The 121,896-nt window shown below is 42.8% G+C and overlaps 3 protein-coding genes across 10 annotated transcripts; 1 reads left to right on the top strand and 2 right to left on the bottom strand.

Annotated features, from left to right (window-relative positions):
- The first annotated feature begins 1,338 nt into the window (after window positions 1-1,338).
- On the top strand, window positions 1,339-19,673 carry CD9 (CD9 molecule). The gene is made up of 8 exons (XM_080583596.1): window positions 1,339-1,522; window positions 11,477-11,579; window positions 14,481-14,578; window positions 15,782-15,856; window positions 17,290-17,382; window positions 17,963-18,052; window positions 18,557-18,640; window positions 19,329-19,673. Exons 1-8 carry the CDS (start codon window positions 1,457-1,459, stop codon window positions 19,392-19,394), a joined length of 675 nt encoding a protein of 224 aa, XP_080439722.1. The 5' UTR covers window positions 1,339-1,456; the 3' UTR covers window positions 19,395-19,673.
- Window positions 19,674-37,702: 18,029 nt separating this feature from the next.
- On the bottom strand, window positions 37,703-55,044 carry NOBOX (NOBOX oogenesis homeobox). Of its 7 annotated transcripts, XM_080583513.1 has the most exons (11): window positions 54,873-55,044; window positions 54,294-54,446; window positions 52,392-52,499; window positions 51,537-52,238; window positions 51,025-51,131; window positions 50,375-50,490; window positions 49,310-49,443; window positions 41,674-41,944; window positions 40,745-41,091; window positions 38,529-38,876; window positions 37,703-37,937 (listed from the first exon to the last, which is right to left on the bottom strand). In XM_080583513.1, exons 3-11 carry the CDS (start codon window positions 52,459-52,461, stop codon window positions 37,909-37,911), a joined length of 2,124 nt encoding a protein of 707 aa, XP_080439639.1. In that variant the 5' UTR covers window positions 52,462-52,499; window positions 54,294-54,446; window positions 54,873-55,044; the 3' UTR covers window positions 37,703-37,908. The 7 variants fall into 7 exon arrangements, with proteins under 7 accessions (XP_080439639.1, XP_080439638.1, XP_080439641.1 ...); XM_080583512.1 differs by lacking the exon at window positions 54,294-54,446; XM_080583515.1 differs by lacking the exon at window positions 54,294-54,446 and having other exon boundaries at window positions 51,537-52,184.
- A 4,396-nt stretch (window positions 55,045-59,440) lies between these two features.
- On the bottom strand, window positions 59,441-96,593 carry LOC308191242 (uncharacterized protein). 2 transcript variants are annotated; one of them, XM_080583489.1, is made up of 16 exons: window positions 95,791-96,589; window positions 76,283-76,511; window positions 72,956-75,643; window positions 71,097-71,178; window positions 70,665-70,729; window positions 70,090-70,352; window positions 69,045-69,205; window positions 67,294-67,446; window positions 65,810-65,939; window positions 64,852-64,926; window positions 63,530-63,619; window positions 63,100-63,254; window positions 62,256-62,417; window positions 61,779-61,849; window positions 61,344-61,448; window positions 59,441-61,053 (listed from the first exon to the last, which is right to left on the bottom strand). In XM_080583489.1, exons 1-16 carry the CDS (start codon window positions 95,851-95,853, stop codon window positions 60,899-60,901), a joined length of 4,647 nt encoding a protein of 1,548 aa, XP_080439615.1. In that variant the 5' UTR covers window positions 95,854-96,589; the 3' UTR covers window positions 59,441-60,898. The 2 variants fall into 2 exon arrangements, with proteins under 2 accessions (XP_080439615.1, XP_080439614.1); XM_080583488.1 differs by having other exon boundaries at window positions 72,956-76,511; window positions 95,791-96,593.
- Between the last annotated feature and the right edge of the window lie 25,303 nt (window positions 96,594-121,896).

Raw genomic sequence — 121,896 nt, 5'->3', positions numbered from 1 at the left:
ATTTTTTATCCTTAACTTTAGAAAGGTAAGGGAAGTCATATTACTGACATTGACATAGATTCTTACGGCAAAGTTAAAAAAAAAAAAGCCATCAAGAAAATCAGTCAGAGCTCAAGAAAGTGACAGTACTTTCACTCAGTCCTCTGCTCAGCTGACAGTTACCCCAAGAGTTTTAGCCACACACACACATTTATTACTTCCAGCCTTGCTGGATCTGTACTCCTGTGGCTAGCCTCCATCCCTCTGGTTCCCTTTGCCGACTAAAATAACAGACCAAAACACTTTGGGCAGAGTTTGCGTGGAGCTAAGCACCATTCGCCCTGCTCCCAGGAGTCCAGCCCGTGGGCTGCTACTGGTCCATTGCATCAGAGGCCCCAAATCAAGAGCAGCAGAACAGTCCCTTTCTGCTCCTACAAGCAGTGCAGCACTGACAGAAGCCTCTTGGTTTGGCTCTGCTTGTGCTCTCACGATCATCTTTGAATTTCTTCTAGCTCTGTACTTTTCTACCTTGCTTTCTAGTGGAAGCATATCAATATTTTGCAACCTGCTCTGGGAAGCAGCTGCCCAATTCAATGTCTCCTCTAGCACATCAGCTCTGGAATGTACTCTGTCTTACCATTTATTTTGGCAACAATAACTCCAACGTGTTTTTATTTGCATTTCAGTAACTCTTTTCTGTGCTTTCCGTTCTGCCTGGGTTTTCTTTTGACTCTCAGTAACTGCTGAATTTCTAATCACATCCTATTAAGGATAAATTAAGGTATGAAGCCTCAGTTTTCATTCCTAAAAGATTCAGAAGCTGTGTTGAACATCCTTTTAAAACCGACAGGAACTTCCTCACTGAGATGCAAGTTACAAGCTTTGTCTAACAACCGGGGTGAACTGAGGGTAGGCGCACAACCAGGCACCACGCTCAGCTGCCGGTTAGCAACACCCCACCTGGTTTTTCCAAACCGTGCTCTTCCAGCTCTGTACAGCCGCCACGAAAGCGATTCAACTTTGCCGTGAGCTCACACCGCCACCCACCTAAACCAGGCTGAGGCACCGAGGGCAAACTAAACCCACATTGGAGCCGGCAGAGCACCGTCCTGCACGCCCCCACCCCTTTTTTCGCTCGCAGCATGCCAGCAGGGACTACCCAGGGACTACGGGGGCAGCCGGGGGGGGGGGGGGCGCAGCTGGGCGACAGCCCCCCGGTGCCACCGCCAGCCCTCGGAGCAACCCCAACGGGCGCCCCGAGGCGGGGGACGGGGCAGGTGCGGAGGGAGGGCAGCGGGAGAAGTCATTGGGCAGGGGGAGGAGAAAGGGCCGGGCTGCCGGGGCCGGGCTGCCGGGGGAGGAGAGCCCCGGGGGGAGGCGAGGGGAGGCGGATTTAAGGAGTGGCGCTGTGGGAAGGTGGCTTTGCTGCTCCTCGATCGGCCTGTGAACGCACACTGCCCCCTCGCCCGCCCGCAGGATGCCCGTCAAAGGAGGCACTAAGTGCATCAAGTACTTGCTCTTCGGCTTCAACTTTATTTTCTGGGTAAGGGAGCCGCAGGGGGACGGGGCGGAGGGGCTGCCCGGGACCCTCTGCCCGCTCCCTCTAGAGCTGGGGGGCTGAGGGACCTGCTGCAGCCTTAACGCGCCGTGCAGTCGGCAAGAGAGCCTGGGTAGGGTTCGTAGTCAGCTCGTTGCTGTTTTTATATACGATTTGCACCATTTTTTCTTTTTTTTTGTTTATTTTTTGTTCATTTAGTTGTTCTAGAGCCACTGTGTATCCTGCCTGTTAATGTGTGTGTGTTGGGGGGGGTGCTAGATATAAAGGCAGGTTTTTTTTGTTTGTTCGTTGTTGTTTGTTTTTTTTCTTACCACGCTTGTGTGGAAATTCTCACTGCTAGTTGTGCTTCTGGAGACTGTTTTGGTGTGCAGGCTGTTACAGGGTGGGGAACTAATTTCTCGCAAACTAGCGCTTGGAGTCGTTGTTGTTTTGTGTATGAACTTGTCTTGGGGGAACCCTCAGCTAAATCTGGGTTATCTGCATCAAGTCTTACTGGCAACGCCTCTTTGAGAAAATCCTGAGACAGTTTAACCTGTAGGAGCACACCACCATGAGTGGAATTCGTGTCTTCAGTGCAGTTTCTGGCACAACTGTTTCTTGTCTGCCAGGTGCGATCAGGAAGCGTGGCATAACTCAGAAGTTATGACTGTTTCTCAAGAAGTTGAAGCATGGATGTCTGAATTCAGTGTTGTTTGTCTTTAATGTTCTTTCTTCTTGTAAGAGAGAAGTCAATGGAGACTAATGCTGCTGCTTCTCCAAGTGGCTGCTTGCATCAGTAGGCAGTGAAAGTAAACAGCTGCTGAAAGTAAACAGCTGGTGTCTGCTGTGGATACGGATGCTTGTAAACCAACTGTAGTAGGCCTTGGCTCTTAGAGCTCACTGTAGGTATTTGTACTCCACTACAACAGCCTGTGGGGGGGTGTTCAAATACAATATTAGTATGGATGTTATTGTCCAAGAGCTAATTGGCAGGGGTGACAATGATATAGTTAGAGCCAGTGTGTCTCCTGAACCAGCAGAAAATAAAAGGTTGCATGAAGCTGTGATCAAATTTATGTATTTATTTTTAAAATAAGTTGCCTCAAAAGCAGAAGTGAGCAATATAAATGGTCTGCAACAAATATGCAGATATTTACAGTTGTCGTATTAGACACCTTCGATTATCTGCCTTGGTAAGAGACTTGAGAGAGGGTGAGAAGAAGCAGGAAGAGCAAAAGAGCTGGGTATGGGAGGTTATTAAAACAAAAAAAAAAAAAGAAAATCAGCTGAAGCTATGTCCAAAGAAAGACAGTAAGTTTATAAATGCTGGCAGTTCAAATAGAAAAATGTAATAAGATTACTTAAGTTATTACTAAATCTTACTTTTACCAAAGCAAACTCAACTAATACTCTACTCCTAGACACTAGACTAGGAGGCTTACCAGAGTCCTTAAATACCATAGTTGGTCTGGGTATGAAAGTGTGCTAGGAGTGAAGTTCTGCAAGATTTTACTTTGCTTGGTGTGTTTGGGGAAGACCTCATGATTGTTCTGTGTAATAACCTGTCTGTGACTTCAAATCCCTCACAAGTTTGAACTGACCTCTTGATGAAAAGCTTGTAAAACAACAGCAAGAAAAATGCTGCTTAAAAACTTTCCAGGGTCACACTTCAGTTACTTCAGAACTGTCAATGCACTGTGCTTAGGTTAAAACATCTTGCTCGCCACCCACCTCAGGGCCAGGGAACTGGATGCAGCAAACTTGATGCTCTTGGTTTTTATTTTTTATTTTTTTTCTGGAGGATGTAGAGTGGCATATGTGATGCCTCTGGAATAGGCAGAGGAGAAGATTCTATTAAAACAAAGTTGTTGTACAGATAGAGATAATGTGACACTATGGAAGAAAGAGAATGGCTACTGTAAGGAGAAGGAAGAATCAAGGTAGCTTTGAAGCCTTCAAAAGCCAGAATCTATGTAGGAGGAGGAGTGAGTGCTCATTACTGTTAGTTTATTTCTTTGTCTCCTAGAAGAATAAGGGTTCTTGGGGGAGCTAGGCAGTCCTGGACTAAGATCCTGGCAGGTATAAAGCCCCTGCCTGAGCAGAGGCAGGGATGAGATGAGGGCAGATGCAAAGAGAAGGTCTCTTGCAGTGGAGAGGACCAGCAGAGTTTCCATGCAGAAAGTACATGGTAGTCAATACGTTCTTACCTAAACTGGAAAAGTATGTGAGGTAACACTTTGGTGCTAGGCTAGCATTCAGGACAATAAAGATGGGCGCATGCTGGTGTAGCAGTAGGACTTGAAGAGGCTATGTGACGAAGCAGTATGTGACATTACTTGATATCTGCCTGCAGTGAATGTGTACAGGAGCAGAAGGCAGCCCAGGATTATAAATTGGTGGGCTCAGAGGCAACCACTGTCACAGGGATGAAGTCCTTGGGGAAAAGGGTTTACAGTAGTTTTATGAAAAGCTACTGTGTGCTGCTCTGGTCTTCTGCCTACCTTGAAAGGAACATAGTGGAAGCTTGGTAATGCTCGGGAAAGGAAGAGGAGGGTTTCTGCTGTTAGAAAGCATAAAGTGAATTAAGGTTCTTCAACCTGAAGAGAGAGTGGGGGGAGGTGGGATAAATGACACATGCTAGAGACTTGTAGGTTCACAACTGGCTGAGCCCTGGGTAGGGCATAGCTGTATTGAAAGAGTGAGCAAGAGCTAAGGGGTTCAGAGTCTGAAAAGAGGAAGCTTCAGGGGAAGAGATGTGCCTGTCTGCACAGTAGGTGCTACTTTATATGAACCAGATATTGTGGGTTAGTGGTTCAAGCCTTCAGTTCATTTTTCATCTCCAAAGGTACTGTCTGCATTTTTGCATAGCCTGTAAATGTTTGACATGTAAACTGGGAGGTTAGTCCCAGGAAATACCACTGCCTGCTCTGCCCTCTTCCGATACCCTTCCCAAAGAGGCTATCCACAGGATGCTGAGCTAGGTTATAAGCATAATAAGACTGATAGCTTTTCTTTTTACTTTTCTTGCTTTTGTTATGGCCAGTGTGCTTGCATGCTGTTGTTCTGTCATAACGTTATCTGCGCTGGCTGTGTCATCTTTGGTCCTGTGTGTAATCAAAGCCACACTAATTTAGGTCTTCTGAAAGTTTGGTGTTTGAGTTTGGGTGGCGAAGGGAGGTGGGCGGTCTCATAAAGATTTTATAAAGACCTAATGTAAAGATTTTCTGCCATGCCAGCTTGAGTTGGGCAAGAAAACAATGGAAATATCACATGACGTGCCTTAAACTGAATGGTGCAGTTTTCTCACTGAAGCTGGTTTTGAATAACCTTGGTGTGAGCATGTGCTTGATTACCTTGAGTTGTGTAAAGAGTTAGCACTTCCAGCTGAGCTCACTGGGTTTACTCAGGCTTGGTGACAAAGTCTCTTCCTAACAAAACTGGAGGCTGTTCCAAGCAGCTTTGTGTTGTGTGAGCTCCTGACATGGCTGTGTATACCAACCATGTGCCTCTGTCTCCTTCTGCTAACTTGCTTCTGATGATTAAAATTCAGGACTTGCATCATTAAACTTAATGCCAGTTTTCCCTAGTGAATTTTCTGGAATACAAAGAAGTCTGCTGTTAATGTTTACAATTTAATGTATTATAACCAAGGAAGTGCTGTAGTGTATGGTCAGAGTTCATGCCAAGTCTTTGCAAGGAATTACCTTCTTGCTCCTTTATGTTATCAGGCAACTGTCCTGTCCAGGCTCTACAATCTGAGCCCTTCAGAGTGTGTTTTGTCTTTCATAAACAAGCATATCTGTCTACGGGAGTTCCTGCTAAAGCAAGATTAGTTAGATCAGGCCTGGAGGTCTCTTATTTTAACTTGAAGATGTGACTTTGTTCTGGTATATAACTTCAGCTATTTATATTGCACCTGGAACAGCCAGTTTGATGCTCTGATTTCCTCAGAGGATATTCTCTCTTCAAGTGGAGAAGGCAACTTGCTGGCTAGACAGAAATATACACATACACATGTTTGTGTGCATATATAGATGCATACAAAAGCAACAGAAGTTTGTTTTGCTTTCTGTAATCAACTGATTAGCTGCTGACTGCAGTGCATGAACTAAATGCTGCTTTGGTTCAGCTTAAGGGATTTTAACTCGGGCAAAATTCATGTGAAGTCAGGAATGGAGCTAGAGGATGTTGTGTTCAGAAGCCAGCTACATGTATTTGTAGTTCTAGCAGTCCCAGCTCCTATTTGCAATTTAAATTGTGAGTACAGTAGACTTCTTTCTGAATAGGAACTTGTATGAAATGGGCCTTGGTCTTGGCTTTGGCTCAGGAATTCTGTAATGCTGCTCTTACTGTACTGGAGCGCCATTTTATTGCAATAAATGTTGTGACATTAACTTAGCCCACAGCATTCTTGAGACCAGCTTAAGCAGAAAGAAAGTACTTCCTTTCCAACCTATCCCCTCCCCCGTCAAAGTTTTGAAATAGCTGCAACTTCTTTTATAACTGTTAATACTCATTGCATGTCTGTTGGGAAAGTTTGGGTGTTTTTCAGAAATTCAAAAGTGTTTTCTTGTGGATAACACTGATGTTGTAATTATGTTTAGAGTAACATTGTACCTAATTTGTTTTTACCATTTATGGGTCTTCATTTAGACAGCACCAGCAGGTAACAAGACAGAAACAAGTACTTCATTACTCCTTGTAATGCCATCTAATGCTCTCAATTTCTTTGCATATGTGTTCTGCAAAAGTTATGCTGCTGGTCCTGTTCATATGCTCTCTTCCATGGTGAGGAAAGAAGTTGTCTTTTATGCAGAGGAAGATCTGAATCAATTTTTAGCTGTAAGTCTTTCTCTGATGTAAAGAGAAGATGATGGCTTTTTCAGTGTACTCCTAGCATACTCTGGGTGAAACCTACATAAAGAACAGTCATGTAGAGGCCTGACATACCTTTTTACTTCAAGAAAACCTTTAGTCTTCTGTGATATGCAGTGCTGAGCTGACAACACTGAGAACAGCCTTGATTTTTGACTGTTATAATTCCACATGCAGATTTACCTTCTGCTAGAGGTAGTGCCATGAACTTGGTGTAAGTTGCCTATAGGCTTGGCCATTGTGCTAACATAGAAGAAACTAGAGTTTTCTGTACAAAATTTTTTTTTGGCTTCAATCCATACCTCAAGATTTCCTACAGAATTTCATTTCTTCCCTGTCCCTGCCTCTATGCTGTGGATGTAGAGGAAGAGGTGATAGTAACCTGAGGGGTAATTACTATGGGTCTCAAGTCTAGGCTTTAATAGCCAGCTGTCAGGACTTGCTAACTGCTTGGACCTTAAGCCCCTTGAGAGCCGGTTCTGTGTGTGGAAAGGTGATCTGTTGTGAGGTGTCTGCAGCACGTGGGTGACTGAGGGGATCACGCTTTTTCAAGGTGACAAGTTTAGAAGGGACTGAACAAAACTGCCCTTGCAAAAGAGTGGTTAAATCTAAACAAGCTTTCCAGGTTCCCAAAGTAGGGTCATTGTGTGCTGACACTGCTATATCATGGGATATGTTAATAAAAGTAGAAATTTCTAGCCTGAACAGCTCATGTGGTAACTTTTAATGTGTTTTTAGAGCAATATCATGAAACCTAATGACTCCCTGTGAAAGCTTTGTGCTAGGAGACTATCTGTGAAACCTCAGGTGGTTTTGCAAAAAAGTTCTGACAGAAATTGCTTGATAGTTCCCCCAGTGACCTGGCACTGCTAAGTGATGCTGAAGCTAACCAAAGTATGGTGGAAAGGAGGAGGCAGAAAATCCTGTATAGCTTCTGCCTCCAGAATAGATTGGCTGTTTCTCATCTCAATTATAGAATAACTGTCTTCTGCTGTGGTACAGATTCTTTGTCAGCTGTCTCTTGGAAGCCTACTGTTGAAGATAAATACCATGATGTACTCTAAATAAGCAAGCCCTTAGCAGTGGGAAGGGCTGACTTGGAAGGCACTTGTAAGACTGCATGAGTGGGAGAAATGCTGAACACAGAAGATCTGCTAGAAGAGGTGCAGGGCTATATTTGAAAAGATTGAAAAGGCCACTTCTTTCCTGTTGCAGCAGCCAAAGGGATACATTCAGGAGCAGAGCATTTGAAGCAATGGATATGTTTGCATGTGATGCCAAAAATGACAAGACGACTCCATAGGACTAGAAGAGGAATAACCAGGGATTTTTATCCTTGTTTAGCATATGTCCTTCGTGGCTGTAAAACAGACATGAGTCAAGGAGAAATGAGCTGGGAGCTCTAAGATGCTTAGTAGTGGTTATGGAAAAGCAAGGGGAGCATAGCTAGCTTGAGCAGGGATGTCTGTATTATACTTGTGCCAGGAAATGCTATTACGGGAGTATTGCTGCCACAAACTTTTTTCCAATACAGTAAGTGAATAGTATCCCTTCAACTACAAATTTTGGTCAGACTGGTAAAAGTTTTCTCCTGAGTTCCTTTGCCAATAGCTGTTACTACAAAAATCTTTCCAATATATTTCATAAGCACAGAAAAACAGTTGTTTTTAGTTTTGTAGGTGTTACGCATATACAGAGTGGCTAGCTTCAGGAAGAGACAGTTTTATTCTTTGTTAAATTTGTTTCAGTACAGGATATTTCTAGTTGGAAATATCCGGTATTACTCAACTCCTATGACAATGCAGAACGCTGGTCTGTTAAATTGGGAAAACACTTGGAATGAAAAAACCTCTGGAGCAGATCTGCTGCTGCCACCCGTGGCTCTGCTTCCAAGCAACCTGGGCAGGGAGCTTGAACCCCTTTATCAGGGAGGAAAAACACAGCTACTAAAGCTATCGCACCACTGCTATTGGAAGCTGCCGAAGTAGCATCAGGGGAACAGCAATGCTGCTCATGTGCCTGCTAGTGATCTGGAGCAACCTGAGCTGCTGCTTCTGCCAGCAAGGAGTGCAATGGGGCTGTTCTTGTCTCTTCCTCTGAGACCCAATTAGTTCCCAAATCTCTCCTTACTCAGATGTTTTGTTGAAAATGTGAAGTCTTAAATTATTTTCTAACCTTCAGCTTTAAAATTTCCATTTTTAGTTCAGTGGTCATTGCGGGTAGGAAGAACTCAAGCATTAAACACAAGTCTGCTTTCCTTAAGAAACAAGCAAAAAGTCACTTTCCTTTTTTTGCAAGAGGGAGCTGAGTTTTTAGGTCACTGTGAAGAGAAGGATTGCGTTGTTTTTTTTTAAGCATAGGTGTTTTAGTGCTATTGAGTAGTTTGCTAACATCAAGCATTATTACTATTCAGTCTTCCAATCGTAAGTCCCTTGCTTCTCTGTGATCATACTTTTTTTTTTCCACAGGATGGCCACATTCCAAAGGAGAAAACACCATAATGAACTTTATGGTGGTTGGGTGGGTGTGTGCATGTTAAGGTTGTACTTTGAAAGGAGCCATATCAAGTATGCCAGGTCTTCCTAATGTTAACCAACCAGTTTGTTTATCTGGAAGATCGTTAACACAACCTTCTGCTTTGCTTGGACTTGTAAGATTATCTACACAGCGTACTGTTTCTTAGTTTTATCACAGTCTGCATAGTCTGGCCTCTAAAGATCTGCTGGAGTACAAACTCTGGCTTTAGTTGTACAAAACTTTGCTGTGCTCTGTACCATTTGCAGCACAGCTCTCCAGCTCCCTGATTGAACACTGAGGCTTGTCAAACAGTAGAAATATCTAGCTGCACACAACCAAGCATGCTTAGGCTCTTGGCTCTGAAATTCAGGAGTTCTTAAAGCAAGAAGAAGCTGGAGGCTTCTTCTGATGCTCCAGATCCAGATGCCTATAAAAGCTGAAGGCTTTTAAAAGACCACAGAAAGTAGAGCTTTAGCAGAGTATTAAATACTGGGTGGTTTGAAGGTAAGTTAGAAGTGCATGAGAGGTTTTCCACAACCAAGCCCTCCTGGTGTTTGAAGTAAAGTAGTGAAGTGAGATGAGATTGTAAAGGCTTTTTTTTTCCAGGTGATGCTGTAGCAGCAAGCATTAGCTGGAGCAGCAACTCCTCTCGCTGCCAGTCCAATTCTTGTACCTTTCCCTTCCCCTGAGGCAGTGCTACAGCATGATAAATTGAGATAGTACAGTGTTACAACATACTGGGTACTACATCAAGGTTCTTCAGCATAACTTAAATTATTTTGTCAGCATATTTCTAACAAGGGAGGCTCTGGATTTGTGCAGGCTTTGTTCTTGCTGTGCACTTTGTGAGTAACCCTGTGCCTACGCATACATGACACTAATAGTGTCCTTTGCATAGGTCTGGAAACCTCTGTTTGGGTTTGGCTATTTATGCATTATGTATCACTTCATCTCTTTCCCAGCTTCAGCCCTGCAGCTCCTCTTTGGGGCCGGCTTGGCACGCAGGTGCCTGCTGTACAAGTAGTGCTGGTTTTTCCAGCAGGGTTGGCTCCCTCTGTGAGTTAACCCTCTCACTTTTCTTTGCTAATACCTGAGCCCTTGAAGACTTCAGTTAGGGTACTTCCTGCTGAGAAGCTACAAGGGGGGCATCTTCCCTTAAACCCATGCTTAACTTGATTCTTTGTCCTGTATTGATCTTCCAAGATTTTTGGAGAGCAAGTTTAGGAGGTTAGAAAAGATTGCTATAGGCAACAAAGGTGTGTCTGCCTTCAGTAAATATAAATATTCCTGCAGTATGCAGAAAGGGCTCTTGCTCTCCCTTTGGGGAGAGCACAGGGCCAGGGGTTAGATGTGGTGTCTAAGTGTTCACATAAGCCTTCTGTGGGAATTCTTTCCATATTCTTGCTGAAAACTGGCATTTTAAAGTAAACTCTTCCCGGTTTCTTGGAGATAAATAAAGAATGTTGTTGACTTCTAGAAGGGACTTCTTAAAGATAAGGCTTTTTATGCATGATTAGCCCAACAGAAGTTCTGGACTTGCTAAGCTTCAAGTTTACTGCTTTTTGTAAAATTATATTTGTTGCTACATGCGTGATATTTCTGTCTTGAACTTTTCTTCTGTTAGTTAAATGGTGTCCCAATGAAAGAAGAAGGAGGTGAAAAACAGTCTAATTTTCTAGTTTGTCATGTTCTGTTTCAGTGTTTTTTTTTCACACAAGAAAACCTCAGCTTGCTTTCTTAGAGCATATAAGATCAGGCTTCTTGGTCTTTTCAAAGCAAACTGCCAGCATTTGCCACACGAGTGCAATTCCTTATTTCTTGCAACACTTCTGTGATGCCTTCAGCCAGATGTTTCATCCAGAAGCTACTTTATAAATAAACTTGTCACAAATGCAAAAGGAACCTGGAGGCACACAAGCAAAGGCAATATATTGAAAGCTAAATATTATCTAAAACTTAATTTTATTGTTCTGGATCAGCATGCAGCAATGTTGCTATTTTAGCAGCCTTTATTTTCTGCTTCTTGTCGGTGTGGTTATTTAGCGCACTAGTTCGCCCCTGCTTTACAAGCGAGAATGTTCTTTCCAAGTTCAGTACTGCAGTATACTGAACTCTCATCAGGTTGTTTAATGTGCTAAAACTTTTATCTCTCCTTATAAATCACAAGGTGCTTTTCCTTGCATTATGCCTGTCCTTCATAGTGAGGATATAAGATCACTAAGCTACACAGTGTTGTTACAGTCACCCAGAACAAAACCATGGGTGGAGAGAGCAGTGGAAAATCTGACACTTGGCAGTTCTGTAAACCTAGAGGACTTTCAGTTAAAAACAAGCATGGCATTGTTCTCCTGTGCTATAGTTTAATAGGTAAGCAGATCTGTCAACAAGATGCCTCATGTCAGGAATTTACTTCATTCTTGTTTTGGTATACCTATCTTTATGCTGGTTTTCTGTCACCAGCTTGTTAAATAACAGAGCTGCATCCTGTGATTACTTCTGATGCTGCTGTTAGTGCAGGGGGGAATATAGTAATTGGTATTATTTAACAAGGTTTATTTGTTCTTACAGCTTGCAGGAACAGCAGTTCTTGCAATTGGACTATGGCTTCGGTTTGATTCACAGACCAAAAGCATCTTTGAACTGGAATCCAACAACACAACATTTTATACAGGTAAGGTATGAGATGAGAACTCAGTGGGATAGGTTACTCTTTTGTTCCTGGAGTCCCTAGCTACTTATAAGCCTTTCTTCAAGGCTACAGACAAAGTAGTCCTTAACAGCCTCAGTCAGGCTGAGAACAGCTCCCCTTGGCTGGTGCTCTGAGCTCTAGTGCTGAGAGCAGTAGTGTCTCTTGGGCTGGCTGCCTCTGTAAGTGTTATTAGTGAGCACCACGGACTCCTGGTAAACATGGGGAATGTATCTTCCTGATGCTTTGTGCAGATGTGAGTCAGCAAAATTTCACTCTAAAATAAAATTAGTGACATGAATAACTATTTTTTTCCTCTGAATTGACTAACTTAAGCTACCCAAAACCACAGCTGTATCCCTTCATTTCTCAAAAGGAACATACTATTGTCAAACTCTTACAGTATAATGTATACTAACATATTCAAAAGGATGTCCAATATCTTAGTCTATATGAGCAACTATTACAGTCAACCTAGATCACTGTAGTTTTACATAGGCCAGGTAGAAGTTACTCCTCAATATTTTCAGGTCTTAAAAGATCTTAGTCAAGGCTTTTCACAAGCTAGGATAGCTTGATTGCCAACTAGGTGATAGAGATGCATGGTTTTAGTTTGTTATTCTGATTTCTCAAAATCTGACTTGCTTAGGAACTCTTAACTGAAAGATTTTGATCTCTACTCCTGCTGTTGGGCTTGGACAGAGGAACATGTTCCTTTGGTTATCATCAGTGGAGGGCTCAAACTCTTTTGAAACAATAGCTGAGCTTGAAGACTTCCAACACTTGGGAACAGAGAAAAATAAAATATTTACCTTTCTCGCACATATCTGCCACCTTAGACTTGGGTGCTCATTATACATATATTTCATGTCACTGTAACATGTGGACTTGCTGTGTCCTGTGCTGTGTTAAGTAGCCATCCCCAGCATGGTTAGGTCGGTCTTCCTGTTGCCAGGTAAGCTTCCTTGTGGTGAGTTAACTTGAGCTGTTCCAGCATCCAAACAAATGTCTAAGGGGTCAGTAAAAACAGTATAAGTCATCCTGATAGGTGCAACTCATACTGTCCTTTTTGGATACCAGAGTAGCCTGTGCCTACTAAGCGTACTGTCTGGAATCAGAGTAAAGGCTTTTTTAGGGGCCATAGTTGGGAATATCAAGATACTTCTACGTCATCATGACGTCCCTGCATTCCTCAAGCATGCATATCGCTCATCTATAAGAAAGCTTGTATTTAGCTGTTGATATGCTGACATGGTAGTAAGCTGGGTTGTTCTTGCAGCTGCCAAGGAGATTTCCAGATGCTTTTAGTGGGACCTTGGGAAGGGAACAAATCTAAACTTAGCAGTTGAACTGAATATTTAATAAGTCTAATTTTGGGTAGTCTAAAACAACTCGTTCACCTCATAAAATGTATGAAAGTTTTATGATGTGATATTTAAGCCACTGGCTGCATGCAGCTAAATAGTGAAACGAAACTACTTAAGAACTCAGTTTAACTTATAGTTTAAAAAGTTTAATAGGAATTATTGGTTTGTTTTATGGGACTAATTATTAGCTGCTGTTTTCAATGGTATGTTAAAAGAATGTGTCAATTACCTCTGAAGTGATCTATACTACTGAAAATAAACTTTTAAATAAGAGGTTCTGATGGACTTTTTTCTTCCCATGATGGAAAACATTTCAACTGGGATAATGAAATGAAAGCCGGAATTTCCTGCTGATAAGAAATGTCAGGAATATTCAGCTATATATGCTTAATTAAGTAGATGTTTGTTTTGGCAGTTAATATTTGTTAGTGTGCATCTAGAAAATAGAACTTGCAAATGTTTAAGTATAACTTCAATGTTGATTGGGTCTCTAGAGACCAGAACTTTTTATCTGTATTGATAGAAATGTCAAGCTACCCAAAACCACAGCTGTATCCCTTCATCTCTCAAAAGGAACATACATACTATTGTCAAACTCTTACAGTACTATGTATATTAAGTTATATTCAAAAGGAATGCCTTGTGCTGGTACTTCTTTTTAATATCATGTTTCACCAGTGATACTTATCTGCCATCCTTTGTGACTTGTGATTTCCTAGCTACCTCTTGCTGCATTTAGTGGATGAGCATCTATAATTCATTCCTAAGCTGGTAGTTCCCAAGATTAGGGGGAGATGTTTTGGCATAAGGGAGTCCTTTAGCCCAGAAGCGTTTGCCCTCTGTGCTCCAACACATTTCTTACATGAATTCTAGGCAAAATGGTCTTCAAACTTAACCACTTGGTTTAAAGAAGTATATGCTTTCATAAAGGCAGAAGATGCTGAATTACTTGTAGTTAGAGGCTGTTGGATTAGGTAGTTGAAGCATAGGCTTTTACCACTGTGGCTGACAAAATAATTCAGTGTTTTCTGATGGAAAAGCAAGGTAGGGAAGCATTTAAAGTCTTATGGCAGATCATTGTGATGCCTTGTGATACCTGTCCTCCTGGAGCTGGTAGATATCAAGAATTCTCAGATACTGATAAAATCACTAGTTCCAACTAACTGCAGCACACTCCTCATCTGAAAATAAGTGTAATTCTGGTTCTGAGCCAGTTTTTAAATGTGTATTTATGGTTTGGCTCAGATAGCATTATCTTGCCCATTTTCTAAAACTTATGAAACTGTAACTGTGGTGCACATCAACTGTCATAAGCTGAAGCTTTTATTTATCAATAGTTTCCCCACAAGTTTTGAGATGCTTGCTTTGAAAGTTAAGCACAGCTGTCTTTTGCTTGGAACACCTCAGTAAAGAAACTTAGCTCTAGTTTTTGCCAAGGTTTATTTATGGAGCAACTAATCCTTGCTGCTGAGGACTCAACTAGCTTGTATACCAATTTCTTTGTTTTTTCTCCTCCTAGGAGTTTACATCCTAATTGGAGCTGGTGCACTGATGATGCTGGTTGGCTTCTTGGGATGCTGTGGTGCATTGCAGGAATCACAGTGTATGCTTGGCCTGGTAAGTGCAAGTGTTTAAACAATAGTGCTAAAATTTAAGTGTGAAAAGAAAAGAGCAGCCAACTGCACAGTTGGCTGTGCAGTTAAAGGGAGCAGATACTGATTGGTTGGGTTCCATAGTGGTTTAACTCATGGTCACCTACATAATGCTAAAATACGAAATAAAGACACTTAGTTCCCACTTCTGGTACTGAATCCAAATATGTATGTTATATTTGAAAGCAGAATGACTTTAGTGTCTAAATCTCACTAACTCTAAGTATGAAGACTGGGAAGATGTGTGAATGCCGAATAAAAATCTTGGTAAGACTAGTGCTATTTATTAAACAGTTTGTCCTGAATTCTGAATGCTGTCTTTAAATCTCTGAGAGAAGAACTGGGGTATTTGATCCTTGAAACAACAAGCCTCTACTGTTTGTAATCACTGCATGGGCTTTTCTAATTGACAAGTGCTCTTCAAGTCAGTTGTTAGAAAGCAACCCTATTGTTTTTGGTCTGGAGGTGCCAGTGGCTTATTGGGTTCAGGCACATCTGTACCTCTGGTGGAGCTACTCATCCAAATAACCAGAAGACTTTGTTAATAAAAGACTACTATAGCTGGTGAGAGAACAATTCCCTTTATGTGTCATGCAAGAAGCTTTATATTTCTTGCAAAATGATGCCTCTAGCCTCTTTGTTTTAGTTCTGAATCTCTCTTTAAAGTGCCTTTAAATAGTTGGGGTGTTTTGGACCTGGTAGTCAATTAAACAGAGATGTTGTTTTTATTTCTGTTTTTATAGGAGACAACAGAAGTGACCATTAGTTCTCAGGGAGTTGGTGGCATACTAGGTATTAAGTAATGAATACTAAAGCAATAAGGGTGATAAATTGGAGAAAAGAATTATTGTTAACTGTTGATGTGTCTGGGTGACCTGTGCAACTTCAAAGTCTGAGCTAACAGATGATTGGTTTTAATTAACACTGATCAAAAAGCAGGATTTCTGCTTGGGAAACATTGCCAGGCTTTCTGACGCTGCCAGGAGGAAGTGCTGACTGATTGCAATATTCCCTGCTTTTACCAGTGTTTCAAACGTTCAACTGAAAACTGGTTGAGTGACAGTTTCCACAAGGCTTAACACTAGGGACCAGACAAGCTTGCAAGTGTGTATGTCTGCTGTTTTGTGGTGCGATGGCCTTGACTAATGACATGGTCTTTCTTTTCTAGTTCTTTGTCTTCCTGTTTGTGATTTTCGCCCTTGAAATTGCTGCTGCCATCTGGGGATTTGCAAATAAAGAAAAGGTAGGTTGCTCTTAAACAACCAAAAAAAATCAACAAAACCTCTTGTCTGAGACCTCAAAGTGGGTGTTCATCATTTGAAAGACCACATCTAATAATTGGACTCTTTCAGTGACATGGTTTTTAAATACAAATGTTTTTTTTTCCCTGAAGCTGCAGGTCTTAAACTGCAGTGTAATTTTCTTGAAACTTATTCTGGCCTTTGACTTGTCTTTAAAGTTGATGGGCCTGTGTGCCTGTAGAAGTCTACTAAAAAGTGTACCAGTACTAGTCAAATCTCCCACAGATTACTTGGATAATGGAGAGGAGACTCATTCCAGCCAAATAATGAGAAACTAAGTAAATGCTAAGACTTAAAAAGGAGACTGGTGGAGAAGCCAGAACCCAAGGTGCTGTTGCTTTTTAAAGGTGTCTTCCAGGCAGTACCTGTCTGAGCTGTGAAGTGAAGTAGGCCACCAGTGAGGCTTTACTGTTTATAGAGAAAAGCTGGCTAATGCAGTTAAAAGCTGAATATTTCTGCATCTAAGCAGTGACTGATTTGTGTTATTGCCTCACAAGTCTGTGCTTCTCAGGTTTGAGTCCACAGTATCTCATTTTCCTTTGTGCATGTTGACATGCTCTGAATACTGCATTGCTGTGCTGGTTTGAGTCTACCTGACTGCATGGCAGTAAGCTGAGTGGGTGGTTCTTGGTACAGACCCTGTGGATGAGGCCATTTTTACCCTTCAGTAAGGCTGAGAGTACAACAGATTATTGCTGGTCTAGCAGTTCCTCAGGAGTAGGAGTGGTTTTATCCCTCATCACCAGAGTTGGGTAAGCAAAACTGCCCGATGTGGATGGAGGAGGTGCTGTTGGCCACTAGAGGGGAAAGCTAGATATAGAAGCACTGGCCTGCTATGCCCAGGAAGCTCTGGTAATGTAGATGTGGCTCTGGGCTTCTTTTTGTTGGTAACAGTCTTAAACATCAGGAACAACTGAAACTTTGTCTCCAGATATGCTCTGTGGAATAAACTGAATTTTGCTTTTGAAACAAACTAGAAGCCGAAGTGCTAAATATGGGATACTTGTTGATCAGGTTCAGGGTTGTTTTGTTGCTTGTATTATGCAACAGAGGAATATAGTGACTTCTGAGTTACAGAAATAAGTAGGAAATAAATACTTCTGTGTAACCAATGAGTGAAGACAGTTTTCTCACTCTTCTTAGGAGCTCATAGCTTGGAAGAGAAAGCAGAACTTAACTGTTCAGGTCTGGCGTTTAAGGTGACCTTAGGCTCACTTGTTCCAGGTGCAGAATGGACTGTTTCCACTCTTTCTATATGTCAAAAGGATGTGTATTGTAGGTTGTAGAAGTTCTAATGACTGCTTTATCTGAAACAACTGTCCTATAACTATTAATCAAGGTAAAACAGTAACAGTATACAACTCTTATCTTGTAGGTTATTGAAGAGTTAAAGGACTTCTACACAGAAACCTATGAAAAGAGATCTCAACCAGCTGCCAGGGAAACCTTGAAAGCATTTCATTTTGCTGTAAGTACGTAGTTAAACTAGGAATTAATGCAATTTAACAGTTTTCTATCACATCCAGTGTCGTGCACAAAAATAGTACCTTACTGGCTAGAAGAAACCAAAGAAGCATTAGTAGCAAATTGTGGACAAGATATTTTTGTATACTACTAGTGAATTCAGTATACCTTTTTGCCCCTTTGAACCTTTGAAATACATAGGACTAGTTCCGGTTTTCCTAAATGAACTTACAAGCAAGCTGGGAAACTCTAGATCTGTGGCCTTGATCTAAAGGCACCATAGTATGCATAGCTGCATATGCTTAAGAATTCCACCTTTGCATCTATAAGTACAAGCTGTCACCAACACTGGTATGTGGGCATGCATATATTTAATGAGATTTAGCTCTTACTTTCAGAATCTTGTCCTTTAATGCAATAAAGCCTTTTAAAAATAGGTTTATAGCAGTCAAATTGGCAGGACTTTAAGCAAACTTGCATAAGGTCTGTAATAAAATCTAATGTAATCTACTTCTTCCTTTTACCAAGTACAAAGCAAAAATAAGGATGATTTAACCTGGTTCTCATCCTGTTTTCTATTGCAGCTGAACTGTTGTGGTGTTACAGGAAGTCTTGAGCAGCAGTTCATGGATATCTGTCCAAAGAAGTCCTTGGCTGAGTCATTTACTGTAACGGTAATGCATGACTTAATTCTTTAGTAGCTCTGCCAGATGAGTAGAATGAGGTATGTGTCTCTGAATAAAACCTGTCAGTCCATAGTGAATTCTTATGTCACACTTGATAGGTACCTATCAAGATGGATCTACATGATCCATCCGGCTGTGGAAAATCAACATAATGTTATAGTAGACAGGATCAGCAGGAAATCAGAAGTGTGAATCTGCACATAGAATGAGCAGTCCTTGTCAATAAATTCAGGGGCATGATGGACAAAGCAAGGCCAAAAGAAAAGAAGAGGTTACTGCTTCTCTAGTAACTTTGTTTTGGAAGCATCTGTGGCTCTCCATAAAGATGTGGAAAATACAGGCCAGTTCAAAGCTACTTTTGGAAGATGCGTCTTCATCTCTAATGCAGGTAGACTTGGTCAGAGGTGTAGCATCAGTTTGCAGACTTGAGCTCAAACAAGCAAATAAATGCATCTTTCATACATACAAAACTAATGAATTGTTTCTTTTCAGTCGTGTCCTAAAGCCATCGATGATGTCTTTCAGTCAAAACTGAATGTGATTGGAGCAGTTGGCCTTGGTATTGCTGTAATAATGGTGAGTTCCGAAATTAAAGGGTAGCTGTGTGGCCAAGGGTACTTAATACACAAGTCTATTGAACAATGCCTGACAATGCAGTCTGAGCCTGTTCCACTAATGACAAGTACTGGAAAAATGAAGGTGTGTGTCTCACGGCTTTGAGGCAGCTCAGCAGGTGGGGCATGTTTGGGATTTCCCTACTTCTGCTTTGGATTCAGATCTGCCTCCTAGCTTTACCAGTGGCAAAGTTTTATTAAGTGAGGGTGGTGTATGGAAGGTGAAGAGATATTGGTCGTGTTACCAGACAAATCTTAATCCTGGTTATCTCTCGGGGATTCTTTATTTTGTTTCCTTTCTAATTGGAGACTCTGCTAGAGGTGTGAAATAACTGCTGTAAGAAAACTTGCACTTGTTTGACTTCTCTGGAGGAAATATGATATAGATGCAAGAAAGTATGCTGAAGACTTCTAAAGAGACTACAACAGTACTTAGCTTTATTCTATTTTGAAGCCCTTAGGGAGAAGGGGATTGGTGAGAATGGACTGAAACTTTGGGATGTAAGGGAAAGGAGGGGCAGGGACATGAACTGCAGAATAAAATTTTAACTTGCTCTTTAAGCAAGGAAGACAAGCTATGCGGCTATGCTTGTCTACATTTTGATTAAAATATTCCCCCATGATTCCTAATGAATTTGTTTTCTTTACAGATTTTCGGCATGATATTCAGTATGGTTCTTTGCTGTGCTATCCGCAGAAACAGAGAAATGGTCTAAGAGCTAGACATCCAAGACCCCTGCACTATAAAATCTTTGTCATTAACTTGAGCGTTCTCAAAGCATTTCTAAAAAGTTATATATTTGTTACCTTTTTAATGCTTTATTTGGTACTGATGTAGGTTTGCTTTTTATGCTATAGGTTAAAATGGTAAAGGTATATCTGACTCAAGACAAATATTGTACATAAAATATCTGACTTTCTTGAAACTTATGTAATTTGGATGTAATTTATGTTGGAGACAATTTGATACTTAATAAAGAGTAAAATGTATTGTATGTTTGTGGGGGACAGTTGTTGATGCCCCACTCCTGCAAGTGTACAAGGTCAGGTTGGATGGGACTGTGAGTAAGCTGAGTGGAAAGTGTCCCTGTTTATGGCGGGGGGTGCTGGGACCAAATGACTTCTGAAATCCCTTCCAACCCAAACGATTCTGTGATTCTGTGTCTATTAATCATTACTGTTTGATGTGTAGCATGAATTAGAGCTTGCATAATGTGTGTGTTCAATCACTGGGTTGTTTAGCATAACACAGGAAATAACTCTGATATCAATGCCTTCTTTGAAGAAGATTTCAAAGAATGCGAAGATGACTGTTCATAGTCTACTTTATCAGTGCGTACAATTCTTCTTTTCTATGATATATATATATATATATATATACACCTAGTGTTACTGATGTAACTTTCTTTTTTACTCTCGTCTTCACACAGGATGGTAAAGGATGACTGTCATACTGGTGATATGCAGGCAGTGGTACCCTGATGCAAACAGTCTGGGCTTTCCCCTGGAGCCAGGTGGGCTTTCTTATATCGGCCTGCGTGCTGACATGACTCTGGCATCTGATGTGGCCTCAGTCTCTTGACAAGGCAGATTCCTGTAATGTGTGCTCATAGGATTTTTCTTAGTAACTGGATTTGTGCTTTGTCTCTCCAAAGCCTGCAAAGTACAGTCTCAAGGGCTTACGGAAAGTGTACCAAATCTCAAACTTCCAAGTGGGGAGGGGGGGGAGCAAAAGTTGTATTAGAAGTCAGTGTACTGCTCTGCAGTCACTGCTCACAGCAGCAACTAGAACTGTGGCTATGCTGTTTCAGTCTAAAAGTAGATGTGGGAGGGAGCAGAGGTGTTATTTTGGAAACCCTAGCTAAAGAATTGCCCTTTTTTTTCCTGTAATTCCAATCCTAAATGGCCTTTAAAAGTATTTTCTTTAAAACATCTGATGGGGGCTGCCTACAAACCTCAGCACAACTTGCTGGTAAGGTCTATACCTGTATTCTATGTTCCTGTCATGTAAAACTTCAGCTACGTTCCTAGAAGTTTATGATCTTTGTCCTTTATGTACTATAAAATTCTTGGTATTTCCCACCTTTCTCTGGTAAGGAAGCTCTCATTTACCATGAGAGGTGTCAGGACTGTGGAGGGTTGCAGTCTGGCAGTAGGTATAGACTAATGCTTGGATGTCTTACCTTTGCGTTGTAGTTGTCTAAGGACTTAGGTGGCATGTCATACAGCTTTCTTCTGTAATATTTTGCACTATTCTATTTAATAGTACTTTCTGTAAAAAAAAAAATCACTTTAAAAAAAGGTCAAGCTGGAAAGCATGTTTTTCTTTATCTTAATAAAGACTGGAATGAACTCAGCTGCAGGCTTAGCACCTCAGCTCATGAGGTGGGTTTGTGTAACAGCATGAGTGCAGCTGGTTGGCATCAGCTATAGTGGAAGCTCTCAAACTGGCATAGAAGTCAATTGAATAGCCAGAAGACTAAGCTTACACCTCCCACTGTTGCCTCTTTCTACAGGAGCTAAATTTGGATTTCCTGTGTGCATTAATCTCTACTTCACCACATTGCCTTCTTAACTACAGTGTTTCTGGTAACATTTCACACCACTGTGATGCCAACCCCATCCATTTTTTTGAAGTACTACAGCAGAGTCTTTAGCCTTTCTTCTACATTCTGTATGTGTAGATGATGCTTTCAGAGTAATCAACAAATAGCTAAATCTTTTATCAGAGAAGAGAGCTATTGATGACTACTTGAATAATACTTTCCTTTTAGCAATAATATGAGCTACAGGTGCAAAACCTGGTTGCAGTCCTCAGACCTGCAGGCTGGTCTGGAATCAATATTTCTCAGAAACAAATGCTTCTGAGGAAGTTGACTTCAAGTAGCAACTGGGTCCATTTTCCTGAAGAACTTGGTTTTAAGTGATGACAATGCTTTAAAAAAAAAAACACCAAACACAGTTTGTAGCACTGACTCTCTGACCAGTGGGAGGGTTCACATCTTCAAATCAGGTCAGGATTATCTTGAACCTGGAGCAGAATACTGTGTGAAATAGTAATATGTAGAGTCTTAGGAGTACAAAAGGGATAACAGATTTTCTGTTAAGGGGCAATGGGGACTTACACTACTGAAGGGAAAACAATGCATTTGAGGCAGTGATAGAGTGAATTTTTTTCCATGCAGGTGCCATGTCAGAAGTGACTAATGTTGTGAAGGAAGTGTGAAGTGAGTCAGGACACTCGAGTCCACTGTTAGGGAAAGGTCTGTTCTGGGTGGCTGGCTCAGCAGAGAAGCAAGTACTGTTTCATAAGGCCTGCAGGAAAAAGATGCTGGAGGTGGAATGTGGTGTCTGTTGTGAAGTCTATAGCATAAGGGAAAATGTGCAAGAGTTAAAATACTTTGCCTCTTTTTCACTATCCAAGCTTCCCCACCAGCAACTAGAAGAAAGGAAAAAGCCATAAGTAGCTTTATTTACAGAAGTGAACTGATTTTTTAATTAAGTACATGTGGTGCTAATCCTTTGCACTGAATTTGCTTAACATGGAGTGATATTGTGGCCAAATGTGTCACTTTATATATTTACATATGGGAAATGTTTGTGGATAGCAAAGAGCTGTGAGATAACAGCAGCCCTGGTCTAGATACTTGCTTGGACTGGGATACTACAAGAGGTGTTAATTGATCATGGGAATAAGTCTTACGTCAGGCAGTAACATAAAGCACTGCCTGTAGTGCTGTCAAATGGATGATGTGCAGAGATTGCATGATGCCAAAATGCATGTGGCAAAGTGGCAGAACACAGCTTGCTGCTGGTTTCTGTTTTGTGTGTGTGGAGGCATTGGTGGGTTTTGCACTGTATTACTCTGAGGCTGCTGTCAGCTTTGCCTGTTTTCCATTGCTGTGAGGAAAACAAGGGAAAATAAAGCCAAACCGCTAAAGTATATGGCTATTAATTTCTTGTAAGCTAGCCAAGGACAGTGGGGAAGAATAAGTGTACAAAATCTAGAAATTTGTACCAGGAAACAGAATATCTGCTGCTGCAAGCTCAAGAAAACAGATGTTTGGCCAAGTGGCAAGGACTTCATGAAGTTTTTGGGAAGACTGGATCCAGGGTTCTGAGGTATTTGTGCCAGAAGAAAGATACTTTAAAATCAGACCTAGCCTGCCTCAGAAACAGTCTCAAGCTTGCTGTGTGGCCAGCAATGTTGGAAGAAGGTAGGGAGAACCTGGTTTTCCACAGGAACAGGATATATCACTGGGAAAAAAGCTTTTCTTTTTAAAGTGGAGCTGGAAAAGACTTCTGTATTACAGCACACTGTCGTTTTAAAGGAGTCCTAGCACACCAGAAATAGAATCAAGTATAATAAAAATTATAATGGGTCCCTGAAATGTAGAAATGGGATGTGGGAAGAAGCTGGCAGTAGTGGAAAGAAAGGTGCAAGCCTAACAGATTGGGAGGGAGAATGTATCTAATTGGACATTTTTTTAAAAACTTGAAACCATCGGCTCATGTTCTGACTATTTCAGCAATTAACAGACTTGTAAAGGGTGGAGAGAAGCTGTAGTTATCTATGGGTGACTCAGGAAAGGAATTGTTTCAGTAGCAAAAACATGGATTTATGTTGACAGGTTGTCTGGATCAGGACTATCCTGTGTCCCCTCCACCCATCAGGACAAAAGACTACGAAATGTCTGCAGACAGTTTTTAGGAACTGCTCATACATCTCCTCTGCTCCGGTGTTCTCTGGCTAAATCTGTGGTCCAAGCACATGTCACAGAGCTGGGCTAGGACCAACTGGGCAGGGAAAAAAGTGATGAGGACTAAGATGCTGGTCACAAAAGTGAGTCTGATTGCTATTTCTGGGGGATGTCTCATGGGCTCCTGGGAGGGCTTGGTGAGGGGGTTGCTGTCCTTCAGGGACAGCTGCTTGTCCAGCTGGAGAGAACATGCAGAAGCACAAACTTAGCACAGTCCAGGCTGGGTTTCACTGTGCTTCTATGTTTAGAGGGTGGTTTATGCCTACAGCCACTGTATAATTAAGATGATTATAAGATAGCCACCTCTTCAGTTTCTGCCTGTTGGCAGCTCTGAGGAAATGACCTAATTTGAACTGTCAGCATTGAGGACCTTGAACCCTATCAAAAGTCACTTTTAAATGAACCTAGAACATCTAGACAGCTGCCAGACTTTGCTGGCAATGATAAAAATAGATTAGTGAGATTTTCCACTGCTGGACACAGGCTTCCACATGCATGGCTCCTACAAAATGAATCCACAAAGCAGCTATTCATGACACTTGAATGCTTCTCTTCTCTAACTGCCTATTTAATGTTGAATAGATATTCAGGCTGAGAAGTGACCTTTTATGCCTTGTTCTCAACATTGACATTTAATCCCAACTTGCCACACACTGGATGGCTGTGCTTCTGCTGCTCTGTCCTACTGAAGAAATGGCTCCTGCTGTATCAACATTAGCATGGCAGGTCCTGCTGATAACAAGGAGTTATGTCTTGAGATGCTGCACTGGGGCTTGGAACAAGGAAGGAATAGGGGTGGAGGAGAGCCAGGGAAGTTGAGCCGCTTGACAGGTTTTTCAGCTTGAAAAGGGGTGAAGCCTGATGCAAACTGCACCTTCAGCTTATGCACATACCGCCTCTGCTTGTGGAAAGCTGAGGCAGCGCTCAGCAACCTTTTCCAAAGCCACAGTCTCACCTCAGTGCTGCAAATGTTTGAGAGCTGTAATTAAAAGAATCTAATTGCTATCCTTGACATTCCTCTGCTGCTGGGGTTCCTCAGTCTCTGTCATCGCTGCCTCACCCTGTGCTCCAGCATGGTTCTACTCACAGGGGAGATGCTGAGCAGAGTGAGGGGCCAGTAGGGAGGCTGGCACCTCAGAATGTCAGGTTACATCCCACCATCAGCCATGCCATAGGAGAAGAGGGGAGATAGAACTGGCTCTCAGCAAGTTGTGCATGCTCTGTGGAGGCTGTTCAGGGCACAGCGTGCAGTCAGATGTTAAAAGTGGCAGTGGATGCTCAATAGAAGTTACTGTTTTGCCCCTTCTTGTATGGGACTCATTAATCCTTTGTGATTCACTGTGACTATTCCCAGTGAGACTGAAGACAGAAATATCATTATTGTTTGGGCATGCCAGTGGAAGTCCATCTCTTTTGCATAGAGGCCAGTCCTGTAGCCTGCATAGCTGTGTTGTGCTACAGGACAGGTTGGTTGGTCCTCATCTTCTGTGGCACTAAGGCTGCCTGTGCTGGGTGTGTGGGGCAGACAGGAGGGGGGGGGGGCGAAGTCCAAATTAACCACTGCCACATGTCTGTCTTCAGTTATTGTTAGTATACTGACTGGACAAAAATTCTCACATCACAAGGGTGAGCAGAGACCTACCTTGTGTTTCACCACCCAGGGTGAAAAACCCAGCTGCCCTTCTGTATACGGTCCAACTCTGGCCTCAAACATCATAGTGTCTGCAATAAATGAGAAACTACTTCTTAAGCAGTGTCTCTTCTGGGCGCAGCTGCTCTGTCCCTAGTATCAGGAAACTACAGCCCCCAGGAACCTCTGCTCTTACAAGGCTTTTGCTTTGTTCTATGGGATTGGTATGAGTTGTAGATACTCAAACATTAGCATCACCCTAACCACTATCTAAAGAAAATTATTTTCATTGAATTTGTATTTTTCTATATTTTTCTTAATTTGCTTGGAGGCTGTGTAAGCATTCAGATTCTGTTTGTGGGACAGAAAGGGATTTTCTTCCCACTCCCATCTTTCTCACACAATCTGTGGCTCTGCCATTTTTCCTCCACACATGGGTGAAGGTTCGTGCATGGTGTATACATAAAAAAATCATGAAAAGAAAGGAAGGTGGCAAATGTAATGTAAATGTATTGAAGAGAGAGGACAGAGACAAAATGGCTTTCTATTTTTGGTAACTTCCTCACGGGTACTGGAACGCTGCTATTAGGTGAGTATATGTCTCCACACCCCACCCCAGTCTCCTCCAGGTTGGACAAACACCACACCCTCAGCATCTTCTCACAGTGCATATGCTCCAGCAAGCTGACCGTCTCAGTTGTCCTCCACTGAGCTCACTCCAGTTTGTCAATGGCTGATATTAAGGGGGCCCAAAACTGGGCACTGTATTTTGGATGTAGTCTACTAAGTGCTGACAAGTCAGATATTATGATTTTCTTTAATCCACTATTTATATAGCCTGCAGATGTAGTCTGGGATGCTGTTGGTGTTCTTTGCTGCCAAGACATGCTCCTCGCTTATGTCCAGCTTGCTGTCTACGCAGACCTTCCCCCACACCAAGGGCCTTCTCAGCAGAGCTGCCCACCTCCTGACCTGGCAGTCTTTAACCTGTAGTGGGGCTACTTCTTTGCAGGTGCAGGGTTTTGCAATTACCCTTGTTGAATTTCATAGGGTCCCTGTTGGCCCATTCCTCCAGCATGTCTATTTCTCTGGATGACAGCCCTGCCCTTAAGCATGTTGACTGATCCACCCAGTTTGCTGTAACCTGCAAGCACAGGGAGAGTGCAGTCCATTATCTCTATAAGATTATTGATAAAGATGTTAAACAGGACAGTTTACTGCAAGCACCTGCAGTGCCCCACTTGTTATTGACCTCACTGAAAATACATTTTTCTTTACGCACCTGGAAACTTGTACTGCTTGTGGGCTAACTAAGGATTTGTTCCTGACAGAAGCAAGTGCACTAAATATAGGGAAAATACCTCACCACCCTTCTGGCAAGATCTTTAACAATTGTCTTTTACATAGGGCAGTTGTCTGGGAAAAGTTATCACAGACACAGCTGTTGTTCAGCTGCTTTCTGAGAAGAGAAGCTGTAGACTCTGTCCTCTGGCTCTCCCTTGTGATGCTCTGGTCAGTTAGCACCCAAGGTTAGATCAACCATACTGATGAAAAACAATAAGCATTTTTGTGGTATTTTATGGGTTTTTGAAGGAGAGTGTGCTCCTGATCAAGAATGTTAGCATGGAAAAAGAAACAAAACTGAAGGTGGAAATGGAGCAGAAAGATAGAACCACCAGTAAAGGCACCACTTGCCAAACTGTTCCCATCAAGGTCCCTTTGTCTTTGGTGGGGCTGCTAATCCAATATGCCAAGGTCTACTAGAAAGAATAAATTTCTCTTCTTAGCAAGGACCAGCTTAGATCCACCCTTGGCTTAGCACTGCAGTTATTAAAAGCAAATTTTGCTGCTATCAGTTCCCCTTCCTGATCCTGTCAGCGTATCTTGAAAGCTGCTTCCTGTGTTTTCCCTGCTGTGCAAATGTGAGCTACCACAGCCCTTCCCAAACATAGATCCACTCAATTCCAACAACATTTTGTTAGGCTGTGAGCAAACCTTCCCTCCCTCTGGGCTTCTGCAAAGACCCTCTCTGCTCCTGGGGTAAATTTCTATTAAGAAGTTTGGAAGTTTTTCCTTCTAGAAGTATTCTGCTTTACAAGGTGTGTCACATCTGCCTGTAAAATAAGCCCTGTAGCTACTACTATCCATTCATATTCTTCCATGCTTTTTGTCATCAGACCCTGTTATCAGCTATGTATTATTGTCAGAGTTTAAGCGTCTGGGATGGAACTCTTGATGCTGCTTGCCTCAAGTTGATTTTTTTTTTTGTATGAACCAGTTTCAGCAAATTTCAAATATTTTAATCAAGGAGCTTAGCGGGGGGGGGGGGGGGGAGGGGGAAAAGTCTAGCAACCACTTAATTTGATGTACACCCTTTGTTTTGTAGGCACTGGGGTTGTGAAGGGCTTTTGCTTTTTGTTAGAGTTGTGGCTGTTGCTTTTTAGAAAGGAAATGAGCACGGTTTCTGGGAAATACCTTCATCTTTATATTCCTGCTGGACCTGGAGCTGACTCCACCAAATATCTCTGGCACCTAAGCACGTCCCTAGCCGTAAAAGTGCACAGCTCAAAGTCTTCGCCTACACTTAGCCCAACACACACCTAACATCTGTAGATAACCATCAGGCTTTTCCTGGGAACATCAGCAGTGCTTTAATGCCAAGCAAATATTCTCAGCCTGGTCGGAGCTGGGTCGGGCGGCTCTTGCCTCGGGCTCCCCCTGGAGGAGGTGGCCTCACCTGCCCCCCTGGGAAGGTTGCTGCTGTGTGCCTGCTTATGGACATCTGTGGTGTGCCCAGAGGACAGGACATAATGCCAAACTCCAGAGGCTAATGATGCATTTTCCAAGGACACGACAGGAGGGAGGTGCCCCAAGAGCCCCCTGTTAGCCAAGGGACTTAACATCTCCATCCCTCACACATACGCACCTCTCCAGATAGATGCCCCAGTTCTGGTCTGTGTGCTATTGGCCATGCGCTGCATGGAGGAGAGCAGGCTCTCCGCCCTCCTTTGAGGAACTCTGTGAGCTAAAATCTGAAAACATCAGGCCTAGCACACCCATTTCAGGCTGCCACAAAGCACCCAGGCTCCTGAAACATGTCCTGAGGTGTAAGTCTTTCAGGAATGCCTGCAAATATCCCTCTGCTCCCATTTGCTGCCTCCAGCGAGACAACGCGCTGGAAATTTGCTGGTTTCATTCAGAGTTATCTAGTCTTTTCCCTGCCCACCCCTAGGCTTGGCAATAAAACACAAGCAAAATACATTTAGCAAGACTTAAAGCAAGGCTTATCCTTAGGAGGAGTGTGGGAACACAAGGTTGCAAGGGAAAAACATAAAAGCAGTCCTGGTTTGTGGTTAACCTGCTTGTACCTCACCCAGCAGTACCCAGCCACCCCTGGCATTGAATGTTGCTGTTGCCCAGACATTTCCAAAAGCCAGGGTGCCTTGCTCTGGAGTAATTTGGAGTTAGGGCCATCAAGGGAGACAGGCATTTTGTATGCTTTCTGGTGGTTTCCCATCCCAAGTGCCCTGTTACTTATTTCAGGAGAGGAGGTATCCGCTGTATAGAAGCTACTGATTTGGCTTTGGGAAGTTTTTCCCTATCTCTAGTCAGCCGTTCTGGTTAACCAATTCATATTAATTCCCTCACCTTTACACTAAATACTCCATGGTCACATTGTAAAACTCACTGTCTTGGGTGTGTTGCTAAGTTCCTATAGAGACTGCACAAGACACAACAGAGCAATGTGCCAGATGCAGAAACAGCTTGCTGTGCTGCAACCCTGAGAGCAGGTCTTCTCATGCCCACACCTTCGTCAGTGTTCTGGTGTTGCAATATGGAGAACAATCTGACATTCAGAGAGAGGCATAACTTCGCAGCTCAGTGGTTATAGCGCTTCCTGGAGCTGGGAGAAGGGAGATACCAGTTCCAAGAGCATTCATGCATTTTATACAATGAACTCTTTTATAAGGAAATATTTAGAACAGCCAGGTCTCTGCATTGCCAAGATGGTTCAGTGAGCATGGGGGTTATGCTCTTCGCTTTGGGACAATTTTTATTTTTGTTGTTTTGCTTCAGCAGAAAAATGAAGAACCCCAGAGTAGACAGTGAACTTTCTTTGTGCCAATCCTCAAATCTCCCATGCAGAAGCTAGAGACATTTCTTCAAAATATGCTAACCACTATAACCCCAAGTGGATAAGTAGGGGCCAGTGTCACCACACAGTTCTTCCACCCACCCCACTTCCCTTTCTGGCATCAAAGTAAGGGAATGGAGAAAAACTATGGATGGAAGAAAGGATCAGAGTTAGAAACAGAGTGGGGAGGACAAATACAGAGCACAAGTATGGGATAAACTTGTACAGGATTTTTTAGTTCAAACAAATCTTTAAGGTGACAAGGCAAAGATGAGTGTGGGGAATGACAGGAACAGGTAATACCTGGGAGACAAGGTAACAGCCTTGTTATGCAAAAAATCAGAATAAAAGACAGAAAGGCCTTTTTTGCCTTGAAACACTAGTGCTATGAAAAGGTCCACCAGCAAGCTCTTTAGCTCAGATGATATCAAAGTCTCCAACCTTCTGATAATCATTATTTGTGCCAATATGACCCTACATCATGAAATGTAGATTTTGCCATTTATTTAACAACAATAACGAAAACACCTCAGGAGCAGACAATAAATTACATTAAGATTACAATCTCATGTGATGCTAACATGAAAAACATGGAAGAAAACTGATTCATGTATTCATGCACTGTGATATAGGTCTGCAAGACCTCTGCTTCCCTTTTGGCAGCACACTGAAGGTGCTAATATCAAGGAACTCAAGGAAGAGAATGAATGACCTCGTGATGAAGACAAAGTGATGTCCTCAAAACTAGACAGAGCCCCAGCTTTAGGCCCAGTGTGATGTGGGGCAAATCACACACCTGGCCTCTTACTGTATTCCTCATTTTCTATGTGTTTGAGGTAAAGTACTTAACTTTTCTGCAATGCTGGGCACACATGACAGCAATTGAAGTCTCTAAGAGCAATGCACAACAAAACATTGCACCTCCTGGAGAATTATGGCCTTATTGTCTTAGTTCAATGCCAAGTACTTATATCTGAACTTAACTGTTTTTGTGCCTGAGCTCCCAAGCTGTAAAGGAAAGATACAGAAGAGAATTGCATTAATGGTACCTATTCCTGCAGGGTATTATGTGAATAGTTTCACGTCTGTGGGACGCTCACCAACAATGCTATGTGCGTCATCAAAATGCCACATGGGAATTATTAACTACTCAGCGAGGAAGTAAGATTACATGGAGTAAATATGGCCTCCATCACACTCTGGCTGAAAAGACACAAAAAAATCCAAATTACTGGCTACTCACTGGCTGAGGCAGAGGTTCTGAGCTAAAATAGTCTTTAATTACAAGATCACCCACTATTATAATGCATAGGCACAAAAGAGGCTGAGTACAGGTTGCACCTCACAACAACATTTCCTAATTTTTGAATGCTCAGCTCTATTATCTTAAATCATTTTCTACTGTCTTTTGACATGCAATACCGATGCTCTTCAAAGCGTTGTTCTTCCCTTTCAGAAGTGGCTATGTGAGGCCCCTTTACTGGCGTGTTCCAGTGGTTGCACATCAGATGTGATCAGTGTATTGTTTCTAAGCTGAGTGTTGGTTTTCTGCCTGCCAGCTCTTCTGCAAGCAGAATACTTTCCATTTGGTATGCAGATGCCAGTAAAAATGTCCTACAGAGTTCCAGACTTGCCTCTGAACCCTCTCAAGATAAGTCCTTGCTATCAAAACCATGTTGTGGCTACTTCTGTGCAAATACCCTTGAGGGCAAAAAGTGCTCCTGGATCAGAAACCTAATTTATCTGATTATCATAGAATCACAGAATGGCTTGGGTTGGAAGAGACCTTAAACATCATCTAGTTCCAACCTCCCTGCCGTGGGCAGGGACACCTCCCACCAGACCAGGTTGCCCAAAGCCCCATCCAGCCTGGCTTTGAACACCTTCAGGGATGGGGCATCCACAGCTTCTCTGGGCAACCTCTTCCAGTGCCTCACCATGTTCATAGGAAAGAATTTCTTCTAACATGTAATCTGAACTTGTCCTCTTTCAGTTTAAAGCCATTACTCCTTGTTCTATCACTATACCCCCTGACAAAGAGCCCCTCCCCATCTCTCACGTAGGCTCCCTTTTAGTACTGGAAGGTTGCTATAAGGTGTCCCTGGATCCTTCTCTTCTCAAGGATGTGTGGACTCAGAGCACCCAGAACATTCTCCCTGACAGCATCACATTCATATGATTCATTCATATGACTCGGTTTTCAGAGCAGAAAAGGGAGTTCCCTCTCCTCAATCCCGCCCCCCCCCCCCCCCCCCTTCTTTTTCCTGTGCTTACAGTTACTCAGCCTGGGAGGGACAGACAGCAAGGGTGTTGGTCTCACCATTGCCCACACACTTATTTACCAAGAGCTAAACTCACGCGAGAAGCCTTCGCCACCAGACTGGAGCCTGCTCAGGCTCCAGATAAAATGCTCCTAAAAACAGGATTCACACAAGCCAGGGCTGCTGACCATGCAGTCACAAAAATCAGCCAAAAGGAAGCATCAGAGTGTTCTAAGTCCCTGTAGGACTTAGCTACCATCCTCCAGGCTGGAGGGAGGCACTTTCTCCTCCTGGTTTTCACATTTGCCATCACCTCCCTTCCAAAATGCCAGCAGTACTGCTGGGAGACCTTTTATGTTAAAATAGCCAAGCATCTTCTGGCAGAGGGATGATGTTGCTTTATCTCCCAAGGAACTCACACACACTCCTCCAGGTTGTGTGCCCTGCCCACTGAACCAGGCTAGCTCACGCTTGGGGTAGAAAGAGCTGCTTTTTGCAGGGAATTAAGAAAGCAAGGACAAAGAAAGCAGACTGAGTGTAACCCTGAGCACAAAGTGATTTTGGGTACTTAATGGTGCAAGGTTCCTCCCTCTCATCCCATGACTAATTGAGTGGTTACCCCAGGACGCTGGGAGAGGTGTAAGACCACATTGCACTCATCATCACACTCCTAATTCCTAGCCACCACCATTATTCAGCAAGTCCCTTGAAAGGACACCTATGGACATGCACAGCTGGCGCTGGCAGTCTGATGCAACCCCTGGAGTTTCCAAAGCTCCCTTTTCAGAGAAAAGGCTCAACTTAGGGTGGCTACTTGCCCCACTGCTGTTAGCTTTTTCTTCCCCCAGCATCTGCAGAGGGTTTGGGGCAATCGCCTCTGTTACAGCCTTCTGAGACTGCCTGTTTTCAGTCACTTTGTAACCACAGCTAATATAGATGCTAGTCCCCCCATGAGTCACCCACTTGTCACCAGTGCAGAGGCTTTCCCATGGGAGCAGCACAGGGCAAGCCTCTTCCATGCTGAGGCAGGGAGATGGGGATTCCCTCTCCATTTCCTCTCTTTATGTAGATGAAGTTTAAAAACAGTATTATAAGTCAGAGTAATGACTCAGTAAAGCAGCTTGGAAAGGGTGGGAAGCCTCTTTTTTTTTAAAAAAAAAAGGGCAAAAAAAAAAAAAGCAAAGATTTTTGCTTTATGATGCACTGGCTGCTATTTGTCATCCATACACAAAGGGCTTTTCTTCCTGAGCCATTAACTAAATGAATCAGCAGAGAACGTGCTTCCAGATGCATTGTGCAGTGTTTCTGCAGAGCACAGTCACATCTTGCCTCTCCTCCAGGGCTCAAAGTGCACGCATCACTCTGTTACTGGAGGAACGTTGCACAAACAGGAAGGTGCTTTCCAAACTGGAAGATTGCTGCAAAAATAAACCTTGCCTGCTCTGCAGACAACAGCAAACAGAAATCATGGGAAGTATTTTCAGCCTTTGTTGTCTCAAATGGAGCAAGGGTAAACAACCTCACAGGCAAAACAGCCTGCCTCTGTGTGGGGGATAGGGGGTATCAGCAGCACACAGCTCACACACCAAATCAAAATTCGTGCCAACCCCAAGCCGTGGCAGTGCCTGTGCGAGGTGTCAGCTGTCACAGAAAGTTTCTGCTCCTCCAAGCATCTCTCACCAGCCCCAGTAGGTGAAGCTGGCATGAGAGCAGACACATCTCTTCCTGACAGCCTCACGAGATGTGCTCCAGCTACTGCACCATGGCCATTTTGCAGCTCAGGCCCTGGACTAGGGGTGGGACCCCCAACTAAGGGTCTTAGGGTAACTTTTATGTTGTTTCCTTCTTCCTTGACAGCCACTCAAATTGAGTCATTGCCCAGAAGCCATTCACTTACAATCAAGGCTATTAGGGCATTGCTAAGGCTTCAGACAGACCCAAATGCTCCCCAGCAAAGTGAGAAGACAAACTGAGAGGATGGGTATGTAATACTTCAGCATACCAATCCCAGCATAAAAATCCAGATTGCAAACAGTGCCCTAGCACCATGGCTGGTCCCCCTCGCCCTTGCAACCCAATCCACAATTCACCCCTTGGAGGAGAGCTGCAGGGAGCCAGCAGGAGGGGATGCAAAGCAGCAGCAGCTGCAAGAAAAGCAGAGCTGTTGTGCAGGCACAGAGACATTTGTAACTAGCACGGGAGCAGGTCACAGGCTGGGGATGCTCATCACCACGTGGAGGGGATCACATAACATACCTTTTCATATCTGTTCCGCCTCTCCCTCTTTCTGATTATCCTCTCTCCTTGGCAGTCTTTCTCTGGCCACCAATGTTTATGCACTCCTCTCAGAGCCAAAATCACAGTAGTTCAAAGAGACTCTTGCCACCTCTCATCACCACATATCATGGCATTTTAATTTTTGAACACCTCCTGGAGCTGTACATGGTGCAAGGAAGACTGGCCATAAATAAGGGGAGCAGAGCCTTTTGCCCAGGCTCCTGGGCAGGCAGGTGTGACCCCACGCATGAACACACACGGTTGTCCAGCACACAGAGGTGTGTCAGGGCACAACCTAACACAAGTTCTCTTCTGCACCTCTTGCTGTGGCATACCCAGAAGAAAAGGGGGAAATATGAAAGTAAAAAACAAACAAACAAAAATGGGTAAAAAAACCAGCTTCCCTACGAGGCTGTGTTTGAGAGGCAGCAGTGTTAAAGGTAAGAAGGAAAACATCTTCCCACAGATAAAGAAAGGGAGACCAGTTATCAGCCCCAGAAAACACACGGAGGCTCCACTAACACAGCAACAATCTCTGGAAGAGCCGTGCTCCCTCTTTACCCCCAGGACCAGTAGGCAAGGTGGACCTAAAATGTACACTTTGCAGGTAAAATGGGGTTTGGCTTTCTCCCTTGTTCACATTTTGCTCATAATTCCTGAAAAGAAACCAAAGAAGGACCTTAACTCCTCCTTTTTTAGGTCCTGTAAAAATATATAGTAAGCATAGAGGAGACAAGAAGCATCCCAAGATGGTGGCCCATATGCCTATATATAACCAGAAGTTTTAAGTTCCTGGGTACTTACAGATGCCTTGCCATAAAATCAAAGACTATTTTGCAGTTCATTTCTCCAGCAACAGAACTGTTGAGCTATTTATTGGAAGCCTGGTCTCTGTGAAGCTGCTGGTGTAAAATTGAAGATTTACCAACTCTTGTCTGATGAGATCGTAGAGGTGTTGGCACATGGGACACACAAGAAGACTAAGTAATGCATCTGGGAGTCCCTCAGTGCTGGTTTTAATGACTTATGCCACGCATCTTACACTCTGCATACCCGTCTGGCAGATTGACTATCAGTTCTGAAGATACGATTATCATTAAGCTAAATGAGATATCACAGGTGTGTTTCCGTGCTTGCCAGCATTTATCCATGACGATACATGGTACTGTCAGATAATGGATTTGATTATTTTTCCCCCCCATGTACTCTTCTTGTGCTTAGCAAAGCAATATGAAGAAAAATCAATATTTACCATTCAGCAATAGATTATTTTCTCACACTAGTTACAGTAATCTTTATAATAAGTGATAGAAATGGGAATTTCAACTGCTAAGCTGAATAAATGTTGATACTTTCTAATACATCCCACTTCACAGGAACTATGAAGTCTGTAAGAAAATATTTTTCTTGACTACAACAAGTTATTTCATGTTTTTGGTGGTTTTTTTTTGTTTTGTTTTTATGTACTCGAGCCTTCTTGAGACTTGACATGTGAAGAAAGTACATAAAAAACAAACACCTCCCCCCCCCCCAAAAAAAAGAAAAAAATTGTAAAACATACCCAGTTCTACTAGGAGAAGTTGCAGCAGGGGGAACAGCACAAGGAGACTAAGAAGTGATAAGATTTCAAGATACTAGTGCAACTGCTGTTGCAGATGTAACAGACAAGTTCATGGTGTTACACAAGCTTGTTCACTTCAGTATGCAGCCTGGCACAGAGACACAGGCTGTCCCTGTTTTCACCAGCGGCAGTGCTACTGGTAAAAAAAAAAAGTTGCCTGTGTACCCATAGAGTAAACTCTGTTTAGTTCTCTGAAGTCAGCAGAACCACAAAAGGGATGAACCGGGCAGTCCATATACAGTTGTGTACCTACTCTTTCTTCTAGCTGTTAATGTAAAAATATCTATTCAAAACTTCAAGCCAAATTAGACTTCACAAATGCAAGCATGGAAATGAATCAAGCCATTTCACTCAAACCACAGATACCTACATTTTAACCAAAAGTTTGAATACAAAAGATTTTCCATTTCAATAATTTGACTATGCTCATTCAGTCCTAATTCTTCCTGATATTATATCACACAGTGCTTAAGTGGTCCTAAAATCCCAAATTACATTTTTATGGGGAGTGGAATGGGCAGAATGTGCAAGTTTGCCACATAACCGTGCCACCAAACCACATCCAAAAGGCATATTTCTGAAACGAAGTTTTTTTAAAAAATGAAAAATGTGTATTTTGGGTAAGAGAAGAGAGAGGTAGGAGCAGATAGGTGGCATTCTGTTGTTGTTCTTGTCCTTTCCATCTCCTGGAAGGGTTGGTTTTGGACCCAGGCAAGATACATAACTAGCCCTAGCTAAAGAGAATTCTGCAGTCATCACCACTAACAGTTTTCAGAGCACAATTGTCATTGCAATGAAAACTCCTATTCACATCTCTTGGAAGTATTGGTTTAGGCTGTTCAGCTGTGGATGAGTGAAACAAATGTGAACTAATGCACATTCCCCACCATGTTTGCAGCCTGCTACAGACCATCATAAACTTTTACTCCAGAAAATGAAAATTCCGGAATCTCTACTCAGATCTGTAGATTCATGGTATAAATCTGTTCCTGTCTATACTGCTTAGTCTTCAGCCACAGTGTACAGTGTTGTACAATACATTTAAGAAAAAAAGAAAAAAGCGAACCAGCAGCACCCAACTCCAGCCAAGGATCCTTTGCAACAGGTAATAGAAAAATTGAAACAGAAGGCCTGACAATGCTTAATTTCATAGAGTAGAATAGGGGCATGTAGATCACTAATGTAAAAATTACTCAGGCCATGCCTGTGTCTGAAAGACAATAAAAAGATCTGGGGTTAAACACAAAGTAGGAGAAGAAATGCACCTTCAGCTTCCTATAAGACAATGGTCTGCCCTCAAAAGGACACAGTGAGAACCTGACATGTTTTAGCCACTCATCATATATCCCATACATTCAGCTAGATAGAGTTCATTTGGAAACTACAGCTCCTAGGGACTGTAGCCATTTGTTTATGAACCAGGGTAAAAAAAAAACCTCTTCACTTGACTCCTCTGCTACTACCACTGATGTCTGACTTCAGAGACTATTTTATCTGTTTCCTAGGATGACAGTCCCAGGTGAAACAGCAAACAAGACTATCCAACCGAGATTGCTTACTCTACTAACTATTCTTGCTAACACTGCAGCTTGATATTCCCACAGTAAGATTTGCAGGAACGTGAGAGAAAAGCCACAGCTATGAAACATCCCATCAGATTAAACTGCAACATCCTAACAGGATGCAGATGTAAATGCAAGGCATGCCCACATGAACTGTTCGCAGTTCCTGTTAACTGAAAGAGACAGTAAAGTGTTTAACCCCTTTTTCAATAACTTAGCCACTTCAGAAATAAACTGTTGGGTCAGACCCAGAGATGATGGCCAAGGATCTCATGAAAGTGATACCCACCAAATACTTATCAACCAACAAGTCCTAGATAATTTTGAACAACACTCCTCACACATTTAAAGCCATCTACAGTTCAAACAGGATGCAAACCAATTAATAACTGATGGAGATCTGGTTATATCACAGGCATTTATAGTTTCATATGGAAAATGAACAAGCAATTATTACATTAAACTATTAATTCAAGGCTAGCAAACACCAACCAGTAGTGGACTTCCCACAGTATTTCTTGCATTGCCTAGAGTCCCTAAAATCAGATGTACTTGCTTGAATTACTCTCCATTTTTTATGGGTCTTGCTCTTCCTGGTCTCTCTGCACATATTCCATGATACCAGCCATACTTTAACTCGTGCATGATTGGGAATTTCCACCTACCCAGGAGACTCTCATGCCTGTATCCTGTATCAGCTATTTTCTTTCTGCATGCTCCTCAAGATCTTAATTCATTATGAAAAATAAAGTAAGATTTAAAAAAAAAAAAAATACACACACCAACCAGAAGCTTTTATTGAGTGAAATTTCCCCGCTTCTTTCCTCAGCAGGAAAATAATCATGGCAACAAGAGGGAAAAAAAGACAATCCTAGAAGAGAAACAGAAAGTGCTTTTGTTGCAAGTCATATTCTTGTCTCTATTCTTATTTTGCAGTTTAAAATAGTAACGTATCCTCTTCTTTTATTTGTTTCTCAGAGTGTATCATCGGTCATTAGCTTCTTCTTTAATATCTGAAGAAAAAACAAATTCCTAAGACAATGTAATCTCACTTTACTCCATATTGCCTGAAATTTTTCAAATGTTTTTCAATGTTTTATGTTCAAATGTTTTATGTTGTGAAATTAAATACCCTCCCACCCACACTTGAACTTTTAAGGCACAGGACATCTTCCAGCAAACCTTTTTTGTTTCTAAAATATAAGTCTGTAAATGGAAATCAAAACAAAAGCTATCCCTCCCCCTTCCCCTCTTCCTTCTCAAGAAGTTCTGCCTTGAAGAAACATGTATATACCTCTGGAAGTCTTAAAAATAAATCTGTCCTGTTTATTCATCTTAAGATGTCTGACACAAAACACAACTTAGCCACCTACTTTACTGACCCCATTTAGTCATCATTTCTAAGAGATGAATCTGAGAACTAGCTATTGGATAACTGGGCCAGTCCTAGAAAAAGAGTTCCATTCCCATTCATGCCACTGTTTTGATCCCATAACTGCATTCAAAGGAGCTACCGCTGTCTTGGAACACTTTCCTTATTCCAGACCCACTTCTCAAAAAAAACAAAACAAAAACCAAGAAAAGTCAGCTGGCCTTTCAATTACCAGCAATACTCTCTCCCTTCTTGCTGCTGCTCTCTACTTCCTCTCTTTCAGCAAGTGATGTCAACTCTGGCTCTGTTCGGTGGCTCTGGTACAAACTCTGTCCTGGTGTTGTTATTTCCTTCTGTTTTCCCGTATGTGGCATGGATCCTAGTGTTGTTCCATTGGGCACTTGAAGGAAACATGGAGAGGAGGGCTGGCAAGGTGACTGGGTGTAGGAAGTTTGCTCTGATAAATATTGTCTTCCTGCTGTGCTAGAAGATGGCATTCGTGAGTGCGACTGATTCAAAAATGGAGCTCCCTGCATACAGAAATCATTCCAGGGGACAGCCTGATAGGCAGTGATGCCTGCTGAGGAAAAGGTAACAAAGAATAGTCAGAAGCATGAAAATAAGGAAATTAGGATTAAAACCATGTATATGTAAAAACGCATATGTTCTGCTTCTGACCATGTACTCAGTACAAAACAGTATTAATTATTCCTTAATGCTTACTGCAACAGAGCTGACATCACATAGTTATGAATATTAATTCTGTTGTTTACATTGCAGTATATTTATCCAGAACATTGCTATTAGGAAGGAAAAAAAAAATCAAGTCATAGCATTATAATAACCTAAAGAACATGTATCACTTTAACACAGATCCCAGGTGCATATAATGACATTAGAGAACACACCAAATTGTTTTCCCCCCCACACTCTTGTTTTCCAAATCTGCTTTGCAAAGCATGAGCTGGATGCTTAATCACCACTTTCATTTATTAAAGCTGCAATCCAGGAGTCAGAAATGGTGTTATTTTTTATTTTTTTTTTCCAAATTTGTATATATTAATTCAACTAAATTGCTCACATGCTTAAGTGAGAATTTAAGGTGTATCTACACTGGCAGTTTTTCTCCGCATTGCACTACTGGATCCCTGACCCCAGTTGTCCACACTGCATAAGAGTTACAGGATCTCCTTGGACAGAAGAGCTGTGTGCTGCTATTTATTACCCACTGTGCTCCAGAAAGAAATATGGAATAACAGTATCAACTCAGATGCTATTCCTTCAGCAATCTTCCTTCTTCAGTCCTAGCAAGGCTTGCACCTTTATACATACCTTTATGCTCGTGTGACAAGCCCAAAGGCACACAACACACACTTCTGGCATCACATTGTAAAAACTTTAATTTGGTGTGCTGGAATACAGCCCTCTCATTACTTCTGACACTTCAAATTGAAAAAACACAGAAAATAATTATTATGCCTTACAACCAGAGAGGAGAACCAGCCCAAGTGCTAGATAGCAGAGGTGCTGCCAACCTGTTCTAGAGAATATTAGCCATGAACAACAGTGTGAATGAGGCAGCTTGCACCAATCAGCCTGCAAGTCAGACTCCCTTCCCTGAAAGACCCACAAAAATAGTATAAAAACAGGAGCAGCATTTGCGATCTAAAGCATTTTGTTCTCTTATGTGAAGAGACATACTTTTTGGACCGTGACCTTAATTTAAGGAACATGATGGTCCAAGCAAATGAACTGATAAAGTTAGTGATCTTTCGATTGTACTTGGGCTTGAACAAATTCGAAATACAAATCACTGACACAAAATAAGGAGATTGATAATGCCATTTTTACCTAGTTACTTTTTAAGATTAAAGTACTTCAACATAGTTTTCTAAATAGTATTGCAAATTCATGTCAGAGGAAGAAAAGGAAGCTATATCCATATTCTCTCGGCCCCCATATCCCTAACTCTTCTTTTGCGCTACTGTAAGACACACAACATTATTTCAAAATCGTCTCTGCAGAAGTCCAGCAGAGATAGAAGCCTGTTTTTCTTGCTGTCTCCAAGTACTCCATTTGCTGTGGCACCTTTTCACTTTGCACCCTTGACTGCTACCTACATACATCACAGGCACGTTAGTTTGTTCAATATTGCATTCCTGAAAGAGAGAAGTTGCTCTCCATACCCAAGGAAACCACTGCAGTACCTGACATACTCACATGGTAGTGTTCTCTCTGACACACAGACTAAGTAACTTTTGATTCAAATTAATGGATCACCCAACACTTAGAGAACAGAGGAGAAAAAAAGAAATAACAAAACATGGGCAGCATATACATGTATATTTATGCATGTGTACACACATTAAACCACTGATCATCCTGAACCTTTCAGGTACATTTAGTTACTCCAGAAGAGTAAGATTTCGAAGGATTTCAGAAATTTACCTGAGTTTCCACTTGGCTGCTGTAACACAAGCTGTCCCCCCATGTGGTTCTGTACATATCCCTGTGTGGCTCCTGCTGTCCCATAGGTGACAACCCCACTGTTGCCAGGTAAGGGAAGGAAGGAGGTACTGGACTCAGTGGGTGTTGTAGGAGTGAGGCGGACACTGGAGAGCACATTGCTGGCCAGGTGAACTGGCAGATGGTGGAACTGGGAGAGCTGGTGCTGCTGAGGATACTGGGGCAGTTGGTAAGTTCCACCCTGGCTGCTGTACTGACAGTACGGGGTCTCTATGCTGCCTGGAGACTCCAGCTGCTCAGGGTAATCACAGGAAACTGGTGAACACAAGCTGCAGCGAGCAAGGAAAAAAAGCAGTTCAAAGATCAGAGCAGGGTCAAGAGCTACAGCAACTTGTACAATAAACAATTGCTGTATCTTCCCCTTGACAATTCAAACCCTGATCTGACTCCAACCCTTTCTGTGAAATCCTAGGCACAGGACAAGAGCACCAGAAACCATCTGAGCCAAAAGCTTTCTCACAGCTTTTTCCACAGGATTCTTTAACACTGCATACTGGTAGTGACTACCTTTCCTTCAGTTCCTCCCAGTCTCAAAGGCACACTGCAGTGCTTAATGCATCCTCTCTCAAGATTTCCTGTTCACTGTGCTTCTGAACCCCACTTTCACTTGACACGCATGCAATTATTAAAAGGAATCACTTTACTGAAAGCAGGTGTCTTGTCCTACCATGCACGTTATACATTCTTTTCATACTCCATTTAAAGGAGTTTGCTTTCTTTTGCTCTCCATTCCCAGTCCCATGTCTAAATTCTCACATATGCTCCCATTTATTTCCTTATCCCATGTCCCGGCTTTGCCCCCCTCTCCCCCCCAAGGCTTCTCCCTCAAAGAGGATCTCATCTGTTCCTACCCTTGATTCTGGATGCTGTAAGTGAAGGCCTCCCTGGATCCATTTTCTTGACTGGACAAGCTGCATTCACTGTCAGGAGTGTCCAGCATCAAGGGAACAATATGGTTGCGGGGGTTGAAGGACAGGCTTAGAGGGAGGCTGGCCCTGCGAATGGGCGGAGGGCTGGGAAGACTAGGGAAGCACTCCATTCTGCTGGAACTGAAGTTGAACTGCAGTAATGTCTTTGTCTGAACTGCTCCACAAGCTGCCACCATTCCTGCCACTGAAGAGACTGTGAATAAAAAGAGAGACTGTCATACTAAAAACTGAAGAGAACAAGCACAGGGTCTAGCAAGAGTGGCAGAACAGAAAGGCAAGATGTCAGTGAAAGAGTGGAGGTTAACCAGTGTGAATAAAAGTAAACGAGTAGCAGCACTGCTGCTGGAAAGCAAAAGGGAGTAGTAGCAAGCTCTCTGGAACACAGAATTATGTTTATTGGTTAAATAAAATTACCTTCATGATTTCAGTCTCTGCATACTGGATTTATTCAGCTCTCAAGAAGGCAGCCAAATGAAGCAAAGTACTTCCTGGAAAAAAGCCAGGAAAAAATCCCCCAGCCACCTTCCATCTCTATTGTCCTCTGGGAAGATCGTGCTGCACAGATTATCCTTTTGAAAAATATAATTGGTTTGAAAGAAATAAAAATGTACCGTTGGAGATCCACTGTCTAGGCCACTTTTTAAACCAAAATTTCTCTCCTGGTTTGGCATCTGATGAATCATGCCAAAACTAAACAACAAAAAAAAAAAACAACAACAAAGATGGCAGCTGAACAGCCTTGGGAAAAAGCTGGGAGATGGAAAAGGAAACCAACACCTTTTGGTTTCTAGAGTCTTGTTTCGTGACCTGTCTCCTCAGTCACTGCTGGAAAAGGAGAGGGTAACAGTTTCCTACAGAGCAGCCTCTGTGGAAAGAGGACAATATAGGAAATGGAAAGGTCAGAAGCATATATGCTGGTGATCCAGAATAACAAGTATACACAGATGTTCAAGAAATTTGTATGTGGTGCAAGAGAACAAGATGCTTTTCTGTTAAGCCAAACAGCAAATTCTTACTCTTTAGAGAAATGTAACTGTCTTAAGGTGTGCAGCAGAATTGAAGTGATTTTTCATATCTAGCTAGGTTGAACCAGTGTAAGAATGATGCAGATATAAGAGAAGTATACACTGACATTATTGTTCAGATAGAATTAGTCTACTCCCACACACGGTAAAGCATTCAGGGAATGCTAGTAATATGAATAGTTTACAGCTGTACTTCACCCTTGCAGGCATACAGAGTAACATCAGATGTACTCCACCAGGTGTAAGCCAAAGGCCTTAAGCATAAAACCTAAGCATAATACTGCCATAGCCAGCGCAAGCAACCTTTAGAGAGTTTTGGAATGCATGCCCAGAGAACTGATAACGAGATTCCTCTTCGACCACTTGCAGCTCTATTTCTTAGACTCTGCAGAGAGCTGTGCAACTGTGCTCATCTTATTGCATCTTCCTACTTCTTTTTTTCCAAACTCACACCAACTACGAAAAGAGGCATTTATGACATTTCAGTGAAAACTTTTCAGACTCCTGATTTTGAGCTCACTTAGAAAAGTAGATCAAGATCTGGGATGGCTTCTATAAAGCACTCACGTTCCTAGACAATTCTCAGGGGTTTAGTTCTCAATTTGAACATATTTTTTCTCCATTTTGGGCAACCTTTATGAGGTTCTTGTCACATTCTCAGTCCTGTACAACAAAGCAAGCAGTCAAGACAATATTTAGTTTCCTAACAAGGCAAAATGGCTTAACCAGAAATGAAGCTGAAGATCTCTTCTAATTTATGAAAACATCCATTTGCACTGTTCCTCCTGACCCTTCTGGCCTAGAACAAAGTAGTTCACAAGGCTTTATGAAACAGCAGCCATTCAGGGCACAACTTACCTGAAAAACTATCTATGAAGTTTCAGTTCAATGACAGTAGGATTAGCTATTCTGCAGGTGGCCTTAGCCTTGCTCAGGATGAATGCAAGCAGTAGTAATAACATAGCCCAAGAAAAACACTTCTAAACCCACTTCCTCACCCACTGAGAAGTAAGTTCTATTTTTCAAAAAAATATTTTCAACATTTAGTGCAGATAATCTTTGTGGATCACACCAATAGGATCACGGACAACGATGCTGTGAAGATAGCACACTTGACTTCCAAAGAGCTGGTTCAACCTTTTCTACAATTTCTTCCACTTTTCAGTCCTTTCAAAAAGGACACTGAATGTGTATCTTCTGAATAAAGTAAGAAATGCAATACAGATAAATAATTCCTAGAAAAGTAGTATCTGCTAAAATGTGACACTGTATTTACAAAAGATTCCAGCACTCTGTTCAGTGTTGAATTCTGATCACTGGCTTGAGATCATACTTATATTCTACAATTCTACGACCATTCCAGACCTTGATGTAAAGACATATCCTCAGAAGGCTTTCCAGGGAACAGGTGAATGTAACAATACAATATTTTGTTCATTGCTTCCATTATTTCTGAGTTTTCACTCCGTGAGAAAACCTTGGGAATTTCTGGAGAGCAATTTAAAAATTTGCAGCTTCAGATCTCGCTTCAGTCAGTCTGTGAACCAGTCCTGGCATTACACTTGTCTTAACTTGAGAACAGCTACACAGCTGCTTTCCTGTACTATAGCTGCTTTCTCAGCATCCTGGCAGAGTTAAGACACCCATTCTTTAATGGGTTTCATAATTTCCAATGAATGGGATAGAGTCTTAAATGGAAAAAAAAAAGCATATATTTCTCTCCCAATGACTGATTTCAGTCTTTCACCAAACTTTAGAGGACTGAGACCTATGTTAGAGAGGTGTCTATGAATTTAAAAATGAGCATGGTCTGAACTGTGATGTTATATTCTATGAAGCTGCTTTCTCTGTTGTTAACAGACCAGATCACATGCACAACATTTGCTATTCGAGTGACACCTATCTGCTTTGGAGCCCTTCCTCTTGACAACTGCCATACGTGACTTTCTTAATCAAAACACATTATGCTGACTCCAGAAGGCCTTGGCATGAGACACCTGCCACAATTCTGGCAGATAACTAAGGAGCTGCTTGCAGACTGTTTGGGAGGCCTGGGGACCATGATTAACTGCTTACCAAGCCCAGGGTTGGGTACAATACAGGTGATGTTGAGCAACCAATCTGACTTCAGATGGTCTGCTTACAAGGACTGATTTCTCCAGCATCAAGAGTTCATCAAAAGACTCTGTTACTATGGGTCTGTCACACGCTATCCAATCCAGTTTCTTCTAAAACATGCCTGCGTAATCACAGCATTTACTAGAACATTAAGGGCCGCCATAAACCTCTTTGCAGATGCATCCTCTTCGTTACATTATTATAAATTATGAGAAGAAAAAGCATACATCTTGCAACTGGCTTCTTGAAAGTTAATCAACCTTAGGAGCAAAAGCATTCTTCAGTTACTGGAGTAAAGATCAGTAAGCTAACTTCAGCCTTTAACTATGCTGCTCAGGTAAGTATGTCAGTCTGATCTTCTAGATTTTCAGTAGGTTGGAACCTACCACTTCTTTAAAAGGTATGACTCTTGGTTGCCATATCAGCTCCACATCATCAGCTTTAAAGTAATTTGTTCAAAGGCCAGAATCCTGGATTATAGTGAACTCATTAGGGCTCGTGGAATTTATTTACTGTTCTTTGACAGATCATGTCAAACCTCCCAAAATTGCTCCCAAGATTCTTACTCCATTCCCATCTCTGCTACTGGGTAATCACAGGCTGGGCTCCCAACATGTGTCCTCAGCAAAAAAGCCACAGGAAACAAAACACTACCTACCAAAGTATTGGAGGACAAAAAAACCTCCTCAAACAAACCAGAGGCATAGAAAATAAAAGTTATTTCTTAAGGGGTAAGGAGACATAAGTATTTCTTCTGTCCACAAACAGCTTCAGCAAAGTAGGCATCATCAGTTAAATCCTCAGAAATTTCTTAAAATATGCAAAATTATCCAAGAACATGCACAACTGCCTGCCTAATTTGGCCTGAAGAACTGCTATAATTGGTAGTTTATGTACACACAGGGTCAGTGCTTACCTGCACAAACTTGACCTTGTTTTGCACATAAAAGGCATTTCACTGTACATGCATCCAAACTTTCCATAACACTAAGGGAGTTCAGTCAGAAGAAGCGTAAGAGAAATTGGGGTTTCATCTCTGAGCAACTATTTACGATTTAAGTCAGTAAATCAAAGAAATATATCCATAAGAAGTCTCAGACAAACAAGAGAAACTTCAAACAACTAGAAATATCAAATATAAACACACACACACTACTTTGTTTAAAGTAAGCTACCTGTCTAGTAAAAGTAGTATGAAAACAATTTTAAGATCAAGACAAGCTCAAGTAAGAATTTCTGAAGCACAAATCGACTCTAGTGGGGCTAACACCAAAACCAGAAACCCTAATTGCCAGAAAGAAACAACATATCTCAACTACAACTTGCTGACATTTCTAATCAACTTGTTTGGAGAACTGACCAAACAGTTAGACAACAACAAGGACAAAAAAGAAAAACAACACATAATCAGAACTACTGTCTAGAGAACAAGGAAAAACAAAGGAAAAGAAAGCACTGAGCACTCTCCAAAGGTGTCAGCTAACAGATCATGCTGTTCTCATATATGTAAGTCATTTGCTTGTCCAGCTGAAAGTGGTTAAACACTGCTATCAAGGAAAGCATCTGAATAATCACCCCCTTAGGCCACAATCTGAGTGCAACTACAGCATTGCACAGGTTGCAGGTTACTTTCCTGAAACATGCCATCAGCTGTTTCCACTGAGGCCACTTTTACTAGCTTTTGCCTTGTCCATTGATGAGCTTTTTATTCATTTGTTCGCTCTTATTTTGCTTTTTACTTTGGATCTTATACCATCCACGTTTTGTCGCCTTTATTTTCTTAACATTTCTAATAAAGAAAGAAGGTGAGCCCTGAATGGCCCTATTTATTGGCAATTTTTTTTTTCTGAACAAGGCTGAATGAGTCTGCCTATATACAATGCCAGATTGAGGGGCTGGGTGGAGGGAAGAAGGCTTAATTCCTCATGGTTGTGCTATCCCACCCTTAGTAAGGCAATGTTTTGAGAGACGCTTTTCCTGTGATTGGGCTATGCAGCTCCCTCTCCTATGTGGACTCTACGTATTTAGTAGCATACTTTTCCTTCAGAAAGAGCAGTAACTTAGATCTCTACTGTACCTAGACAACAATTTTCTCATAACTTGTAGAAATGTAACTTTAATACTTTCACCTTCTGTTGGATTTGATTGAGTCAAACAAACATGGCAGGAAGGGTGGGTTTCTTAAACAGTGTGCAACCTGTGTGTGGCACTTTATGCACACCACACACCTCCCTGCCCTCAGGAAACCAGGAAAAAAAAAAACAATCACTGAACCTCAGTTTGTGTGCAAATCATGCCTCTTTTCTGCAAAGAGATTTAGAAATGGTAATTTACTTTTTTTCCCCAAAACAGATCTGTATCTAGAAAGCATTTACCAGCCTTAGATAGTATAACTAGATTTCATTACTTCTTTCCCAGCATGAAGAGAACAAGGAAAAAGTTTGTTCTCTTACACACACCTAGCAGAATGAAGTATATTCTCACCTTCCCATGTCCTTAATACTGAAGATACTGGGGTTTCATACAAGTGAAGAAAGCATGTATTTCATAAAAGCTAGAATTACACACAGTAAAAGAAATACATGACAGAAGCAAGTTAGAAGGATTCAGGGAGTAAAAAAAATAGATACCTTTATCGGTTATTTTCTCACGTACCCAATCCAGTCTCAGGGACATTCACATCGTGCAAAGAATTCAGACAGGACATTTCTTTCCCAACAGAAAAACTGTTTGGGTTTTCCACATCAGGAACTGCATCCCAGTGTGCAGATTCTCCGGAAAAAATTGCTCAGTACAGACAGATGACAAGATCACATCCCTGAATGCAAATTTATTTCTTTAACAGACATATTCTCTCCTGACTAAATAGCATGACTGCAGATGTACTTTAGGAACCAGGAGAGTTCTGCAGACAAGTATAGAAATATGAGGATGTTTGCTTTGTTTCCTTTAAGTAAATTATTTTGCAAATCTTGGTCTTTATCTAATTAAATACAGGCCTCAATGACTGCACTACTTCATCATTCTGGAAAGCAGTGAATTATTCAAACACTTTGACCATGTTTACTCTGTTGCACGAAGAGGAAAAACTAACTAACTTAATTACAGTCATATTGGTTAAACAGCTCATAGAGTTAAGGTAGTCCTTGCCTTGAGATTGAAGATTGACAGGCATATTTAAGTGATAGAAGTGCTAAATTACAGTATAACAAGAAAGTATCTCTAATAAGTATCTCTCTTTTAACATATGTTTATTTATTAGCATTCTAAACTTATTGATAGGTTCTTACATTTGCTTTCTACAATGCCAAAGTATTTTGTCAGGTATCAGTACTATTAAGATAAATTAAAGTCTCTGGGTCGTATTAGAAAGTGACCTGCACAGAATTGCTCTTAATACTGATAAACTAATACATTTATAATACAAGGGGTCAGAAATGTTGGCATGAATTTCAAAAGAATGAATTACACTAGAGAGCAGAAAAATACTGTACCACCTGTTTGCATGTCTATTGTCTGGGATATCCGTCCCTAAGGACGTGGTGAAATTTACATTATTTTAAAAATATTTTCAAGTTGTGCCAACTTGGAAAAGTAAACATATACATGAAATGCTTTAGGGAACATTCCTGACTCCAAGGAATGCTACAATATTCCACATGTGAATACACAATTGAACAAATCCTCTCTTCTTTGCTTGCCATCAATCTTGAAAGTCTAAATGCCGCTCAGATAGAAAACTGATCCAACAGCACACCCCATTGACTTTCAACAACACTGCAATAGCAATTAAACGTGGATATATGCTTGGGAACTCACCTAGTCTCATCCTGTCAAAGTCTTACAAAGACTGGTAATTTGCACTATTCATACATGTTTGGGGAAGTTAAAAAGCCTCTTCTGGAGACAGAAAGGTATGCAGTTCCTGAGGAAAGGCTCTACACTCCAATGGCTTAGACAATGCACCTTCCTCACAAAGCTCACTGCATTACAGGTTGCAGCCAGAACACTACAGTCTAAACCAGAACAAGGGATGTGTATATCCACCCCAAAGAGTATGTAACAGCCAGTGCAGTACTTTCATCATGGTTTGGAAAAGCACCTCCAGCAGTACCAGTATCATAGAGCTGTAACAGAAGAATGCCTCAATCGTGTATCCTTATGAAGTCATACTCAGAATTCCTTGCTGAGTAATAGTACGTGAATGAGTAAGAACAGCAAATCTGGCTCTAGTGTTAGTATGGATGCACCACCCAATACAGCCATTAACTTGATTAGGAGGGAGCTGTTAAACTTGGTATCACTTCTTGGACTGATGGGGTTGGGCTCCCCAGTGACCTTAAGACCAGTGTCTGTGAATCTACCAGCACCACCAAAAATTACTGCAAGAATACCTACACTGATATTGGTCTCACCTGAGGAGGAAGCAAGCGGCGCTGAATGCCCAGTGAGCAGGCTGGAGCAGTTCCCAGCTGTAGTGTCTACATTCAACACAGAAGACTGGTCATGAACAAAGTCAGGCAATGGAGGCATGGGCAGAAGAGGGACTCTGGAATTACACATAAAAAGTATAAGCACAGACCAGAAGACAAGACATTACCACAAAACACACAACCCAGCTACCCTACAACAGGAAAATGCTAGATCATTAGCAGGTGGAAACAGAAATATTAGCTGACTTATGAGTGCAATGAGACACAGGGCAATTGATGCTGTATCAAGCAGTATTTGGGGAAGTGGTTCTGGACTACCAGTGTAGAAAGGACAGACAGCAGGGACAGCGCAATGAAGTCAGTCAAGTGGTCTCCAATCTCTCACTTAACTATTCTGTTTTTATCTTCTCATCTCAAGATTCTTGCTCCAAATTGCCATAAATGTCTCCCCCTGGAGACAAACTTCTCCTACCCACACACTTGAAAGACCACCCACCCTCTCACATATTCCCTTTTCTCTCCAACATAAGTATTCCAAGATCAACTCTGAAAGGTGCTAGCTTGTATTTCTTCAGATAAGCCCATCTCTTTGTAAGACTGATCTGAGCAAGCAGCATGTCCATCACCAAGTGGAAAAAAAACACGTGAAAATGGAAAGCAATGGTGGAAGGAGGTTGGGATAAAAGATTTCTCAAGTTCCCACAAAGGGCTTGGCCAGCACATATACAGAAACTAAAAATGTAGGACTGACTCCACAGATCCCTTTATCTCATTTTCTGCTCTCCATGTAATCTCAGCAAGAGGGCTTTCAACAGTTATTTCAAAACAGTATTACAGGGTAACCAAAAGTTCTCTTAAGAGGACCCACTACAATTTGCCCACAAGTCTGTCAGGCTGGAAAATACAGAAGGACTACAAAGGTCTGCTACAAAGGTCTAACTCAATGGTGTAGTTCAGCATGGCTTAAATGCAAAAGGCACAGGAAAAAAATTAATTTGTTAGGTATCTATTGTGGAGAAATGAGGAAAATAGATTTCAGTCCCTCACCCAGAACTGTCTGTCCCTGTAGGGACTGACAGGGCTGATGCTGAGTATTTTTTCTTGCCTTTCACATTCAGCTTCTCTGTTTTTCGCCACTTTGCCCTGCGATTCTGAAACCAGACCTGATAAATAGAAAGAAAGGATACATTCAGGAAGGAAATGATCTACATACAGGAACACAGGCAAAGAAGCAGCAATAACTGCCTCCATGCATCACTAGGTGAATCCAGAACTCTCAAGAAACCTTTCTTCCACAGAACATCTGGAAGATTCACTGCAGAGAGGACCAACAGCAGAAAAATACCCCAACCAGCTTCCTGTGTTGCCCACAACAGAACCTCCAAGATAAAAGAGTTCAATCTCCTTAGTCTTTTACCCACCCACTTGTCTCTTCACAGAAAACAGGAAGAGATGATGGAGTACACAACAGCAAGCTCCACTGTCATTTTGGTATTTTTGGGGGTGAGTGAGGATTGGTGATTGTTCATACACTGTCCATCCACAGGAGCCACGCTCTTATCACTGCAGCCTCTACCCCATTACTCATGAGCTCCTCTTTCCTTTCTACTCAAGCTCCTCCTTCCTGCCTCAGTCCCTCTCCCTGTTGTTTTCTGGTACTGATCCCACAGTCAACACTGTTACCCACACAGCCTTACCATGATACGCTGTGGTGTCACCCCAACCACAGTTGCAATCTCCCTCCTCTTCTCATTATCAGGGTAGTGGTCTTCCTGGAACATCTTCTCCAACTCTTCTAGCTGCTCTAGAAATGATGCATTGTTCAAAGAGAGAGAGATAGGGAATATGTGATAAGGAAGCAAACCAATAAAAACAAGAGAAAAGAGACAGAAAAATACAAAAATGAACTTTTTTACTATTCTTAGAAATACATGAACATAAGGGATATTTTCTTAAAAGCAAGCACAAAAATAAACAAGTGTCTTCTTCCACAGTAAAACAAGGAGCATTGCTAGCAATACTTTAAAAGCAAGGCACTCAGCAACCTTTATTTGAAGAAGTTCTCACATTTAATACTGCAAAATGCATTGCACATACCATTTAGAGCAGTTCAGCATCTCTGTGCTGTGCCTTCAGTATGGTGTAAGAAACACTGGTGCTGTTGGCACTATAAGTGCCACTGTCTACCATCAGGTTCCCCATTATCTACCTGCACTATAGAAGGTACGTGACTTCTTCCTGACAGGTTGCAGAATTTCTGGGTTGTCACATAGCTCTTTTTTTTCCTTGGTTTCACCATGGCTACTTCCAGATTCCAGGAATGAAGACAGCTTGTAGGACTGCTGAGCTGCAACACTGGCTGAAGGACATTTGGATGATCTGCAAGTAGTTGGGCCACATGCATCCTGTAATGATGCTAGCCTGCAGAGATCTCCAGAGATGGCACTAGTGGCTTTCTCAGCACACATTCCACTTCTGTCATTATTTTTCTTTGTCCCCTTTTCAGTCTCGTCCGAATAATAAACCTCACACTGTTCATGTGACTCTGACTTATCTGTGGGTTCCTGTGCAAACTCAACCACAGGAAGTAGGGGCACTGAATTCATGTCACTGAGGAAATTTGTCAGCTGTCCAGATGCTGAGGCAAAGTTGATTGGGCAGTCAAGGGCTGCAGAGTCTTCAGAAGTTGACGCAGCTGCCTGCAGCATGCAGTAACTGCCATCTCCCTCCTCTTCCTTCACAAGACTGGTCCTATCTTCTCTTCCCAAACTATTCTCAACTTCCTCTTTTATAGTTGCACTTTGGAACACCGATGGCACATTGCATCCTGTACCATGCCCGCCAACAGGATCAGCATCTATCACAAAGTGCTCAGTGTTCAGTAACATGTCCTCCCCCTTGTTCTTGCACTCTGCAAGGGAAAAATGAAAAACAACACCCCCCACACCAACCCAAACGCGCACTGTAAGCCAGATGTGCCTAGATTTCAGTTACGGGAGAGGTACTGAAACACAACAGTGGAAAAAAAAAAAAAACAGCTGGGGAATTCAGAATGAAAACTGACCAGGATAGAGTGCTGCTAGAAGAGCAACAGAAAAGAATGCGATATGGCTAACATGGAGATATTCAAACATCTGAGACTAGAAAAGCCTCATCTTGAAAATGAAGATGCCTGCAAAAAAAAAAAAACAATTAACTTCAAACCACAGGAAGAATTAATATCAGATATAGAGAATAAAGATAAGGGTGTGTATTACAGATACAGTAGAATTTGTAAGGAGACGAGCACTGGGAATAACAAAGGTCTTTCAAATAAAGAATAAAAATCAGATGACATATCAAGTCCCTAAGTGACCCCTTACTAAAATAAGCAAAAAACAAATACAAGCCAAATTCTGGCCTACTCTGTCAGCAGTGATTATCTGACAAATGACGCCACTTCTTGATTATAGAGGTTTCTGTTTCTATCATACTGAAGTTTACCAAGGAAAAGATAATGAATTATTTTATAATGAATATGATAACGAATAAACTTCTAGTAACTTTCTTACATTAGCTTTCCCCAGCTTCAGGCACAACACTAATGAATAGCAGACCTACAGAATGGGTAATGAAATAGCTGGCTGAGGACAAAAATAGGTGAAGTTTGACCAAGTTTAACAAAAAGCATAACTGCATCACACTAATAGAGATCAAAAAGTAGACGGTAAGTCAGAAATAACACAGCAAGAGAAATAAAGTAGGCAACTACTACCGTAACAGAATAAAAAAATAAGCATTATTCTTTTCCAGCTGACACGTATGTTTTCAAACCATGAAAACCTGCTGATTGTCTCTGAATGTATGCAGAACTGACTGTGTTCTCTGTTATTTTATTTCTAGAAGGTGACTATTCCTTAAGAATAGAAAGTAGAGTAACGGAACCATCTAATCACTTCTTTATGGAAAGAGGAAGATTTGAGCAGATTGTTGGTAGCATTTCAATTTTAAGTGCATACAGAGAAATTTGGCAATTTAATTTTTTGGAAACAAAAATATCTAAGAATCATTTAATTTCACTCTATCCTACTTCTGACATACATTAGTGCAATGCCAAAATAACATACTTGCTTTTTGCCTCAATGTTTTTTTTTCTTAAACAATTGTTAAATCAAGTAAGAACCTCACAAAACCAGTCAGCTGTGTGAATGTTGATGGAAGTATGAAGGGACAACAGGCTGTTTTCAAGACCTTCCAATTTTCCTTTTTACAGAATTAAGAGAACTGAATTAGTTGTATTGGAAAGAGACAGGAAACTATGTACCCGTAATAATTTGATCTTATTAAGCAGCAAGTTCCCACTGCTGTTAAATGAGATGAAATATACAAATAGGGAGGGCCAAGAACTGAGTGAGGCAGAAGTTGGCTATGTTTTACATGATTCCTTTTTTCACTGTCCTCCCTGCTGTATTTGAACTTGTTTCAGTCCTGCTCTTGCTCATTATGCAAGAAAGCTAGTATTTTCACATCATCCATTCTGTCAAATTCTGCCTTAAAAAAAAAATAGTATTTTCAGCTTCATGTTTTGATTTAAGAAGGCTTTTTACTTGTATGTGCTTACATCAAAAAATACATTTCAAAGTCACGTGTGTGCCCCTTGTGTCTACAGTAGAGACAGATCAACAGCAGGGATTTTGCACCACCTGCAGAAATAATCCTTCATGAAATAGAAATCGCTACCTCTATTTCTAAGACATACAGCAAAAGCCTGACAACATATAACTTAGTATTGCCAAGAAGAGGTCTGAAATGAAAATAAAGTTCAGAAAGACAGGACCTTCATGGCAACAACTAGGGAGTTACCAACACACCCCTTTCTTCCATCATTGCTATTGCAAGCGACCAGACTGAACAACACTTGCCCCATTTTCAGATAAATAATCTTAAACAGAAGGGATTTTAACTGGCTGAAAAAAATCATACTAACAGAGTCTGGAATGCCTGAAGGTGCAGAAGCAGGAAGCAAAGTCATCTTTTTCTCCTCACAGCTACCCTCTCAGAAGTTACTAGAACAAGGCAGCCACTTGCACAGTGACAGCAAGACTTTGAAGGTTGGTTTGAATGTTTGGTACAAAGCAACCTCTACACACAGGGAGAAACATGAACTTCGCAGAGCCATCCACACAAGCTCAAAGATGAAAATTGAACAGTGGGTGAGGGATGTAAGTGCTACCAGTCTAGAAACCCTGCAGCAGCAGGACCCCATTACTGATACGAAGCAAGTATATATAGTGACATGAAGGGAAGACCAACAGCCCAGCCTTCTCGCTTTTACAATCCCAGAGACAAGTGCCACACAGATGCCCAGCCAGCAGCAGCTCACTGCCCCCGAACCAGCGAGGGCACCCCAAACAAAATGGCGGCACCCCAGCGGCACAAAAAGTGGCCTAGGGGAGGTGGTGAGGGAGTTATCCTCCGCTGGGGCTGCTCCCTAGGCTCGTTATCGGGTGCCTCCCCTCCAAAACTGAGAAGAGCCAGTGCCCCATCCCTGCGGCGGGACCCTTACCCAGCCCTTGAAGCACCCGCTCCTCCTTCGCTCCCGCCCCGTCCATGCCGGCTTGGCGGCGGCCGGTCCGGCTCGGCTCAGCCTGGTAAATGGCGGCAAGCCCCAGCGGGCTCATCAGGGCCACCTGCGGTACCAGCCGCCTTCTGGGCAGAGCGTGGCCCAGGCTGCCGGACCGACCTACCTCAGCCGCATGGGGGGCGGCAGAGGCGGGCTCCCCCAGCGGAGGAGTGGGACGACAGCGCTCAGCGGCATCGTAGCTAAAGTGGAGGCAGCCTGGAGAGCCCTGACGGGCCTGGTAGCGAGCCGCTGGTGGCCCGTTGTGGCGACTGGGGCTAGCACCTGCTTGCCCTCTACCCGTTCAGGCGCCATCTCCTGAGGGAGACAATGTATGAAGACACTCGTCTAAGACCACCTGAAAGATTGTGCTCCCAAAGTTTGCGTGAGAAGTGGGTTTAAATATCACTAATGGCATGCATTTGGAACCCAGATGTTACAAAATTGATTTGTGTAATAGATCACGCTGAATGAGATAAACCTCATTATCTTCCCTTGTGGGATGGCAGCAAGACAGCTTCGTTTTTTGTGTGCTCTGGCTGTAGCTGTTTTGAAATACTTCTAATTCTCCATAAACTAGTAGTTACAGGAAATAAGTGGCACTTCTTGACTTTTTGGTGCTGTCATCTTGCATTGTTTTCATACTTAAAAGTCTTTTAATAAAAATAAAAATCAAGGCTCCTAACTCAGTGATACCAGGCAATTAGTACTCTCATGCTACAAGTGTTTTCATCAGCTCTGATAAAATTTAAAACAGCTTTGCGTACTTGCAGGTGAGAACACAAGATGTAGGGGAGGAGTGAACCAAGTCTGTCTTATCTGAGTTCTTTCTTGCTTTGCGCAGCTGATGGAGAGACCTGTACTGTAACTTGCATGGATGACAATGGTTCTGAAAATCAACTCTTCTTCTCTTGCATCTTCCATGTTCAGCTTTTCTAACCACTGAGTGAAGTGGGGCTGGCTCTAAACACAATTTGTATGTCTGCAAACAAGACAGACAGTCCTTGCTTAATGAATGTGATTTGCTTAATTGTGTTCTGCTCCACCATGATGAAACATCCTTCATCCTCATCTTGGTTATAGGCTCGGTATCTTAATGCTGGCATTCTCCTATTGTGCGTTTTCCCATACATCCTGTTTTTGTTACAAGGCTCACTCTAGCATCCAGGGTCATGCATCTGCAGATACTTTCACTTGAGTGTTGTTACATTGTGTTAAATGAGTGTAAACTGAAGCAGGTGCACCAGCATTCTGAAGACAGTACAATTAGTATGACAGTGCACCTGGTTCCGCCACAAAATACAAGACATGCTAGCTGGAATGTTACTGTAGCTAAAATGACATTTAATTTCTTAGAGGCATTCAGCTGACCAGACACAACTCTGATCTTGGAGTGGATGGGATTAATTTTATCTAATCAATATTAGATAAAAGCACAAAGATAAAAATTAAAAACTGCTTTAGAAGTTCCTGTCTCTGAGCAATGTTATGTTTGTTTACTGAATTCTGGTCATAATGTCAGCTTTTTCTAGCATTCTGAAGAAGAATAAGAACTGTGGAGAATGCTTTCATTTATTCCTTCAGAAAGGATGGACACTTTTTTTTTTTGTAATGGAAAAAAATAGCACAAATAACATTCCATTTTGAGACGTAAACCAAGAATTTTCCAGGTTATCCACAACACTTTTAAAATGTAACTTGTGCCTGTATTTCATTCATGTTCTTACCACAAAATAAATGAGTGCAACTGCCCCCATCTACAGGTTGTCTTTAATGTTTTTATCTCTCAACAGTATGGAAATACAGATTTTTTTTTCCAGTTATGCTATATATGTCCCCAAATGTTCCTGTGGAAGACATAGGAGCCAACACAGAAACTCGGTGGGATGACTCACACAATAGAGTGCTGGAATGGAAAATATAAACTCTACAGAAGGAATAAGCTAGGAAGGAGAGGCAGTGGGGTAGCCCTGTATTTTAGGGAGTCTTTGTCTTGAGCTTAATGGTGGTGACGATAGGGTTGAGTATTTACGGGTAAGAATCAGGGGGAAGGAAAACTAGGCAGATGTCATGGTGTGAGTCTGTTAGAGACAGCCCAACCAGGCTGAAGAGGCAGATGAAATATTCTCTAAGCAGCTGGGAGAAGTCTCACAATCGCTAAGTCTTGTTTTCAGGGGAGCCTTCAACTTACCAGATGTCTGCTGGAAATACAGCTGAGGAAACAGTTTGGGAGGTTTCTGGAGTATGTGGAAGTTCAGTTCCTGACATAGCTGTTGAGTGAGCCAGCTCAAGGCACCCTGCTGGATCTTTTGCTTATGAGCAGAGAAGGGCTTGTGGGTGATGTGAAGGTTGGAGGATGTCTTGGGCATAGTGGTCATGAATTAGTAGTTTTTGATTCTTGGAAAAATCAGGAGGATGGCTAGCAGAACAGCCACCTTGGACTTCCAGATGGCAAACCTTGGTCTGTTTAGGAGATTGGCTAAGAAAGTCCCTTGAGAGGCTGTCCTGAAAGGCAAAGGAGTCCAGGAAGGCTGAACACTCTTCAAGAAGGAAATCTTAAAGGTACTGGAGCAGGCCATCCCCATGTGCTGAAAGACAAGCTGGCGGGGAAGAAGACTAGCCTTGCTGAATAGAGATCTTTGGCTGGAACTCAGGAAGAAAAAAAAAAAAAGAAAAAAAATATTTATGATCTTTGGAAAAAGGGGCTGGCCCTAAAGAGAACTACAAAGATGTTGTGGAGCTATGTGGGGAGAAAATTAGAAGGGCCAAAGCCCAACTGGAGCTTAATCTGGCTACTGTCATTAAAGACAAAATGTTTATATAAAAAATGTTTATATAAATACATTAGCAACAAAAGGAAGACTAAGGAGAATCTCCATCCTTTTTTGGATGTAAGGGGAAAACATAGTGACAAAGGATGAGGAAAAGACTGATACTTACTGCCTTCTTTGCCTCACTCTTTACTAGTAAGACCAGTTGCTGTCTAGGTACCCAGCCCTCAGAGCTGGAAGATAGGGGTGGGGAGCAGATCTCCAGGGAGATCCCAGTTGACTGGAGGCTAGCAAATGTGATGCCCATCTACAAGAAAGGTCAGAAGGAAGACCCAAGGAACTACAGACCTGTCAGTCTGACCTTAATGCCAGGGAAGGTTATGGAGCAGATCATCCTGAACACCATCATGCAGCACACACTAGACAACCAGGCCCAGTCAGCATGGATTTAAGAAAGGCACATCCTGCTTGACTAACCTGATCTCCTTCTGTGACAAGGTGACCTGCTTAGTGGATGAGGGAAAGGCTGTGGACGTCTACCTAGACTTTGGTAAAGCTTCTGACACTGTTTTCTACAGTATTCTTCTGGAGAAACTGTCTACTCATGGCTTGGACAGGTGTATACTTTGCTGGGTAAAGATCTGGCTGGGTTGCCAGGCCCAAAGAGTTGCAGTAAATGGAGTTAAATCCAGTTGGAGGCTAGTCAAAAATGGTGTTCCCCAGGGCTCAGTATTGGGTTCTCTTTCATTTTTTGTCAGTGATCTGGACAAGGGGATCAAGTGTACCCTCAGTAAGTTTGTAGATGGTACCAAGTCAGGCAGGAGTGTTGATCTGCCTGAGGGTAAGAAGGCTCTACAGAGGAAACTAGATAAGCTGGACTGATGGGCCAAGGCCAACTGTATGAGGTTCAACAAGGCCAAGTGCCGGATCCTGCACTTGGGGCAAAACAACCCCACATAGTGCTACAGGCTGGGGGAAGAGTGGTTGGAAAGCTGCCTGTTGGAAAGGGACCTGGGGGAATTGGTCGATAAATGGATGAACATGAGCCAGCAGTGTACTCAAGTGGCCAAGAAGGCCAACAGCATCCTGGCTTGTATCAGGAATATCGTGGCCAGCACAACTAGCTGATTGTTCCTCTCTACTCAGCTCTGGTGAGGTCACACCTCAAACACTGTGTTCAGTTTTGGGCCTCTCACTACAGGGACATTAAGGTGCTGGAACATATCAAAGGAGGGCAACAAAGCTAGCAAAGGGCCTAGAGAACAAGTCTTATGAGTAGCGGCTGAGGGAACTGGGGTTCTTTAACCTAGAGAAAAGGAGGCCCAGGGGAGATCGTGTTGCTCTCAGCTACCTCAAAGGAGGTTGTTGCAAGGTGGGCGGTTGGTCTCTTCTCTCAAGCAACAAGTGATAGGATAAGACAAAATGGCCTCAAGTTATGCCACGAGAGGTTTAGGTTGGATATTAGGAAAAATTTCTTCGCTGAAAGGGTTGTGAAGCATTAGAACAGCCTGCCCAGGGAAGTGGTTGAATCACCATCCCTGGAGGTATGTAAAAGACATGTAGACGTGGTGCTTAGGGACATGGTTTAGCGGTACACTTGGCAGTGTTAGGTTAACAGTTGGACGTCAGGATCATGGAGGTCTTTTCCAACCTAAGTGATTCTATGATGTTCTGAAAATATTCAGAAAATAGCAAGTTACTCATATTTGAGATGAAAAATAAGGAAAGCAGAAAGTTGTTTATTTTAACTGGAGAAGTGCATGAGTTTATTAGGACTAAAAGCAACTTTTTTTTTTAATCCAGCTAAAATTATTGACATAAATAGGCTAGAATAAGCCATACCAGGTACAGTGTAAATGAGAAGTATAGGTAGAGTGTTACAGAAAAAGAAAGTTGGAAATATGAAGATAATTAATTCTTCAAATATATTAAATGCAAGAAGGCTACACACTGTTTTCTTTGGTGTATTGGTTCTTATACTTGATCTTGCATTGATGTAAATAAACGCAAACACTTTCCTTTAACACAAACAATATTTTACAAGTTGAAGGCATGTCCTCAAATAGACAGGTTCTGCACAAAAGCAGGACTGTGTGTAAACTGACTTAAAACCAGGGAGTTCTACAAAAGAACTGAAGCCCTGGTACATATTTTGAGTTTATCTACAGTGGCTAAATATCTCAGTATTTTCTATAAGTGTGCAAAATGGAGCATGCAATACCACATCAGCTATCAGATTAAGAGCAGCAGGAAATTGCCACTTCATTGCATATGCCTAGTCATAGTTATTTTGTACAGGGCATGTACTAACATGCCATAGTTACATGTCAAAGGTAACTGTTCTACTTTGAGTGGGAAGCAGTGTGAAAAAATGGTCATTTCTCATTGTTTACTGGGACACATGTTCAGGACAGAGGTGACCTTTGTGAAACAGATTCTTCAGCTTGATACCTCTTAAGGTGCAGGAAATCATCACAGTGACTTCCAAGAATTTTCTGAAACTCAAGTGGATTTTCTACTGCTGTCAAGGACTCTTAACAGTATGTTGAGACTGAGTTAAATTCAGGTACAACGAAACTCTGTGCCTATTTAAAAACAATCAGTAGACTTGCACAATCAAATAGATACATTGTCCTAAATAAAAGTTATACTAGAGAGATTAATACCATCAAGATATCAAGATGATATTTCAAATGGAAAACTCTCCTCAACTACACTGTGCTTTGCACTTAGCACCTTCTTTCTCAGGAACTCAAAGCTCTTAGTATGCTAATACTAACGAATTTAGCCTCACAACATCCAGTGAGGTAGGTAAATATACCCCCATTTCACAGATGGGAAAACTGAGGCAGAATTCTGAAGTTACTTGCCCAAGGTCCTGCAACCTGTGAGTGGCAAAACCAGAATATATTTTCAGAAGTCCAGATCCTAGACTTCTGTATGATTAAAGTCCCTCCTCCCTACTACCACAAAGCAAGCAATACATGCAACATTTTTCCCTCCTACTGCTGCTGTAATCCTGGTGACAGAAAGGAAGTAAATGACTTTTTCTGACTGAATTCCCGCTTTCTTTGGCAAAAAGCACCTGGTTCTGTCAAAGTGCTGTATTACACTCTTTGCAGAGGTGCTTCTTCTGAGGCACATTAGAAAAAGGTGGTTTCCCTATGCCAGGAAGGCTGTACAGGTCCAAACAAGGTAGAGTTATTTCTTGCAGAAGACCTGCTGCTTGGCATTCTTCACGCGTTGTTCTTCCTTCAGGTTCTTCTGCCGTGCTTGTTTGCTGGAGATATATTCCACGTGTTCTGAGGGGAACCAGCCTCTCTCCCTGTCTGAAAGTTTCACTCCTTCCATCCATCCTGTGGGAGTGGGGACAAAACACAACATGAGGTAAAATAGTCAAGCACTTTTTTCATTCCTCTTCCCCAAAAGCCCCCTCCAACAAGGCCCTAGGATCAAATACAAAAATCCCCTTTCAGCTTCCAAATAAAGTAGCTTAATGAAGATGAAAATAAGTCTTTTCATCCTCTTAATGCAACAATCAGGAATGAGAAGCTCCTTTTGAAGCCTGATAGCATTGTGAAAGCTTAACACTACTAAAGTAGCTTTCTGCCCATAATTTAAGATACCCATTGTTTATTCTGCTCACCATCATTGCTGAGCTGCATAACCATAATGATATCTGCTTTCTCCAAAGCTAGCTCATCATTTTCCCGAGCTTTGTATGTCCTTATGCATTGAACCTGTGGTGCCTCTAAAAGAAGAGGAAAGATCAGAATGGTATACAAGAAAGTAACAATAAACCTGTGTACACCAGACCCAAAGGTGGAAGGGGATAAAAGACTGCCCAAACAGTGATGAGTAGAGCAGTGGAAGGGAGACTACAGGTCTTCTACATAATGAGGAGTAAAGATAGGTAAAACAACTAACAGAACGTGGCACTGAGGGAAAGCCCATGAATATCCTTCTTTACAAAAAGGCAAATATTCTGTCTTAAAGTCATTCTGGTTTGTTCTACCTTGCAGTGACTCCCAACTCCTCCAAATGGCCCACCCTCATTGCTGTAATAGCAGATCAGTCTCACCAGGGCATTCCAGGAGATCCAGTTCCCCTCGTGGAGGAGCCAAAGCAGAGATCCACCTCAGCTTCTCACTGCTGGAAAACATCACCAGATAGGTGTCAGACTTCAATGTGAGGGATACAGTCTGATGACAGGAGTGTGTGCGCAGGCATGTCTGTGCAGGCTTGCTCACAGGAGGGGACAGAGAGGGGGTCCTTAGAGAAGCAGGGAAAGTGGAGAAAAGGGCTGGAACACGGCAAAACCTCCCATTTTTGGAGGCTGATAGTATGAAATGATGTGGTAGTATTGTATAAACAGCTACGATGAAAGAGAAGAAAAGTGGTTCACTAGGGACTTAAGGCAAAAGGATGATTTTTGAGTCCTCTGCTCAGCAGCTGCATTTGATACTTTAGCATATTGTTGAGGGACAACTTCCAGGCTTCTAGGAGGTATCTGGCTATGGTACTGGGATATACTAAGGATAACCTTGAGCTCACTTACTGTGTCTCTGTTCGAAACAGAAACTCCGCTCTCTTTCCCTGGTAATTCTGAAGTAGAAAGAGACGGAAAACATTTTTGTTTGTTCCATGCAGTTTCATCTCGCACTTCTCCCCACGCACATCTGAGAAAGCGGCATGATCAAACACAACAAAACGTCCACCCCTGCAGGTAAAGAGGAGGAACAAAAGTTGTGAGTTTTAAGGTAATAAGAGTTAAGAAATGAGTCTATGTAGCTCCCTGATGTCAGGAAAGCAAGAAGCTTTTAATGAGTCTTCATCTGGTTCAGGCACCTTAAGCTTTGTTTTTGCTGGAAGTCTGAAAAGGCCAGAGAAGAGAGAGGGGGGATTTAACAAAAAGGGTAGAAGTACTAAGCTCTGTCCTATCAAGGTTTTACTTGACAGCTTCCAGCATAACAGAATCAGAACACACACACACACACACACACACACCCTCCCTTAACCAGCCAACCACTTTTTCCAGTTTCAGTGATTTGCACATTCATAAGCCTTCATACTGTCCTTTAGGAAGAAATTATTTTTGAGTAAAACTACAATAAATTGTTATTATTAAAGTGCTTCATATTATAGAAATGGAGAGACAATGGAATTGTTGCACTAGGGACCACAACATATCTAGTTATATTAGTGTATGTTCTAATTAAGAGCTGGGAATATCAGATTCTACATACTTACACGATACTCATGTAATGTAGGGTTAGGAGAGTGACTTGACAAATGCTGCCACTTGCTGGCAGGCAGAGGGAAAGGACTCTCACCAAAGCACAGACCCAGAAAGAGACAGGCGTTTTGGAAGGGACAGCAAGAACTGTGGTTGAAGCACTCACTCCTTCGGTCGAGACAGGAGCAGACAGTCATTGAAGAGATGTAAGTAGATGGGACGGGTGGTGACTTTCCATTTTGGACTTGGGGTGTTGAAGTCCAGTGCTGTCAACTCACCACACTTCACAAGTCGCCTTGACTGTGAAATGAGTGGGAATATCTACAAGACAGAAATAAATATTTACATCAGGTGTATGCAAGGAATCCATGAGTTTTCGATTTGCATTTGTACCAACTTGTGGTAGGGACCATCAGCTGAAGTCTGACACAAATGACTGGGCAAGGGAACTATTGATGAAGAGCTGGCCTGTGTATGATATTCTGATTCAACCGTTTTGTGTGCATTGCAGAACAAAAGTAAGCACAATCGACTTTGCAAGGAAAGAGATAGAAGAGGTTAGGCTAGAGCAAGGCTCAGGGCATGGACAAGCTCACCTTGCACTCAAATTCAATCTTCTGGCTGAGGTAGATCAGCTCTTCAGTGCTCTTCATGCGCTGGACATTTTCATTGCAGTCCTTGATGAGCTACAGAGGAAAACAGGTGATAGTGAGGACCAGAAATGCCTAGTGGGATCAGTACTACTCCCAGGAGCCCATGACAAATCAGTGTAAGTGACAATTTCTTGGGCATCTCCCTGGGAGAAGAAAAAAAAAAGTTTTCCAGGTAAGCATACTAAGCTTCTCCATAGCTACAAAGATTGTCCTTCTTTCTTAAGAAATTTATTTGTTAGATGAAGTCTCTGTGATAAGTATTGTTTTAACTTTGGAATACTAGGAGGGATACTAGAGTCTTCTTTCTGTTCAGGTGACAGAAGTTGAATTGCTGGTCATTTGGAAACAGCTTTTATTAGATGCTCCACTGTAAACAAAGGAGGCTGATTAGATAAACACCAGGCACAGATTTTCCACAACCCAGAGCTTGTTGCAGTATCTGTGAGCACCTGACACAATGAATCAGAGGCATTTCAGTCTTGAAGTTGTCTACATAACTGTCTAAGGTGATACAGGGCAGCTGCATAACAGCGTCATAGAGATGACTCTGGCTTGAACACAGATGAGTCCCAGGATTCAGCATATGACATTTTACCCACCTGCCTCAAGACTGCAGTGTTTTAGTAACTATGCAGCAGGCAAGTGTCATCCAAAGAGTTTTAAGGAGGTATGCATCATGTTGAACTAGTCTTACGTTTGTTGTGGAGAGTAGGGGAGTGATTACAAGAAAGTGAGTGACACTTCAAGAAGGTCAAATGATGACTAGACAGAACAGGAGCTAGCTAGGAAGAAGTCTACCTTATTCTACTGTACAAATTGCAGGTAACAAATTGTACCAGAAGACTTTAAATCTTGTCTCTTTAATAAATAGGATGGAAGAATGGATGTAACAGGGTAAACATCTTGCCATGCTTTTTATGTCTGTTTGTTTTAAAGCAAGATTTTCTTGGAGAAGCAGGGGAGAAATTGGTATCTAACTAGAGGGGAAGGTAATGAACACAAAGGAGACCACAAACAGCAAGTCCTGAAAAAAGTAGTTCAGTATCATTGGCAAAGGTTCAGCTGCATCCCAGCTGGGTCCTTTCTCAGTGTTGTCTGCTCACAGCTACATGTGCACATGCAGAAGAGTCACACGAACACACTTATTTGTCACAATGGCAAGGGTCCCTGGCAAAGGTGAGGGTCAATGAAAAGCACAGGGCCACTTTGGTGCCCTGTAGTTGTGTGATAGAGTGTAGCTGTGGAGACTGGGTTGATGGCCTTACCTTTTCAAGTGCATCATAGGCCTGTGTTGCTTGCACTTCTTCCTCAGACCCAGGCCGAGTTCTCTTCAGGATATTCTGCATGAGAGAAGACGTTTTTTGTAATGCAGACAGGCAAAGCAGACTATGGGAGGGGTAGGAGAATCAAGGAGACACCAAGATACCAGCCTCAAGGGGGTCTAAAGCAGTGGTATGAAATGAAACGTGGAGATCAGGCCAGAAATTTGAGGTACAGAATGTAGCTGAAAAGATGCACTGAATAGGGCATCACTGAAAATCTAAATGGAATTAACTGTCCTGTGCAAGTTACATGGCATAGCAGGCAACCACTGATACAAGCATAGCCTTAATTGCAGAAGTTCTTTACCCATCATTCCTTTTTCTCCCCTTCAAAAAAGGCTCAAATAATCAAAAAGAAAAAAATTTAATTGAAAGAGCTCAAAACTGATCCATTGGGGACTTTCAGATTGACAAATAGACAGATAATGTTGCAGGCAAAGAGCAGGGACAGACTGCCTTCCAGAGGGCAGACAGAGAATACTTGGCTTGTTTTCCTAGCAGGAAGACAAAAAAGTTAAATAAAATTTAAATCAACATGTTCTGAGATGACTCTATACATTATTTATTAGAACACAATTGTAATGTTACAACGAAGTCCTAACAAGTATACAAACTGCATTGCCTCATAGGGACTATCATGTCCAATTCATGGTGCTGGTCTAATGTACAGCCGCACTTGTATGATGACAAATGGATTTGTTTTTGCAAAGGCATATTTGCAATATATGCAACAGAGTCACTTTAGAGCATTCAGCCAAACATCAAAGACACAGCACGAAGGAGGACTGCATGCAGCCCCTCCTCCCAGTGCTTGGTGCTAGCTCATATTATATGACTTTCAGTCTTGAAGAAGGATCAGCTTGAGAGAAAATGTAGGAGAGCCGATAATCAACACAGTTACCTGTAAGAGGAGTTTGAGTCGAGTGATGCGCTGGAAAGGGAGGATGAGGAAGGATTTAAGTGAGAGACGTTGGCATACTGGATCACTTTCCAGTCTCTCCAGAACTTGCTGGAATCCTGCATTTCCATTTCTGTGGGAGTGGAAAAGAGAGAAGACATCCAGGTATCAGAGCAAATAAATAGTCTTTCAAATGAAGGGAAAAAAAGTACCAGATTATCACCAAATACTGGAGTACTCCAGTCCCTGCAGTCAGGTTTTGTCAAGAAACTGGGACACTCTGCTGAAGAAGAGTACGGGTTTCTAACAGCTATAGGACAACAGTACAACTTTTATAGGTCTTTCCTCTTTGTGCCACAGTCCTCTGGAATAAAAGCCAGAAGTGACACATCTGTGTTTCAATTCCCCCCTATGAAAACGGCACCTTTCACAAGACAGAGGTGGTTTTCATTTTTTCCTCGCACCAAATGGGCTTTATCCAAAGGCTGGAAAAGCTGCCACTTCTCTCCTGCTACTCCTGGGAGGAGTAGTCTTTGCACATAACATGTCTCTTAGCCTCTGACAGGCAGCTACTGCTATCCAGTTTTCTGTCTTGGGTAGCAGCAAATACAAGGCTAATGGTACGTAAGTGGCATTTACTTCCAGAATAGCTAGTCCCATATGCTAAGAGATGGAGAAGAAGGTTGTAGGCCAGGTAGAAGTGCCTCACAAGTAGCCATTGGGACCACAATGCCCTAGGCAATATCTTAAAGGTCCTTTCTGTGTGGAACTGAACCTTCACTGAAGAAAACCAATTGTGAGACTAGATTGCTTCCAGTCAGCACCGAGAGACAGTGCCTGAATGGTGTGTTTGGAACACTGCATTCTAGGAATCATTGTAGCTTCACTGGAATTACGTTGTTATGTAGAGAAGCAGTGCAGAAGTGCTAATGAAACCTTGCTCAGGACTAGACCTGTGCCTGAGCAATGCTTGGTTGGGCCACTGGGTACAGAAGAAGAGGGCAAGAGACATTCACTTCCGCCACCCACAGCAAGAGACTAATGGTGCTCCAGTCCTAGGATTTTCAATGTATTTTAAAGACACTTGAATAGCCAGTTTAAATTTACTGAAAGCAGCCATATTTTTTAACTGTCACCTTCAGGTTCTTAGTAGTCTGAAAACCACAGACTGAAAATGACTATTCAGAACAGCTTTTTTTTTTTTTTTTGCACTTTTCAATAGTGACTAAATAGAGACAACAGGCTGCAATAGAATCACATGTATGTCCATTATTCTCTCTCTTTTCAGTGCTATGAAAGAGGATCCTTACAGCAGCTCACTCCTGCTGTCCCAAATGCCATTGAATTGAAGAAGATTCCGGCCTGTTCTTCTGGGGTGTGTAGTGTGAGTGCCAGCAAACAGACAATACCTATTCCCCATCACTTGAAAGAACGCACATCAGAGGTGCAGCAAGCAGGGAGAAGGGTGCAACAAATGAAAAACTTACAGTAACCGCTGGAAGGTTTGCTCCTGATATGTCTGGTTTGTTACATATGGTAGATATACCCTGCGGAACTCAGGGGCATGTTTCAGAGCCACATCGCATACATGGAAGGTGAACATGTCCTCCTCAAACTTCTCTTCTAAGTCAAAAAGGAAACTGCAGCACGTAGTTGCAGTGCCGTAAAAGGAGAGGAAAATACAGAGCACAGTGATCAGTATCATTTAGTAGTGGTAACATCCTCTTTTCTTTAAAGTCAGGACAGCCCACATAAGTGGAAGATAGCCCTTTTCTTCTAGAGTGTAGTGCCCATACAACGACAATCTGGGGCTAGGTATCAAGGAAGAGTCAGAGGCAAAATGGATTACTGTTCCTCATAGAATACCCTGAGTTGAAAAGGACCTAAAAGGATCATCAAGTCCAACTCCTGGCTCCATGCAGGGCCACTCAAAAATCAGACCCGACTAATATCCAACTCAAACCCTCCCCTGTCACATCTTCATGCCATTCCCTCAAGTCCTGTTGCTGTTCACCAGAGAGCACCTGCCCCTCCGCTCCCCCTCACGAGGAAGCTGTAAGCCATGATGAGGTTTCTTCTCAGTCTCTTTTTCTCTAGGCTGAACAATCCAAGTGACTTCAGCCATTCCTCATACATCTTGCCCTCTAGACCCTTCACCATCTTCATAGCCCTCCTTTGGACCCTTTTGGTTTTATGTCTTTCTTATATTGTGGTGCCCAAAACTGGGCACAGTACTCAAGGTAAGGCCACACTCCACCAGTGCAGAGGACAGTGGAAGTCACTTCTCTCAATGGGCTAGTAATGCTGTGCTTGATGCATCTTAGGGTATGGTAGTCCCTCTTTCAGCTGCCAGGGCACACTTAACTCATAGTCAACTTGTTGTCAAACAAAACCCCCAAGATTCCTTTCTGCAGGGCTGCTCTCCAGCCTCTCATCCCCCAGTCTGTATGGACAGCCAGGGCTTCCCCATCCCAGGTACAGAATCTGGCACTTGCAACTTTCATGCATTTGTTGACAGCCCAGCCCTCTAATTCATTCCTGAGGAAGTCATATTTGCTACTTATAAGGCATGGACGGGAAACAATAGCAAATTAGGATATAACCAAAATAATTCCAACAGTAGAAATCAAAAACACAGTAGAAAACCATAGTAGCTTAGTGATATATGTAGCTAAGCCTTGAAGGAGGAAAACAGAATCCTACAACGTACAGGATTCCTTGCATGTGGGATCATGTCTACATTTTATGACTTACGCTCTATTGATTCACATTAGATTGTCACACGATGGCTTTTTAATTTTTGTTTTCTGCCTTTTTTTTTTTTTGGATGACGGACTGTGCAGCTCTTTCTGCTGTCTTGCATTTGGCGGGAGCTATATTTGGTTTGGGCTCAAGTCTAGTTACTCAAGTTACGTTGTAATTAAGGCCAATACGGCATGACTACAATAGCATTTTGAATGTTTTAACCCTGCAAGGATCTCTGCACACAATTGCATCATCGTTTCTGGGACTTAACAACAAGATTTGCATTGCCCTGTCACCTAAAATGGTAAAGGTTCCTTTGAGGGCACCACTGGTATGTAATCACAGAGTGCTATAGGCTTGTATATCTAACTCAAAGGTCAGTGCACGTGCAGAACATGAGTGAGATAAGTTACCGATGGAAACTGGTAGTTTCTAGACTGTATCTGTGCTTCATGGAGGGTGTTAGTCATGGAAGCAAAGGGCCATATCTCACCTGGCACTGACATCACGTACGTCCTGAAGGCGGGAGAAAAGCCACTGACGCTCCTGATTGGTGAGCATTGCCTGGAGCTCTGCTGATCGCTGGAAGTGATCCACTGCCACATTTAAACTGCGCAGGTATGAAGCCTCAGACATTATCAACTCAAATTTGGCCTTGAGAGAAGAAAGGAGGGAGCACAAGATCAGTAAACCAGGCAAGTCTGCAAGGAGTCTTACTGACAGGAGTCAGGAACAAAGCAGGAAGACTTCCTAGTACATGATGTAAGTAGTGTGTAATTACAAAAGAAGAGGCTTTGGGAATGAAAAACAGGCTTGTGGTATGACTTAAAAAGACTAATAGCTACCTGCTTTAATTTTATTTTTCATTTCCCCTTGACTCCACTTTTACTAGATCCCCTATTTTATGTGTTCCCATAAATTTTCCAGCAACTGCATTGCCACCATTCTTTTCCTCCTCCATCATGTTTCACACACTGTTGTTTTCTTCTCTCTCTCTGGGTTCTCCCATTCACTTTTTGGTTCCTCCCATTTTCCTTACCCAGTTTCTCTGTGTACCGTTTTGCTGAACACATACATCTTCCCATTTCCTCTGAGCTGTGCAGCTCACATGGGTCAGTTTTGTAAATGCATGCTCTACCCCCAAAATGACAATTCATTGTGGTTTTACTAGCGTTTCTCATAAGCTTAAGTGTGGGAGAATGCTGGAAGTCTTGTACTTTAATATTCTCTTTTGCATCAAACATGCTTAAAATTCTATGTTTTATCTTGCCTCAATTTTCCTATGTCTGTTTTCATGAAATTACAGATGTTCCTGTCTCCTTACTTCAGTGCTCCTTTCCTCTGCAATGCCTAACTTCAGCACTGTACTACATAACCACTAGTACCACATCCCCATACTGCTTACACGAGTAGGTGACCTCTGCGTTCAGCCACTGCACTCCCACATCAGACATTTCTGTTCTCCACTTTAACCACCCTTTACAGGCCCCCTTCTCGACTACAAACCACCCATCTACCATATGACATCTATCCATTACCTCTTGCAGCTTCTGCTCATCCCGGGACATATTGAGCAGCATTCTGCTGCCCCTTATCATGGGGATGTCCTGCCACAGGGATGCAGTAGATGAGACTGACAGACGTTGCAAATATGAGTCCTGGGGAGACAGCACTTTCCTCCGTAACCTTGGGGAGCTTGGGAAACTTGACTCCATATCCTCTGAGAAAGAATCCACTCTCTTCTGGCTTTGAATGGCCTTGTTCAGAACCACATCACTGTACTCCTGATACAGCAACCTCGCTGTGAAGAGAGGCATATATTTTTATATTTTCTATAGCAGCTACCTGCCCTCTTCTTCAGTATGGAGAAAAGTCTATTACTGTCTCAGTTTAGGATAACTAAATACATTAGACCATATGCACCTGCTATGAGCAAAGCTCACCAGCTCTCTGAGTGGTGACTTTGACTCTGGCTTCACTGCCTCCAATAAACACCCCTCTCTAATGATTTAACGCTGCTGTGTAGCAAAAGCCACGCTCCATTATGTTCACTGCAAGGGTGGGAGATGGAGGACAGGGGTCTGCCACGGCACTTCAGGCAGAAGGTACTTACAGGAGTTGATGAGTTTGGAGTGCCGACGCTTGAAGTTCTCCATCGTGTCTGCAGGTTTCTTCTCCCTGTGAGGGAGCAAGGATTTGGAAACAAAGAGCAAATGAAGAGTACAGTGCCAGAGGTGGCTTATCCAAATCTTAGCAACAGACCTGCTACAGCAAGGACCCCCTTTCCAACAAGCTCAAGCTCCATATGCTTTACTTTACAAAGAACAAAGTTTGGCTTGATGGAAACACTGTCCTAAAGGGACAGAAATACTTCTATTGCAGTTTTTCTCCCAGAGGGCATGGACTGAAACACAGCCATAAGTCATCTTATCATAGTTTTCTATTCATTAGCTTCATCTTTAGTCCCTCAAGAACAATGGAGAGTATCGGTTATCTGTACTACACACACGCAAGACCAAAGCAAAGGGGCCTTTGAGAGACTTACCGCAATATTACTGTTTCTGAACTGACTGGTGGTTCCTTGTGCACCTTGTGTGCTTCTTCCTCTGAAGGAACAGGAGAGACTTCTGCGTATAATACAATTAGAAAGTAAACACAAGTCCTAATTTAGAGTCCAGCTACAATCCCAAAACACACAGATACCACTTACTATACCCCTGCCTAAGTGGTCGTCTTGGGCTAGAGTACAGATGACCTACTGACATTTATTTATGGGTCAGACACTTTCTGGTTTCAGTAATCTTTGGCATTACTTAAACTTTACATCTGTTACTTAGTCACATTTGCTTTTCATATCTACAAAAGGCTGACACTTTCACAAGTGACAGTAACTTGAAGAGCTTCCATCTCCAGTTGCCCAAGTGAAGATACTCCCTGTGGGCCCTACTTTGTAAGCTGTCTTTCCCCTTTCAGAAGCTTGGGCCAGGCATCTGAGGATCAATGGACCCAAAGTCACTAATTGTGTCTGGAAGTCTTAGACTTCCTTTTACATATGTTGAGCTCCAAATACTCTCAGTGACATCTAAGGCAGAAATACTGAACATCTAATAAAATCACATGTCCAGAGTCTTAGAAGGGACGAGGCCTGGTGGATTCAACATAAGAATGAATGTAATCAATTAAAAACTGCTGTTTGAGTCAGCTTCTGTTTATGTGAGATAGAGAAGTATGTTTTCTTCTTTTGTTTGTGAGGGGCTTAATTAAATAAGGAATGGAGACTTTATACATAAAGTTCATTGGAAGCAGAAGGAGGAAGAGACACCAGAGACTGAGCTGCAAGTATGTGTCAGGGTAAAGAATTGTTGTGTTGAATGTTTTGAAATGTTGAACATGAAATTTACAGGTCAAACACATGAACAAATTTTGATTCAAGCGTGCTGCCAAACTCTTTGCACCCCTCAACCATGCCCTCCTTTTCCTTTGTGCCAAAACTTCAGCACGTTGTGGAGCATGGAAAATAAACTAGGTAATTACCGAGAAGAAGCAAGTATGTTGAAAGTGATATTCGTGTAGGATATAACAAAGAACAGACATTCATCCTGACAGTAAGTACTGTCTGAATGAGCTGCATTACAGAAGATATAAGTTTTCCATTCATGACATCAGTGATTTGGCTTGGTGCAAATTGGGATTTTAGATCTGACAAATTTGGGTTTCATTTTCATATGTAATCTCAAAGCCTATGTTCACAGGATGATCATCATATTTAGAAGGTCAGATTGGTACCTAAAGGTGTCAGTTGCAAAATAAAGAGAGGTGCCAAAGAAACAAGGAGCTAAAACAAGCCGTAACACGTATGGGCTACTAAGGGTGTGTGCATACATTTTCCTTATTAGTTGGAAAAGGGCTGTTACTGAAGTGCAGCAAAACGTAATAGCCATATGATGGCAGCAGAGATGATGAGCAGAACCAAAGAGCCACATAAAGAAACCAACTCCAGCAAGCAGGCCAAAATAGCTCATGTTACGGAGTAAGGGCAGCAGAACAGTAAACATGGAGAAGGGATAGGAAGAGAAACTGGATGTGATTTCAAGGAGTGAGGAATCAGAAGAAAGATAAGGTCTCTGTTAGTGAAAGTAGGGGACTGAGCCCCTGCATGAAGCAGGATGCACTTGTCACAGGGTAGCAGAGTGGAGCCAGGGATGAACTGTGAGGGGGCAGCCTGGAGCAGGATAAGGCGGCTACAGGGATGCAGTGATGAGTACCATGAGAAATGCACAAAAGCAATGCCACGATCTCAACACTCAAGACTCCATATCACATTGCCTATTTAACTACAGGTTATTGGTATTCGCAACACCAAAAGGAAGGGAGTACAGGTGGAAAACAGAGGAAAGGACTCACCCTGCAAGATATCTGGTGGTACTGATGTCCTCTTCAGGCCCTGCCGGTGCCAGTCCTTGCTTTTTACTCGATGTTTAATTGGGCTTTCTTGATTGGCTGCTGGTTCTTGTGCAACTATCCTGATAGTTTTTTTGTCTGGCCAGCTTGATGACTTTTCCAAGGGTAAATGTCTGGGCACTTCTTCCCTTGACTGAGCCACCAAATGGTGTTCTTCTCCTTGTCCTTCCAGTCTTTGCTTGATCCTTCTCTCACCTTTTGTTTTCTCTGTAATTGCTGATGGAACTTGAATGTTCTTTGTATCCACACCAAAGAGGTCAGCCTGCTGCTCCCATCGCAGCTCTCCCAAGACCTCATCTTCTTGGCAGGTTGTTCTGGTGGTTGGTGGCGATGGAGGGCTCAGCTGGAGGAAGTGAATTGGATTGGTGAACGCTAGCATTGGAAGGGGCTGTATAGAGTCTTTGCTCTTGCAGTCTGTGGATGTTCTCAGGTCTTCCAGTGAGGGCCAAGAAGGGTGGTCAGGCGAGGATCTTCCACACTGTATACCCACATGCTGAACTGTTGTTTCAGGGCTGGTGTCGGAGCAGCTGGCCAATACATCATTTCCAACAGCAGAAAAGTTTTTGGCCAACAAACTGACCCCTGAGTCGTCAGAAGTTTCTGTATCCTGGGTATCCAAGTCACAGAGATCCCATTCTCTAGTTGGTGGAAGAACAACTTTCTCTGCTACATCTCTACCAGAAGAGGGCACAATATTAGCATCAGGTACAGTGGAGGCAGTCCGTAGAGGATGACTAGAAGTAGGGGGAATGGCTTGTAACTCATTGTCATTCATACCACAGTTTAGATGTGGCCTGGAGTGGGGCACAGGAGTGAGAGGCTGGTAACTATCAAGGGCTGGAGGTTGGGCAAGGTGATTTGGATTAAGTGCAGGGGTCTGAGCTTGACTAGGGCTGGGGACATGTTTGGCATCAGGCTCAGACACCAGAGGTAGAGTTGAGCTGGGCACAGGGGACAGAGGTTGTTCTTGCTGGTTCGTGGTAAAGACCGTATCTTCTTCAGGGGGCCAAGTTAGGGTGCTCAGGATGCTGGAGATTCTGGATCCATGCTCTTGTTGGTTTAAACTCCAGTCAGACTGATCAAGTAAGGGCGTTTGTTGCATTTCATAAGCCATATTTGCTCCAGTTTCTTTTCCTTGCATAAAAGAACTTTTTTTTGGGGGGGGTTGGTACTGCTGAATTGTCTCTGGGTGGTTCAGGGGAGTGGAAGTCCTGCCTGGTGTTTCAGGTGGTTCCAGAGGCCCTGCAGTGAAAGCCACAGTCCCTCTATCCCCAGGAAGGCTCTCCTCTGGAGGAAGAGGGCTCGTGTATATTACAGAGAAAGAAGATGGGCCACTAAGGTCTTCATGAAAGCCTTTCTCAGAAGTAAGCAGTTCATGGGGAGCACTGGCCTCCCCTAGGCCAGGGGTTACAATAACAGTTTCTCCTGATGCTGGGTCCTGCATGCACACAGAAGCAGCTTGGTTAGCTGGTTTCTCTATGGAATCCAGCGATTTGTTCAGGTTGGTACCAGCACAGTCCTTGGGACTCACAGAGACTTTTCCACCAGCATCCTCTTGCTGTGGGCCAGACACTGAAGCCACAGAGGTGAGCTCTGAGGGTAAATCTTGAATAAAGTCATGAAGCTCAGCTTTTCCTAAATTTTCCGCAGAGGGGTGAGGATCCATGAGATTAGCTGGCTCCACATTCTTAGTACCAGAGTAGGGGCATGCCGCAACACAAGCCTCTGGGTTCTCTGTGCTAGAAGGTGCTGCCACTCCTCCAGGGTGCAGTGCATCTCTTTCATCAAATGTCTGGGCAGCCTTTCCAGGTCCACCACTATGCTTATCCTCCCTTCCCAGCCTTACTCTGTCATCGCAGTCAACTTCTCTGCTATCCTGACCACTGGTGGAAAAGCGGCCAGAGTCTTCCAGCTCTTCTGCCTGGTCAGAGACATGGCATGGATATGGAGGCACCACTGGAGTTTCGCCCACTGGGTTCAGGTTGTCTAATGACAAAGGGCTGACAGCAAGTGGCTGACATCCAGAACTTGATGATGTGACATGAGCTTTCAACAGCACACCCTCACCAAGATGTTCACCCATACAGATAGATTCCCCGGGAAGAAATGCTGGTCCCGTTTCCTCAGCCAAAACAACATCCTCCAAACCACAGAAGTCTACATTATGCCTGGGAACACAAGACATCTCTGAACTGAAAGCTGAAGAGAGCCTCTTCAGTCTCAGCTCCTCCCTCTGCAGTTCTTGTTCCTGTTCATTGTGTTCCTTGTTTTTCTGATCTCTGGGTTCCAAAGATTTTCCTTTTTTCTGCTGATTCTGTTCTTCGCACTCTTTCTTCTCCTGTTCCTGCTGAAGTTCAGACACTGCTTCTTCCTGTTCTGGTTCCTTATGCTGTAAAGTATTCACTTGTTCATTTTTTTCTGCAGCATCCTTTACTTGGAAAGCACTTACTACTGGAGAAGTAGGTCTGCTCTTTGTTTTTCTGTGATCATCTTCAACATGAAGGCATTTAGAAGTGGATGAATTTTCTTTAGGAATCATTACTGTTCCCTGTTTTTTGACCAGGCTGCTATTCTGTGTTTCACCAGCAGAGATGTTTCCTTCTGCTTGTTGTGAGCTCATTTGGCTGTCATCTGTTAAGGTGGAAGACAATTGATATGAAGACTCTATATTCTCCTCCCAACTTTGCAGCACCCTTCTGCTTTCCTTAGCATCTTCAGAAGTGTATAGTTTAGCCATGTCCTCTACTGCTTCCTCTGAGGTAGGCTGCTCATCATTTCCTAGTACTACTTTATTGTTGCTTTGATTCTGCTCTACATTAGCATTGATCTCCTGCAAAGACTCCATCTTATCCAGAGATGGCTCAGCCTTATAGTGCCCCTCTGAAATGGTTTTACACACCAAGAAGCACTTAGGTGCCTCTCTCTGAGGGGAAATGGCATTGGCCAAAGGAGATTTTTGATGTTGGGCCTGAGGGTCTGTGCCATGAAAAGCCAGTTCTGTCTGGGACTGAGGACATTCAGTGCCAAGGTCCACAGCCTGCAGGACAGCATTGCCAGTGGCTAGCCCATCCTGGACTGTGCTGAGAGAGAAGTCCTGGTTGCTTTCCAGGTTAGCCAGCTCTACTTGCTTAAGTTGCAGAGAACAATCCCATTCACCCTCCCGTAAAATCGCTCCTCCCTCCCATTCTGAGAGTCCCTTTTGAGGCTCTGTATCACCTTGCTCTTGTTCCAGTCCTGCTGGCACTTTTTGTATAAGGTTAGAAGGTCTACCTGGCATGTCTTCTGCTTCCCTTTGAGCACAAAGGCAGTCCTCAGGAGCGCTGAGCTCCACTCCTTTCGCAGAATCAGGCAGGCTGGTGCTCATTTTATCTGATGCATGAGGGGCATGATGCTCTCTTTCAGCTGCTGCAGAATTCCAGGCTTCCCCAGTGGTGCTGCTTGATTCCAGAGGAGTGGTACCTCCCTCATTGGTTTCTTCAGATTCCATCAGTGACACATTCTGTTGAAGAAAAAGTAATTTTTCTGTTACTACTGCAGAATGATTTAGTAGATCTAATTGGCTTAAGAGACTTAAAAAAAATGCTACTAATACAGCTGAGGGGAAAAGAAAGCAAAATATATACTTAGTGAGGTGATAAGGGTTGGGAAAAATACTAAGATGGAGGGTAGGAAACACCTAATGTAAGCTTGCAGTAGGATAGTAACTCCAAAATAAAACTAATTGTGCCTTTTTAGTTTTAAATGAAGATCCAGAAAGTGACTTTGGTCAAGAGTAGAGATGCTGATCTCTGTACACAGCTGCAGTGCAATTTATGAAAAGTATTGGCTATGGCTAGCCATCTGAAACCCAAAAGGGGATATCTGAAAGTATTCACAGGATGAGAAAATGATCAAGATCTCCACTAATTTTTATTGGGCATGGTGGATGAATATCCACTACCTCTTGTAGAGGCTAGCTGAGACTTAGAGATCTCTTTGATTTCAACGTGGAAGCATCTGTACTATGGATTTTCGTATCTCTGTGTATGTATGTGCAACAGAGGGCCTTATTGCAACTGATCACAGGAATTGATTAACAAGTAGGAAGAATGTAAGAATTCGATTAATGCATAACTAGTACATGACGTAAGACAAAAGATATTTGAAGGCTGTATAAACTACATGGGTGGAGAGTAGTACCCCTGGTTTACATGGACATAGCTACAGATTACAAAGAGAAACAAGATAATCATTTAGACTACCCTTTTAGGGAAAAATATCTCAGGATTGTTGGACAGTTTCCCAAAGGATATAGTGGAATTTCCCATTCATTACTGCATTTGAAGTTCAGACATGACAAAGCACTGGGGAATGTACATTTGGGAGATGTCTGTGAAAAGTACTGTAGAATCTGATTCACTACTTTACTTTTTCTGGATTCTGCCTATACCATGATCCACAATCCCTACCTTAGAAGGCTGAAGAAAGAAAGAAACCTTAGCAGCTCCCCTCCTTCCTTTCTTCTGCTTCTGGTACATGTGCCCTCATGTTCCAGCCTTTGTTCCCTGTTCCCTAGCCCCTGCTTCTCAGAAATTGCTAATAAACTGCTGCTTCAGGCTGCTTCATATACACTGTGTACCATCACAGTCACACCAAATTTTGCAATTTAGCCTTCAAGGATCTGCTGCAATATGCAGCCACAGTCAATTTTTTTCCTGAACAGAGCTTCAGTGTTCTCCTCCTTCATCCTGTCAAGCTTTCCAGACATGAATGTATAATCCTGCATCTTTTGGCCAAAGAAACCATCCCACATTTCTCCAGGTAAAAGCCCACTAGCTGTGCCTAGCAGCGGAGTAGCTCTAAGGCCTGGCTCTGGAGAGTTTGCAGAGTTCATGAAAAAAAATATATATATATATATATTTTTCTTACTCGAAATAGACAACCAAATCTATATACTTTTTCTTTCCCTGACATTCTTACTTTCCCTTTAATTTTAAGATTAGTTTTTTTTATTTGTTTATTTATTTTCCAGAATTTCAACTGCTGGTGGCTGGGGGGTGGCGATAGTTTAAACTAGGGAGACTCATAAACAGAGAAAGGAACATCTCTACATGGAAGCAGCAACCTTTGAGATCAACATAATTTCATTGTGCTGATCCCACACAGAAAGTAAAAGCAATATGGGCATGACTATGTCTCAACTATTTGTCCCATCCAGCTCTATGGCCAAGGCATGCCTGACCTGAAAGTTAGTTTAGCTGAAATTTTCCTCTACGTCAGGCGAAACAGAACTTGCTCTGAAATCAATGAATCCATGCTCTGACATTAGAACTGAAGCATTATATATACCTTAATCATAGAATATCCCGAGTTGGAAGAGACCCACAAGGATCACAGAATGGCCGAGGTTAGAAGGGACCTCTGAAGATCATCTAGTCTAACCCCCCACCAAGCAGGATCATCACATTGCGCAGGATGTCATCCAGGTGGGTTTTGAATATCTCCAGAGAAGGAGACTCCACAACCTCTCTGGGCAGCCTGTCCCAGTGCTGTCACCCTCACAGTAAGGAAGTGCCCTTCCATATTCAGCCAGAACCTCCTGTGCTTCAGTTTGTGCCCATTGCCTCTCATCCTGTCTGTGGGTGCAACTGAAAAGAGACCGGCTCCATCCTCTTGACACCCTCCCCTCAGATATTTATACATATTGATGAGGTCTCCCTTCAGTCTTCTCATTTCCAGGCTAAACAGGCCCAGTTCTCTCAGCCTGTCCTCGTACAACAAGTGCTCCAGTCCTCTAATCACCTTTGCAACCCTCCTCTGGACTCGCTCCAGCAGCCCCATGTCCCTCTTGTACTGGGGAGCCCAGAACTGGACACAATACTCCAGTGAGGCCTCACCAGGACTCAGCAGAAGGGCAGGATCACCTCCCTTGACCTGCTGTCAACATTTTTCCAAATGAGCCCCAGGATACTGTTGACCTTCTTGGCCACAAGGGCACATTGCTGACTCAAGTCCAACTCCTCATTCCACACAGGGCCACCCAAAAATCAGACCATATGTCTGAGAGTGTTGTACAAATGCTTCTTGAACTCCATAAAGCTTGGTGCTACGACCAGTTGCTTGGGGAGCCTGTTCCAGTACCCAATCACCCTCTTGGTGAAGAACCTTTTCCTAATGTTCAGCCTGAACCTCTCCTGATGCAGTTGCATGGGGATGTTCATCATCTTAAAGCTTAGAAAAAATGGACAAATAATTGAGTTCATTAGTTATTTTCTCCCCCCAAAAAAACAGACCAAAACAGGATTATTCAGCATTTTGGATTTTTTAAAATTGAGAGTAGGTGTAAATATTTATAATTTCAACAAACAGTATGTTTCAAAGGGATATGTCATTTCAGAAAGTTCCCAGAGGACTTCTTCCATATCTTACTGCTCTCAGTGCTGATAAATCGTCTTTTAATACGATTGCACATGAATACTGTCAGGAAGACATTCCAGCAAAGAAATGTAGAGCTCAGGAAAGCCTGTAAAGCAGCAAGGTCATAAACTTGTAAGAGGTCACCTTGTCCAAGGCAGGATCAATTTTACCTAAGTTATCCCCAAGAGATATGCGTACGTACCCTCCTAAAAAAAAAAAAAGCTAGATGGTCATACCAGATTATTCATGCTACACTGTTCTTAGCCCTTCCTGCTATATAACTCAAGTGTCCCCTGCTACATGACTAGAAAAACACTGCTTACCATACCTAATACAGACTGTTTTAAAAAATGGGCTCCCCAAGAGCAGACAGTTTAGGGAGATTGGTGGTCCTAGACATAGGCTGATGGCTAAGGAAAGTTTACTACTAATAAACCTTTATGGGATGGTCTAGAAAGGTCTGAACAGCAAGATCCTCAAACTCAAGCCCACACTTTTTAAAGAGGAAGAACAACTGTTGCTCAGTGATCTATTACAGTTGTAAACACTGAATTTCCTTGTATCAAGCTCAAAGACCCAGCTTCCACTTCTCTGGCTCTGTTGGCAAGGGATTTGGACAGGTGAAAGGACGAGTTTAAAGTTGTACCTGGCAAAGTTCCATGATGATACTGGGAGACAGCTGGGTAGAGGGAGGTGCAGAGCGTATCAACACTGGAAGCTGCCAAGTGAGATCTGTTTCATCATATTACTGCCAGGTGTTTTGCACACCTCACGGAGAAGAGAGAAGCTTTGGGAAGTGACTTAGGAGAAGGGACAGGTAAACTTTCTAGATACACTGCGGAGGGGGCCCTGTGCATCTGGTGAGGGAAACAGTTAAGCTTTTGCTTGAATGCTGGTGTGCTGTAGCGAAAGACATGTCTCTGCAATAAGGATTTCATAGAGATGGATTTCATGGAGATGGAGAGAAAATAATACAACCCTGTACAACCCATACCCCAGTACAACGCTGACCACACCTGTAGCAGTCACACAGAGCAAAGCTACATACCAGTAGTTACTTCAGAAATGCCTATTGTGCATTGACAACTTATGCTCCAACTGCAAGCCAGCTGGGTTCTCTACCAGAGATGGCCCAGGAGACTCCCAAGAGCTGGGCTGGCTAACGTAAACTTTCAATTAGTGTTTGCAGTAAGGTTAGTAACACAACAGACAAGCATGCAGCAGCCTCTCTGGCAAATGCCAGGGTTTTGCAGGCTGTGCAAATTCTCCCAGAATCTTCACCACTACCACTGTTGGGGCTGCTAGTCTTTCCACATCCCTCTAGATTGTGTGTTGTTCTGACTGAAATTCTCAAATGAGGTGGTCTGATGGCCCCTGTGTAGACAGAGCTAGCCACACTTTTCTGCCAAAAGGATCTAAAAATCCAGGACTTCAGAGTTCACGTGCATGCAACAGTGCAAAGCAATATAGGTGATGCTGGGTGCAAACTCACTGCAAACTGGAATGTTGAGAGGGTGCAAGGAACTGCAAACCAGCATGAAAACAAAGGGGTAGTACTTGGTTGTACTGCAGCAGGGAGCACAAAATTTGAGAGGGGAAGGGTGAAGAAGGTGGCCAACTAAGCAAAACGGGATAGCAGTGAAAGCACTAGTGGACAAAGCAATTCCTATGATGGTACACATCTATCCACAGATTTCCCAGACTAAAGAAAACCCTGTTAGTATCACACTTCCTTTCAGCGTGGGTCAATTCACCTGGACAGGGACGACAAACTCTTCCGGTTTTAAATAGCAAGTACCTCATCCTCCTTCCCCGCCTCCTCCACCAAACAAAAAAAAAGGAGAAATGACGAGTGCTATCAAGCACAGACAAGCCCTTCAGTTAGCCAGGAAACAAGGTGCAATACCTCCACAGAATTAAGTAGAGTGCTAATCCTAAGAAAACCCAGAGCTAGACAAGCCCAGAGACCCTCCTCCTGCCAAACCGGGGATGAGCCCAGCCTTCCATGCCCTCCTTGCCTTCCCCTGGTGGAGGAGCTGGGTGCGCTCCCCGCGGGCCCCGGCGGCTGCGCTGGGGCAGAGCAGTGGGAGCGCAAGGCACACACACCCATGCTGTTGTAAACACCCTTCTGGCTGAGAAAGCCCTGCCCTGCAATTACAGGCCTCTCAACTGGACCTGCACCAACACGCACTGCCACTTGGGTTGTGTGCTAGGCCCACCGGAGGCCCCAAGCCCCGCTCTGTCTCTTTTGGGGTGGCTGGTGACCCTGGAGGGTGGTGGATGGGTGCTTGGGCTGTCACACAGTTCAGATACATTTCAAAAGGAGTCAGGATGGCAGAGGCTTGCTCAGAGTCTGCCTTCTTCCACACAAAATCCGGAGCTACCTGCGTAGGAAAATTGCCACCAGAGCTGCCACCTCTACCTGGAGGCCACACCATCCTTCCGTTTGGTCAGGCGATCAGGAGAGGACTCACTACAGCACCCAGGGCTGTGCTAGCACAAAGCCTGCCCCACCACAAGTCTGTACTTTTATTGTGCTGTTCCCCAGGAAGGCACCCATATAGCTACTCAATGTCACGCACTGATGTGTTTCCTCAGCTCAACTCCCCCATCGAGTATGAGAGGCCCTACTGCACGTGTGCCTCGGGGTGGGGGAAGGATGCCAGGCCACCGCTCAGTTCTATCACTGAACAGCCCGTTAAGAGAGGTGAAGTGGTGGGGTCAAAACTCCTGAGCTAAGGAGAAGATTACACAGGGCACTCTAGAGATAAGAATGAAGGAGGAAAATAACATTACTCAGAGATGGTTTTAAGGGTATGAAGAGCTGGCTTGGAGCTTGTCAGAGGAAGGAACATAAAGAATAAGAGAGGTAATACAAAAAGCATGAAGCAAAATAATGTAGAGCCTACTGCTGTGCTAAAAAAGCCTACATGCTATTACTACCCTGGAAAATAGCTGCCGCCTCTATGTTTTGGGCAGGGGGTTAAAAAATGAACCTGTCAATGGTATCTGATCTCCTGGAAAATACATCTGAGCTGCTGCTGAACCTCAGGAAAGTGAATAAGACTTCCCTGGCACACAGATGCAAAGAGCTTGCTGACTTTTAACACTCCCAGTAGCATCTCACTATTTTCCACTACTGGTAGTCACACTCAAGATATACTGAGCATATTAATTATCAAATGATTCACTAACTGACAGAAGAAGGATGCTTATCATGTATTTGTTGCCACTTAAATGAATTATAATACTTAATGCTAAATCAAAAAAATACCAAAGAAATAAAATTAGTAGTACAAAATTTCACCTCAGAAATAGCTGCCGAACATTTGCCGAACAGTGAATGAAGCCCACAGCTTGGATTGAACATTATATTTCTCAGAGGCAACAAAAATGATTCGGTCTTAAGATAAATGGGGCCACCTGTATATCAGGAAAATTGGTTCATTTTAAGCAGAGCTTAAGTTTTATATTCATAAAATCAGTGGATAAGCTTTGATGTTTTGCAGTCTTCTAGTACAGGAACAGCATGTAATGCTCACTGCTGTAGCTTAGTAGAATGACAGTTGATACTACTGGACTGACAGAGGAAGAACTCCCTGAGTGAAAGGAATGTACAGAGTCGCTGGTGGCTGCTCTGTGCAGGTCTCTCTACAAACTCTGGGGATATAGAGACAACTGATAAACATCTGGAGCCAAAAGGAAGCAAAGAGATGTCTGAGATGTATGCTATGATATACAGTCTTGTCTGCTAGAGGCATATTACATCCATTCCTGGACATAAAGTTTGCTATAAGCTAGTTTAAAGAGAAACTGGGAGCTACTCTAAGTAATTCAGGACGTAGATGGGAGAGATTCTCCAGCTAGCTGCAGAAATTTCAGTCTCTTACTGTGCTACAGAAACATGAGCCAGAATCCCACGCTGCTGTTTTTGAGTTTCAGATTAAAGAATGCTAATGTTTGCACCAAACCATTTTGACAGATGCAAATGCCATTAAAACATCAAAGGACTTGGAAACACACTTGAAAGCTTGGCCTTGCCCAGACTGCTCAGTGGAACCATTGCTGAGCACAGCTGTTGTCACGTTACCTGTACGAGTCCTGAGCACAGTTAAGCTATATGGACAGATAAGGATGAACAATATTCAGCAGACTGAACTGAACAAACCGTCCTCCCCTGCAGAAAGGTCCTCCTAAGTTATCCCATCTGATGTTCTTGGCAAACACTTGATATACCCTCTTTAACAGCTGGATCAAGTTCCGTCTAGAAAACAGTAAGATTTCTTCTTTCCAGTAGCAATAGCCCTCAGATCCATACAGGATGGAAAATACAAAGTTGAAACATTTTAGCAGTACAGGAGGACTGTAATCTATACAGCAAAACACACCCTGCCATGAAGGTACTGGTAAAATGTTGTTTTTGTATCAATATAAGTGAAGCATATCCTATGCAACTGAAACAGTTCCTAGTAATAGCAACAAAACTGCACTGGTACCTCATACCACACTAACAACTTCTACCAGCACAACTTCATCAGCCATGGCTGGCATACCTACAGCAAAAACCTGTGCCATGTATCTGGCTTCAACACTGGTAATACCATCAACCGGCAATATGAATAAAATATTGTGGTATCAACCTATCACAAGATAGCAACTAAAAAAGAATTTAAAAAAAATATATATCTTGAACTCATTTGCCCTCATTTTGTGCCTTCAGAATGCATGCTTCCAGATGTTTCCAGCCTTAGTTCCCCACAGCATTTTTAGTTATCTTATGACTCCAGTAATGAGGTTGGTGAAAAAAATGTGGAAAAAAATGTTATGACACTTGAATCATAGTCAAAAATATTTTGCAATATTGCAATAATGGTGCAGCTTTGTACTGAAAGCTGCAGCTAAAGAGAAAAGAAGTCCATCCACAGGGGATACAGGGATGTCTGTGGGGAAAACAGGTTTTGGTAAACCCCTCCCCTAAACTTGCTTTTCAGGGAATGAACTATTCTTTCCTGGAAATTAAATCGCTGAACTTAGATCGAAGAAGCACAGTGAGACGTGTTTGCTATTGAGAGCAAAAACTATTAGACATAAAAAAAATCGCTATAAGCAATGTAAATGTGGGAAAGCACCAGTGAGGACCCCTTCCCTCTCCCAGTGGAAAAATAGCTTCACACACCCAAAGCCACAGGAATTGTGTGGGTGCTGTATAGGAAGGTACTAATGCAAACACATGGAAAACTTGTTACTCACAGCATAATGCCTGCATGGCCAACCGGCAAAAGGTTTATTGTGTGTATCACAATATTTTCTGTTTTTCATATAGTCCCACTTCCTAGAATCATGTGGTTATGTGAGAATTTTGGCTTACAATTAAGAAAAATGCATGTCTGGCCTTTATGGGTGTGGAAAAGACCTGAAAAAAAACATATGGCTTAAAAATTAAATCTTACTGTATGGGTTTATCTCAGTCTTTTAAGCCAAAATGGTAAACCTTAATTCCTGACTAATTAGAGCAAGGACAAGTCTCCCCTTCCCCTCTAAACTGATTACTGTTTTTCAGCAGTTCAGACCAATGACAGTGAACTCATTTGCAAAGTACTTCAATCTGATCCAGTAAGCTATGTATACCAGACTGGCAGTAAAATATGCTGTGGTATACCTGGGTTAACGGAGATTAAATTCATCAGACCAAATCTAGGTATCTGCAGATTTTCTGTAGCGTTCATGTATTTACAGTCCAGTCCTACGACACTGTAGAGCTCCCTCAATTCCTTCTGCTGTTGCTGACTGTACAGACTAGTCTACACCAGCTGGAATCACATCCTAATAAATTTAGATTAGGACTTGACGTGACACCCTGAAATCCAGAACAGATTAAGAAGCAAGAGGAGAGGGGAAAAAAAAAAAGGTAAAAATACCTAGTTTCCAGTCAGATCGACCCCCTGTAGTAGCTGTACGTGCAGGTATACAAGCCTCAGCAGCAACTGCGAGGCATGGATAGGAACAAACAGCTAGGTGAGGGCCTGAAGAGCAGGAAAGCAGAAACCTGGACCCCAAAACCCAAGTTATAGTGAAACCACATCCAGGATCTACAAGCAAGTCCCAAACGCTCCAGCATAGCTGTCTTGATGAACATGACTGCCAAGTGCTCAAAACTAAGGAACAGGTTTACAAGAGGGAGCGGACAAAAATAAAAAGTATGGGAGCATGGAAGTTTTACATTTCCACTGTTCACCCTCTGCTAGCAATGTTTTTTTTCTAGTTTCTTGTCTGGAGCATTCAACATATGAAGCCAGACAGATCTAAGCAGATTTACAACCATTTTCAAAGGAGCAGTTATTTTAGACTTTAAGATTTCTTTGTCTTCTTGTTGCTGCTTATTGTACCCTCTGGACCCAAGGACAGCTCTTTCTCTCCTCAATAGAGGGCTACATCTAAATGAACATTGTGTGGAAGCTAGATCAACTCAAAGGAGCCCCCTGTGAGCACTGTGAAAACAAGGAACAACAACAACAACAACAAAAAAAAGATGCTAGGAAAAGTCCTGGAAATTTCCTCAAACCTCTGCAAAGTCTAGCATGGAAATATTCCAAATGGAAGGAGAGAGGGAAGGCAATTTTTGTGTAGTTTTCTTTCGAAATGAACAGGAAAAAGTTATATTAAGTAGCATTTTAAATGGTATAACTGATATATACCAATGTTATGAAATGCTTTTTATAACTAGTTTCACCAATTACCATTACCTTACTTCAAAATTTATAGTAGTAATTACAGCTCATGATGCTGTAGTTAAAATTTAGCGTTAATTCCTAGTATTGTAATTAATGCAGCATGGTATAAAAAATAAAAACTGTAGAGCCTCACAGATACAACCTTAAAAATGACCAGATCAACAATACTGATGATCTGTTTCAGCAATATTTCCCCTTATTTGTCAATTGGCAAAAAATATCCCCACATGCTTTCACATGCAGCACAGCTCCAACTCTGTATTACTTTACAGCACAGAATTTATACCAGCTTAGAAATATCACTAGCTTCTCTATCATGTACTAATTACAGTATTTTTCCTACTTTTAAAAGAGTTTCAACAAATAAGGAACAATTACAGATTATTCCTTCATTTACATTTTTCTGCATAAGAATGAGGGGGCAGGGTCCGCTTTACATCATCACCTTTCAAGATCTAAAATGGTACACTTTTACAACTCCATGGCTCTTCAGGTATTAGCCGAGCAACTAAAGTCCTCAGGTGGCCTTTTGGCAAACTTTTCGACTCTGACTCTTGACTGGCCTCCAGTCTCTCTTTCCTTAGCCCCATGGCACATAGAACTGCCTCTTTCTCCTCCCAGGCTGCACCCTATCAAAAGGAGATACAGAGGAGTAAAATGAGTACTGTGCTTTAAATTCACCCCAAGCTCATGACTTCAGTATGCCAGCGAGAAATTAGAACATAAGACAATTCACTTCCTAACAGTCATCATGACTAATGGTGTAATAGTCTTGATATGATTTCCTCTAGCTCTTTTATGACACGATCACACAATAATGTCTAACTAAGGAATGCAAACTCCTCGATATGCTTGCATACGCCAACCTACGCAAGCGTGCATACTATATTCTAATTGGGGTTGTGCATACTTTAGTATTAATGAGGAACTTCCCTTGGGAAGTTACAGGCAGCAGTTAAATGAAATCAAAGATTCAGCTCACTGCCTTTCCCATTACCTGCAACACGCTTTGATCAGCAGGGCATAAACAAACACATAAACATCCCATCTCTCCCAAGTTCAATGAGATACAGCAGAGTTCAGCTTCACAGGCAGCTTTCAGTCGTGACTCCTGACACTGCCCATCAGACTCACCTACACAAGTTTATCAAACTTGGCACATGGCAAACTGCTTTGCTGCACTTAGGAGTCACTAAAGGCAAGAGCAAAATGTGCAGTTGGGTATGATTGTTCCAGTTTGGGAAAGCTAAGAGCAACAGGGGTGCTTGATGGTGGAAGGATTGGGAGGGTACAAGAAAAGGGGGTGGGGGAGTCCATGAACCATGCTGACGAGGGAGGGAAGAGTCAGAGCTCTCTTCCCAAAGGCACTCCCATACTGAAAACGGGTCTTCCATCTTTCCTCTGCCAGACTTGGTGAACCCAGCTTTAAGCATGAATCTTTGATGACTGTTACTGAACCCAGCACCTGCCCTCTCCCATACGTCACAGCAGACTGGCCAGGCAGGGGCACAAGGCAAGCGATTTTTGCAAGGTCCCTTCCCAGCAGGGCACAACGCAGACAGCTGAAGACAAGACAAGGGAGGTCTTGCCCTTGCAGTGGGCTTAGCAAGAGGCCAGGGCAGCAGTCCTTGCTTAGGAAGGGCAGCAAAGCAGGACAGGAGGGTTTAACAACCCCAGTCCTGCCAGTGTTTCACAGGCAATGGCTTTGTCTTTGCTTGGTGTCAGATTCAGCAGAGCTAACAATTGTATCTGGCTATGACTCCCTGCCACAGGGCTGAAGAATACTGACATGTCATGATGTGTCAAATCACCCCTGTCACTCTCATACACAAGAGGTATGACAGGTCATTGTAGGTCTGCTCTCAAGAAACAATCATGGTAGAGAAGGTGTGAGCACAGCTATACCTACAGCAGGAATTATCAGCATTACTACTTTTGCCTGAAATAGGGGAACACCCTGCACTCCAAACGTTTGTATACTCCTGCTCTGCTAGCATTTACCCTAATAGAAGGTGATACAGATGCACCCATAAGACTGCTGTTTCAAGTTGGGCCTCTGCTAACAGTTACAGCTTGTGAACAGTTGCAGTCATGCAGAAATTTCAAGCTAATGGTCCACAAAGGATGACTGTGAATATCAGTAACATAATATAGGCTGAAACAAGAATGCATAGATTAGGATAGCAGGAGCTCTCCCTCCTGCAATTCCCCACTCTGCCATTCGTTAAAGAAAGGATCTACAAATGGCTTAGATGATAAGCAATTTTTTCAAGGCAAGCAAGATCTGCACCTTTACCCCCAGACCTCCTCCAGCACAAATCCTAATTCTGGCTCTTTGGCTAGCAGTTTCTGCTTGTCTGAGGGTCATCTCTGTAGCCGAGGTAACAGTAACCCCTCCTACCTCAGACATACTCCGAGGACAAGTCAGTGAGCATCTGCTCAGAGCACCCAACATGCAAAGCCCTGTTATAAACTATGGATCTGACTGCAACTATAAGAAAAGTCTTACTCAATCTCTTCACCAACAAAAGTGCACTAACTGCCCATACTGTTCCTTCACTGTGTCTTTTGCCTCCAAGTTCTTCAAGATACAAGACATGTTCTTAAAATATTTTCCTTTTGTGCTGCAGAAATGCTTAGTACACACAACAGATACATTTTTCACACAAAGTAGTGTCCCAGATTAGTTGTTTCAGCTCCTTCTTCTGGATCACTGTTAGTCTTGTTTCACACCTGTGCTATACCCATCTCACAGTCCAGTCAATGAAAGGACCTGCCCCATAACCTTACGTATGTCAGGTATCCACAGTTGCCTATTTCTCACCATGTCCACATTCACACAAGTCCCTTTCTATAATTCTGACAATTTTACGAGCTTAGGACACATGGCATCAGATATTTCTTGCTGTCTAAGCCCAAAGCAAGTATCTCCACTGAACTGTTCTTGAAAACCAAATCTTTACAAACAAGTGCTTGAAATTAGGTGCACAGGTCCTCACCTATCCACACACTAATTTATTTATTTTTAAAATCTCTTGTTCAAGACAAAGGAAGCTTGGGTGGTTGCTTTTTTAAGCCTTCTGCTTTAGGAACTTTCAGGTTACTCTTATGTCCCATTTCAAGCCTTCCCCTACAATCAAGACAGCAAGGGGATTTCTTGGATGAAAAATAAAACAAAACAAAACACCACCAAAATCCAACACTCCCCCTTCTACTGTTACTCTCACATCATCTGTTAATTCTGAAGCTGTGGTTTTAAGAAGCCCACAGACAGAATTACTTGTGATAAAGGAAAAAAAATAATGTTGGCAACATTGAAATTGTTCAGTCAGGCTATGCTTATCTAACTGTTTCTGAATGGATTCAGGTACTTAATTTTAGGAACCTGTTCTTAAACTCTTGACTCAGGATTACTGCTTACCTTCAGCACAAAATTGCAATTCCACCAGGTCCTCTGACAACTATTCCAAGACAGCATATTACTGAAGTAATAATATATATTGGAGAGTTCTTCTGTGTCATAACACTGTGTTTACAAACTGGAGAAATTCAGCTTTATTTTCAGTATTACATGGGATAACAAAGAAAAAGCAAGCAAACAAACAGAACACAGCTGATACTTTTGCACATGCTTGCCTCAACACTTCTGAATTTGGCACCTACATCTGTTAGTACCATTTCCCTCCCCCCCCCCCCAAAAAAAATGCACTTTGTTCATTCTTTTCCATTGTCACAATCAAACTTTGTGCACCACTGCCTTTTAAAATAACTTATAAAATGAAACATACCAGTAAAACTTATTTTTCAGGGCAGAATTGCCTTCATATTGTCTTGCTGAACTTGAGATTTCTATCAATGACAGTTTTCAGTGCACATGCGACCAATTAAATCTACCACTTTCTTGTTAAACTTTTTTCCTCAAAGCTATTTTGCTATGACTATTAAAGAGCTGGATTTGTTCCATTTTCCCACTTTTACACTCCATTGTGTATTCTCATGCCTTTGATATCACTATTATTATACACTTAGCACCTAAACAGGAAAACGTGATGCTGCATATAGAACTAAGGGAAAGGCCTCCAATATATCAGATAATGCCCACTGGGCAACTCAGCTGCCATTTTTCCATACATGCAGCCACAATTTTAGGCAGCTTTTTATGGCCGGACCCTCCCTTGTGACTTGTCACAGCACACAGTATGGTGACATAATTGGCATGCCTAGCCTTGCTCTTCCAGCAAAAGACACAGTCATTGTTCCAGCTTATGTTCAAGTTGCTCATGCTCTTTTCTTTGCACCTCTCAAGAAGGAAACAACTTGTTTTACTCAATGTGCAGAACGATAAGGTGGATGACATGAGGAATGCCAGAGGAAGGCTGCCTTCCCTGATGGCACAGGACAGACAGACTGATACGAGCTCCGTAGCAAGACAGCAGAAGTACCCGCGGATGAGGAAGAGAGTGACAGTGCAGTAATGTATTCCCTGCCATTCAACACAGGGCCAGTTAGACAGTGTTAAAAAGGCATTAGGTGGCTTGGGGGGGGCCATGTACCAGTCTCTCTAGATCACTTGTGCTTTTATGAAAATACAGAAACCCATAATTTACTATCAAAATAGTACTCCCACTTCTTTTCAACTGTCTTCCCACAACATCCTCTCTTCGTCCCCCACGTTTTTTTCATAATGTATAGTCCTAGCAGGGCTGTGCACTGTACTGCAGCCTTCTCAGTGTTACCCCCCCCCCCCCGGCCCATCCTGAGCCTCTTCTTGCCTACATCTGAAACATACTTTTCCAAGAGAAAACACGTTTCCTTGGGGAGACGCATAAAGGAAGAGAGAAACGTATTGCTAAAAATACCTATAAGATCCATGAGCTAGAAGGTACTTAGGCTCAAGCCTGAAATACTTCCATGTGCAAAGCAAGTTACGGAAAAATAGATGCAGAGAGGCAGCAGACAATAGGAAGATTTATTTGAGCCATGTACAATACCAACATTCAGGACCTAACCCTCGTTGTTCTAAATATTGTGTAGTGAGACACCTTTCCTGTCATGCAGGGCTGGAACATCTGTTCTTCTGTAAATCCAGAGGGGAAACACACACACCACACCTTCTCAACTTTGCTGCTATGCAACCTGACAGTCCTCACCTGTAAACACAGATAGTGATCTCTGAGTGCTTTAGAAAGGAGGCTGGTTCAAATGTTGCAGCCAGATTACATTTCACAGGGTTAGAGTTACCCTCAGACACCTGTACTATGGAATATCTACAGTACAATTCATGTGTACAAACAGCAGCCTAGGCTTCGCCCATGCCAGAAGGATTTTGCTTACAGCCCAGTCCCACTAAAGACATGGCCATGGCATCAGAGTTTTGCTAGACACCAGCATGGCTGGAACATCCTTCCTTCTGCTGTGAAATGAAGCATACCAGCAAAGCTGTACTCTTACTGGTGTACCCTTACCAAGTTTCAACTAGCACCTCCTGGCAGGGCAGGAAACTGTAACAAAGATGTAAGGGTCTAGTTAAGACTTATACTATTCAAAGAACATTTGTAGGCACTTTTGATCATCAGACCTATCATTTTTTGTGAATATAAAGGGTATATACTATAAAACTTACATACACTGATTTTTTGTAGCTTCTCAGCAACAAAGGGCGAAGCACCCCTGCTCCCATTAGTCTCTATGTGTTAGTTTAACACTGGTTTGTCTATCATTATGTGCATATGCAAGCGTAGCCATTACAGCCACCTTGTGGCAGCTGCAAACAATGGCCGTGTCCAAGAGGTTACAGGTCTGCTCCCGGCCCACCTCAGGCCTTGCGCCACACGTCAGCTGATTATCTCAGGGCTTCTGCGACCTAAAACAATCCTACCTGACATGACCAGGATCTTCTGCTCCCTCAGGCAGAGACACTTCCTGCTTTGGACTGAGGAGAATTTCACATATCCTTTAACAGTCTTCTGTAAACAGGTCCAGTGGTCATTTGCTTTCTGCCTCCCATATACTCAGTATTTTGAGACCTTTTTTTTTTTTTGGGGGGGGGGGGGGGGAGCACCATTTGTGAGGAGTATGCTTTTCAATCTTGTGTACCAATTTTTTCACTGATATGTCAGTTACCTGGAACACAGAGATACTTCCAACTCTACTTCATCTACTCTAGTAGATGAAGTAGATCTTCCAACTCTAGTTTCATCTACTATGGGGAAGGAACCCAATTTCTAGTACTGTAATCATAATCCTTCCTCCCCTAGACTAGAATATTTTGAAACTTCAAACTCTACTGTTGGATTCATCAGTGAAGTGACAGTCGTTCCCCACCTCTCCTCCCCAGAGCTCCTCCATACCAGTCTCACTCTGTGCAAGGCTCAATCTCACCAGCATGCATACGACTGTGCTCTGCATATAGGTGGCACATGCAAGGGACCTCTAAGTTTGTGAATCCCACTATGCACCTTGGCATGACCCTGATAAGGATTTGGGAAATTTTGTGTATGCTCTGGGGCAGGGACACCCACGCTAGATGCTGTCTAAGCACCAACAAGGCCAGTTCTCACACACTGAGAATTTACATGCACCTAAATGTTTGATTTGAGACTACAAAGAGTTAGTGCAACATCTGAATATTTTCGTGGCTCTAGTCATCACGTACTTCTACGTGACTTACTGCAAATAGGATACAGTCTCATGAAGTTAATTTACGGCCAACTCTGCTTTAATGCAGTATTCTCTGAGCAGCAAGTTCACGTGTTTCCTCCCACTCCAGTTCACTTGTTGTATACTATCCAATTACAGTTTCTATAGCCACTCCACCTCAACCTCTTCTCACATCAAAACACCCTCTATTTTGTATATATCTACATATGTGTGTCTATTTACATACACATGTCAGGGTAAGCACCTTTCCCCCTTCTACATTTTTCCCACTGTCAAAACCAATATTCCTCCCACTGACTTTGCACTGAACTCTCACTAAAGTCATAGGGATTTCTTCTTTATCATCACCTAGCTGTAATCCAACCCCTGAACTGTGAGCTCAAAATCAGTCTTCACCACAGGCTCTGCTCTACATTCCCTGCAATATGTAGCATTGCACTTGATGGAACAGTGTTTAAAACAGTTTGCTGGGACAAAACCCATTCCCCATCTATTATTTCCACCAGAAGATCAAGAAATCTGGAATCATCAAGAAATCTTCAATAGAAGAGACCAAGTTAATGAAGCTTTCCCAAAACAGGTACCTTACCCGCTTAGGCATTGGAAACAACCGAAAACTTCACATCTAGAATAAACAAATGCATTAGCAACCAACGTTTTTTGCACTCATTAAGCTTTCACAGGTATCAACACATCACAGACAAGGCACAGACCTTCTTTATACGTTATGTGCTCTTTCCCACACCAGGTCTAACTTCCACACATGCTTCTTGACTATAGACCTGAAATGAGCTGACCTAAACACAGGCTTGACAACACCCAGAGTTCTTCCAAGTCAAGCAACTGAGTTAACCTGGGCTAATGAGTAAATCTGGGCAGCTGTTCCCACATACCTGCTTTAAAGGGAATATTTTTTAAAAAATTAGCTTCCATGAAGGTTTAAGGTAAGGTGTGTTTGTGACAATTACTGTACCTCAAGTCTTAGTTTCACCTGTCATAAGTGAAACTAGTTTAAGCCTGTCATAAGCTGACACTGTCCCATCCCCTGCCCTCCTTATTCCCACCCCCATGCTGCCCTTTCTCTTCTGACATATAAGCACACATGTGGCCTCACAATAGGCCAGCCTGGGAAACTGACATGGATAACAAAGGGAAGGCAGAACAGCTTCTTTCAATGACAGTGCCAGCTGAGAGGATTTGTGCAACCAAAGCCTGTTTACCTCAGCCCAGAAATATAAGGACTAAATGTACGATTCCCTCTTGCATCTAATCCAGCACAGGGATGGGCTGCTATCTCCATGTCTGTCATGCCCAGCTGCAAGCTATCCTTCTGCATCAGACCTAGCACTACCTGGCCACCGAAACATTTTCTTTTTTGTTTGGGGAAGGGGGTTAATTTTCAGTTGGAGCAATGATTGAACTGATTCATTCCTGCTCAATCACTAGATCTGATACAAAGGAAGCACCAGGAGCTCACAGGCAGGACTGGATGAGAGGAACTGGATCAGTCTTTCAGAAGTAGCCTGTAGTTACACTGGATTAAACACCATATGAAGCCACAATCCAAACAATTAAAGTTATTCAACCCCATTTCTCTGAAATCCCCATCTCAGCACAGTCTCCACAGCCATAAGCACTTAGCTGTCACTCTATATCACACCAGCCATTCCATGACTACAGTTCCACAATTGTCTATTGCCAGAAGTAAGAGGTTAGCATGGATAACAGCTGTAAACTTGCAATACAGTAGACCACCTTTTTGCTGGAATGTGTCATCCTGGCAGCAACAGGCTCTTTAACCTGGCACGAAGATTTGTAGCAAGACTTTGTGGCTAGGAACCAGGCTGGACAGATTCAAATAAGAAATTAGTGAGGGTAATCAGCCATTGGAATAATTTACCTGGGGAACCAGTGTAGACAAGATATCACTTGATATCTTGAAATCAAGACTGGGTACTTTTCTAATATAAGTTTGAATCTGATGCAGGGATAACCAGCTGCAAATGTAAATACCTGCCAGGGGTCAGAGTACAGTATCTGCCCCCAAATGCTGATAGTATGAACATCCACCATACAATCACCTTGCAGAAGAGGGATTTCAATTTCTCTCTGTATGGCCCAAGTGCTGAAACAATGGAGCACAGCCATACTTGCACTGAAGTCACTTGTAAGTACTTCATTAAATGATACAAAAGGAGTTCAGTGAGGAGCTGCAAAGTTGAAAAGAATTAGAAGTTTATCAGGTACAACTATTAAAATAAACTACCTATAACGTAGCTGAACAGTACCCAGTAAGCAAATATCAGGTTGGAGAGATACCAGATGACAGAAAGGATAATACTCTTAGAATCAAATATTCGGGGGGGGGGGGGGTGTTGGATCCAATTATGAATTTGAATTCCCTTACCAACAATTCCTGAAATTTTGCCTGGAATAGCCATGGAGACTGAACATAATTTACATGAATACAAACTGAGTAAATCAGCCTACTTTAAACCAGACTTCAGTCTATTAAAACAAATAAACAAAGGCCATAGCAAACTGTGGCTCTTTACCTCTAGAAGGCATTTGAAAAAAGCAATCTGTAAGAAAGGAGAGGACTGAAGGAACAAAACCAAGAATATCCATCTAAATTTAGCAGGATGAAGTAAAACAAGACCCAAGGAACGGCTCCTAGCAGCAAAGTCTTTCAGGATGTAGGAGAGGTTTCCAGAAGAAGCACCCAAGTCCTGCTGTTTCAGACACCAAGAACAGGGGGCTTCAGCAGGAGCACCAAGCTCAGGCCTAGTCCACTACTGCCATTAGCAATTACAGCATATAACTTCACTGACAGATTTATCAAGACCTCTGGGCTGCTGTGCAGACAGCACTACAAATACTACCCTAAGCTGTGAACTGGCAAAATGAGGTTCTACGTGGCCAGCTGAACTGTTCCAAACATTAACAGTAATTGAGAATTAAGAATAATTCAGATTTGGAACAACTTCAAACCTGATTTACAGATGCCTCCTCCTCACCCAATTCAGTTGCACTTCTGAAATCTGGGTCATCCATACATTATTCCTCCAAACCAAGACACCTCCCTCCCATGCAACTCTTTAAAAGGACTCTGCCCTTATCCAAGCCACCTTTAACAAGCCATGTTGGTTGTGAGAAACTCCAGAACATAAGAGCATCATGTCACAAAACTCTTGGCAGCATGTTACAGATGTGGCTTGGTCAGCAAGGAATGGGCAAGCAGTTCAAGGACAAGGCAACAGCATCTGTATCTAGCAGATACAGATATGTAGCAGATACATCTTCCCACAGATGAATGGAACTCAGATCTCCTCCCCTGCACCTGCACTCCTTGCTAGGTTTGATCCAGGGTCTCATCCAACTTCTGTAAATAGATGAAAGCATCAAGCACATGGATAGAACTGGTGGTGGGTCAAGCCACATTCTTGGAAGCTGGAAAGCCCCCCGACAGGTTGTTTGGGGCACTGAAGTTGCTGCCAGAGCTGCTGCAGCAGCCGGGGTCCACGGAGACGAGAAGGGAAGCGTGCAGCGGGCAGGTATCTTGCCTTCCCTTCCTCCGTGACAGGCCATAAAAGTCACAAGACGCCAGCGAGCCAAGCGGGGAGGAAAACAACGAGGCGTCCAGAGTTCAAACGCAGCCCTGAGCCGCCGGGGCCTCTGCCCTTGGCCGGGGCCGGAGCCCAGCCAGCAGCGCGGCGCTGCGGGGAGCCGAGCCCGGGCCGGGCCCACACTGCGGGCCCTACCTGCGAGGGGCAGGAGCGGGACCGAGGGGCGCTGCGGGCCCGAGCCCGGCTCCCTGGGGCTCCCCCCGACGGCGGCGGCGGCCCCTCGCCCACCCTCCCTGCCTCCCGCACCTGCGGGCCGAGCCCCGCGGGAGGAGGACGAGCTCCTTCCTTCCCCCTCCGCCCCGTCGGCTCCTAAAATGGTGGGCCGCCCTCTTCCCTCCTTCCCCTCCCCGCCGCGCCGGCCCCGGCGGCAGCCGCCCCTCCGGACCGACCTGGGCCCGCCCGGGAGCCGCCGCCAGGCCCGGGACGGGACGAGCCGAGCCGGGCCGCGCCGGGCCGGGCCCCGCGGCTCCCTGGGGGCCGCCCGCAGCGCCCTTACCTGCGCCGGCCTCACATGGCCGGGCCGGGGCCAGCAGCACCACGCCCCCCGACTCCCCCGGCGCCGCCGGTGTCGCTGCCCCCCGCCGCCCGGGCCGAGGCGTCGCTGCCTGCCCCGGGCCCGCAGGTATGTGGCGGCCCGCAGGTGAGCTGGGCACACCTACAGGAAGGCAGGCGGGCCGCCCTGATTGGCGTGCGGGGCCGGGCCGGCCGCGGGCAGAGCCGCCGGAGCCAGCTCGGTGGCGGGGCTGTGCTCGGGCTCCGCTCGCAGCCGGGCCGAGGAGCAGCGCTCCGCTCCGCGACGGGCTCCGGGGGGAGAAGGCGCCTCACGCCCTCCCAGGCGGCGGCAGAGCGGGTAGACCTGGCCCCGGGATCCATCTCCCCGACCGGCTCCAGAAATAGGGACTAGTTTTTGTGCTTTTTTTTTTTTCCCTCTCCCCAAACACATCTTCATTACCCGAATCTCATCTCTTCCCTCTTCCAGTCTTTATTTTTGCACGCCTGAACCCTTCCGCTCTCTACCTCCTCCCCCTCTCTCCAACAGGCAGCTAGGGTTTTAAGGAAAGCACCGGGTACCAGAAGAGTTGTCATCGGAGCGTGGGGCAGGGTTCAGACCTCAGAGATCCCGATATCGTGTCCTGGATCGTCAGATAAAGGTAAGGGAATATAACTGCTCAATTCGGAAGAAATTGTGCAGAATTTGGGTGGAAAAACTCTCAAAGTTCTACCAAAAGTCAGGATCCACAGCTGCCATTCTCAAGGATCCTGTCCTCCCAGGTACACAGGTAAATACCCCGAGGAAGCCTGGCTGCATAAAGGCTTTCTCTGGTTGTTGTGCTCAGCTGTGTACTGGAAGGGGACAGCATATCAGTTCCCAGTAAAAGAAGTTCTTTCCCTGTCTGCCAGCTTGACTGTAGCCATAGGGACAGACAGTCTGTAGGGAGGTTTCCCTGACTTGGCAGAGTAGGACAGAGGCCAGCAGAGAAAAGATATAAATAAATGCAGAAGAAAAGGGGAGGACAGCTAGGTACAAAACATTGTGAGTTTGGGAGTAGCAGGACAAAGTGAAATAGCACTAATTTCAGCCTTTCTTTACCCTGTGCCCTGAAACAGCTGATTATTGTGATCATAAAAGAAGGGGCAAATTTGGAAAGTGTGCGTTTTTCATTCCCTAACAACATAGAGTAGGTTGCTTGGTTCTCTGCTGCCCTGGTTTTATTACTTGCTGCACAGATACCTTAATTTGCTTAAAGGGGTACAGGATTTAGTGAGAATTCCCTTAATTGCAGTTTAGATTTTTTTTTTCACAATGGATGCAGAGGGAGCAAAGAATTACGCTAGACAAGTGAATGAGGAAGGAATTACCTATATTACATTTTCTGTCTCCTTCCGTAGATATCCAATGCCATCTCTTCCATGAATCTTTTTCCTAATAATTTAACGAGGCTGCTGATTTGTATCCACCAGGACATTCTGGAGCGAAAGAGAAGGAGGAGCCTGACCGAACAACTGGAGAAACCCTGTAGCCCAAACCTGGGCATTCCTCAACTCTCCATTCCCTGTGTGGGATCTCCCAGGCAGGAAAACTGCCCCCACAAGTGGCATGCTCAAAGCTCTACTCAGCCAGCGACAAAATTGTACTTGTGCTTGCTACTGCTTTCTGATTCAGCTAATGCTTTCCTTCACTTGTACGGATGAATAATTTTATCATAGCGGAACAGCTTCTGCAGTTGATGCACCTATTCCATACCACTGCATCTGAAGTCAGCTGGGAGAAAATGGATGCTTCAAATTCCCAGAAGCCAAGAGACTGGGGAAATGAGCTCTGCATCAGGTGTCTCATGGGTTGGTGCACAAAACTCTGGGCCATTACATAAACAGGTGATGCTTCTTCCCACTGCATTTATAAGCTCCTAGCAGCTGGCAGCTGGAATTGGGGATGCTGAGTGGGAAATGGCACCTCTGCCTTTTAGAAAAGGATGATGTATTGTTTAAGAAGGGCTTAACCTTTACCCCTATTCTTGGCACCTCCAGCAGCTCCAGAGGCACTTTTCTTATTTGCTTTTGTGAATCATATCCTGAGGTACCTTGCTTTCCCCGCCCATTACACTGGGAATTTGAGTGCCTAAGTTTTCTTCATGGATTACCTACTGGGGAGAAGTGTCTAAAAGTCATAACATGCAGCTCTCAGTATCACAGTATCTATGTCCTTCTGTGGGCCAGCTTTCCTTCCCTAACTCCATGGGAACTGGGCTTCTAACTTCCCTGTGGACCCATGAAAATTCCTGAAATGCCATTAAGGTATGTCTTCCCTTAGTGGCATGGAGGAAAGGTCAGTGGACGATAGGTATGCTGCAGACTCACAGAATCGCTGGGATTGGAAGACACCTCTGGAGATCATCTACCCCACTCAGAGCAGGGTCAACTGGAATAGGCTGCTGTGCCACAGTAGCCACAACTGTGTCCAGCAGGGTTTTAAATATCTCCAAGGGTGGAGACTCCACAACTTCTCTGGGCAGCCTGTGCCAGTTTAACCACTTTCATGGTAAAAGAAAGGGGTTTTGTTTGTTTAGAACATCTGCACATCTGGAACACCACACAGTGTGAGCAGGAGAGGTCCTGCCCCATGTTGGGAGTAATCCTTCATCTGTAGGAGGATGAGCTACAGTGAGTCAACGTTTTTGGCAAGTAGAGCCACAGCTGATGAGCTCTGTGGTGAGAGCCAGCATTAGTGGGAAACAGGACAGAGAGTATAAAAGACAAATGTGTCAGGTGGATTGAGAAGCATCATCTCCCATTTCAGTCCTCCAAATGTTGGACTGCACCACCTGTGTACCCAACACATTCATTTTACTCCAGGAAGAAAAAAAAGTGCCACATTTCCTCCTGCTCCTTATTTATTGTTTGCTGTCAGTGGTGAGCAGAGTCCTAGCATCCATCCAGTGCAGTTTATTTCCATAGACCCCTCTCCAGCACACTGTGAGAAATGCAGTCTTCCAGACCTCAGCTCAGCTTTGGTGCCACAGGTCCCATGCTCTTACTGTTTTTGTAGGTGCTAGCATATTACTGAGCTAGAGCAAATGCTGGAGTAAAAGGGAAGAAAATGTTCAGATTTGCACAGTTCATTCAGCTTTTTTTATCTTGAATACAGCCTTAGTTATATTGACAGATTATATCTAGATTTCTATAGCTATTCTTTTGGATTTACTCAGAGGGCAGAAAGGATGCAATGGAATATTAAGCTGTTTCTGTATGTAAATCATCTCTCAGAAATACAGGTTTGAGCCTCCCCAGTTCAGATTCAGGTGTGTATCATACTCTGATTTCCCTTTGTGACAGCAGATAGGAAGGAGCAGCATTTTGAGCTTTGATTTCGTCACTTACTTTTATAGTAGCATTTATAGCATATATATCGTTTGTGTCTGATGTGAAAACTGGGCCATTGCCCTAAATAGATTACTTGCTAAAACCCACTTTCTTACAGGTGCCGCCAAGAAACTTTAAACAAATAGACAAGTCTTCAGACTCACCATCAGAGACAAAGTCTGCTATTAGAGGCATGAGGATAAGGGCTCAGCTGGAGTCTCCCTGTGTGTCAGCCGCATAAACTGGCAAAAATGTATTTTTATTTAGGTACATCCATTTAGCCCTGATGTTGCCCAGCAATTCCCTTGATTATAAGCTACTGCCTGCTTTAAAAGGCAAAAAGGTTGTTCTTGCTTTTTGCAAATGGACTGGGGCCTGGTGGAGACTGAGGAGCTTTCCTAATTACAGCCATAGCTGCAGCACTTGCACCTGCAATCCAGGTGGGTGTCAAGGAAAATGACTTCTCATGTCAGGGCTCACACTCGTGTGTTGGTTTCACACGTACAAATGCTGGTTTCCTTGACTTTTCCTGGTTTTGCTTGATTGGAGCTAGGAATGGTCAGCCTCTAGTAACAAAACCAGGCAAATTAGCATCATTGGTTACTGTGCAAATATTGTCAGCTGAGCAGACAACATGCCAAGCCACTATGAAGTTCATAACAGTACATTAAAAAAAACAAACAAACAAAAAAAAAAACACAAAAAAACCCCCTACAACCTATCTCCTACATAAGATTTCCAATGATTAGCTACAGCAAAACGTAGCCTAAAACTTTGCATCTCTTTTCTTATGTAACATTTTAAAAGACAGAAAGGAATAGCTTAAAGTTTAGTCTAATTCCCTTAAACATCCTTTTATTCAAGATTAATAGAATATGGACTTGAACACACAAGAAGATCCTTTAAGTAAATATTGGGGAAATAGAAAAAGGAACTATACTTATATGAAGTGTGTTCTCTGAAGCAATTACACAGCCTTTGATGATATATACTGTCATCAAAATCAACTGTTTCCTGCTTTCCAGTAGGGTTTGGCAACTTAGTGACTTCATTTCCAGTGAAACAGTAGTGAGCTTTTAAATTTTTAGGAAGATTTTCCTCAGCTAACATTGCAAAAATCATACGTGATATTCAACATTGCATCACACTGCTTTCCGTGGAGTATTGCTGTTCAAGCCGTATTCCCACCTGACTAATATATGGAGACCTATATGAAAGTATTCCCACAGCTAAAGAGCACGTTTGATATATATATATATATATATTTTTCCAGAATCTAAACCTGAAATTAGTGCAAGGAAAAGATGGTTTATGACCAAGAACAGCAAAGAGAGCGTTCCCTGGCACTTCACACTAAATATCAGTATAGGTGTCTTCCATTAAGCAAGATTATTGCAGTCATTTCTGTTGTCCATGCACATCAGGATGTCCATGGGCTACCTGAAAAGCCCATGGTAAGCCCATGGTCCACAAAAGGTAACTAAGAAATACAAGGCAGTATCTGTAAACAAGGATCCCAAAAGCAAAAACAGGTTAAAAACAGTGCCACATATTACTAAGAGGCCTCTAAAAGGATGGAAACACATTATGGAGGCAGAATTTCTCTGTTGGGGAACAGGGAGTCAGACAGGGAGAAAGATAGGAAAGCATTTTAGAGGATTACCTCTACGCCATCATCAAAAGTGTGAATTCCTGGGAATCTAGAGTGCACAGCATTGGTCTTACTATCCAGGAAGAGCATAAACAGATTTTGAAAAGCTTAACAAAAGATAGGTATGCAAACATTTCCAAACAACTGTTCCTTTATGCCAAATGACATAGGCAATTTTCTATCTCAGTTACAGTTTTGAGGAAATCTTTCTCCACGCTGGCATGCTACATGCAAAGGATACTCTGATTATTGCTTGTTCCTGTCAGGCATCTGAAATACTACAGTGCAGCTCCCAGGGAAGTTTGGGCAGGCCAGAGGTGCAGCCCTGGGTTTCCTGCTGCACTCTTGATTTCTTCTTCATTTGTGATTCTGAAATGTAAGAGGAATGCAAAAAGCCATTTTTTTCCTCCCAGATCCTTAGGTGATCTTAGATACCGCCTTAAAAGATCTATGGCAGTGTTGCTGTTAATGGTGTGGGCTGCAGCACAAAGGCAGGAATGAGATGTGTGGGGAAAAGTCCTAAGGATATCATAAAGCCTGGCCCAGGCAGTGAGGCTGTGGTGACGTCTCTGCAGCAGTCTGAATGGGATCCAGTTCTTAAGAGCCCTATCCTGAGTGTTGCTTCTCCCGAACTGGAGACTAATTTGCTGATTGCTTTGCTTTTATGTGCTCATTTTCTTCTGGGGCTTCATCCAGAGCTCAGACTATCTGGCTGTAATTCATAGACTCAATACTTTATAGCACTTGATTCTTCTCATTGCTTCTGCAGGGCTCTTAATCCTTGATTTAAGAATTAGAGGCTACTGCAGACTGTCTGGATGAAGGACCTTTAAACTTGACCTCTTGGAATGGAGAGGGTCTGCAGAAATTTTTGCTAGCAGACCCATCAGCAAACTAGCAAACTGGAATTTGCCATATCATGTCCAGCCACCCTGCCTGTGTGGTGGCAGGCCAGGGACAGAGAGGACAGCTGTGCAGATGACTGCTTGAATTAGACCCAGCTGCATCCCCATGCAGACATGAATCAGGGTCCTAACGCTATGTCTTGGTGAAGTAAATTGCTTCCCAGCCCACGTGATACACACCTCTCTCTCTCTCACCTGTACATGCAGGTTTAAGTGCTGGATCAGATTCTCTAATGACCTTGACCGTTACCTGGACCTCACACACTAATGTTTTCCTTCTTTCCTGAGAAGTTAAAAAAAAAAAAAAAAAAGGCCTCATCAGGGAGGATCCATGACCATGGCCATTTTTTTCCTTTCCTTCCCCTTCCTCAGAGTCTTTCTCAGTACTTTTCTTATATAAATGGGTGTTTGAGGCAGTAATTTATTAGGTGCATGTCTATGACACTCCAAGTCCTCTGTAAAATGGATGCTAACAAATAATCCATTTGCTGCCAGAAAAACTAGGAAACTTCTCCCTCCTGCTCTCTTTGTTTTTAGGTAGGCCAGATATCCTGAGGTCAGCTGTGAGCCCTAGAAATAAATTATTGTAAGTAAGTGATATGTGAGATACAGACAAAGTCACACCACTGCAGGTCATTTTGTGTTAGCCAAAGCTGCTCAAACAGTGCACTGTATAGTTAGAACCTCAGCAAAATCCAGCGTGGAATGTGAAAATGAAAGGAAAAGCAAGTTGTGGGGGGGCTTGCCAAATAGCTGATTGGTTCAACCTGAAAGGGAACATGCTGCATTGGAGCTGGATACAGGAAACATTGCACAGGTATGCATACAGGTATATACCCAGGCAGGTGGCTATAGTGCCTTAGCATGCACAGCAAAGCAAGAAGGATGGCATTCAGAATCCTTCCCCTATGCTTGAAACAGCAGCACTGCCTCTGCCTCAACTCCATCCTGCCCATTCTTGCTCACTCAGAAACCACGGTGCTAAGAAGATGCTTCTTCCCAGCTCGTATCCTCATGCAATAATGCCCATCTAAGTGTTGTTGCTTGTGGTATAGGTCAGTGCTGCTCGCTGCTCAGACCAGTCCTTCACTTTCCTTCCTGCCATTGGCTAGACACAAAATCCAGCCCACAAACAAATTAACCTGTCCCATGCATCTATAAAGATGATTCCCAGTTAATTAAAGAATTGCACACAGAAGTCCCTGGCTTGTATTAAGAGAATCTTGAATGGCTGTAAAATCAAGCACTTAAAATTATAGAAATTCAGAATTCTCCCTGCGACATGGATGAAGGGCTTGAAGATTTTGGTTTGGCTTTTTTGGGTGCATATAATTATGCACAATAGTGTAGTTTTTAATGACATAAACACATGAATTTTCATAAGCTTAGCTTTTACAGAAGAGGACAAACAAAGCTGAAATGTGCCTTCCTCCCCACTCAGTGTCGTTGCATGAGAGGCAGTCCTTGAGTGACCTCTCAGCTTCTATATGTAATGACGTAGTGCCCTCTGTTGGGAAGCTGTTCCCGACACTGTCTTCTCCCTGCAATCAGGTGAGGTAGCATTAACACAAATATCATACTTTCAGACATGCTCCCGCATATTGATGAAGCAGGTTTAAATTTTTTTCCTCCTTAGCCACCGCAGATATTTTTTGTTAGGTTTGAGCAAGCAGTTGCACTGGATTACTATTAAGGCTTTCTGTGAGAGTGTCAAGAAAGACCTACCATTTTTTTATAGTTTCAACTTTTTAAAATAAAGCTTCCGTGATTTTAGCCACAGAAGAAAGTGAGAGACCCTCGTTCAGCTGGGTGCACATGAGACACGCTGCTTCACATCAGCAGCAAGATGGGTGGGGCTACAGACTGGCTGCTGCTCTGTGTGTGTGGACAGGATGATTAGGTTTAGCCTAAAGAAACTGTCTTTAAGAGAGGTTGTTGGGCAGAGGAAGCAAATCCTACTGCCTGGAATACCCTCTCCTGTAGCACAATGGTTTATTTCTATCATTCCTGACAAGCAGAAAAGAAAACATTCTCCCCTGGGCTTTGCCTGATCCCTCTTCCTCACTTACCCTACCAAAGTAGGGTCAAGGTTGGCCATTTGTTTCCCACCCTGTCCCGCCATCCTCAGCATCCAATCCTCATCATACATTAATGAATCCTCACCCTGCTCCAAACACTGGAACGAGATTAATGCTATACTTATCCAAAACATCTGCACTGTGTTGGCCCAGCCTAACATAACTTGGCGGGATCTACCCTGAGAGCACAGTGCCGGTCACAGACACCTTCTGTGGGACCAAACCCTTGCTCTAACCCAGCTCTCACCCAGTGTTTTATCCTTAATATCAGTGGCCTTGTTAGGCCTTGAAAATATACATTCTTTTCTGACTCATGGTAGCACAAGACCAAAACCCAGCTATGCCACCCATGCTGGCTTTCCTGAAGGCCCCAGATTTAATATTAATCCTTTAATAGTCCACATGTTTAGTAATTGAAAAGTCAGAGAATGTTACTGAAATCACCTCCACAAAGTTGGCCCAACATACTATCGTCCTTAAAGCTGCCAGGGACAACTTTGTAGAAGCCAGTTCAGGCCACACATCATCTCCTATTTTATCAGCTTCTAGCCTTGTCCACAGATTTCATCCAGCTCAAGCTCCTAATGACAGTCAGTCCCTTATAGAGAGTAAGAAGTGCTTCTCCACAGTATTACCAATCCTAAATCTCCCAGGACCAGTGTTTTGACAATTAGTTTTAAGGGAAGGATGGGGGAAGTCCTTTAGTTCTGCTAGATAAATACATTATTTTGGGCCAAGACAGTTCCAGCATTAGAGCAATCAAAGGTGATGCTGTGATATGGATATAGTACGTAAATTACTTTATGTTACTTCTTCTAACCTTATCTCTAGCCTAGCATTTTATACCACCAGAGGATTCCCAGTGCCTCTCACCCGAATACCTCAGTATGGAAAACGAAACCTTACCCATATGATGGATGTTACAGAATAGTAGGTGGTGAGTTGTCAAAGTAGAGCTCTCAGACGTGAGCTTTCAGAGAAATACAACCATCCACACAGTGGTGGGTAAGTATCATTTGTCTGGAGCTATGATGCTATTGATGGGAAGGCAGACTGAAGTGGGATTGTTTCATATAAGCAAAGGCACAGTTTTCATGAAGCAAGCTTTTGTCCTTAACTCACAAAAAGGGCCTTTATGTGATTCTCACTGTGTGATATTTTTAGTTTTCTTGTATTTGATTAAGAATGGCACAAGAATAATACTGCAAGTAAAACATAAAAGCAGAATTAACTTATAAAAAGAGTGATTTTTCTACCTTAGGGGAAAAAAATAAATTAATTAAAAACAAACAAACAAACAAAAAAACACACTTGGTACATTACATTCAAGGCTTAGATTGTAAACTGGTAGAGACCACATCTGTGTCTTGTGCTTGTCATGCATTTGTCTCAGTGAAGAGTCTCTTCTGAAGTTATCACATCACCTGGGATGGATGAATTGCAGTCCCCAAACCATCAGAGAGCAAAAAGAAATGAAGACAAAAATTGTTCAAAGGTTAGCTTGTCACAATGGTAAGTTGGTGGATAAGAGATCTAAATATTTTATTTCTGTCAAGGGACAAAAGGTGAGATAAACAAACTGTGTAAGATCTTGCATGGTCTTGGATTTGAAGTACTTTTCAGCTACAGCTTACAATGACTAATATAGTGCAAATAATGATTTATAACAATTCTAGAATATGCAATGCTTCCTCAAAACAGAACAAGGGTAAATTTGCCTTCTTTCTGTTTTGGACAGGTGCTCCAGATGACCAAGTTAAATACCAACCCAGTGCCCAGATACTCTCTTAATACCCAAAGATCTCAACATGGCTGATACCCTGCTTTGCGGTTCTGACTCCACACAACTATCTGCTTTTTTACCTCTTTTTCTCTCTCAACACATAAAGGTTCTCCATTTCTTGGATCTCCTCCTCTGTCATTAGTGATTCTCACAAAACCAAAATGATCTCCCAAAGCCCATCATCTTAGTAAGGCACTCAACCCCCAGCCATTGTTACCCTATTGTAGTGAAGCAATATCAGATTGTTGTCTGTAGTGTTTGGGGTTGTGCCTCATATTCCCTGCAAGATACCCCAGGGCTGCTTGGATTTCTTTCCCTTTATTCCATCTCTGGTGCAGGAGTCAAGGCCTGCCCTGCAGGACTTGTAGTGGCCATGCTCTGTTCAACTGTTGATTTCTTGCTGAAGTGGGCTTGGTGATGCTGAGTGAGTGATGAATCCTGGCTCCAGCTCTTCCCACAGGGAGCACAGAAGTAGGGCTTCTCTCCAGCTTGAACCACCTGATGTTAAGTCAGGTCAGAATTCCCATCAAAATAGGCACAGCTTCTAAGGGGTTTTTGTCCCATCTGGTTTCCCTGTTGGTGAATGTAAAGGTCAAAATGTGTTAATTTTCATACAAATTCTTAGATGATAGTTCTCCTTATAGTCATCTGGGGTAACCTCATCATCAGCTGGAATAGAGGCCAAAAACCCACCACTAACAAAAAACATTAGATATAATTCTTTCCCCAAACAGACGAACACCACATGAAGAAACAGCATTTATGAGAGTGAAAGCCATGAATCAGTTCTTCAGCTGAGGGGTTCTAGGCTCAAAGACTGACAGAAGCAAGCAGAGAGCTTGCGGGATGGAATTCATGAGTTCTCATCTTCCATCTGCCACCATCTCCCACATCTTATAGCCTTCATCATTATTTTTCTGTTTTATAGAGTGCTTCTTAGTATCAGATTCATGCCGCAGTAGAGAAAACTGAGATGGGTAAGAAGGTGGTGAATGAAGAGACTTGCAAAAAGTAGCCTATCAGGCCTGGAAAGCAAAGCTAAGAACTAACCCCACACCTACAGAATGCTAGATAAGTGTGCTTCCCCTTGTCTAGGCATGTATTTTCATCATAAATCAAAAAATAAATCTTACTTCCCGGTCTATTTTACAAAGGTATGATGTCCTCATTAGATATTATCTGTATGTGGCTTTGAACATTCAAAGTTCTCTTTCAGTGCTTAATATGGTCAATCCTCCAATGCCTCTAAGTATCTTATCCAGTCTGTGGATGCTGTATCCCTGATGTGCAGAGGTACCAGAGCTGACTCTGAGAAGGCCCATCTTGTCCTGATAGGGATTATGAGCAGGAATATGTCTAGACTATTTCAGAGTCATCTTGAGTCTGGAAGAGCCCAAGCTGATGTGCCCTGATGAAGCCAGAAGTTTTGTGTATAGCTGCAGATGCACCAGAATGGTTGCCCACAGAGTTATCTCAGACTCAGAAAGGCTTGTCAGCTGTGGTTTAGCATGGACAGTGCTGACCCTTTGCTGGTCCTGTGGATGGAGGCAACGCAGTGCAACTTGCAGTGCAACTCACACCACACTCCCCAGAATTCCCCTCTCCCAGAGGAACTTTTATGCTGTGTACCAACAGCTGTGGCCTGCCTCTGCTTTCATGCAGCTCGGAGCCTGAGCTCACAAGCTATGTGGATCTCAGAGCACTGGTTAGGCACATCTCACCAAATCACCCAGATCATTATGACCCTGAGCCAGCGAGCTTTACAAAGCCTATTTCCCATCAGAAGTAATGGTTTGGCAGCGTTGGGGTAGTTTATATTTTTCTGCATAGGATAGACAGAGAAACACCTCCTAGCATCAGCAGCCAGGGACCACCAACAACCTAACCAGTCAGCATATAGCCCTAACCAACTGTATCATCACCATTAGCAAGTTGGCTGGCCAAGCTTATTGGAGTTATTGGTAGTGGGAATATTTGGTGGTGAAAGGCCAGACTGAACTCAGTATCTGGTTAGATGCTTCAAGTTAGATACTGAGGTAGCAGCTCCAGAACACCTCCTTAACACCTCTCTCTGTATTTTATTTATTTGTATTGAAGTTAAGATGTCCTGATGGGCTTAATATACACTGATGGACAGGGAAAGTTTGCGTGCCTCGGTATACCCTATACGTTGATGGTATTCTGCTTTACGTTGTGTCCCAAAAGAGCCATACTATGATTGTTTTTTTTCTAGTGTTTGAGGTATCCTATGCCACCGTAATCTCAGATAGTGGAGAAATGACTGTGTAATCTTGCTATGAGATTTCAACAGGGATAAGAGTGCCCCAAAGAACACAGAAGTAGCCATTAATTCTCTGCAGGACACTGCAGTTTGCTGGGTGGGAGTGGAAGGTAAAAGAAGAGTTACCTACTTGTAGCAGGATGGAGCTGCGGTGGGGTAACCTGTGTAATAAATAGAGCTGAAAGATCTTGCCAGCGTTTACATGCTCAAGAACTGCAAGGCAATTTCTTGCTTTCTTTTTTTTTTTTTATTCTTAACAATATTTTGAATTTAAATGTTTGTATTCATACTAATGAAATTAAGCTTTGTAAAACTAGTATTTTACCTAAATGCTAAACATTTTTCTTTATTACCCATACATTTAATGATCCACATGATACGTACGGATGCTGTTTTTGTTTGTTTGTTTGTTTTCTGTTTGTTCTGGGGATTAGAGGGGTGGGGTTGGAAAGGTTAGGTGGCCCTTTAATTTGCAGAGGTTGAGGAACAGCGTGGTAGTCCGTCCTCTGCTGGTAGAGCATGGTGACATTTGCATAATTTCTTATAACTTCCGGAGAAGCTGGTTTCACAACCTCCTTAGGTAATCCATTCCAGTGCTGCATTACTCAGAGAAAGTTTTTGCAATATAGAGCCTTTTTTTTTTTTTTTTCTTCCCTGAAAGCTAACCTGATTAGATCCAATCTTTGTCCTTCCAGCAACACAATCCCTGCCTTCCTTCACAGCAGCCCCTCATACACTGGGACTACATTATCATGTCCTGTCTTACTTCCAGCCTTCCCTTCTTCAGACTAAACAAACCTGGCTCCACTCTCCTCTGAGGGTGTTTTCAACATCTCTTATCACTGCAGATGTGCCTGGACCAGCTGGCCTGTTTGCTGCCCCCTGCGCCGTCTCAGTGGTGGCTCCAGGTGTCTCTGGGGGTCACAGGGCCACAGGGGTCCCAGTAGGGCCAGGTGCTGCTGGCACAGCTGACAGGCCCCCAGGCCACGCTGGTGCAGGAATCAACACGTTGATAACTTGCTCCGGTTATGCCCCAGCCCCGCCAGGAGCTGGGCGTCCTGGCTCTCTGGTTCTTGTCCTGGGTTCCCAGGTTGTGGGAAGTCACTGTCTCTCTCCTCAGATGCTCTCCCCATCCTTTCAGAGGCAGCAGGTCCCAGGCTGTGATCAGGTTATCCTGCCCCATGGCTGGCTCTTGGCAGTCCTCGCATCAGCTGCTTCACTGGGCAACCTGCTCATGGGCTGTGTACAGAAACACATCCTTACAGTCTCAACCAACGCCACCAAAAGAATATAGTTAGATCATTGTGGATAATATTGCCATTAATATTTATTATAAAAGCAGCACATTCTCTTGTTGGTTATTAGTTTCAGCCTACTGCTGAAAGAGGCTTATTAGCATTCCCTGTTCCCCCAAATCATCTTTACATTCCTCCCATGTTCCCAGTAGATTTGGTGTCCCTACACCAAATATTTTGAGTTGTTCCCTGGACAAGATATCACAGAAGCTGTCAAACAAAATGGGTAAGGGCCAGCCTCTCATTGCTCATCCTCCCACAGGGATACCAGCAAGAGCTTTCTGCTGTACCCAGCTATAGAAACATGCTCAACTTGATTCCTCTGCACGTTTGTTTTTTAAACATTTTTTTTCATGTTTTTTAAATGAGTCAGTTTGTTTCTAATTGAGTAATCAGGGACTGGCAGTGTGATAAAAGAAGCCTTATTTTCTCAAGAAACTACAGAAAAAAAAATGAGTCTGTCAAAAATATATAACGATATCAATCACTAAATATGAAAATATGTGTTTTAATAAAGATCAGATAGGGCTTTTGAACTCTCTTCTGATTTTGAAGCTTCTGGCTCATTCTGAATATATCTAGAAATACGATTATTAAGAAAATTTAGGAGAAATGTCTTTTTGGCTGAGGCAAAAGCAGAGAAGAAACAGAGCAGAGTGACCCTGTATTCACAGGGAAGATGGGGCAGGGAAAACATCTTTTATTCTCTTTTTCCACTGCTTCCAAAACCTCTCAGTTCTGGAGGGGAGGGCTGGCATGGAAGAGCTCTGCCAGCTTGCTACAGCAGCTCTCCTTGAATGTTTTTCTTTGAGAAGGCTGGAAGAGGGCAAGCAACCAAAGGAACCAGGGAGAGGTCTACTCCATCTCCATCATGAGTCTACTTCTGTGGAGCAATTTCTGCAGAAACTGGACTGTGTTTGAGGCATCCCAACTGAAGACCAGGGCTGGGGTTCATCTGCCCACATCTCAATACCTGCAAAATGGGTGCCTCTGTCTGAGTTCTGGGCCAGGCTGGAGTCACTGGAGAGAAACGGACACTGTTAGGCAGGCTGTGATTCAGCTGATATATTTTACAAGTCTGCTTTTGGAGTAAGTGAATCATGCACTAGAAATGCTTCTTTAATATTTGACTAGAGGGCTTTTCTTGCTTTGTTGGATGGCTTGTTCTCAGTTTATGTCAGACTTCTTGCTTCTAAGTAACATTTTTTTTTTTTGGTATTCTTGCATGTTTTCATCTTTAATGTTAATCTTTGCTCAAGATGAGGATGTGATGATAAGATATCCTTCTCTGAGAGCTGGGGTTTCAAAAATCAGCATTTTGACTCCTATGATTTTGTAGTTTGTCTTCAGGAAGGGATAGAAATGATGAAGTATTAAGACCAAAAAGGCAGAAACCAAGAGGAGAAAATGATGAGCAAGTCAGAATCTGAAAAAGCACAGCCAGGGAACATAGATGATGTGGTTTTTGTAAAAGCCATGTTTGTTTAGTTAGAGGGGAAGGGAATTTGTGTATGCATAACTGCAGTTTAATTAACCATAGAAATCACTGTGTATAAACAAATGGACAGATTAACTTATTGGATAGACTATCCAGTGTTATATTACTATGTTGGATATTATATGATATAGTGATATATTATTATAGATTTATATATATAAACACATATATACATAGTGTTGTAGTCTCCAAATCTATGCATGCGAGGTGAAAGAGGAGCTTGACAAAGAAGGGTTTGTGTATGGAAAGTGGAAAATGCTGGAATAAATCATTTATTTATTCCATCCAAGGATTTAGATAGGTCTTCATATTATAAAGTTATATTTCTAACCATTCAATATAGCTAAGAAAAAGTTGAAGATGGGACCTAGCTCCAAGAATGGTCTCCTAGTGCAGAGACAACTTTCTAAAAGTTAAGAATGATGGTTTAAATGTTCCCTCTTGATCCGTTCTACCCTAGCCCAATATAAGCAACAGGAGATGGGCAGCTGTTGTCCTTTGAAATAAGTATGCAGGGATGCTGTGCTATTGCTCCTGCCACTCCAAAAGTGTCAAGAATTCAGTCTTGCTTATTCAATCTTCTTGCTTATTTGATCACCTTTTAATCTTGAGGAAAAAAAAAAAAGAAAAGAAAAAAAAAAAAAGATGGCAGAAGGTTTGCCTTTATGAAAACTTTGGTCTTTGCTCCTGTCTTTGTAGATACAGATACTCCTTAATGATCTTGCAGTATGTAGAGGGGAGACTTGGAGTGGGAGGGCCAAAGCAACAGCCACTGTAACTGGTGTCTGTGAGCCTGTGAGAGCAGGAAAGAGCATAGGATCATGCCAAGAGCAATGTGCCAGTTGGTTTAACTCAGAGGGACATACACCTGAGCTCTAATTCATGTTCCTATGTAAACACAGTTGTCTCCCAGCCATGGGCCAGGTTTAGATGTTCTCCATCACAAACATTTTATCATCTCTATTCTATTTTCTTGTCCTCCTGTTTAGCTATTAATGGGCTGCATTCATTGGTTTGTTGTTGTTGTTGTTGTTGTAGTTGTTGTTTTTATACTTGTTTGTATGAAAACTGTGTTTTATTTAGAAAATATACTTATGAAAAGGGTTATAGACTGAGGTATTAAAGACATCCTGTTGGGCAAAAGACAGAACTTCATTTACAATGGATAAATGCATTGTTTTTACTTAAACAAAGCAACATGCAAACTATTCATGGAATGGCATTCTTCTGTAATAAACATTTTACATAATACATGCAAGATATTCATGGAATGGCATTCATCTTTAATAAATATTTTACATAATACTGACCGCTCAGAATTCCCAGGAATTAAAGATTTGATAACAACATTGCCTCTCCTTTTCTTTTCATTGCTTTTGATCGCCATACTGTAAAGTGGTTACAAGTTTTTCTCCAGTTCCAGACCCCAGAACATTTCCAGTATATTTTTGTTGACTGCTGTATAGTACATGCAAGGCTATTAATAGGTCTTTGCTTTTCTTTTTGGCCTTTCATGGACTCCTCAGTACTTGTTTCCAAACCCTTAAAAGTGCAGGGCTAGTAAACTCAAAATTTGCAGAGAATTTGTGGTGACTTCTATTTTTGAGGTCATGGGATGGTATTTTAAAACATAATAATTGGTGGTGCTCTCCTTGTTGCAGTTACTGACAGCAAATTATCCTGGTCCCTTCACCAGTTCAAACATCAGTCTTGGGGAAAAGTAAGTGTCCAAAGCCTAGTTATGAAGCTGAGGCCATTTATTGGCTGCACCACCAGCTTTTGCTGGAGATATGTGTGAGGCTTAGCAAGCTTTGACCAGTGGCACAAAGCAGAAGGTGTTTTGCATATTGAGTCATGGTATTAAATGTGTTCTTTACAGTTGTTTACAGTGCAATTCATTGTAAAAATGAATCAGCTAATTCATATTTAATCTGAACTAGGGTTATGAAACTTAAAATTACTATATGGGAGATAGGTCACTGTGGTGATATACGTATCATATAAGTAGCAATTCCAGCCAAAACATTTCCTTATAGTAATGCATTTTCTCATATTTCTTCTTGATTATGTAGAAAGACTCTATTTGTAGTAATTGGAAAAGCTGAAGACCTTTTTTTGAATATCTTAAATACAATTATTTATAATTAAATGTCTCAAAATAAATATACATATTTTGCTATGATACATATTACTATAAGTAGAAATATATACTACGTAACTGGAAAACATTGTAACAGTCTGTTCTCAAATGTTTAGTCTCTATAGCAGTAAGGAGTGTACTGAGCTGAGTTTTGCAGTGCCTGGTTTTACAGAAGTATTACATGCAGTGTTGTTGGTTCACAGTGCAGGGTGGGGGCAGGAACACTTTCTTCTCTTTTTAATTTTGTATCTCAATGATATGGGTAATTAACAGTGCTTTCTCTTGTATATTTCCCAGCTGACCATCTAATGCAATCATTGGGTAGGAGGCCACTATGGGTACATGTACATCAAACTCCTGCTCCTTTTCACGTACTGGCAGATGTGTGAGCACCCCCACATACATACACACACAAAAACCAAAAAACAACCACACTGAGATTCCCCACCCCTAAGGATGGCCTCTGAGTTTCTAGAACTGAAACCTCTTTCTTCACAATTTCTTAGCATGGTGTTGTCCCATCAAAATTGGGTCTAATTGAAAGAGACGCTGCAAAGTATGTGCATTATAGTTGGATGGGACTACTGCATCATGAAGTGACTCCTCAGCATTTAAACTCTGACCTCTAGGCTTGATAAAAACCTCTTTAAATTGTGTTATTATTGCTATCATGGTTACTCATCATGGTAGCGATATGTAACATCCAACACAGGGCTTTCACTCTCCTATCATCTATATGATTACAATTTAAATATATATATATATATTTGTTTTTAAGGGCCCCGTGCTTTCAGGAAAACTCTACATGTTGTTTGTTTTTAAGGGAAAAGGTGATATTTACAGTTGAAATGGGCATTTATGTTCAAGGGCATATTTTTATGTTTTCATTTGGCTTTGGTAACATTGCTTGATCTAAATCTTGTATATGATTCATTAGTCAATGTTATTTACTTAATAATTCTAGTAGATAAACTTTTGACAGAGGAACTTAGACTCAGTTCTACAGCCCAATGCAGTATTATAAAGAGTTCACATTGAGCCCCCTCCTATTTAATTTTTTGTTGTTGTTGTTTTGGTTTGGTTTGTTTTATAACCCTTGTCGTTGCTGACTTGTCAACCCTGAATGCAATTCTGAGATCAAAAAAGCCAGTATTTACACAGCTTTTTGATATAGATATAGATAGATAAGTGTTGGCTTTGCCCGCACTTCCAGAGATTGGACTTTGCTGTTGCAGTCATAACTGTAGTAAAGGGAGGAAAAGAGATCCAAATGCACTAAGCAAGCCAAGAATGTATTAATTTTTCCGATGCTATTAACATGGCTTGAGATATTAAATGTACTCCACCCTGGTCCTGCTTTTTCCATTATCTGTTGAAATCAGTATGGTAATCTAAACTTGGTCATTTTGAGACCGACCACAATTCCTAGCTGAGACAACAACTTTGGTAGTAAAATCTTGATTTAAGATGACATTATTCTCTTGATGCCCTTGAATAAGAATAGGCATGCAAAGTGTTGTAGGGATCTGGGTCTAATCTTTATGTGATATTACCAGGGCTCTATTTATTGCAGGTAGTTTAAGATCTGGAGATTCACATCTGGTAATTTTACATGATAAAAAGGTGAAAGAGGCTAAGACAAAATTGGAGTTGATGACCATATAGAAGCTGCACAAGGCAACAAGTAGTATGAGCTTTGGTGGCAAGCATTTAATTATTAGAAAAAAATTTGTTGGGAAAGTTTACAGCTGAAAAGAGTTATATAGCTGAAAATATATTGTCCCAGGAAGAAATGTCAAGTTACTTGAAATTTCATTTTGGGAAGAAAAGTCTTTGCAAAGTCCAGTCTTTGCAAAGACTGAACATTTCCATTTTTATTCAGAGATTATTGTCAAAATATTAATATTTTTTATTCAGGATAATTAAGCATTTCTTAAATGTAAATAGAATTACAAAAATAGGTAGAAATAAAATTCGGAAGGAAATAAAATTATCTTGATCCAAGGCTATTTTTCATTTTACAGACAAGTTTGATTTTTCATTTCTGGTCTTCCTCTGGTTGAATGTTAAATTTCCCTTTACAGGAGGTGGATGATGATGTAGTTCTTGACCAGTTTTCTGTGCAATACTGGAAAAGGCCACATGGGGGACAATGCCGCAAGGTAGCTGAGATTCTACAGAAAGCGGCGTGATACGGATTGATTGCTACCTCTCATCAAAAAGATACATTTCTGAAAAAGCCTAGACAAAAGTCTATATACAGGTGTAATTAATTCATTACACTTTATTTTTGTTGGATGAGGGCTGAATTAGGTCCTCTGTAATAATTTCAGGTGAAATAAGGATCAAGAGAGTTAGCCCACATACATATTAGAAGATAAAAAATGCCTGTGTGAGTCAAAAAGTCCAACCCAATAAAATTCTTCTCCAACATGCCATTTTTACATGATTTCACATGAATGTGTGAAATAACTCATCTGACCTTGGCTATCTCTGAGAAAAGTCACACGTCTCTGCAGTTTCTCTTAGACTAAAAAAAATGTACAGCTGCTGACCTGAGAGTCTCTGCAAGATAAGAGACTACTGAAAAAGATGGTGAGAACAACACTGTGCATACACAGATACAACAAGAAATGTGGCAGAGTAGTACCATGTATTTATGGCACCAGCCAATTTAATTATTATTATTTCTGTTTTATTTTACTTTTTGGAAGATCAGAGACAGCCATAGGCTAATAAGGTATGTTCTAGGTGTGAATCCTAATCATGATGATTTTATTTAAATGGACTTTGTCAATGATAAGATAAATCAAGATTAATAACAGCATGGGATTTTATTAGACTTGGTGCATTATGCAGGAAAAAATGCAGGATTCCATCAGCCAGCCTGCTGATGCAGGTGAACTGCTGAACTGATGGATTCTCCCCAACAGCTTTATTAACAACTGAACATTTCAGCCCTCTATGGGAGTGAATTAATGCACTAAACATCTTCTGGCCTGAAAGGAGCTGTTGGCTGTTCCACCTTTGCCTGTCAGTCTACCTGTTGTCTTGGGGACCATTTTTCTTCCCTCTCTTTTCAGTATGTGGAGCTGGGGCTCCACAAACACAAAGCCCTATGCAACAAACTCAGTTTAAGAAGTTCGCTTTTCCAGTTTCACCCTTTTCCTCACATTCCCCCAGACTCATGCCAGTGCCCTCTTAGATGCAGGCACCCAGCTGCCTGTGCAGCTGCCAGTCATAAACAGTCCCATGCTGAACAAGGGAGGGGAGGAACAGATGCTAACAATTTGTTGCTCAGAGGTGGGAGGGATCAGTTGCGGTCAGGTAAGGACAGAAAGCTCTTAAATTGGCTTGCTGCCATAGAGGCACACCTTCAGAAAAAAACAACTATGAAACAACAATGTGCATCATATTTTCCCTTTTAATCTGATTTTATGTCTGCTAAAACTGTAATAAATCACCTAAACAGCACTCAGTGCCCTTTTGCATTGGCGCCTGCAATCACTCCATCCTCCAAACTATTGCCATGTCAGTTTTTTTACTTTGTCTTTGCTCTGGTTTCCTCATCTATCTGTGACTGACCTTTTGGCATGACATTTTCACTTCTGATTCTGGACAACCAAGTCTTGTAAGAAGTCACCAATTGCCAAGTGAATAGCAGCATCCCTGGGTTCTCATCTACTCCTGTGCTCTTTCGAAGACCACTGTTCCAGGGGACAGGCTGGATCTCCAAACAGATAATGTATTGGTATTCCTCATAATTTTCTCAAAATTTTCTCTTAATTCCTCATAATTTTCTTTTCATGAGAAACTTTTCTTTTGAAAGATGATTACTTGCAGATGGAAAGACGGGTTTTTGCAAATCCTTTTTTACCGCTGTCTTCAAGCAAATGTTACAGGAAGTCAGGTGTTTTGCTGAACCATCATTGCTGTAGCATTTCTTCTTCATCTGACAACACTGTATGCTATTTTGTGTGGAATCTGGGCAGAAGTCACTGTTCCATGATGTCCTTTCTGTACTTGTGCCTTTGGGTGGAGCAAAGTCTTCATTTGTCAATAACCCCAATCACTCCTTGCCTGCAGCGGCAGCAGCTGCTGAGGCACCCTGTCATGTACCCTAGTAAGTGATTTTAACTGACTAAGTGGATTTTTTGTTTCTTAATAAGTCTCTAGATTGTTAACTGTATTTTCCATATCATCTTTAGATTTTGTTTCAGAATTATTATCTTTTGACTGTGGTCAGTATTTAGCATGTGTGACCAGACATGTCATTTGACTACTTTATAATGTGTCAGCAGGATCTGGCCAACTAGAATTTAAGCCTTTTTGGTATACTGTGGGTTTTGTGGATTAGATAGATTACTAACTAATGCTGCTACATCACCAGCATCAGCACCAGACCAGACCCTCTTGCAGCCAAGCCCTCCAGGAAGTGTTGGTGAGCCAGGTGACCACTGACCAGTGCTTCTCGTCTTTTCTCCCAGCCTTGCTCTGACTCTGGCTGGTGGGACGCTGCACCAGGCAGCTACCCCATCCTCTGCTCCTGCTTTCCCCGCCGGCTCCGTGCCTCTGGGATTACCCTTCTCTGCTGCGGCATGTTACATACATGTAACATCCAGCCGCCTCCGACAAGAAAACAAACTTTCAGGTCAAGGCAGCAGCATGTGAGACAAAGCCACCCTGCCACAGCTCAGGGAGGATTTTTCTTCATCTATCCAATCTCAAAGTGTGTACCAGGTGGAGAAAGAAGCAGTCAGGACTACCCTGAGCCCCTGGGTACATGCAAGGAAACAACATTGTTTTGCAGAGGCAGGGAGCAGAGAAGATGCCACGTTTTTTTTTCTGCTGCTACACTCACAACATTGCAAAGTAAGCCTCGTGTTAATATGAAAGGAGGGTAGGTCATCTGTACAGTGTTTTCTAAACCCATTTTGCACAATTCTATATAACTGCTCATGGCTGGAGTCCAGATAAACTACTAAGGTGGCAAGCTTTGATCTCTGCAAGACTTGACATTTAAGCACACAGGCTAGGAAAACTGCAGGCAGGCAAGCCATAAGGAAACCTAGCTGCTAGCCATATCAGCAGACTTTATAGGCTCCTTTCCTTTAAATTCTCTTGATTCACTGGGAAAGCTGCAGCTAAAACCAGGCAAAATGCTAGTTCCTTTCTGCAGCACAGACTTGTGAATTTCCCTAGGCCTTGTTTCTTACAGAAGGAGCAAGACAGGTGGCTGTGGAGATGTTTTAATAACTGCTGCTGGGCATTTAAAGCAATTGTTCCTGGCTGTGGTTTCCTGTTTGGTACCAATGATGATTAAACTAGTCTAAGCCTCCCCTTCTCTCCCCTCAAATATTTTCCCTCTGTCCTACTGACACAGCTGTTTGTGTATCTGCACAGTGAATTGGATCAGGGGCTGACATGGCTAAAAATAACCAAGCGTATTGTGGGGGACTATTACTCTTCAGCCGCTGACATTTTCCAATCTGCGTCATGATGTGGTTGCACATACAGCTGCCCTGGCACAGTCAGCGGAGCATGGGAATGCATGACCACAGGGGGCAATGGGAGAGGAGATGAGGGACCCTCAAACTGATACCACTTTTGGAGGACGTACAGGTGGAGCCACTGCCTCAGTGGGAGGAGCAGGGTAAAACACCTACAGTACAGCTCTGCTCCTCGAAGATCCTTAGCAAGAGAGGAGCACTAATTCCAGCTGTGTAATGTACATTCAGAAAATAAGATTCATAAGTTGGTCCTCCTTCCCTGGAAATATTTTTTGTGTGCATTAAACAACAACAAACACCTGACAAAGGACAGCAGCTCTATTTAATGCCTTCTCTCTGCTTTCCTTTTGATTGTTGCTGCTCCACCAAGGCAGTTGTTTCATGATGTGGATTGCACGGTGGCAGTACCAACTTCAGGAACCACTGAGCTCTCTGGATGTTTGTGACCACCATCCCCAGACTGCATTATTCCCTCACTTGTGCCAGCACTGCTGTTTGTGGAGCTGTACTGAGCCCTGGATCAGGGAAGCTGTCCAAGTTAAAAATAACCCAGCGAGTGACTGGGGATGGCAAAAGCTTCCATCGTCCAATGTAGTCTGCTGTACCAAGTCATCGAGAACTGAGCAGTTGCAGGAAGGCAAGAAAGTGCAGCCTCAGAGGTACTTATTTGCTACAAGAAATGTCAGCTTTTCAGCCAGTTGAAGGAGCCTTGTGAATGAGAAGAGAGGAATCTCTTGGCCGTGTTCATATGTGACAAGAGAGCAAACCTCACCACGCACAGACACTAGCATAAAATCTCTTCACACGAGCTTTACTTCAGCAGTCCTTGACATGATGGGTTTGCAGCAAAAGCTAATGATGGCATACTCTAAATTAATTGGTAGATGCATGTTTTTTATTCTGTGGATTAGGGAAGGGTTACCGTGTTTTTTAAGTGCTGGAAGGACACTGCAGTTATGGGAGCTGTGCTAGCACCAAACGAGAATAGAAGAGTATTCTTCACAGATGCAAGCCTAATAGTTTAGTGTTACAGAGTGAAGTCTCAATCTTTTGATGTATTCCAGAAGAATACCTCTTCTTCTCAGCAATAGAAAAACAAAACAGCTGCTGGGAAGCGCCAGCACCAGCCCACGTGATCACAGCAGAAGTGATGTGATCTTCACCTACTTATATGCTTGGAGGGGAACATCTGTAATTATTTATTCTCTTTTATTCCAGACCATATCTGGGTTTCTTCTGGCCTTTCTCTGCAGTTCATAGTTCAAGCCTCCTGGGATGAATATTTATAAATATCAGTCATTTCCTTTTTCTCCCCTCCTCCTTGGACTTGGCACTTCACTGAATCTCTTCCCAGGAATGCCCCTGCTGGGAGCTGGCTGGCTCAAGCACTGGTAGCAATGAAGGTGAAACTTTGAGAGCTTCAGAGCCTGAGGAATTTTTGGATCTTCTTGGGTTACACTTCCAGAGACAGGAATTCACCCATTCTTCACATGCTTTACTTGCTCTATGCACACTCAGATGGAAGGCACAGTTGAAACCCACAGTTATATTAACGTTAGCAGCTACATCACATAGCACACACTCCTCCCCAGGATACTAGATTGTACATAGATCACAGTATCACAGTATCACAGATTTCTAGGTTGGAAGAGACCTCAAGATCATCGAGTCCAACCTCCGACCTAACACTAAGTACTCCACTAAACCATATCGCTAAGGTCTACATCTAAACGTCTTTTAAAGACCTCCAGGGATGGTGACTCCACCACCTCCCTGGGCAGCCCATTCCAATGCTTAATAACCCTTTCAGTAAAGAAGTACTTCCTAACATCCAACCTAAAACTCCCCTGTCGCAACTTTCGCCCATTCCCCCTCGTCCTGTCACCAGGCACGTAGGAGAACAGACCAACCCCCACCTCTTTACAGCCTCCTTTAAGGTAACTGTAGAGAGCGATAAGGTCGCCCCTGAGCCTCCTCTTCTCCAGGTAAGACTTGTTCTCCAGACCCCTCACCAGCTTGGTCGCCCTTCTCTGGACTCGCTCGAGCACGTCCATGTCCTTCCTGTAGCGAGGGGCCCAAAACTGAACACAGTACTCGAGGTGCAGCCTCACCAGAGCCGAGTACAGGGGCACAATCACTTCCCTAGACCTGCTGGCCACACTGCTTCTTATGCAGGCCAGGATGCTGTTGGCCTTCTTGGCCACCTGGGCACACTGCTGGCTCATATTCAGCCGACTATCAACCAATACTCCCAGGTCCCTCTCGGCCAGGCAGCTTTCCAGCCACTCATCTCCCAGTCTGTAGCTCTGCTTGGGGTTGTTGCACCCCAGGTGCAGGACCCGGCACTTGGCCTTGTTGAACTTCATACAGTTGACCTCAGCCCATCGCTCCAGCCTATCCAGATCCTCCTGCAGAGCCTTCCTGCCCTCGAGCAGATCGACACACGCACTTAGCTTGGTGTCATCTGCA

The sequence above is a fragment of the Anser brachyrhynchus genome (genome assembly GCF_964034855.1).
Source record: "Anser brachyrhynchus genome assembly, chromosome: 1".
Classification (NCBI taxonomy): domain Eukaryota; kingdom Metazoa; phylum Chordata; class Aves; order Anseriformes; family Anatidae; genus Anser; species Anser brachyrhynchus.
Note: the sequence above shows the minus strand (reverse complement) of the source record. Positions and strands in the feature narration are given on the sequence as shown.

Coding starts and splice junctions, on each gene's coding strand:
- CD9 (XM_080583596.1), top strand. CDS start 1,457: ATGCCCGTCAAAGGAGGCACTAAGTGCATCAAGTACTTGCTCTTCGGC. Junction 15,857..17,289: donor GATTTGCAAATAAAGAAAAG/GTAGGTTGCTCT, acceptor CTTATCTTGTAG/GTTATTGAAGAGTTAAAGGA. Junction 18,641..19,328: donor TTGGTATTGCTGTAATAATG/GTGAGTTCCGAA, acceptor TTTTCTTTACAG/ATTTTCGGCATGATATTCAG.
- NOBOX (XM_080583510.1), bottom strand. CDS start 54,987: ATGAGCCCGCTGGGGCTTGCCGCCATTTACCAGGCTGAGCCGAGCCGG. Junction 52,239..54,872: donor GCGGGTGCTTCAAGGGCTGG/GTAAGGGTCCCG, acceptor TTTCCCTTGCAG/AGTGCAAGAACAAGGGGGAG. Junction 49,444..50,374: donor ACAGGGACAGACAGTTCTGG/GTGAGGGACTGA, acceptor GTGTAATTCCAG/AGTCCCTCTTCTGCCCATGC.
- LOC308191242 (XM_080583488.1), bottom strand. CDS start 95,853: ATGGATGACCCAGATTTCAGAAGTGCAACTGAATTGGGTGAGGAGGAG. Junction 71,179..72,955: donor ACCACCAGATATCTTGCAGG/GTGAGTCCTTTC, acceptor TATTATACGCAG/AAGTCTCTCCTGTTCCTTCA. Junction 69,206..70,089: donor ATGAGCAGAAGCTGCAAGAG/GTAATGGATAGA, acceptor TCTTCTCTCAAG/GCCAAATTTGAGTTGATAAT.